This window comes from Antennarius striatus, chromosome 17 (assembly GCF_040054535.1).
Source record: "Antennarius striatus isolate MH-2024 chromosome 17, ASM4005453v1, whole genome shotgun sequence".
Taxonomy (NCBI): Eukaryota; Metazoa; Chordata; class Actinopteri; order Lophiiformes; family Antennariidae; genus Antennarius; species Antennarius striatus.
Genome location: NC_090792.1, coordinates 6,880,181 through 7,023,625, shown reverse-complemented (window position 1 = coordinate 7,023,625; position 143,445 = coordinate 6,880,181). Strand labels below are relative to the sequence as shown.

The 143,445-nt window shown below is 42.3% G+C and overlaps 7 protein-coding genes across 16 annotated transcripts; 5 read left to right on the top strand and 2 right to left on the bottom strand.

Annotated features, from left to right (window-relative positions):
- The first annotated feature begins 25,281 nt into the window (after window positions 1-25,281).
- syf2 (SYF2 pre-mRNA-splicing factor) lies at window positions 25,282-39,695 on the top strand. The gene is made up of 7 exons (XM_068339519.1): window positions 25,282-25,337; window positions 25,602-25,706; window positions 33,193-33,318; window positions 33,607-33,724; window positions 37,078-37,168; window positions 37,715-37,813; window positions 39,236-39,695. Exons 1-7 carry the CDS (start codon window positions 25,320-25,322, stop codon window positions 39,399-39,401), a joined length of 723 nt encoding a protein of 240 aa, XP_068195620.1. The 5' UTR covers window positions 25,282-25,319; the 3' UTR covers window positions 39,402-39,695.
- Window positions 39,696-45,046: 5,351 nt separating this feature from the next.
- Window positions 45,047-48,523, bottom strand: rsrp1 (arginine/serine-rich protein 1). Its single transcript, XM_068339374.1, has 5 exons — window positions 48,304-48,523; window positions 47,142-47,709; window positions 46,823-46,998; window positions 45,473-45,550; window positions 45,047-45,387 (listed from the first exon to the last, which is right to left on the bottom strand). Exons 2-5 carry the CDS (start codon window positions 47,689-47,691, stop codon window positions 45,232-45,234), a joined length of 960 nt encoding a protein of 319 aa, XP_068195475.1. The 5' UTR covers window positions 47,692-47,709; window positions 48,304-48,523; the 3' UTR covers window positions 45,047-45,231.
- A 2,453-nt stretch (window positions 48,524-50,976) lies between these two features.
- mgst3b (microsomal glutathione S-transferase 3b) lies at window positions 50,977-59,436 on the top strand. Its single transcript, XM_068339463.1, has 4 exons — window positions 50,977-51,209; window positions 51,329-51,451; window positions 51,688-51,760; window positions 58,381-59,436. Exons 1-4 carry the CDS (start codon window positions 51,084-51,086, stop codon window positions 58,479-58,481), a joined length of 423 nt encoding a protein of 140 aa, XP_068195564.1. The 5' UTR covers window positions 50,977-51,083; the 3' UTR covers window positions 58,482-59,436.
- Window positions 59,437-59,587: 151 nt separating this feature from the next.
- Window positions 59,588-62,672, top strand: tmem50a (transmembrane protein 50A). Its single transcript, XM_068339462.1, has 7 exons — window positions 59,588-59,686; window positions 60,211-60,314; window positions 60,400-60,512; window positions 60,849-60,916; window positions 62,169-62,261; window positions 62,380-62,440; window positions 62,534-62,672. The coding sequence occupies exons 2-7, from the start codon at window positions 60,213-60,215 to the stop codon at window positions 62,577-62,579; spliced, it is 483 nt and encodes a 160-aa protein (XP_068195563.1). The 5' UTR covers window positions 59,588-59,686; window positions 60,211-60,212; the 3' UTR covers window positions 62,580-62,672.
- Window positions 62,673-63,310: 638 nt separating this feature from the next.
- rhd (Rh blood group, D antigen) lies at window positions 63,311-69,471 on the bottom strand. 4 transcript variants are annotated; one of them, XR_011038610.1, is made up of 10 exons: window positions 69,265-69,471; window positions 68,832-69,018; window positions 68,441-68,591; window positions 68,197-68,344; window positions 67,876-68,048; window positions 64,326-64,463; window positions 64,118-64,245; window positions 63,953-64,027; window positions 63,787-63,873; window positions 63,311-63,449 (listed from the first exon to the last, which is right to left on the bottom strand). XR_011038610.1 is itself a non-coding variant. In XM_068339461.1 (10 exons), exons 1-9 carry the CDS (start codon window positions 69,413-69,415, stop codon window positions 63,806-63,808), a joined length of 1,206 nt encoding a protein of 401 aa, XP_068195562.1. In that variant the 5' UTR covers window positions 69,416-69,470; the 3' UTR covers window positions 63,311-63,449; window positions 63,787-63,805. The 4 variants fall into 4 exon arrangements, 2 of the variants coding, with proteins under 2 accessions (XP_068195562.1, XP_068195560.1); XM_068339461.1 differs by having other exon boundaries at window positions 63,787-63,860; window positions 69,265-69,470; XM_068339459.1 differs by having other exon boundaries at window positions 63,787-63,860; window positions 63,953-64,032; window positions 69,265-69,469.
- Window positions 69,472-70,151: 680 nt separating this feature from the next.
- Window positions 70,152-83,640, top strand: maco1b (macoilin 1b). 3 transcript variants are annotated; one of them, XM_068339457.1, is made up of 11 exons: window positions 70,191-70,538; window positions 71,566-71,707; window positions 72,669-72,795; window positions 74,393-74,516; window positions 74,712-74,890; window positions 76,508-77,063; window positions 79,905-80,063; window positions 80,238-80,423; window positions 80,892-81,012; window positions 81,215-81,389; window positions 81,494-83,640. In XM_068339457.1, the coding sequence occupies exons 1-11, from the start codon at window positions 70,459-70,461 to the stop codon at window positions 81,694-81,696; spliced, it is 2,052 nt and encodes a 683-aa protein (XP_068195558.1). In that variant the 5' UTR covers window positions 70,191-70,458; the 3' UTR covers window positions 81,697-83,640. The 3 variants fall into 3 exon arrangements, with proteins under 3 accessions (XP_068195559.1, XP_068195558.1, XP_068195557.1); XM_068339456.1 differs by having other exon boundaries at window positions 70,199-70,538; window positions 76,505-77,063; XM_068339458.1 differs by lacking the exons at window positions 81,215-81,389; window positions 81,494-83,640 and having other exon boundaries at window positions 70,152-70,538; window positions 76,505-77,063; window positions 80,506-80,953.
- An 8,832-nt stretch (window positions 83,641-92,472) lies between these two features.
- Window positions 92,473-118,667, top strand: ldlrap1b (low density lipoprotein receptor adaptor protein 1b). Of its 5 annotated transcripts, none has more exons than XR_011038545.1 (10): window positions 92,473-92,854; window positions 104,563-104,705; window positions 105,434-105,546; window positions 108,136-108,250; window positions 109,559-109,631; window positions 112,457-112,552; window positions 114,501-114,595; window positions 115,020-115,054; window positions 116,696-117,130; window positions 117,333-117,468. XR_011038545.1 is itself a non-coding variant. In XM_068338628.1 (9 exons), exons 1-9 carry the CDS (start codon window positions 92,770-92,772, stop codon window positions 117,475-117,477), a joined length of 939 nt encoding a protein of 312 aa, XP_068194729.1. In that variant the 5' UTR covers window positions 92,477-92,769; the 3' UTR covers window positions 117,478-118,667. The 5 variants fall into 5 exon arrangements, 2 of the variants coding, with proteins under 2 accessions (XP_068194729.1, XP_068194730.1); XR_011038543.1 differs by having other exon boundaries at window positions 114,501-114,634; XR_011038544.1 differs by having other exon boundaries at window positions 114,501-114,634; window positions 116,696-117,079; window positions 117,333-117,462.
- The last annotated feature ends 24,778 nt before the right edge of the window (window positions 118,668-143,445 follow it).

Here is a 143,445-nt window from a genome sequence, read left to right as displayed (position 1 = left end):
AGATAAAACAAAGAATACGTTTTACTGTAATTATGTATAATTGCATCTAATTTAATTCAGTCAGGTTTAATCTGTATAGTGGAGAAAAAATAATCTTCAGTATTAACAAACAAATAATGATACCCAGATTCTAGGGCTACGTTGAAGGGTGTTGTTCTGCGGGTCAAACCATGTAGGGATAGTTGCCTTTAGGCACAGTGATATAATGGGGAAACTGAGCTGCTTCAGAGGAGATTCAGGCTCCCTGAATTCTGTCTCATTCCCTCTTTTACTTACTTTCCTTCTCTCCCCCAGCTTTTTAAGGTGTTTACATAATGAACATATTGAATTTGTTACTGGGCCGAAACCTTATTTCCACTTCAGTCTGGGTAAATAAAAGGACAGAGCCTATATTAAAACATATTTTTAAAATTATATCATAATTAAACCAATTAGAAGTTGTTTATGGGCCCATGTTTGGGCTAATGCCACTTTGGGCATGCCATTGAACAATGTGGGTCTTGTTTGGCTGATTTTTGAAGCGGTTTGGCTGTTTGGAGGGTCCTGTTAACTGAGACTTTTAAATAGCTCCTTTTTGAAGCTCTTTTTACCCTGGCCAATCCACTGACTCCTGGAAACCCAAGGGGAACATTATCAAATTAAACACAAAAACACACATTCTGTTTAATATTTTGTCAACCATATCCACTCTGCCAACCCCCATCCCCATTAGAAAGGCACTGATCTGTTTTTTCTGTTAACTGTTCTGTTGACTGTATTTCAATGTTTCCATCTTGATCCACAAATGATCAAATTAGGCTCCTCAAATAACCTGGAAGGGCGCTGATATATTTCACATTGATTTTTTTTAAAAATTTATTTTATATACTGATTTTATTCCCCGCAGGGAAATTAGTGGCACACTCTAGTTAGTAGAAATTATGCATACATTTGTGTACAGGCCCTGAACACACAAACACACACACAAGGGGCCTGTACGCATGCAGGGGAAGTAGAGTGGCAGGCATCTCCTTCATGGTGCACCCCAATGAGCAACTTGTAAGTGGGACAGTGCCTTGCTCAAAGACGCCTCGGCAGTGCTCCGGAGGTGAGCTGACGCCTTTCACTGTCAGCTCCCCTTTGGGTGTGTTTTTGGGCAGGAGCGGGAATTGAACCGCCAGTCCTGAAACATTGGACGACCCGCTCTACCACGCACTCTACCACTGAGTCATTGCCGCCCCTAATGAACCCTTGATTCACTCATATATATGCCCTACCTTAATATTCTTTCACAGACTAGGTTTTGTCTCAAATTGTAATATTTTTCATTTAAATTTAGCAAATGTGTACAGAAAATTCAGGACATTCCTGTTCTGCTCTTTGGAATTGAACACAGACTGGCGAGAAACTATCCATCAGTGCTATTTCCTCCCTTTCATTTCAGAGAAGGCTTTCACAAACCACTGGTAAAAATGTTTGTCTCAAGTTAATGGTCTTCTCCTCACACTTGAGACCAAACAGAACAAACAAAAAGCACTTATGTCAAACAGCATCTTTCATTGCATAGGAAAGACAATGTTTTATTAACTCTAAATAAGCCCCACACCTATCATAAACACCTATATTACTGTAATGTTATCATTAAATGAGTGAGAGGAAGCCATCCAGCCTGATAAACAGCAAACAGCTCTGCACTTGCCTCCAACTAAAACCATTTAATGGCCAGATTGAGTTGGTGAAATTAAGTTGGTGTTTCAGTCTCTTTGTATATGCATCCTACTTACTACCAGCAGCTGGGACTTCCTGAGAATTTACTGAGCATTATGGAGCCCCAGCAGCGATGACCTTTCAAACACTAACAAGAACTTTATTGTTGATCATCCAAATAGGTATGGATAGAGTAGGTCCCAGTTAACGGGATTGGGTTGAATGCAAAGGGCCAGTGTTTATTTGTGCCGGTCATAAAGCAAATCTGCCTATGCTCTCTTCTAATCATATGTAGAAATGATCTTTATGGTGACCTCATAATTTGTTACATAAAGCCAGATAAGTGGGGCAGTGCTTCTTCTTCAGTGTATCTGTTTGTGTTTTTTGTTTTATTGGTCTGTTGGTAGGGTTACATAAAATCTACTTGACTGATCTTCACGGAAGTTAAGAGTTTTTAGCATGTGGCAGGAGGGAAGCCCAGAAAAGTTGTGGATCTGGGTCATGATAAAAAGGGTGATACAGGGTTTTTTTCATTTTATTTACTGTGTGTAAAAATCCTTTTTACATCATTTACAGGTACATCTATTTTGCATAAACAATCTGACTGCTTCTGAAGAAATGTAAATTAATGGTGGAACATGTAGCAAATAAGAACCGATTATACAGCAGTAGAGCCCAGAAGTGGCATTATTTGAACAGAGATCTTCAGATATGGTGTTTGGTCAATTACATTTATTTAACAACATGAGGGATTAAAGGGGCGGATCCTTTTTTTATATCCTTCTTTCACTTCCAGCATGGAAAATATGATTTTCTCAGCATCTGTTTGTTATGTTGCTTGGCTAATATTGTAATTACTTACTAAATTAACAGGCCATGGTTAGACCATTAGTTGTAGTTGATCACAGGAATTTTTAACCGCATTGAATTATTTTTGACTCGTTAACTCTTTTTTGTCACAACTTACAGTTTAATTTATTGAGCTGAACTATTTTTTCTAACTATTCTAACTCAGTCACACATATCTGTGGTTACATTTTGACATGCTATAATAATAAAATAAAAATCAACATGTGTATAAAATACTTTTTAGCAGTTGCAATTGAAGATACTGAATATAAGTCAATTCTCAAATGTCATTAGGTTAATTCTTGATTTCAACAATTAATTAATACTAGTGGTAATGTTCATTGTGGAGATATACAACTGTCCTCTAATGAAAGCTATCATAAATAATCACAATCATATATATCTAAAAATCAAGTCATAATTGAATATAATGTGCCCTGATATGTAGTTAGAATGTAATTTCAGTTATTTGAAAACTAGTGAAACTTAAATTCATACCTGTAATAATTATACTGACGGTATTATTTTAATAACTGGTTACAATTTAATTTTAGATAATCAAATTGTGAGTACCTTAAGTGACAAAATGAAGTGGCTATGTTAATGACAGCCAAAATTATGCAATGTGTATAAATACTATGTAATTTAACATGCTTTGCCTTGCTTCCATTCTTTTTTCCATTCCCAGCATCTCTACCATAACAAGAGTAAGGGAGCAGCAAAGGTTAGCCTGAGGTTTGACCAGGTTACACAGAGGAGGCTACAACTTGAGCATCAATGGAAGAGAACATTTCTGACGGTATGGTGCCTACGGCATATTGTTCCTCTGACACCATGCATACTCGTTTATATGCCCATTCAATGAAAAAAACCCCACTAACATTATGTATTAACTGGTATTTGTTCCATCATTTTCATCATCTATCATCTTCTGTTGTGAAATGAATGGTTAGCATTTCAATAACAGGTACACTCACATATCTGAAATGTTTCAAACAATATGCAAATCAGGATGACACATCAGCATATGCACGATGATTTGTTGACATGTAGGACAGAATGTGCAAATCTGGTTGATAGCTTTTGTAATGCAAAGTTAGTAAATGTGACAGAGCTCTCTAAAAGCAGGTGCCAGATAATTAGATTAGTGAAAAGGAGTAATTAAAGTGTGCTTTCTTTAGTTTATTTAATACACAGGTGACACAGAGATAAAAAGCAGCCTTTTAGAAAACTAAACAATCAATGCGAACACTGTTTCTTCTATTTTGAGTGTAGATAGATACAGCGTATCTCATATCTCTGTGTTACAGCGGATTCTCGTACCTGTACTCATATCTCTGGCTAACCATTGTCTTACAACAGCTTTAGCATGCTTTCCCTGATCAGGTTTGAAATGAGCAGTTGATGTGAACAGTGCAAGTGGGGGGTGAGTGATGTTGGTCAATCCCAGTGGATTGGCAGTCTCTGCAGTAGTAGTACCCGTTCATCCTGTTGGAGTATTTTTAGCTGTCAGCACTAAATGCCTCTTTCAGCCCCCCATGCCCCCCCACCCACCTCATAACCTCAGCCAGAATACCTTTTTTTAGGTTTACATAGCACCACAGGCAGGCTTGCCAGCTGCTTACACATGCGCAGACACATTCACACAAACATATAAAAACACAAATATATGCATGCTTTCTCTGCTACACACAAACACAGAACACATCTATAAAAACTCAGGCTCCATGAAAACACATTCACATTTGCAAATACAGTTGCACAAATAGACAATTCTCCTCCTTCTGTACACCATGTGATTTGGTCTGGGCCTGTCCCTTCTGTTGGGGAGTTGCAGGAATGGAATGTGTCAGAAACCATGCCCACACACTGAGTAGCCGCCCAGTGTTCGAGTTGGCACCACACACTGTTGGGGAGTGTAATGAGTGAATAGCCAGAGAGGAATGCAGACAGATAACTTGTCATTATTAAACAATACCGCTGCAATTAAACACGCTCTCTTTCACCTTCTGTTCACTGTCTCTATAATCAGACCGGTGAGATAATGGGTGGCATTATGTGATGAGACGATGGTTATCTGTGACAGCATGCCAGAGGACAATCAATCATCTTGATGAGACAGCTTTATGACTTCTAATGAATATCTCCCACGCCATCACCAATGCTGAATATTCAAATGGAGGAACAACAAGTTTTTCTCTCCCCGCTGAACTTTGAGGACATTTATCCAGCATTTTTTGTTAAAACCTTTTTGGGGCATCTATGAGAACGTGAGATGTACTGATAGAGATGTAAGAACATTGCATGAATCCATGTTCATAACTGTCTCCAGGATCCCTAAATTTCCTGTTCTCTCTTAGTTCTTGAGTCTGGTCTGTGCTAATGAATGAATGAGGGGAGGTGTAGCTGAACTCTACTGTATTTTTAGGGTGGCACACCTGTGGTCAATGTGGCCTGTCTCATTCAGAGGAGCTTTGGGGGTATATTTTTGGCCATATGCTGACTTGAGTCGAGGCCCACACAGAATCGCTGACAGACACAGGCAATAAGGAAAAAGGGATGTTTTCCTATTGGGAGGAAACCTAGACTGATTATGAAGGGCGAGGAGAAACCGAGAAAAGGCAGATGGCTTTGTTTTAATACGTTTGCTTGAATATCTGTGTTTGTGAAGAGCATCTTCAAGACACTCTCATATTTGAGCTGAGAGGTAAGGAAGAAAACAAAAAGCACCACTGTCTATTATCTTCAATCTTGTAATGTTTGATTATAATTAATGGTTCCTGATGTGCTGAAGGCCAACAATTCACCACAAATTCACATGCAAATTTAAAAGGCAATGATAATTACAGTAATTGTTTCCCAGTTTCACTATTTTTTCCCTCCACAGTTCATTTAGTTCATATAAGTGATATTAAAGATATCCGTAGTCTTATTTATATAGCTCTCCAGATGCTATTTCAGTTGGCTCACTGATTGGAGCGATTTGCATGATCCGTGTAATGTGGATACAGCTCTCAGGCTATGATTCCCCATATTAATATTTAATTGCCATCAAAGTGTGTTTTCAAAGTATAGGGTGACGCTCCAGTCTCTCAGCCCAGTCACGATAGAGCTGATTCCAGAGCAGGGTGAGAAGTGTAGTGTGGTTCCAAGGAGACGAGTTTTCGGTCATCTTATCCCTCCCTTCCCACGTGCTGGCACCTGTAGCGCCTCTCCAGCAACAGTAAATCACGTGACCATTTCCTCGCGACGAAATCCTAATCCTCGTGCCAGATCCAAGTGCAAGTAGCTGCCTCGGCCCAAGACATGCTGAAACCCGAGGCAACGGCATTAAGAATTAAAAACGCTAGAAAGTGGTCCCTGTGCGCGCTTTGTTTTGTCATCAATGTTCCATTAGTGTCATTTTATTCCACGCCTCCCCTCCTTCTCCTCTCAGTGTGTTTGAGTCAATATCGGGAAAGCCGGCCCTTTTCTGCCCAAATGGTCACAAAATACCTTCTTCACGCCTGAAGAGCTGACAAAGGTTATTAGGCTGGTCTGCCTTCTGAGCACTGGACAAGGACAAGCAAATAAGTCAGAGTCGCTGTAGATATGTAATATCAAGCTGGGAATATGCTCAAAGAAATAATGTGTAAGGAGACATTGGCTTGTTAAAGTCCATTAATTTGTTATGAAACAGAAACTTGAAACCATCTCGAACTCACAAAAATCTTCCTCACTTCTTTTCTCTATAGTTACCATTAACGGTCTTTGATTCCTGACTCCTGGACAGTAGCCTTGGGGTTTAGAGTGCTGTCCTCCAGCAGAGTTTTTTGCATATAATACCTATGTGTGGCTCCGACCAGTGGCCTGTGTGGTGATGTTGATACAGAAGCAGGCCTGACACACAGCTGTTGTTTATGATGTGGCCAGGTGGATAGGCCACGGCCACAAGCCAACCTAACCCCAAATCCACAGATCTATAGCCCCAAGGAGAGCTGTTTTTGAGTCTGCTGAGAGAACAGAAGTCAGTTAGGATCAATGTTAAAGCCAACATCACCCTAAGCAAATGCCAAAAAAGTCAGAGCTTGAGCAAATTTGCAAAAGTTCCAAAATGGCATTTAACAAATTTCAACGTTTTCTTTTGGATCTCATACTGTCCATAGCTGAAATGAAGTTTCCAAGCCTATTTTATTGGAATAAAAATCTAAAATAGGCTTAAGAAGTATAAAGGACTACAGTCTGGATACATCACTTGCAGTCTGTGTGTAAATCCAGAATAATACTTGTAAATTTTAATGTGTTTTTAGTAACTGCCTGTTTCCACATTCCATTTCCACACAGGTGTTTAATTGTAAGCAGTAATTTGCTCAGATCTTCCTGGAACTAATTATTTGATTATCTTGAAAGTGTATCAGTCAGTAAAGACCTCCCAGATAATTTGACGTTCTACAAAAATCTTATAATTATATAGGAGTTACAAAAGAAATGAAAGAGGTAAGTTTGATTGAGTATATAAGGAATCGTTAATGTCTGAAAAGTATTTTGTGAAAAGAACTGGCTCGATTGGGAACTTTGATGCAGGATTTCATTGGGTAAATGAGGAAAATTTATTTTAATGCTGTAGCACCTTTCTAAAGGACTTTTCATAAGTCATTACCAAACAAAAAATAGCACATTTAATACAGTAAATATCAATGAAAAGCAGTCTGTTAACATGAAGAATCTATTTTAAGCACAGACCAGGCTGCTGGCTGTAGACTGTGCTTGAAATATAGAAGCCACAATGGGAAACTCAGTCTCATTCTTGAATTTTGACCAAGACAATGGTCCAGACTGGTACAAAGTCCTTACAGATATGCACTAATTTGACAAAAATAAGATGGAAAGCGTTTTCATATTTTGGTCAACAATGAATTGATGATACAACCAGGATACAGCTAGCTTGGTCTGCCCATGAAACATTTTGGTTTTAGAATGAATTAGAACACAAGTCTTCATTATGGTGCATTAATGGTGCAGAGATCTGTATCATTAAACAATTTCAGAGTAGAACTGTAATCTTGGAAAGGTAGTTATGAACTTGATAAGACCAGGTTTTTCCAGTTTTGCTGCATGTGTTCACATAAAAGAGACAATGTTTTCTGAATATGAATATAAACTGCAGCAGAGTAGGATACAACAAATGCTAACTGTAATAATTAAGTCAAATGGATGAACTTAAGATGATTATTTATTGTGATAAGTCTGTCAGAAACTCTTTAGCATTTAGATTCTCAAGAGGATTGGTCCTAAATATCAGTAAGGTCGAAAATTCCCTCATGGAGTCTGGACGCTGGTGGTGGTTGCTGATAACTCTGCTGGGGATGACAGAATTAATGGTGAAGATGATTAATCTGTGAAGACTTGGTGGTGGGGTGGAGGGGGTGTTTGCACATAACAATGATTTAAGGAGAAACACAAAGACAGTGATAAACAAGAAGACAGGAGGAAGATGATCTGTCGCTGTGCTATTGGATAGATGTGATCAGCTGATGAAACAAAGTTCTTGATTGACCCCAATGTCAAATAAAACCAAACAACGATGAAACTACTGGGCATGCATATTAGGTGTGAATGACAGGATAGTATGATAAATTCATTATTGCCCATAATGCAAAAGAATTGTAATAAAGCTTCACTGGGCGAGTGCTAAGACATTGATCATTTATTCCAGGCCTCTTAGGACCTGGTGTGAACAAGACATTTTGTCTAATATATAATTATACTTAACTGCAGGAAGAAAGTCAGAGAAACATTTGCCAGCTATGTCTGCTTGACCTGTTGTTGTTCACTGTAATTATCATATAATGCCAGGAAATATCTTGAGGTACTGTATTATCATCATCCCTAAATAAACAAAAACATTTGTAAATAAAGGTGATTATATGCTCTGTAGGGACAGTTAAATATACCGACGTTGAAAAAGCTGTTAGTATTTTGGAAGGAAAAAATTGACAAACCAACTGCATGTTCAGTGCTTTTTGTTCTGATAGGAATCTACACAAACACAAAGGCAGGAACAGAGCTCTCTGCTGCCTCTGAGTGATTGCTCTACATCAATAAATACAGCAAAATAGCATTAGCAATAACTTCAACTATATGACCAGACTCTAATATGATAGAATTAGTATCAGTGTTTTAAGGTTTGGCCATTTAGGTGAAATTCTAAGCCGGGCAGGGAGTAATTTGGACACAGGGAAAATTGATTTTGACCATCAGCACTTTCTCATTTTCAAACAGCGCCTGCGGCTAAATGGGTTAGCCTGTTAAGCACATTACACAGGTAGCTTCTTCTTTCCTCCCCAATGATTATGTGTCCGCCTTGAGCAATTGATATTTCTTGCAAATAAGAAAATTATCATATTCTATGACTGGAAAGAGAAGTTAAGGCCTGTCGTTATGGAGTGGAGTCTCAAGACTAAGAGAGGGAGAGCAAGGAATATTTTTCTTTTCTTTTTGTTTTTAAGGGTGGGGTGTGTGTATCAAATGTCCAAAGCTATATTAGAATTGGGGCGCTGTCAGGTTTGATCAATAAAAATATACAGTGATAGGCTGTAAATGGTGGAGGGGGGACAATGAGGGACGCTGGGAAGAACGAAGGGATTTTACCATATGCTGAGGCAGAAAGAGTTGGGAACATATGCAGCAGGGTGTGTCCCAAGACAGCTGTAATTTCACCACCAAATTTTGCATTGGCCTCATAAATCATAACTCAAACAAAATTTCACTCTGGATTTCTTATTTTGCAGCTGAGTCTGACCAAAGTTTTAAAAAAAGTATTGCGTCCAACTCTGTAGCTTTTTTATCACCTCATAGATTCATCCATCCTAAATGAGTAATAACAAATAGATTGCCTTTCTTTGAGCTATCTTATCATCCCAAGTTACAAAAGAAACTCAGTAATGATCAATGGTCAGTGACACATTCACTTGGGGCAGGAAGCACCACAGAGGTCATGAGACACTAGTTGCTAGCGATGAGGTGTGTGCCATGATGTGGGTTATTGAGCATGCTGCATAGCCAGTCAGTAGGCCTTCCTCTGCATCAATCCTGCCCTGTGGCCCTGAGGCTGTCTGCAGACTGAAGCCTGGAGCCCCTGGCAGTCTAAGTGGAACCACATGGGGGAACCTGATAGTGGCATTTGGCAAGAGAGGAGCTAACCTGTGCAGTGTGCTAGGCAGCTCCAGGTCTATGAAGTGAGACCTTCCCTTCGGGCATTTGCACTCAAACAGTCATATAATAAGATTGTCACACACACACACACACACACACACACACACACATATGCACCGTATCTACAGTAAATGACATGCCTAAACACAGACTCTTGCTTGCCCCAATATGCACATCTCATCCTACCACCATCCTCTCAGGGGTTTTCTGCGGCTGTAGTGCCCAGGAGTGGCCGAACGATAAGCAGCATTTACCGTAGGGCCAGTCGGCATGAGAACTCCAAGCAGACTAATGGGAGACAAAGCCACAGGCCACAGACATCCAGTAAGCAGCAAACCACAGTCCACTCTCTCCTCCATTTGACATGCAGGTACACCGAGGCACCAACCAGAGTTGTAGCTTCCTCATGTCTTTTGTGTGTTACCACTTGTTCTGTGGCCAAGGAAATTTGAGTAACTATCCTCAGTACCAGCAAGAGGCCCAGCAACTGTGGGACAACAGTGTTGTTAAGTTGGTGACTGTCTAAAACCTCAGTACTGTGAAGGATCTTTTCTTCGGTTGATCAGTTAATAGGAGTAGCTCTCTCTCGTTTTAGCTGATGTGCTTTACAGCCATGTGCTTCCAGTTAAGCCGGTGCTCAGCCCTGAGCAGAGGTTAAGTGAAACTACCTGCTCCTCTGTGCCTGGCGATTATTTTCTTTGTCCACGACACTGCCAGATCATAAAACACTTTGGTCCACTTTCCCCCTGCTCGCAAAGTCCCCAAGGTTCATTATTGTTACGCCTGGACGTGTGGCTGTACAAGGCCGCCTTCATAATGTCATGCTGTGACAGAGGGTTTTCCTAACAACACGTACCACAGGCCAGTATTTCAACAGCAAACTATAACGGACTTCTAACCCGCCCCAAAAGATTTCACCCCCTTCATTTACACAATATTGATGATCATCAGTCTGGAAGTGATACAGTAAATAATGAAAAGTGAGGTTTCTGCAGGCAAATGGGATGAGACATAAAAGCAGACTGGAGCACAGGCTCTGGTTTCCTGTCTGAATGGCTGTTAATTAATGGATCAGACGAAGACTATAAGTCTTCACTGGCCCAAGACTGCCACAGTGCCAGGAGGTTCAGTAATCCCATTCCTCAACATGCCAGCTTCATGCATCACATTGTTTTAGAGATGTATTTTTTCCAGTTTGAAAGAATTCCCGTCAATTAGTCTGCTGAGAAACCCAAACCACTCTCTCTTTTTTTTACCACACACACAGACACACACTAGCAGGGAGAGAGACAGATAGGGACTCCAAAGCAGTAGATCTAGCTAAGATCAAACCTTTTTCACCCCCTATCAGTTTGGAAAGCCAGTTCATACTAAATTATTTCCAAAACCGCAGGTGATTTGTCTCTGTCTCTCTCCCTGACTTCATTTGCAGGATTCAGAGATCAAAAGGACATGCAGCTCTTCTAAGATGAGCTCTAATCGCTTGAACTACAGCGCAGTCATTAAATACAGTAGTGTGGATGTCTCTGCCCAGTGCCAGCTAAAAATGACCCGCTCCAAATTTCTGCTCTCTATGGCAGACAGTACTCATTGGGAAACATTGGCGACTCCCATAGACTGTGATTACAGTAAATGAATGAAATAAGATACAAGGAAATTTAAATGATTAGTTTTTATAGTAACCGCGACGAATGGCAAGGCCCCATTGCTTCAGAACAGGAATGACTGAGCCAATAAAGCAATTGCATTCAACTGTAAAGAAGAGAGTGGGCAAGATGGCAAGTAGGGTATAAGAGCACATAGCAGAGTAAGACAAAAATTACATTAATTATGTATTCCAAACCGAGGATTCTCTGTGAAATATGTTGGGGTTTAAAAAATTGTTCAATCTCAGGGCCATTGTTAGCAATCCACAAAACAATGTCTGGTTTCCATCGCTGAGACACACTGACATCTCTGTCACGCATGAAACTTCCAGCAAAAGCTAGTCTAAAGTTCTTTATATATTATTGAAAAGTTAGCAAACGGTTGTCGTTTGGTGGTGACAGTCAAATAAATTTAAATAAAATTACAGTAGTCACAATAACAGGTTGTAATTTGTCACGATTAATCACATTGAAAACACTGTTCCTTACCTACTTGCACTTTTAGAGGGAGTTAAAACAAATGCATGTGTCTTGTTGGCATGAAGGCACACATAACAAAATGGTTATAGGGATCATTTCAAATTTAGCTGAACGTGAACTTGTGTTTCTGCTGAGCCTGCACCGCCTTCAGTCCCTTTGGATTTGGATTTGAGCACATCTTGCATGAGTTGCTGGGTTCCTTAATATTCAGCAATATTACACAAATTTCCAGGGAGCACAGAGGAATCAACTGTCACAGTCAGTGAGGTGTTTTGAAGGGCATCTGGTCCAACAGAAATCCTTACCGCTGCAACCATATCGCAAAGATGATACTTTTTCATGTTTTTCAGTGAAAACGAATCACTCTCAAAGTGATTTCTACCCTTTTATGTACATCTCTGTTGCACTAAACAAATTCTTAGCTGCATTTGTTACTTTTTTTATTACTTTTATTTTATTTTTATTTCTAGACCTGGGAGTAAAATGAATTGCATTAGACCCGAACCTCTAAATCACGAGTGTCGCCCTCTTCCTTCCCCACCCTGCTGAAACCTATGCGTGGTGGTGGTTGGTTTGTCCCATCATTTCCACCACTGATGGCCTGGGGTTCCCACATACTGAGCTGGAGGACTGGGATAATGAGATAATATGGGGACAACAAGGGAATTTGTGCTCTTAGTCACAGTGTAAGTATGCATGTGAAATTCCCAAACTCAAATATAGAATGCAGAATAAGAGTTCACACAGTGATGTTGTTGACTTGCAAATTATAGACACTAACTACAGTGAAAAGGCGGTCTTTCATAAAGCATGTTTTGCAAGCATATTTACACTAGTAATTCCAAATGTCACATTAATTTATTAAGTTTTTTTGTCTGTAGGGTAAACAGCGTAGGATCTGTTTCTGGTGTATGTTGGGAGCAATTAAGCATCAGGAAAGGAAATTAAAGACAGTATCTAAAATGTTATTGAACGGTTCATTAATTGCCTCAATAATGCTCTAACCCAGAGATGGTGACATGTGGTAATTAATCACATATGAATAAAAACCATCCAGTCAATTGACCACTCCTCACACTCATCACATAACCACCAACCCCCACTGTGGTAAACCTCCACTGCCTCTCTGCTGTTTGATCCCAGGCCTGTGTCCACCCCCCAGCCCCCCCAGTGCCCTCTCTCATCTCCCGCCCACCTGGCACATGAAGAAAGACTGCTTCTAAACACAGTAGAGAGTGGGCTGGGCCCAGCGGGCATCATGCCATACGAACATTTCCACATTTTCACATTGCCTGTGCTGTGTTTCCTCTCCAGATGCCATACATCAGCCACTGCTGGGCTCGAGCCTCGCCCTGCCCTGCTCCTTTCCGCCTCGCAACACAACTACAAAGCCATGGGCTAAATGACAGGAGCAGAGATGCTGTGCAGCATGACAGCAGAAGAAAGAGGAGGGTGGATATTGAGCATTGAAGTATTAGAGTGAACACAGAATAGGAGCATAGTCAAAAGCCCACTAGTGAATTAGAACATTCAGCTCTATCCTAGCCTTGCTGTGAAAATGGGCGAGTGTGTGGATGTTATGGCTGCTTGCCAAGTTGGAAGCTTCAGGGTTTCCTAGTAGGGCACAAATTGTCACATGCACCAGTGGCCAAACCCAAACCACCATGACCAAAGGTGGAAGTGACATCATTCTCTATGGCTTGGCAGGCAGCGATGATGGCATTATAATAGCGATGGCGTCTTACTAGGTGGTCTGAGCCAAAACTTGGTTAACCACTGAGGAAAAGACACGGGGATGCAATGAATGTCAAAAAAGGAAGGGATTTGTTTTGCTTGTCAGGTGAGGGTTAAACGGTCTCGTTTCAGCCATGCCTGCAGCAGGAGTTTTAGTCGTCAGTCCATCCACGCCGGTGGATGGACTTACATTCATCTGACGCCTTACACAAGAGGCGCCAGATGAATGTAATGAAGCTTCCTACAAACAGCCATCACAATGAATAATAATGACTTTTGTGATCCCTTTATTTTTCCTCTAATGCCATAATGACTTCTTAACTGTACTGTCTCAACAACTGTTGGATAGACTGCCATGAAGTCCTCTGCACACATTTCATATTTCATTCAGGCTAAACAATAAAAGCTTTGGCGACTAAATGACTTTCTTGTCACACCACTAAAATCTTTACCATTATTCACAAGTTTTAAAAATATGAAGCCACAAATCAACGTCGGCCCCTTTAACATCAGCGGAATCATGTTTGGCACCAATTACCAAATATTAGCATCCATCTATCCATTTTATATCATCACGGGGGAAAATCCGGCACGATGCCAGTACGCCACAGAGCCACACAGAGGCACAAACATGCACGCTCACACCCACATCTACTGTCAATTTGGAACAGCCAATTAACCTGAAGCGCATGTTTTTGAAGGTGGGAGGAAGATGGAGAACCCGGAAAGAACCTATGCAGACACGGGGAGAACATGCAATCTCCGCACAGAGCGGGATGCAAACCAGGAACCGCCGTGCTGTGCGGCAACAGCCCTACTCACTGTACCACTGTGCTGCCCCCAAATGTTAACATACAACAATAACTTCAAAATTTTAAACAATATACCTGTAGAGTATTGCCATGTTAGCATTGTTGATGGCATGTTAACACACTCATCGTTGAGCTCAAAATACCATTGTGCTAACAATGTCAAAGTATCGCTAGCATGGCTGTGTACACTCTATCATGTGTGCAAATAAAGTTAAATATACATATTACACGTGATTAAAGAAAAAGATCCAAACAAGCAGCTTACAATTTTGTTAGCCGAACACAGTTTTAGAGTTGCCTCATCAAGTGTAACACCTTTTTTGTTTTCTAATGATCAGCACAAAGGCTTTCAAACTGATGATACTCCCGAAGCATCCTGAATGTGTGTTTATAAACAAGACTCAATATTATTGTGATGTCTGAGCTGAATTCAATAGATTCCTCCTCTGTCAGTTGTGCTTCCGCTGCAATACGATCCAAAATTACATTCAAACGCAACAGGAGATGGGCAGGGATGATTCTCTCTGTGTACCCTCGCACTGCTGCTGCCTCTTCTAACTTCATCACAGGGCCTCGGTGGGACTTCAGAGGGGCCATGAGCGTCTGAAAACACCCTGGTCCATTACTCAGAGTGAAAGGCTAACCTGGAGTTAGAGTGTCTTGGCTACCTCCATCAGAGTCCCATGTCTGGCTAGGAGTGTTCCCTCAGAGACTTTTGGCTTTAATGGACTCTGCTAAACACATTCTCTCCGTATATTACCTTTAGGATTGGCCATATCTGGTTTCTATATACAGTACTCTGTTTACATGTGGCTCAAGTTCATTCTGTCTAATGTTCTTCTTTTTTGAGCCTTTTCCTCTACATCTCCAGACATTCATTTTACTCCTCTACATCATTGTGTTTTTGTTTGTGACTCCTCTACATCATTGTGTTTTTGTTTGTGTTTGTGCTGGGTTGAAAGAATTTCACTTTTCCTCAGTATTTAGAAGATTTGAAAATGAGCCTCCAGACTGAATTTGCACTGTGTATTTTCCTCAGCACTCGTCCTGCTCCTCCCAGGAGGGTCAGATTATAGCCTACATTAGGGAAAACACCTCATTCATTCACACACATGCACACACACACACACACACACACACACACACACACACATACACACACACACACACACACACACACACACACACACACACACACACACACACACACACACACATACACACACACACACACAAAGCCCTACTGCGCTGGAGATTGTCTGGCTGAGACAGTTCATTGACTCTGGAATATCCGTCATTGTTTTTCCTGTCCCGTTCAGTGCTCCCACGTGTGTGTCTGCTTTTAATGACTTCAAGTCACTCGCAGGCCTGCTATAACTTGATGGACCAAATAGTGGCAATACCAGACTGGAAAGTTTTACACTTAAAAACCCTTTTTCAGTCTATTCCTGGTCTAGAAATTGCTTTTGTCATTAACTGTATTTGGTTGTCATGGTTTGGTGGCATGGCTCTGACCTCTCTTTTCTATCCTGTTTTAAGTTGTGATTCATCACTTTTGTATTTATACTAACCTCTCCTGTCATCTCAGACCTTCCATTTCTCACCTGCCTGCCAGTTGTCACAAAATTTCCAGCCTGAGATTACTAACCTTCTGTTGCCCCCTTCATCAATCAGTCTGCTGTTTAAAAGGGAAGCTCTCAGCCATATTTACCCGGATGTCTCTGTTGCCTCGGTGTGAAGTTTATTGTTCTGCTCTGTCAAACTGTAGCGCGTCTGATGACTATCTACCTGCCTTCAATCACTGCCTTGGACTTATGTCACTGTGAAAAACACAGTGAAAAATTATTTGTGTCATGAATTAGTTGTTCTGTAAGTCTGCAGTTTTGCAACACAAACCAAACAACTGATTTAGGTCATATATAAACAGTCATAAGATTCGATTTACAAGTATCCCCTAAGTCTGTTCTGTGTGTTTATTTGAGAATGGCATTCTATTTATGGATACATGGAAACAAAACAGAATTTGACATGAAATAACATTAAGAAAACATTACAAACTAATTTGACCATATCAAAAAGCAAATAGACATACAATAAGACAGATTCATATCAGTGATGTACAGGTGGGTGGATGGACGGATGGATGGATGACAGGCAGACAGACAGACAGACAGACAAGCAGAACAGACAGACATACAAGAAGACAGACAGATGGTTTTGGCTCTCTAATTGCACTGACTAATAGTCATCAATAGAATTCTACTTTGACTTCATTCCCAGGGGAAAACATTCCACACCTTGAAAATTGCTAAATTCAGATTTTCTGGCTCACAGAATAAGTTTGTTTGTGAACATAACAGAGCTCTTTGAGTTCCAAATAGTTCAGAGAATAAACTATGTTCATCACAAACAAGAGCTTATTTTTTAACGAGCAGTTCACAGCGATGACACTTGTTTTAGACATTTGGCACTGACGTATTCGTCATCCGATCTGGGATTAAATCACTGCTGTCTCGACCTGGAGATGAAAGGAGCCTCAGCAGTTATGCACTACACTGATTTTTAGTTGTGAGAGTAAACTGGGCGGATATGGGATTCACTGCATGTGAACGCAGAGTGTTTTGTGTGTGTTTGTGTGCATGATGGTGTGGGATAAGATGGGGGAGACGGTTCGTCTACACAGCTGCATGTCCGGAGGCTGTTGACTGGCTGCATCTTATCACAGCCCTCCACAACGGCATATTGTTTGGCTAAGTGAGAACTTTAGTTTCTCATTGAGGTAACTGGGTTACAGGATGGGAACGGGGCTATGGAAGTGCATGACACTTTTGGGCCCTGCTCAAGGGGAGACACTTGTTTTGAACATGTGCGTTGGCATGATGGTGAACAGTGATGCTTCACAGCTGATAAGCAGTGCTGCTTTTATCTGCGGTGAAAAGTCTGTCTGCTGGTGACTGTGGCTGTGGGAAACAGAAACACAATCGCTTCAGTAAGAACAGCATGAAAAGGTTGCCCATTTAATAATCCCACTCGATTTAAATAGGAAGTTTTTCCTTGTATAATGTCAGGGAAATGTCTCCCTCTTGTGGTTTATTGGACTGTGTGGCTTCAGGCCCTGCTTGATATCGCTTCAGACATTACTTCTGAGTATGAAAGTCGCACAAACTCTTCTAATATTCCCACTTGACCCCTTTTACTGAAATTATTCAAACTTTCATTTTAGTGCATCCTCTGAGTTGAGATTGGTGTTGCACTTTAATTTTGATCAGTAATTATGATGATAAAGTTTGTGGATCACTCTGAGTTCCTTTGAATGACAACTTGGGAGACATCTGCGTATCCGCAATGTGCAAGTCATAGAGCAGCTCTCCCTGTGGCTTCTGCTAGTGGAAAACCCATAATGGCCTTTAATTGGGACTTTAATTGTGTGCGGTAGAGCAAAAGCATTGACTACAAAACTGGTGGTATTTGAGTGCATGCATTCATCTTTTGTAAATATATTTTGTCACAGAATCCTCTTCCTATCTGAGCCTGAGATTGGCTTTAGTTGGAATCAAGTCGGCTAATACCGTGTCAAATACAATATGTCATGCAATACATGACATTAACATTATTCAGCCTACCGGGTAAGATGGTAATTACGTCAGTCAAGCTTAATATGCATACACATACAGGGGTATTATGCAGACATAATGATGCTTTGGTGTGAGACACTTTACAATAATTCCCGTCCCAAAAGCCCTATATTCACTCTATTCATCCATGCCCTGTGGATATGTCCAAAACCAGCAGCAGTGGCTTTGAAATCAATAGAAAGCATTTTGAATACTGTGGTCCTCTGATAATGATGTGCTGTGGGGAATATTTCAGCTTAATCACATATGACCTTGTGAGCAATTGCAATTTCTCCCTGAGCACATGTATAGCTGCGGTACATATTTACATTTATTTTGGAAGTATTACAGAGCGATGCTCTCTGGACACTCTAGAGCAGGGGTTTCCAAACTTTTTCTTGTAAGGACCACATTACCTTTCCCTTCTCTGATGGGGGGCCATGGTCAGTTTGTAACAGAAAAACTATGACGATCGCAGGGGTGCCTGAATTTAAACATTTATTGTCTTCCAGAAAGCCACACATAACCAAATATTAATAACCCTTTCCGGGATCTTAACAGAAAAACAGAAAGAAACAGAAAACAGAAAAAAAAATTAAATAAATAATAATAGTAAATAATAAATAACATTAGTTATGAAATAGATAATAACCAGGGTGTCTTTCTGGTACTGTTCAGGGGACCGTTCAAAATGTGGAAGCCGGCCATATCAGGCCCGCAGGCCATAGTTCGGCAACAACCGCTCCTGAATATTGTCATCAGCCTATATGCTGCATTAACAAACCTGCTGCCCAACATGGATGGGATCTGGCTGCAAAGGGAATCAAGTCAGAGGAAAAAAAACAAGAAATAAAATTGATGGAAGGGAAAAGATTTACAGATGCTGTGTAGATAATAACAACAGGAGGAAGATATGCAGCAAGAGACAAGAGCAGAGAGTAAGGACGGAGATGAAACACGTTTGGATGAGATGAAAAACAAAACACCATTATGTGTTCTATTCATGCCTACAGTGCTTTGGCCTCTGTTCTCTGTACGCACAAATGTGCAAAGAAACACAAACGGGCATTGGCAGAGGGACGCAGGACTTGCGGTTCCAATTCAGTGACAGCGGCCTGTAGTCAGGGTGGCGACACATCAGGGGTAACTCCTTACATTGGAGAAGCGTGTTTGCCTTGGCCCCGAATTAATAACTTTTCATTTAGTGCGGAAATGACAGGAATAGTAATTAAGGAAATGGAATGATTTTATTGGCCATGATGTTTATATTAAGTTCCAGATGTGAAGCAGCTGCTCGTGCTGTGAGACCCCTTCCCACACACACACACGCACACACACACACACACACACACACACACACACACACACACACTGTACTCCATAATCACATGTGCTGTCTGGAGGAGCTCTCATTCAGATCAAGATAACAGCAACAGCTAAATTTACACTATGGCTGTGTGCACAAACAACATGCTGTGTCCGTCTGGACATGAGGCACTCTGATGATCTCACGTCCAGTTTGACGATTGAGATTAAAACTAGAAACCACATGACTTCGATTCTGTATTCACCCCTAAACCTCACTCTATTTGTCGATAACTCCACTCTTAATTCAGGCCTGATTTGCTTGAATGGAAAATTATATAAATGCATCACTTGTAAAAGTATATTGAGGAGTGACTATTCAGCATTTTTGGGTGGCCCTATCCATGTCAGATCCATGTTGTACTTGATTAAAAATCAGGACCCTTTAAACATAAATGACACCCTTGCCTGTCACAAACCTCGTTCGGCTTTCAGGTTTAGACCAAACCCATCTCAGTTGTAACTTATGGAGCTGCTGTCGAGCCCCTGACAACTACTGACAGGGGAAAGAACACAGAGACTTTTCCTTTGCCATAACCAAACCTATTACATTATGTACGTAAACTTACAATTATGGGCATTTTTTGAATCGGAGGAACCCTCTACTAGTTCTAAGAAATGACTTTTTTAATGTGTCCATACTGCAGCAGGAACAATTCTAGTTGTCAGAACTTGGAGGAACATTTCACACATGATTTCCGAGTGGATACACCCAGAACAAGAGAAGCCTTGTGTAATTTAAGTGCAACGTGAGTGGTCCAGACTGAAGGTTGCATTGGTTGTTTGAACATGGGAGCCAATGCAACGCTGTTAGCCTCCATATTTTAATACATGTCTGAAGTGCTATCCATTTAAAGAAGTTTGGGATGGTGGCTTTAAAAAAACAGACAAACTTCTGACCAATTGTTTTCACTGTATGTTGTACAGATGTGATGTTGCTATGACAACCACCAGCCAGCTTATGTCACTTCAGCTTTCCTTTTGGCGGAATGAATGCAAACAGATAGGGAGAGCAAGAATCACCTGATTACTATCTTTTGGTCCGAAGATATCTCACATTACTAAATATTTTACCCTTCTTCATGATGTTTTTATATTAAATAAATAATTTATATTCTTTTTACTGATTACTGTCAACTAATGTATAGTCTATGTCAAAGATTATTATTTTTAATAGCCATTATCTTTTACTAAATTGAAGACTTCTTTGCTACTACTCTGGACCAAGGGTTTAATATACAAAGTTTATATTTAATATGATTTAAAAATTATTGCTACACAAGTTTTTGCAAATCAGTTCTCCACATTTGAGCATTTATGCCAGTGAGTAAATGCACCATAAGTTAATGTATGAGAATACCTAACAAGTGTAAAGGATTTATAGATGAACTGACAAGGTAACTAATACTTAAGCAAAAACACAAATTTTAGTGCTCAGTTTGTTTGTGTTTTGAACATTCAGCCATGGCTGAATGTTAGGGCTAGGTTTGTACAGGTAGAACTGCAGTTCTATCTGTACAACTCAAGAAATATCTTTTGTTCTTGTTTACACTGTGCCTTTGTCCCCTCAGATCAAATGCAATTTAGTGTATCCCTCTCATTCATTTGAGGGTCATTTATTATGAAGATGCTTTCTCTTGTGCATGGCAATGGTAGAGTATACCCATTACTGAAACCAGTGATGTTTTGCTCTGTTGTGATGGGATCCCATCTGGTTTCCACTGAAAATGCATCACTCCATTAACATTGCCTGTGATCTAGAGGATGCTTTAATCTAAGACTATAAACTCCATTTAATTACATTCTCTGAAAGAGCTCTATTTGTATAATGCAATCAAACAGGGAGGACATCCATTTTGGTAAGTCAGACATGCTCAAAGGGCTCTTGAAAGTGTTTACTTTCTTCTTATGATCAGTTCATGGAATCATATTTGAAGATCACAGATTATGTTCCAAAGCTCTGATTGATACTTGTATTCTTTTGTGGGTAAAACTAAGATGCATTGATAACATACTGTATATGAGGTTCAATTTCTTTGCAGGTAAAAATAACCATAACACTTTCATTTAGTGGAATTTAACAGTGTAGCATATGAATAAATATAAGCCTGACCTTTCTTGCCTTTCTGTACAGCCAGTCATACTCAGATTGCGATATGGGTACATGTTTGCTCGGTAATAGTAAAGCAGAGTTTATCAATTCAAAGTCCAAGGGGAGATATGGTGTTGTTTCAACTACACCTTATTTCAACTACACCATATCAGTGGCTCAGTTGTAGAGCAGGTCGTCCAATGATTCAAGATCGGCGGTTCGATTCCCGCCCCCGTCGAGTCATTTGTTGCATCCATGGGCAAGACACTTGGTTGGAGGGGCCGTAGGCGCAGATTGGCAGCCACGCCTCAGTCAGTCTGCCCCAGGGCAGCTGTGGCTACACACGTAGCTTACCATCACCAAGTATGAATGAGGAGTGAATTAATAATGGATCCAATTTAAAAGTGACTTTGAGTGTCCAGAAAATATATAAATCTAGTCCATTATTATTATATTATAAATACAAAAATATTACTGAAAACTTGTGTCATGGCACACATAAACGTTTCTTGTATTGATATAACGGGTTTGATGTTATTTTATGTCTTGATCCTGAAGACATTCAGTCCAGAGATATTCTAAACTTTATTGTACATCACCCTCTGAAAGCGGCTGCACGGTGGCGCAGTGGGTAGCGCTGCCGCCTCACAGCATGACAGACTCGGTTTCGAGTCCCGCTCTGTGCGGAGTTCGCATGCTCTCCCCGTGTCTACGTGGGTTCTCTCCGGGTTCTCTGGCTTCCTTCCGCCTCCAAAAGCATGCGCTTCAGGTTGACTGGCAGTTCCAACATTGCCCGTAGGAATGAGTGTGTGTGTGCATGATTGTATGTCTTTGTGTGTGGCTCTGCGGTGCACTGGCATCGTGCCCGGAGTATCCCCTGCCTCACGCCTAATGCAGCCGAGATAGGCTCCGGTTCCCCGCGACCCGCTGCGGCGGATATAGCGGTGGTAATCTGAAAATGACTGACTGACCCTCTGAAAGCCTCATTTAGATAAGATTTAGAATATGTCCAGAGAACAGTGTAGAATTGCCATTGCAATAATATTTTTGTAGAATGGTATCTCACTTTAGACGGTGTTGGAATCATGGGCAGTGGCCCACAGACAATGTCTGCACAGTGGAATTAGGCTGTCTGAGGTGCAGTCGTGAAAAAAAAAAAAAGACATGTGGTGGAGTACTACTCAAAGTTTCAATGTATTTAAGGGGAACAAGAAGCATAAACCTTTCCCTTAATCCTGTGACTCAGATGGTTACTTCACCTACTTCATCTCTGTGATAAAATGAACAGGGACATATCAATTAATGACCATTTGAAGACATGTGGATGTCAATTTATTTATTAGAATGCAGAAATTATTAGAATAGAATAGAATAGAATAGAATAGAATAGAATAGAATAGAATAGAATAGAATAGAATAGAATAGAATAGAATAGAATAGAATAGAATAGAAAGCCTTTATTGTCACTATACATAGTACAATGACATTTTAATGAGATTTTGGGCAAATCCTTGCAGTGCAATAATTTAACAAAGTAGAAAAAGAATAAAATACAAGTACAGTATATACAATAGTAACACTTTCGATTAGTTACAAAAATGTATGCACATTGCACAGAGCTTTTGCACAGAATTATCCCCTGAAGTCCGAGCTGAGCTCAAAATAACCAAGAAAAATGCAAACGAATGTTCACTAAAGGCATGGTGGATTTTGGGGCAACATAAAACATCTTTTAGTGATGGGACAGTTATGAATAAGTGCTTAAAAGCTGTTGTTGACATTTTGTTTGAGGAAAATCAGAAAGATGTGACGTGTGGACAAACTCCCAACGTCAGCTTCAACAGCAACCAGAAAAATAAGAAATATTAACAGCTTGATGCAGCTACTCAGAGAGCACCATGCATATATGTGGCCATTGATGAGTTGTAGCTTGTGCTTGTCAGGTTCCTTCACAAAGATAAGGAGCTCTTTGCTGAGTGTAACACCACCATGAAACACAAACAAGAGGAGAGGACATACATGCAGCAATAAAAGAGATGCTGACAAAGTCCAGTGGTCTCTATTGTTACACTCCGGAAAAAGGGGGTAATTAAAATCACCAGCGAGCGATGCCGTTTTCTTAATCCAGGTGTATAGTTTTATTAATTTTTCATCCGTCCATATTACGCTCGCCAACGTCTCTCTTTCGCTCTCCTTCTCTTTTTTTATTTTCACCAAACCCCACAAAACTCTCCAGTCTGGTCGCAGACCAAACCAATCCATTTTCGCATGTACAGATCTAGACATTTGCAATCTAAACAGATATCATTGCATACAAACAGGTTGTCATATTGCAATAAACAAAACTCCTGGAATGAATAAACAATCAAAATAACATTGTTTTGTTTTCAAATTACAAATAAAAACAATGAAATAAACATCAATCATCATTACCATGTTCTTACACTGTGATAAATCCAAAATCAGTTAAAGTAATAAACATTTCTATCATATTTGTTCAGTTCTCTTTATACAAACTATGACCATATCATCAATTAAATAGTTCGATCTTCCTAATGTACATCAATAAACACATATGCACATGTATGCTTTACCATTTGTACCATTTGTACCATAACAGCATTTCTAAAATCTTGGACTATTATTATCTGTTTTGCTTTTTCTTAACCAAAATCCTATCTCGTCTTTATCTAAATTCTGCTTTATCTAATCTATTTTGCCTGACCATGTTGTGATATTTACTTTAGCATTTCAATATTCAGCTACAGGCTATTACACCCTATTATCATAAGAAAGTTCTTGAAGACATTTCGGCTCTCATCCAAGAGGCTTCTTCAGTTCTGAAGGTGGCTGGTAATGTCCCAGCTTATTAACCCTGTGGGGTGTGGTCAGTGCTATTCACATTCCAACAACCCGTCTGGCTCCTCAACGATTGTTGATGGGGGTGTATAAGGGGGCCTTTGGATGCAATGAGGGTCATTAGCATGAGATACATCACCTGGGTCAATCGGCTGAGAAAATATTTTTGGGAGTTATGAAAGGACATAATTGTAGATGGGAGATAGTGATGTCGGACTGATGTTATCACTGAAAACGAACCCATGATGGCCCATCATCATGTTTTATCCATTATAACAGTACCAAAGAGGGGTTACCATTATATTTTGTCTACTTGGAGGACAATATAGAGAATATGTCATGTCTGTTTGTTTATTCATTCAGATATTTATTTATTTATTTATGTTTTGGTTGGTTGGTTGGTTGGTTGGTTGGTTGGTTGGTTGGTTGGTTGGTTGGTTCGGTCATCCGTCCGTCTATTTATTTCTTTCTTTCTTTCTTTCTTTCTTTGTTTGTTTGTTTATATATTTATTTGTTTGTTTGTTTGTTTATTTATTTCTTTGTTTGTTTGTTTGTTTATTTATTTATTTAACTATAAAGGCACAATGGCGAGATCCTTGCACAGGTACAGTAATTTCATAGTGTTTTATCTACCATTTTTCATACTGAGGAATACAATTCATATCATTCAAATGTTGTACAATTCATTAGTACTGATGCTAGTCATGGTAGATACATGTGTTCATTGAAACTGAATTAAATGGAAGACAGTCAAAATCTGACGAAAGGATTTATGTTTTTTACTCGGAAAAAATCATTTACTTATACTGTAATCACTTATAATGTTGTGGTAATTGCTTTAAATGGCAATTATTGAATCACAGTTAATGGACGAGATGGTGACGTTTTTAGTAGTTGAACCGAAGCTCTCCCGTTACGTCATCTGGTTTCGTAATATCCGGTATGAAGTTTCAAACTTCCTGTTTTGTCCGCTTATCTTCATACAGCAATGGCGTCATGCAGTGAGGTTTGAGATTTATCAATTTATATGTGACATTATCTTTTTCTTTCTGTTTAGAATGTTGTATTCAAATGTTAAACCTATAAGTGTGATCCTTTTCTTTGTTTTCAAGGACTATGTTTCTGTTTTACGCGTGTAGTTTATAATGTATTGTGCTAAAATTGCTTGTGTTAGCGATTAGCTTAGCTCTTCAAACACGTACAAAGGTTCTCTTCGGTGTTATTGTCTGTGTTGTTGTAAACACACGATGGACACTGTCGTTGTTTTCAGGAGTCTGCCATCGCTACAGCGGCTGAAGAGGACGCAACTGAAACTCCTGCGTCCCAAAAGAGAGAAGAGCGACTACGGAAATTTAGAGAGTTGCACTTCAAACGGGTATGTGGCTTACTTTCACAGAATAACCACAGTATTGTCCAAACTAAGGGCCACCTTGAACAATGAGTTCCATCCACTTTACTGATGGGACACGTTCAGTAGTAGAATGTACTACTGAATGCCATAGGAATTTTTTTCTGCCTGTGGCCATCATGCTGTACAATGCTTCACTTTAACATGCAGTGAAGGTGAAAGGAAGCAGCAGTTACTGTTGCTGTGTGTATCTTTATACATGTTTATATTTAATTCTATTCTATTATTTATCAGCTCTTTTTAATTCTAATTTTTCTACTGCTGTCTCACTTTTTTCATCCCACTTCAAAGCCGTGATGTATTGTAATTGTCAGTGTTTGTGTGTGCGTCCGTTACTCCGTCCGTCCATCCATTGGTCCACCAAATATCTATGCAACCATTCCAGATAGACAGATGAAAAAAAAAGCACATTACTTGGGCAGTAGAGGGGACAAAAATGAGATGATGACCTTGACATTGAGAAAACTAGGTCAAGGTCAAATTTGAACTTTTGTACACTCAGGAACTGGATAAGATAGAAAGACGAGGGAGAAGGCCAGTGTAAGACCATAGAACAAAGCTACTGCTTTGATCTACAAAAGTAGGTCACAGCACTAGCTTTGATCTTTGACCTATGCAAGTAGGTCTGGGTAAAATTTTGAAGTCAGGGATGTCGCGGGATGTTGCAGTCTGTGACTACATTGGTTTTTTTACTTTCTTCTAGTGCAGAGTGAATGTGAGGAAAAGCAATTTCCCCTCGGGGGATTAATTCAGTATTCTGATTCTGATCTCTTTTAACTTGTAAGAATCAGTTTGAAAAGCTTTGTTTTTGGAAATACAATAATTTCAAAGCACCTGTTGAGGGAACCTGATGATATTTAACATGCAAAAAGTTTTTTCCTTGTATGTGCCTGACATTAGAATATCATTGCATTTATTTCTTGACTTGATACTAATGCAGTGTGGTATCCTAAAGAAATTTTGATATACAGGTAGTCGTCGACTTACGACCTATGCGACTTACGACCGACCAACTTTACGACCGCAATGTCCGGGTAGGGTGGGCATTCCCTCCTGCCACAGTACTCACGCTCTGAGACTCCCATGCTCTCTTCAGTCACCACGCCGCACACTCGCTGTCCAGTCAAACTGTGAGATCAGTAGCTCAGCCCAGTACAGTACAGCACACTTCGTCCTTGTCTGTACAGGTATACCTCCAAGATGTCTAGCAAGAGGAAATTGTTTCCATCATCTCCTCAGGCTGCCAAGAAGGCAAGATGGGCCATCGATCTGGACACAAAAATGATGGTGATAAAACAGCACGAAGGAGGAAAAAAAGTTAATGTGATCGCACGCGACTTATCACACTCTACTGTGTCAACAATTTTGAAAGACAAAGATAGGATCCGTGAAGCTGTGAAAGGTTCTGCGTCTATCCACTCAACAGTAATTACAAAACAACGTACTGGGCCCATCCATGAAATGAAAAAAATACTGCACATTTGGATGGAAGATCAGATTCAAAAACGGACTCCATTAAGCCTTTTTACTGTGCAGACAAAGGCTAGAAGTCTATTTCAGACTTTGAAGGAACGTGCTGGAGAAGACTACAGTCACAATTTTGTGGCTGGTACTGGTGGTTCAAAAGATTTAAGAAAAGATTCCAGCTGCATAATGTTCGAGTGACCGGAGAAGCAGCGAGTGCAGACGACAAAGGAGCACACGACAAAGGAGCATGTGAGTTTGTCGCCAGTCTTGACGAACTGATTAAAGAAGAGGAGTATCTTCCAGAACAAATCTTCAATGCTGATGAAACTGGGTGGTTCTGGAAACGAATGCCAGAACGCACTTACATCCATAAGGAAGCCAAAACCATGCTGGGATTGCCGAGAAGAGAAGCAGAGAAAGAAGAGGAGGAACCAGAAAAGTGTTCACCACCAAAGGCTTGTCAGAAGGCTTTTCCCTCTTAAATAAGCTCCTTGCACACTTTGAAGAAATGTACCCAAACATAGAAAGATTTGCAAGGATTGAATGGATGGCAAACGACGCTTTCTGTCCATATCGTGAAATTTATGAGGGGAAAAAGAAACAATTCAGACAAAGCTCACAATGTTTATGAAAACATCGTCTCCCGCTCCCACCAACCCACACGCTGCCCCAGCTGATGATCCGGACGACCCACAGCCAAGCACCAGCACGTTATGCCAGCAGCCACTATGTTTTTGTACAGTATTTTACTGTCTTTGCATTTTGGTATTTCAACACTACATTGTTTTTCGTTTTATATGTTTTTTACATAATAAACTAATTGTATTTTAGTACAGTATTGATTGTTTGACTTGAACGTGACAAACGTAAAAATATGGAACAGTATGATACGGTATCTAGAGAAAATGATCAAAGAGATGCCACCTCCCCACGCTCCCTCATGTCTCACAATAGGCGAGAAAACAAATTGAATTTTTACGTAAGAGTCGATTTACGACCGAGTCGACGACTACCTGTAACTGAAGCATGTTGGCACTGGTTGTGCAAGAAGTATCACATCTTTAATATAAAACCAGGAAATTACAGACTGATGTTGCTACTGTGGAATGAGAGAAAAAACAATTATAGCACAGTAAAATGGCCATTGCAGAAAACTAACTTTTGGCTTTTTTAGATATTTTAGTCCCTCTGATCTTATAAAATGTCTCCATTGTCACATCTTCTTTATGGTCAAGAAAGGGAAAGATACACATTCATATCGGCTCAGAGGGATGGCATTCATTAAAATGGTAACGGGGTGGACATGTTCCCTCTTTTACTGACACAGCAATCACATCTTGCACAAAAACATCTAGACAAGAGGTTTTGGAATAGTCATGTAGAACATGTAAAAAAAATTAACTAGAACCAATGCAGTCACAGACTGCAACATCCCACGACACCCCTGAATTAAAAATTTTACCCTGACTTACTCGCATAGGTCAAAGATCAGAGCAAGTGCTCCGGCCTACTGTCATACTAGGCTTGCACTAGGAGGTAGTATGACTACGCCACTGTGGCTCCCTGTGAAAGAAAAAAAAATTTTCTCTTGTTTTTTTATTTGCAGTTCTTTACATTTTAGAAAAAGAATCCAAGGATTTTGCCTCCTGTGTGTTTCCGTCTGGCCTCTTCGTGGTCCATGATGCCAGCTGAGGTGGTCAGCACAATGTATCCAAACTGTCTTGAAGGCAGCAGGTTGTTCTGCCACTTCTCCAGGTCCTTGAGCTGGAGATCAAAACGTGGACTGATCACACCACACTTGTTCAGCCTGCCTGTGAGATTGACGACTATTTTCTGTGGTCATCAATGATCTCAAACTCACCAATGTAACCGTGCTTCATCATGACGGTTAGGAAGCGCACAATAACCTTAGAGCAAGGCCTGATGAGGACCTGCCGTTTTCCTCGCTTCTCAGCATTGTTGATGCTTTTCAGAGCATCGGCGAGAACATTCATGCGCACCATGATGCCGGTTTTGTGAAAGAATTGGGTAAGCCACAAAAAGCCACATTCTGTGTCCAAGACAGCAGTGCACGAGCAACACTTGTCGCGGGGGGGGTGTAGGGGGATACACCCCCACAAGGGGGGTCTGGGGTGCCTCCCCTGTGAAATTTTTTAGAAAATGGGGTTTTCCTGCATTCTGGTGCATTCTGAGGGGGCAAATCTTCTGTTCAGTTTACCTACAAAAATACACAAAAGCTTAAGCTTAACTATTTCTATCCTACTTTATGCAGGTATAAATGTGAGATTCAAGAATTAAAAACTTGCATTCACTATGTGAAGATAGTTATACAAAATATTACTCAATGTTTACTTGTAAGTTTTACTTAGACTAGAACTTTGACTTAGACACTTTGATTTCAGTTTTGTACTAATAAAAAGGCATGAAAAATAGCAAGCGAGGTGAATCCACGTTTACATGCATTGCTGGTTATTCCTGCCGGTCATAGGGATCAAAAGTCTAAGACTACAACAAAGTATTGATCTTCTTTCTTCTTTTCCTTTCGGCTTTTCCCTTCGGGGGTCGCCACAGCGAATTGCCTCCATCTAACCTTGTCTTCTGCATCCTCTTCTCTCACACCAACTTCCTTCATGTCCTCTTTCACTACATCCATAAACCTCCTCTTTGGTCTTCCCCTAGGCATCCTGCCTGGCAGTTCAAAACTCAGCATCCTTCTATCAATATATTCACTATCTCTCCTCTGGACATGTCCAAACCGTCTCAGTCTGGCCTCTCTGACTTTATCTCCAAAACCTTTAACACGTGCTGTCCCTCTCATTTACTCTTTCTTGTTCCTATCCATCCTGGTCACTCCCAGAGAGAACCTCAGCATTTTCATCTCTGCTGCCAAACAGCATTGCTTGTCCCACCACAGTTTTACACCTTTCATTTTAACTGAAACTCTTTCATCAGACATCACACCTGACACTTTTCTCCACCCGTTCCATCCTGCCTGTACACGCTTCTTCACCTCTTTTCCACACTCTCCATTGCTCTGGACTATTGACCCTAAGTACTTAAAATCCTCCACCTTCTTGATCTCTTCTCCCTGTAACCTCACTCTTCCACATTGGGTCCTCTCATTCACACACATGTACTCTGTCTTACTGCAGCTAACTTTCATTCCTCTCCTTTCCAGGACAAACCTCCACCTCTTTAGCTTCTCCTCCACCTGTTCCCTGCTCTCACTACAGATCACAATGTCATCTGCAAACATCATAGTCCATGGAGATTCCTGTCTAACCTCTTCTGTCAGCCTGTCCATCACCACAGCGAACAAGAAGGGGCTCAGAGCTGATCCCTGATGCAGTCCCACCTCCACCTTGAACTCCTCTGTCACACCTACAGTACACCTCACCACTGTCTTACAGTCCTCATACATGTCCTGCACCGTTCTAACATACTTCTCTGCCACTCCGGACTTCCTCGTACAATACCACAGTTCCTCTCTGGGCACCCTGTCATAAGCTTTCTCCATATCTACAAAAACACAATGCAGCTCCATTTGGCCTTCTCTGTACTTCTCTATCAACATCCTCAAGGCAAATACTGCATCTGTAGCACTCTTTTTTTGGCATGAAACCATACTGCTGCTCACAAATGCTCACTTCTGCCCTTAGTCTAGCTTCAACTACTCTTGCACATAACTTTATTGTATGGCTCATCAGCTTTATTCCTCTGTAGTTGCCACAACTCTGCACATCTCCCTTGTTCTTAAAAATGGGCACCAGCACACTTCTCCTCCATTCCTCAGGCATCTTGTCAGTATCTAAGATCCTGTTGAACAACCCAGTCAGAAACTCCATTGCCACCTCTCCTAGACACTTCCAAACCTCTACAGGTAGTATATCATCAGGACCGACTGCCTTTCCACTCTTCATCCTTTTCAGTGCCCTCCTCACTTCATCCTGACTAATCTTTGCCACTTCCTGGTCCACAACAGCCACCTCTTCTAGTCTTTGTTCTGTCTCATTTACTTGTTCATCACCTCTTCAAAGTACTCTTTCCATATTCCTGCCGAAAGGCGAAAGGTCGATTGACTAGCACAAGCCCAGTCATAGATCAAAGCACCAGCTTTGTGGGATGTTGCAGTCACAGGTGGCAACATCCCACGACACCCCTGAATTCAAAATTGTACCCTGACTAACTGGCATAGGTCAAAGATCAAAGCTAGTGCTCTGGCCTACTGTCGTAGATCAAAGCACCATCTTTGATCTACGGTCTTACTCACGCTGGCCTTCTCCCTAGTTTTTGGTTGTTGTTTTTTGAAATGTGAAATATGAACAACCAAAATAAATTTCTTTCATTCATTAATTTATATCTTATCCGGTTCCTGAGTATACACAAGTTGACATTTGACCTTGACCATTTTTCTCAAGGTCATCATCTCATTTTCATCCCGTTTGCCCCCCAAGTAATGTGCATTTTGCTTCATCTTTCTAGATGCAACGGTTGCGAAGATATTTGGTGGACTAAAGAATGGACGAACTGACAATCAGAATACGTCACTGCTTTGAAGTGGGATGTAAAAATATTGGGGCCTATAGGTCATGGGTATAACTTGAGGAGAAAGAATGAAGTACAGTGCGCCCTCGCGCAATCGCACATCAATGATTGCGACTCCACCTCATCGCAAATTTTTAGTAGGCAGTCACGTGATACCGTACGCGCATTCTATTGGCTGACAGCATCCGGAAGTGCGCTCTGTTCCATCAGTCTCGGACTTTCGTGAGACACAAAAGTGCTTTAAAAACTCGATAAGAGTGTGGGAAGAGGTAATACAGATAGAAGGTGGTTTAATATCAGAATGGGGAAGGTTCATAAACGTTTAAATTACCATAAATAATAACATAAATAAATCGCAATCTCAATCGCGGATTCCTCAATTGCTTGTGGATCCTGGAACGCATTAACCGCAAAGAACGAGGGCACACTGTATATGCACTGGAAACCTACAGTTTTAAAGTGAGATTGTCAACAACTCTTAGCATATCCTGCAAAAAAGAGGTTTCTTTGTAGGATTTCCTGGACATTTCACACTTGTGAAAGAGATCCTTGACTTAAATGGGTTATTTTTCCTAGTGAAAAAGACATTAAATAATTAAAAATAAACTATAGGTCAGCACGGTGGTGCAATGAGTAGCACTCACAGTAAGAAGGTCCTTGATTCCATTCTTTTTGTGCGAAGTTTTCATCTTCTCCCCGTGTCAGCATGGGTTCTCTCCAGGTTCTCTGGTTTCCTTTCACCACCAAAAACATTCAATTTAGTTGAATTGGTGTCCGTAGTTTGAGTGGGTGTTCATCCTTGTGTGTGTTACCCTAGGATGAACTGGCAACTTGGTATACCCTGTCTCTCGCCCCTAGTCGGTTGGGATAGGCTCCAGCATAACCTCTGACCCAGATTTGGATGATAGCAGATGACTGGATGAAAATAAATTTTAAAAATCTCACCCACTGTAAAAGCTTGGGCATCGCTGAGCATTCCTCAAGGAAAGTGGTGTCATGCACGCCTTAAAATTGACCACGCTCAGTTTCAGAACAAGTGCTGAATATTTTGAGTGTGCATTACTGCCACCTCATTGGAAACGGATAGAAAACCTAGTTGGATCTGGAGGAGGTGGTTGTCACTGATAACGTAAAAATGTACCAGTACTGGAGATCTTTGTTCGTGAGAAATGGGTTAAGAGTCCACAGGAACATTGCCAGAAGCTGGGGTCTAGCTATGCACATTTGCAGCAGGGCACCGAAGCCAGAAGGTTTTTAAAAATATAAGACATTTATTTCATTAAAGATCTGAATCATTTTGAGACGACAGGATCCAACAAAAATGACAAATGATTTTGATTTCAACTTTATTTGTTTAAACTCAAAGATGTAACTTTTTCACACATTGTCTTGCCTAAATCATTTGATTGCACTTCACATTCATCTTCTTGTTTCACTGCAGAATGAAGCAAGGAAGCTCAATCACCAGGAGGTTGTGGAGGAGGATAAAAGAATGAAATTACCATCAAACTGGGAGGCTAAAAGGGCTCGATTGGAATGGGAACTTGCCGAAGATCAAAAGAGAAAGGTATGTAAGGGAAATTTTGATTAACTAGTGAGCTTGTGCTGTACTGTCAGTTTTTCTTATGACTCGCTCGAGGGTATGCATTTCTATTTAGATACAGATAGTAGAACCTGTGCTTTCAGTACTTCAACTAACAAAATTACAATAATGATTTAGTTGGAGAATTTAAATAACTTCACCACCAGTTCATTTGAGATATTTCTTAAAAAGGCAGTTTCGCTCACACTGTTGAATATTTGGACACATGTAGCTATGCTTTGTGTTTACTGAACATTTATATTTGTCTTAAAGGAATGTGCTGCCAGAGGTGAGGACTATGGCAGAGTAAAACTACTGGAAATTACTGCTGACGATGCAGAGCGCTGGGAAAGAAAGAAAAAGAAGAAAAATCCAGACACTGGATTTGCAGGTTAGTGGCACGGATGCGAATGACTTGTACAGTGGTACCTCTACTTACGAAATTAATTGGTTCTGGAAGAAATTTCTTAAGTAGAAAATTTATTAAGTAGAGTCGCATTTTCAATGCAAATGCCCTAATCCGCCTTCACAAGGTCATTAAAAAGGCTTTTGCCTTTTCGCAAATTATTTACACAAAACTATCAGAACACCTCATGAGACGAGGGCCGAATGACGAGGACGCTGCATAGAGTCCTATCTAGCTACACACATAGACACCTACTGTAGAGGTTCCTCTTAGCCAATTGGATGCCAGGATGCTAGATGATAGCCAATGGCAGAGCAGCTATAAGAATGTTGCGTTCAGGAACTTTTGGGAGCTGCGAGTAGCAGCCCATATTGTCTTTTTATCTTTCATATCCTGAAATTTCTTTCGTAACAAGAGGCAATATTTTCCTGTTGAGGCGTTTCGTAACTTGAAAATTTGGTATGAAGAGACGTTCGTAAGTACAGGTACCACTGTATTGTATTCTGTCTTCCTTACATAGGTTGTGTCAGAGTTAACCTAGCTAGCTGTTTTTTGTATTTGTTGTCACTGTCATTAGTTTCTCATTAACCTGATGAAGACTGTATTTGGACTGATTGAAACCTGTTGCTGTTTGACAGCAGAATTCTGATCACATGTAAGATACCCCTTGGATAGTAACTATATCTAAATGCACCCAATGTAATTACAGTGGTACCTCTACTTACAAAATTAATTGGTTGCGGAAGAAATTACATAAGTAGAAAATTACCCAAGTAGAGACGCGTTCTCCATGCAAATGCCCTAATCCGTTCCAAGCCCCCAAAAATTCAAACATAAATGTTTTATAAAGCATAAAAATGCATCAAAACATGTAATAAATATATGTTAAGATTAGATTATTGCACAATAAATGAGAGTTGTGCATAATGTAAAAAATGATGGTCATTTACCTTTTAACTGCTGTCCTCATTGTATTTTGCCCTCTTTGGTTCATGCGCTCCTATCTCACGATGCCGAACAACAGAGTGAATTCTAGTCCTCCTTTTGAACTTCTCCAACCACCCACGTGATGCCTTAAACTCCTCAAACTTCCTTTTGTTTTGATCCTTTTTCTTGCTTTTCTACACTCAACAAAAATATAAACGCAACACTTTTTTTTTTGCTCCCATTTTTCATGAGGTGGACTTAAATATCTATAATTCATTCCAGATACACAATATTACCATTTCTCTCAAACATTGTTCACAAATCTGTCTAAATGTGTGATAGTGAGCAGTTCTGCTTTGCTGAGATGATCCATCCCACCTCACAGGTGTGTCACATCAAGATGCTGATCTGACATCATGATTAGTGCACAGGTGTACCTTATACTGCCCACAATAAAAGGCCACCCTGAAATATGCAGGTTTTTTTTGCTTTATTTGGGGTCTGGGGACTCAGAACCAGTCAGTATCTGGTGTGACCACCATTTGCTTCATGCAGTGCAACACATCTTCTTCGCATAGAGTTTCTCAGATTGTCAATTGTGGCCTGTGGAATGTTGGTCCACGCTTCAATGACTGTGCAAAGTTGCTTGATATTAGTGGGAACTAGTACACGCTGTCGTATGCGCTGGTCAAGCACATCCCAAACATGCTCGATGGGTGACATGTCCAGTGAGTATGCTGGCCATGCAAGAACTGGGACATTTTCAGCTTCCAAGAATCGTGTACAGATCCTTGCAGCATGGGGCTGTGCATTATCTTGCAGAAACATGAGGTGATGTTCATGGATGTATGGCACAACAATGGGCCTCAGGATCTTATCACGGTATCTCTGTGCATTCAAAATGCCATCAATGAAATGCACCTGTATTCTTTGTCCATAACAAATGCCTGCCCATACCACAACCCCACCACCACCATGGGCCACTCGATCCACAACATTGACATCAGCAAAACGCTTACCCACACGACGCCACACACGCTGTCTGCCATCTGCCCTAAACAATGTAAACCGAGATTCATCCGTGAAGAGAACACCCCTCCCAACGTGCCAGACGCCATCGAATGTGAGCATTTGCCCACTCCAGTCTGTTAACTGTGATGATCTAGAGTCAGGTTAAGACCCCGATGAGGACAACGAGCATGCAGTTGAGCTTCCCTAAGATGGTTTCTGACAGTTTGTGCAGAAATTGTTTGGTTATGCAAACCAATTGTTTCAGCAGCTGTCTGAGTGGCTGGTCTCAGACAATCTTGGAGGTGAACCTGCTGGTTGGATGCACTGCCATATTCTCTGAAACACCTTTGGAGACGGCTTATGGTGGAGAAATGAACATTCAATGCACAAGCAACACATCTGGTTGACATTCCTGCTGTCAGCATGCCAATTGCAGCTCCCTCAATGCTTGTGGCATCTGTGGCATTTTGCTGTGAGACAAAACTGCACATTTCAGAGTGGCCTTTTATTGTGGGCAGTATAAGGTACAGCTGTGCACTAATCATGATGTCAGATCAGCATCTTGATGTGGCATACCTGCGAAGTGGGATGGATCATCTCAGCAACGCAGAAGTGCTCACTATCACACATTTAGACAGATTTGTGAACAATGTTTGAGAGAATTGGTAATATTGTGTATCTGGAATGAATTATAGATATTTAAGTCCATCTCATGAAAAATGGGAGCAAAAACAAAAGTGTTGCGTTTATATTTTTTTGTTGAGTGTATTATCTCTTGCTTTGTACGGACGAAAAACTCTTTTCTTCGTATTTTCCTCTTTTCTCCGTTACTTTCTCATACTCAAATAGCTATTTTGCGCAAAACTATCAGACTACCTCACGGATCGAGTGCCGAATGCTGAAGACACTGCATAAGCAGTAAGCACCGATCCACCTCCACACAGAGGTGGAGTGGCATCCCTCTTGGCCAATGGGATGCCAGGAAGATACATAATAGGTAATAGCCAATGACAGAGTAGCTATGAGAATGTTGTGCTCAGGAACCAGCCGATACTGTGTTTTTACATTACGTAAGTCAAAATTTCTTTCGTAAGTAGAGCCAACATTTTCCTGCTGAGAAATTTCGTAGAAAGTAGAAAATTTCGTAAGTAGAGGCATTCGTAAATAGAGGTACCACTGTACTGACAAAAGACTTGCTGTGTCAAATGAATATGACATCAATGTGTTTCTTTTAAACCTCTGGGTGAAAAATTATCACCAGAGGGATTTCAAGATAGAGAGACAATGGAGAGTTGCCCCCATTAACTAAACACAGGTTGTGTGTCTGAGCCTGATGCCTGCTCGCTGTTTGTTCCGGTAATTATAACTGGAGTTTTTTTCTGTCACACAATTGACTGCAGGATACGCGGAGGCCCAATTCCGACAGTATCAGAGGCTCACCAAGCAAATCAGGCCAGACATGGAGGGCTATGAGAAGCAGAGGGAGGAGTGGTGAGTAAAGCCTCAGTGTTGTGTTTTAAGACTTCACAAGTTTGTTGGACAGCTCAACGTGGGAACTGACTTCTGGGTATTGTCTCTAATGTGGCCATAGAAGTGATACACAAGGATGTTTCTGCTACTGAGACTGTAACTAGAAAATGTCCAATCAAGCGAAATTAATTTTGGAAATTTGCTTGATGTAATCATTTTAAAAAATAACTGATCACATGTGCACAAAGCATTTTCTATATGCTAACTTGATTTGCCTGGGGGGTGGTTTTGATTTAGCTGCATATTTCTGAAACGTTTTTAATAGTCTGAACATTCGGGGGTTGAGGAAAAGTTCAGTTCCTGCAGATTTTTCAACTTTAAAGGGTGACGCACAGAGAAAGGAGAAGGACTTACCAACACATTTTGCCCTGAAGCCAAATACATTTCACTTGTTAAGATGACCATAATCGCAACAATGAAATAGAAAAATCAGTTTTAATGGTTGTTTACTGTGGTTATGCATATCTCATTTCAATGTACTGTATTTTCTTTCCTGGTGATGAGCAGTGGTGAGGACTTCCACCCCACGTCCAGTAGCCTGATCCACGGCACCCACATCCCCACAACGGAGGGCATTGACCGCATGGTTGAAGATGTGGAGAAACAGTAAGTTCTTCTTAAAAACAGAGAACAGGGATGCCGTAGGCTGCCTTGACTGTCCATCGATTTAATCTCCCTCAGCCTGCCAGTTAACTACCAGCCTAACTCACTGCACCAGTAAGATAAATCTAATGCTGATTGCCCTTAAGTTTCTATAGCTAACAACCTAAAGGCTAGACTTCAAATTCTGGCACAAGCCCATGATAGGAGGTACTGTTTGATCCACTCTGTGTGGTGATGAGTCTACCAAGTGTGCCAGAATAAGATGGGTGTGTGTCTGGGTCCTAGTAGGGTACAGGTCCTGTTCAGTGACCAACTACAAATGTCCTTGTGCCTATTTATCACCACGCTAGACCAGTCGCTATGTGGTTATGGGTAGACGGTGGAGCAAACCTCTATGAAAGCCACATAGCACGCTACTATTAAGAAACAATGCTGGGGCCTCTCCCAGGTAATTGAGTGCTGTTTTTGAGTGCTGATTACTTCCATCTTTCCTGTATCTGAGGCCATGTTCACCCTTTGCCGGAACTTTGTGAAATCACAACTTTTTTCACCCTACATAGAAAAAAATTTGCGTCCACACAACAGCGTTTTCAAAAAAAATTCCATCCACATGTAAACGCATAAGTGCATTTATCACGACAGGAGAGAGGTTCAGGACGTGTGGAAATTTATGACGTTTCTCATGGAGGATGACCTCGATCACAGAGTTCTCCCACCAGAAGACAGCGCGTCCCAGTCTGACCCAGAACTGGCATCAGCGTCTTTGGCGAGGAACATGAATGAATGAATAAATATATACATAAACTTTATGATTCATAAAGAAACAGAAGAATAAATATTCAAGTGCCATGCATGCCTATCAACACGTCTTCAACGTGGAGCTGTTATACGTCAGAAAATAGCCGGTGTGACCCGTGTGTACATGTAGACACGGGTCACACGCATGACGTCGCAGGGAGACTCCCCTTGGATAGAAAAAGTTGCGGATACAGCGTCCACACAACAACGCAGACCAGACATTTTTTAAAAACTTCATTTTGGCCATCATTTTCGTCCCGAATATCTGCGGTGTTGTGTGGATGCAAGGCGTAACTGCAACAAAAGTCAGTCAACAGCTTGTGTTAAAGATGCAACTGTGGGTCATTAGACACAGACACCATTGCCAGGCTATGACGCAAAACAAGGCTTTGAAGACACAGTGAATCAAGACTGGAAGGTCATAAATCCACCAATTTTCCTGAGTGTGTGTATGTGTGTGGTGATTTATTTTGCCACTTTTTCTTGCCAAATTAAATGCACCCTCCCCCCATTCCCCGATTTAATACCTATCGCCAATTACTGTTATTGGATATGTCACAGACAGCAGTCTAGTAGTCTACGAAACCCTCCCTCAACTGCCTTCTTTTATGTGTGTGTGATTGTCAGGATCGAGAAGCGGGCCAAGTACAGCCGACGGAGGGCCTACAATGACGATGCCGACATCGACTACATTAATGAGAGGAATGCCAAGTTCAACAAGAAGGCAGAGCGTTTCTATGGCAAATACACAGCAGAGATCAAACAGAACCTGGAGAGAGGCACAGCTGTGTAGTGGGTCCATTCACCTCCATGGACGGTTTCACTGCTGCAGTTTGCTCTTCATTTAGGAGTCTTTGATGCATCTTCTTCTTAGTACTTGCTGCATACCAATAATGCATTTATTAAAATCTGTAACATTGCAGCTTCTAGAGTGCTGAGCTTATTTTGGGACTCGAAGTTCATTCAATTTCCTGTAACTTTCAACGTGTGGTGTTTCTTTGCACAGCATTATGAGTTAAACACCACTGGTGTGATTATTCTTATCATTTATTTTTTAATAAACCTCTTACAATATGTAGTTAACTTGCACGTTTGTTGTTTTTTCTTTTGATTGACAGCGTTTGGTCTCACGAGGGAGACGTTTTGATCGTGAGAATGAACTTCCAGCAACTACAGTCCAACCTCAGGGGATGTTTAGCAGAAAGTGCCAGCCAAACGAACGTTCTAGTATATGCACGCACGAGAGGCCAGGACCAACAATTGAGCAATTGAATGTGTTCATTATCATTGACATCTAAGTTTAACCAACTTTGCCCTAAGCTATAACACAAGCAGGAAAGCCTTGTGACTGCAGAGGACATGAGAACAGGTTCCTGTGCGAGTGTCCCTTCCCTGTGTGAGTACTGGTGTGTTGTACTGTCCACAGGGCACACAGTCATTGTCTATACAGGGAATCAGCATGGAAATGAATTAAGATGACTGTGCAGTTATATTTAATATGTATGAGTAAATCTTGTTGAACCACAGAATACGTTTATATGCAGGCCTTAAAGGATGGTGTGCGGAGACAAGTTGTTTATGCTATATTGATGAAGGGAGGCCTTCAGATGATGTCTTTGATATGTCTGCTCTGGAGCTGTTTGTTCCTGGATTAGGTGTTCAGGTTTTTTGGTCTTATCTGATCAGCCCAAGGACATTGGAACTGTTTAAGGAGTGACTACGTAAATCCACTGTTGTGCCTCAGATTATCTGACATCTTTGAATCCTCCCAGGCCAACTGCCAAGTGTTCCTGTAAAGAAAAATGGTTTTAATTTAAGCATAATAAACTAAACAAACGGATGAATAACAATGAGTGTCGCTCTCCATTTTCCCATAGAGACAGAAGTCTGCAAGTGACTAAATGGCTCCAATTCTTATTAAATAAAACCCACAAGATAATTCAAACGTGACTCAAAAAGTCATGAGAATGACAAGATAAACCTGTCTTTCTGCTATGCTTTGTCGGTTCTAGCATCTCTCGCGCCATTTCCACCAGCCTCATTGTGCTATGTATTTGCATGTCTCCTGTCAAAATAATTTATCATAATTATAGGTCATTTTGCACCAGGAGACGTGCAGTCTGGCAGTCATCTGTTCACAACTATGTAAATTCACTTTCTTATTACAGCAGATTGTGACATGATGTTAAAATATCATCATGGAATATCAAATTTCACTTTTCATTATTCCCCGGACAGCAGATCTTTATCTTATCTGTCAGATAAGACCTGTTATGTACAACCCTTTGAAGTGACTTGCACAGTTGTTCATGCTGTTAATGAGGTGTGTGGATGTGGTTTACGGATAGCGATCAATACACTATACGTATCCTTCACAGCAAATGTTTCAACCTGTCATAGCATGAAAAAACACACAGCTGCTGCTCACAACATTAAAGGTGGCTCTTTTCTATTTGAGTCTCAGTAAGTGCTGTTATGCACCGCAGCAGGACCCTGGAGCTACATGGAAATGAGACATCATTCATTTTGTACCAGTGCAAAATGTCTTCTGAGAAAGAGGCCCCTGTCGTGTTCCACGCAGGGCCCCGTGAACTACAGACCATAAACAGTCTTCTTACACAAATAGAGAATTGTTCATCATGTCGTTGGGTTTGTTTGTTTTTTAAAATCAGCTGGAGTAATACAGCTGTATGAGATCAGAACATTGGCATTGGCACTGTTTTTATGTACTTTTGGAACCCTTGCATGAATTTATAATTACAAACTTCCCATTTATATTTAAATAGTTTCGTATCTTTACTCACTGATAAACTTCATATCAAGATTTCTACAGTATACTGTATATCAATGTTAATACTGACACCCAGTGGTCATACGGACGTCCTACAACTTAGCCCTGCAGACTTACTCTTCTCCTTTCGGCTTTTCCCTTCATAGGTTGCCAGCGAATCAGTTGCCTCCATCTAACCCTGTCTTCTGCATCCTCTTCTCTCACACCAACTACCTTCATGTGCTCTCTTTCAGTACATTAATAAACCTCCTCTTTGGTCTTCCTCTAGGCCTCCTGCCTGGCAGTTCAAAACTCAGCATCCTTCTACCAATATATTCACTATCTCTCCTATAGACATGTCCAAATCATCTCAGTCTGGCCTCTCTGACTTTATCTCCAAAACCTTTAACACGTGCTGTCCCTCTCATTTACTCTTTCTTGTTCCTATCCATCCTGGTCACTCCCAGAGAGAACCTCAGCATTTTCATCTCTGCTGCCAAACAGCATTGCTTGTCCCACCACAGTTTTGTACACCTTTCCTTTCATTTTAACTGAAACTCTTTCATCACACATCACACCTGACACTTTCCTCCACCCGTTCCATCCTGCCTGTACACGCTTCTTCACCTCTTTTCCATACTCTCCATTGCCCTGGACTATTGACCCTAAGTACTTAAAATCCTCCACCTTCTTGATCTCTTCTCCCTGTAACCTCACTCTTCCACATGGGGTCCTCTCATTCACACACATGTACTCTGTCTTACTGCAGCTAACTTTCATTCCTCTCCTTTCCAGGACAAACCTCCACCTCTTTAGCTTCTCCTCCACCTGTTCCCTGCTCTCACTACAGATCACAATGTCATCTGCAAACATCATAGTCCATGGAGATTCCTGTCTAACCTCTTCTGTCAGCCTGTCCATCACCACAGCTAACAAGAATGAGCTCAGAGCTGATCCCTGATGCAGTCCCACCTCCACCTTGAACTCCTCTGTCACACCTACAGCACACCTCACCACTGTCTTACAGTTCCCATACATGTCCTGCACTGCTCTAACATACTTCTCTGCCACTCCAGACTTCCTCATACAATACCACAGTTCCTCTCTGGACACCCTGTCAAAAGCTTTCTCCAGATCTACAAAAACGCAATGCAGCCCACTCTGGCCTTCTCTGTACTTCTCTATCAACATCTTCAGAGCAAATACTGCATCTGTAGTGCTCTTTTTTGGCATGAAACCATACTGCTGCTCACAAATACTCACTACTGCACTTAGTCTAGCTTCAACTACTCTTGCACATAACTTTATTGTATGGCTCATCAGCTTTATTCCTCTGTAGTTGCCACAACTCTGCACATCTCCCTTGTTCTTAAAAATGGGAACCAGCAAGCTTCTCCATTCCTCAGGCATCTTGTCAGTATGTAAGATCCTGTTGAACAACCCAGTCAGACACTCTACTGCCACCTCTCCTAGACACATCCATACCTCCACAGGTATATCATAAGGACCGAATGCCTTTACACTCTTCATCCTCTTCAATGGCCTCCTCACTTCATCCTGACTAATCATTACTACTTCATGGTCCACAACAGCCACCTCTTCTAGTCTTTGTGTTCTCTCCTTTTCCTCGTTCATCAACTCTTCAAAGTACAGTACTCTTTCAATCTTCCCATCACACTACTGGCACCTGTGAATAGTCTTCCATCCCCATCCTTAGTCACCCTAACCTGCTGCATGTCCTTCCCATCTCTGTCTCTCTGTCTTGCCAACCTGTATAGATCAGTCTCTCCCTCCTTATTGTCCAATCTAGCATACAAGTCATCATAAACCGCTTGTTTGACCTCTGCTATCTCTACCTTCACCTTACGCTGCATCTCCATGTACTCCTGTCTACTCTCCTCAGTCCTCTGTGTCCCACGTCTTCCTAGCTAACCTCTTTGTATACACTCCTGTACACTCATTCCACCACCAAGTCTCCTTATCTACTTTCTTTCCAGATGACACACCAAGTACTCTCCTACCTGTCTCCCTGATCACATTAGCTGTAGTTGTCCAGTCATCTGGAAGCACATCCTGACCTCCCAGAGCCTGTCTTAACTTCTTCCTAAATGTCATGTGACATTCTTCTTTTTTCAGCTTCCACCATTTCGTCAACTGCTCTGCCTTTGCCCTCTTCATTTCCTCACCACCAGTCATCCTGCACACCACCATCCTATGCTATTTTGCTACACTCTGCCTACCACTACTTTGCAGTCACTTATCTGCTTCAGATTACACCGTCTACACAAGATGTAGTCCACCTGTGTGCTCCTACCTCCACTCCACACTCTATGTTCCTGTCTCTTCTGGAAGAAAGTATTCACGAAAGCCATTTCCATCCTTTTTGCAAAGTCACTGAAGGAAATTTTAATCTCATTGTTCAGCTCTTTAAATGTGAAAAGCATTTAAATCCTTTGGTCATCTTCTCACCCTTAGTTTTGTTGTCCAGGGTTGTTGTTCTGGTTTATTGCTCAGGGTTATTGCATATGAAATACTGATAACATTCCAACATCTTCTAACCTTTAGGGCTAGAAGAACATTTGGTGAAATCTATCCACAGGATTTACTCCCCCACACACACACTTGGTTCTTTTAACTGTAAATGAGGTCTGCTCACAGGATACAATCAACACCTGCTAAATAACCTCACTTTCCCAGCCTTTGAAGATGTAGTTTATGGACCCTGAGGTTATCATGCATTCACCATTTGTCTGTTTCACTGTCCCTTCAACATCTGTTTCTCAGACTCCCTTTGAATTTAATTGCATTCCTGTAAAAGAGTCATGTGACATTATGCCCGTCTTCAACAGTATAAATACCACTGTCTTGAGATAAGAATTTGTCCTTCTCGTACCGCATTCACCATTGTTCTGTAGTATTGGAGAACGGCCCGGAGCTCTTCAAGTGAAGTACTTCCAACCATCGTCTCAAAGAGTCATCTGTATGCCCTGATCATCTTAAAGAATGCGCTGCGGAGCTAGTAGGTTGGATTTCGCTTCATCACCTACCATCAGTCCCTCTGCATTTCTCTCCTGGATACCAAACCTGCCCATCACCTCCCATTTCCTGCACCAGCATGTCCATTGAAGGCTGCACCAATGACAACTCTTTCACTTCTAGGTATGCTCTGCATCAATTCATCAAAGTCCAACCAGAATTTCTCCTCCTCCAGCTCACATCCTACCTGTGGAGAATACCCACTAACAACATTGAACATCACACCTTCGATTTCTAGCTTCAGAATCATCACTTTTTACTTCCAGGACATTCCTAACAAACCCCTCCTTCAACATAACTCCTACTCATTTTTCTTCCAATCTACACAATGATTAGAACTTGAACCCTGCTACCTTTCAACCTGGTCTCCTGGACACATGGTATGTCAGGTATGGTTCACCATCATGTCTTCATTGTTGTGTCATGCAATATGTATCATGTGCAAGTATGCAGTGAACCTGATTTCTTATGCATTCAGCCTCTGACTTGCCTCCGTATTACGCGAGTACACCATGATTTTACTCAAAAAAGTAAACTATTTTATACATGCAAAATTAGTCATAAGTTAAAGCTGTTTTTCAGGGCTAGTAATCCAGTAACTTGAGAGACAAACTATAAAAACAGACAATCACTTAACCAAATAAATATCTTTATTGAATCATTATAGTGGACAATACACAAAAGAAGTAATCCCACCTGTACCAATTCTTCACCTCATTCCACTTAACTCTAATATCAGAAAGAAAATGTTCGCCATAAATGACTGTTGTTATGTACAAAATGTTTAAAGTGTTCAGTGTCTTTCCACTGCTTCACCTTAACGGACCATGGTGAGTGATTGTTTGCGCTTATTTGAGGCTCTGCTTGATTTAACAACAACCCACTGTCCATAAGGTTGTCTGCTGTCATAGATGTCCACTCTTGCTGTTACCTTAGCACATGGAGCTACCACAGTCGGTTTGGCCACTGAATTCTGGTGGATCACATGAGAGAAAGCGCATGTTAGAACACAGCAATACATATTCAGTGTAATATGAACAAAAAACTAAGGCACTTACATTAACGCTGAAAGTGATCATTTTTCTTTTTGGGGACATCCTTAGACTGGGCATATCGTCACGCTCTGACTCTGGGCTCTGTTTCAAAAAAGACAAGACAAGCAGGTGGAATTAGACATGTTCACAAACTTGTGGTGGAGAGCTTTGACAGTTTAAGTTCATACAGATGGGTTACAGCCTCCATTACTTTCCATTACAATATACAACATCTATGCATTCTGATTAACCATTAGCTTGATCAAACTGCGGCTTTCATGCACAACCCGTCCCCCCTCACACTAAGCTCAAAGCCAAACACTGGAACAGGAAAATATAACAAGCATTGAAAATATCAAAGAAAAAGGAAGTCTTCTCTGTCTACAGTGGCAGAATGATGGTGACGTTGGTTTCCCAGCCCCTCAGCACACGACCCATGTACCAACTTATCTTTGGCAAAGGGAGAGGAGTTCTTCATCTGTTTTTAGCTCTTGACAGGAACTGTCACTATAATGCAGTCCACACGCCTGCGCTCCATCAGCGAGTGGAGGTTCTGCTAAATAACGACCATTTCAACTGCAAGCATAAATACATTTGCAATGTCAAAATTCTAAATAGTCTATATAAAGATGTGTCAGTGTCTATATCAAAATTGTCTGTGCATCATTATGTATCAGTGTGGAATTAGCAGTTGTGCGTACTATGTGTGGTGTCTAAATGTGAGGTCATCTATACGTGTTTAATTATTAACTATGGGTTGAAAAAACTAAACATTGTGAAAATTTCAAAAGTTATCAGATAACCTTTCCCGAAAACACATATTGTCGTCACCAAAGTCACATGACAGCCCTTTAATCCCAGGTGCCGACGAGTGAAGGAGACCACTGTCATGTTATCTATGAAGACAGGAATAAATACAGAGAGTATGTGTGTTCCCCCAGGGGTCCAAAGGTTAACACAACACAGGAATGCAACACAATAAAGATTCAGGCTTGGAAAATGAACAACTCTGCACTTTGTATTCTGAATATTAGCTTTAAGAAAATGTGATAAAATGGTGTGAAAATTGGGATCCACTTAAAGATAGCTTTTCTTGGACATTTGGTTTCAGAGTCCGTTACCCGAGTTTCATATCCACTGGTCACTGCAGTGTTATGCAGAAGAGTCTGTAAATACTACCAGACAATCCAAAATTCAGAATTAAGAATTTATATGTCTCCCAGAAATGTTAAAAAGTGCTGGGTCATGAAGGTCATTTCATTTAACTTCATATCTGCCCTCTAGGGACATTTTTTTATTGAGCTCTTTGACAAAGTTTATACCAAGTATGTGATGTGTTCAACGTAAAAATGAGAATCACTCTGAGCCACCCACCTGTGACAAAGTCCTTTCAGGGGACTGTCTCACCCTTGTCTCTGGCTCCAGGTACTCCCAGTTGGACTCCAACGGCTCTGGCAGAATGGCTTTCACGCTGTCAGGAAGTTCCACCTTTTCCATTCCTAGCATGGTCATCGCATTGGCCCGTGCTGTTTTGAGAAGTTCTCTTTTACCTAAGGATCACAGGAGTACAAGACAATATTTCAACATTCATACAAGTAGACATTTTTGACATCATCTTCAGTGCCTATCAAAACAAACATGGGCAAGAAAGGTATTACTGGTGGCAGTAGTGGCGTTTATCAAATGAACTTACCTTCCAAACTTATCTTGACTGAACGCTCTGCAGACCTGGACTTTGATCGGCTCCTGTTGGTCCTGGATGGGGATGGAGACTCCGTTCTCTTGTGTCTGTCCTGTTGGCTGTAGGACCTGGATCGGGATCTGTAGTGTCTGCGACGTGTGAACCTGCTTGGAGAGGGTGAGCGGCTGTAAGATTTTGAGTGGTCCCTGCAGCGGCGCGGTGCTGAGTGGCGGTAGCGCCTATAACCATGTCTGCGGTGACGATCACAGCGACAACGTGAGGAAGGCCTGTGGCAGCGAGGATGGGAACGGGACCTCGGCTGAGAGGAGGACCTGCTGCGGGATGAAGACGTGGAAGATGTTGTGGAAGGAGACCTATTGCGTCTCTTGTGGCTGCTTCGTCCCCTGTGGCGGTATGAGACAGAGCGACTGTTTCCATCACTACTCCTTGATCTGGAGCAACAATGAGTAGACTCTGAGCTGCTCCGGTCAAAAACTACACTGATGCCGTCCGTCTTGCGAGCAAGAGCCATTTCAGAGTGGGACTCCTTCACCCCTGCCATTGCTTTATTGTCTACAAGCTGAAATGAGAAATAGAAATCTGCATCAGTATTTATTTAGTCGTATATCAGTCCATTTCGAATGGGATGACTCCGTTATTGTTAAGAACAACACGTGTCGTTAATGTAATAATTCCAGACACCATGTTTGTGGGTTCTCTTGCGTAATCGTTTTTACTGCTGCCCCTGGCGGCCAAAAGAACTAACTGCAAGTAACTGCAACGCCTGGAAATTTCCACGATTACGCAAGCCGTCTCTCGATAGGCCTTTCAACCCGAAACTTTCCACCATCATTAAAAACTACTTAAACAAATAAGCAACAATAATAAGTACACATGATACATACACGCACGTTAAAATTAATTTTTAATATATTATCTGACTGGAAACTTCCCCGACGACGCAAACAAACCCCAAAAACTTTAGCTTCACCTAGCATATGCTATAATTACACCGACCTTTCAATCCAAAACCTTTACCTAGTTACAAACGACAACACTAAAAACACATCAATAACACAACAAAATACAATGACGCCAATGAATGGAATTACAGTATTTAACAACAGAACTTGACTGGCAAAATAGCATTAAGCTAACGCGTTGCATTTCTCACCAGGCAGATTGAAGCGAAACCTTCGTTCAAAAACGCTGATATTACCGATGTATCTCCAGAAAATCACCTCTGCAAAACGTACGAATATACGAAGAATGTATATTTTTGACAAAAATACTACAGTTTGCTTGTTAAATAATCAATTTTTTTTTTTAAAGTAGAGAACAAAGGGGGTTTCACGTTGTTACTCCCTTGCTGTCGTTTCTGGATTGACGCAGCGACCGCTGAGCTGCTGCCTTTATGTGGTTTGGTTGTTAGGCAACGCCTCGCGCGCTTTGGAGCCCCCTGCTGCTTTGAAGAGTAGGTCGACCTCTAGAGCGCTTCATTGCATTGAAGAGTATGGATTTAACCTACGACGGTACTTTGAAATTAATCTGGTGCTTCTCCATAATATAAACAGTAGGCTACATCCTACAACCCTACTGATTCCATATTTACTTTACGTATCTGTCTCTCCTGTTGACATTGTGGGCAGTGCATAATGATGTACAGTATTCATTTGTTTACTGTGCTCAGTTTTATTTTTTGTACTGTTTATCTGGTCTGTGTAAATCTAAATAAATGCCTTTCATTATTCTATTGCTTTTGCTGTGTCTTTTTCATCTCTGATACAATATGCTTTTGACTTCTGATTGACTGTGGTTTACTGTCATCCTAATTTAAGTTTTTGTTGTTTCTTTTGCATATTTGTACGCTAATTTGTTGCTCTTTAGCTCTACATGTGCTGATCTCTGAAAAAAAACTTTGATATAGCTATGACTCCTGACTTGCAGATTCCAAGTGTACCCTGTGTTGTCTGTGTAGATTCATACAGATTGAGGTAAATCAAGTAAAGCAAAAGAAAAGAAAGAATCACAGATCTTTTTCCACTGTAAATAGTCGACGCACCTATTCACCAGTTCAAATCAGACTGGTTAGGTGTCTGTGTAGGTTCTCAGTCATCCAGGTCATGGTTATCCAAAAGCTGTTTGAGTCGATCCACTGGACGTTAAGAAAGTTCTTGAAGACAAGAGACTTCTTCAGTCTTCACTGAAGACTTAAATCTTCACTTCTACAGTCTTCACAGAAGAAGTCTCTTGGATGAGAGATGAAACGTCTTCAAGAACTTTCTTAACGTCCAGTGGATCGACTCAAACAGGTTTTGGATGACTTGTTAGGTCAACAACTCCCTTATGGATGGTAACGACTCCTAAAGAGACTCATTGTCTTGTTGGTTTCGGTCTTTTGTTGTTTTCTGCTGCAACAGGATAAGTATCTGGAATTTTCAACTAATCTAAAGCAATCCAGTTGATCCTTTTTTTTTGCACTTGTTGATTGGTAGTTTGTGTTATTTCAATCACTGTTTTCTGTTTTGTAACTGATTGGATGTTCTTAATGATTAATGAAGCGATTGGTCCTTTCTTTGCTTTGATATTTTCTCCATCCATCCATCCATCCATCCATCCATCCAACCATCCATCTTCAACCTCTTATCCGGGGCCGGTACGCGGGGACAACAGTCTCAGGAGGGATGCCCATACTTCCATCTCTCCAGACATCTCCTCCAGCTCCTCCAGGGATATCCTGAGGCGTTCCCAGGCCAGCCTAGAGACATAGTCCCTCCAGCATGTCCTAGGTCTTCCCCGAGGTCCCTCCCATCCTCCCGGTAGGACATACCTGGAACACCTCATCAGGGAGGTGTCCAGGAGGCATCCAGAACAAATGCCCAAGCCACCTTCGCTGGCTCCGCTCGAGGCGGAGGAGCAGTGGCTCTACTCAGAGCTCCTCCCTGGTGACTGAGCTCCTCACCCTATCTTTAGGGGTGCGCCCAGCCACTCTACGGTCCCCGGTCTGCCAATCCAAAGGTACTGTTCCTGATACTGATATTTTCTATCCCCATGATATCAAAATGATGTGTTACTCATTTTTGTGTATATCCTGTATATGCTTTCATAATGTTGTTGACATAATTTGAAGAAAAATATAATTAAATTATTATTATAATTATTTTATTAATTTCTGTCTTTACTGCTATGAGTATATGTTTTAAACATATATACATTAACATTTTAAACAAGCGTAGTGTCTTTCTATTTATTCACCAACTTCAGACTCGTTTCTATTTTTCTTCTTATGATATTCTCATTTCTTTGAGTGTTTTCTACTGTCCGTCCAAAGGACTTAAATTACGTGGAGTTTGTTTTTCGAGGAGGATTTCTCTCTTTGAACGCACCACGTTCCGTCTGGGTGTTCCACCGAAGTGAAGGAAGTAGGAAATCTGGCAAGACTTGACAAGTCAGTCAAAAAAGAAAAAAAAATATAGTGCTCCGTCCTTCATTTTTAATTCAATTCTTTATGACAGCACAATGTATATGACCTGAACTAATACTAATGATAAATTATGGGTTGATACATCCAAGTATGAAATCTGGAATGAAGAGTGTCTTTGGTAATGGTGGATGTACTTTGGAATTTATTTATTTTTTTGACGAAAAATATGGCATACCGCAAATAAAAAAACTCGAAATTAGTTTTGGGTTATACTTGGACAATTAAAACATTTTTAACAACAAACAATGTGCCCCATTTAATGTTTTTTATTATTCTCCCTCATTCTATTTTAACACATCTGAACTTGGTGGCATTGCCCTTTATATATAAAACCTCGCGAGGTTTTGTCCAGGCGATCTCCCGAGATTTAGGTAACCACCTGGACTTCATACCCGACTGCAGAGCACAGAACTTGACGGTGCTACGAATAACTCTTACCCCGCTTTCCTCCGAGAACACACCGAGCAGAGATGGACGTTCTGACCGTGTTGCCGCCCAGCTTCGGATACGCCATCTTTATTTACCTCTACAGCTGGATCATGCTGGGGTATTTAGCCGTGAAGGTTGGGGCTGGCAGGAAGAAGTATGACGTGAAGGTAACCGTGGTTAAAATGTGATTTAAGGGGGGGATGTATGAAACAGGCAGGAGTTAAAACTGGACGGTCTGTGATTGTTTTGCTGAGTTCTGACCGTGTGTGTGTTGTTCGTCTTCCAGTATCCCACCATGTACAGCGACAAGGAGCCGGTGTTTAATTGCATCCAGAGAGCACACCAGAACACCCTGGAAGTGTACCCGCAGTGGCTGCTCTTCCAGACCATTGCAGCCTTGGTCTACCCGGTATGCACATTTCACCTGGAACAATGTGCTATTTGCACTATTTGGTACAAGACTGCACAACTTCTGTCACAGTATAAGGACAGTGCTAGTGCGATGGGAGGTGCAGGCAGTGCTCATGATCTTTGACATAGATCCTCCAGATAACAGAGTCAGGCTCCTGAAAGATAATGTCACGGTGACTAAGCAGAACTATAGACACCTCTACTAAAAGTCTGTTTCTTTGTTCTTCATTTCAGCTTTCTGCATCTGTGCTTGGAGCAATTTGGGTAACCAGCAGGTTTTCTTATGCCTGGGGTTATTATACTGGAGGTAAGACTGGTAACACAGAACAGGTGTCAGAACACAGTGGTTATGACAGTGTCATTATTATATTTCACCACCTATATATTTGAATAAGCTCACTAGAAAATGTCACACTGTCACGCTTTTTAACTCCACCCAGTACCTATCAATCAAGCGCCCAACCAGTCATGGCGCATCTGCCAGAAGGAATCACGTGAACAATATGGCATAAGACATCGGGCAGTGAGGCTTTTTGTTGGGGTTATGCCTTTCATCCACACGGCAACGTGGATATCTGACAAAAATGCTGGCTAAAGTTTTTTGAAAACGCCGGGGCTTCGTTGTCGTGTGGACGCTGTAACTGAAACTTTTTTTTTCCAGGGGGCATCTCCCTATGAGGAAAACTGCTGTGACATTAGTGTGTATGACCCGTGTCTACATGTACACACAGAATGGACATTCATTCACATAAAATGTAGAAATCACTGTTCAGGTAGTAAAGTAATCTAGAAGGAATATGTGCTAGCATACATGACATCACTGTGTCTCACGTTGTGTTGCTGCAAAAGCTCGTCTAGCATCAGTTTGCTATTGTTTAGCTGGAGCTCTACACGTTAGCAATCTAACATTAGCTCCATAGAACAAGGTAGCGATTTATTCTTTTCATATGTTTGGAATGAAGTCTGATATCATTGTTTCATCGTGGGATTTCCACAATAGTATAGTAAAACAATAACATCAGACTTCATACCAAACATATGAAATGTTTTGGTATTAAAAACCAAGTTCACCCAATGTAGTCAAAAATCAATGTGATGACGTAACGACTTTGTGTTGGCAAATCATGGATGGTGCTAGGCGGACATTGCGAAGCCGTAGATCAATGTTAGCAGGCTAACAGGAGAAAGAAAACTAATCGTGAGATTGGGAAAGGAGCTTAAGTTAAAGGAAAAGGCACCTGTCAAAAGAGCAAGTGGAAAAGAAATTTTAGAGAAGTGATAGTTCTGTTAGCTGACTACATGAACAGAACTTTGTCGTTACTTAAAGACTGTTTTTGTCAGATGCCCGAGGTGCATTTTGGATACATTGATTGTCCTATTCAAAATGGAAACCTTAGTTGCACAGACTGTTCGTGTTAGCCAGCTAGTTTCAGTCAGAAATGGTTGCCATTTTCGGTGTCGTTCCTGCTGTTTGGACTCTCTGCTCAAAAACATGATAATTGTTGGAACAGTTATGACACTCTAAAATTAAGTTAACTGGGAAGTCCATGTATAAGTAGTGATGGGCAGATGAAGCCCCATGAAGCAGTGAATCTCTTCATCTCAACCAGTTCACTGCAGTTCGAAGCTTCATGAGGCTTCATTTGCTCTAGTACAACATCTACTCGATGCGAAAATATCAGCTGGAAATAAGGAAGTATGCAAAACATGTATATTGTAGTGATAGCAGTACACTAGTGTGTGTGTGTGTGTGTGTGTAAAAAAAAAAAAAGATCATTAATAATTCCCATAGAAACTTTACTTTTGTTTAACTCCAAATGCTTGCACACATAGACAGTATACACACACGCGCGCACACACACACACACACACACACACACACACACACACACACACACACACACACACAAACACACACACTGGCAGTATGGAAAATTATCATTTGGACATGACTAAAATGAAAATACAGTAAACATATACAGTGAGGGGAGGGGGGTTGGGGTATGGACAATGATTGTGCTTTTGTAACGTTGAGGTATAGCCAGTGATTATGCTTGGGTCATATCATTGGTTTTTATTAAAAAACCCACAGTGAACAAACAATTTTTGTTCACTGTGGGCAGCTCTTGGGTGATTTCTTCTTTTTTTTGGACAATATTTCCCCTGCTTTAGAAAACACCCGCCTTATATTACTGTCAAAACTTGCAGCACAAACCGAACCACTACGTGAATAATGCAGTAGCCGCATAAGTGCGTTGATCAGCACGTTTATAAGCACGTGTGGAAATTTACGGTGTTCCTCCTGGAGGATGAACTCCATCACAAAGTTCTCCCACCAGCAGGCAGGGCATCCTGGTCTAATCCAGAACTGGGGTCGGCGAGGAACGTGAATGAATGAATTAATTAATAAATAAATACAGTATTTTCCGCACTTAAAAGCCTATAATTTTCTCACAATCCCGTAGTAGGCCTTATAATCTGGCACGCCTTATATATGGATTAATATTAATATTAGTATTTAAAAACAAGTTTGCTGAAAAAAAACGGGCAGTCATGCCGGCAGTCATGCCAGCAGTCATGCCACCAGGGGCACCCTCATAAGGTATTTGGGTCTATGCCCCCTAACAACGGCAGTCAAGGGGCGTTGCCGAAGTGGCGGCTCACTGACTTGCTGTCTGATGGAGCATCCGCTTTGACCGGCTACGATAATGTAGCAAAACATAAGGAACTTTCAACAATTCTATTAATGAAGTTTGACTAACTGACTGATCTCAGTATTTCCCAACCACTGTGGCACCGGAAATAACCCACTTTAAACTTAATTGGTCTAAAAAATGCTGTTGTCGAGTGTCAGTGCTGTAATCTGAAATCTAGTGACGGTCCATTCTAATAGTCTGTGGAAACACACGGAGAAACTGGCATAAAGGTGAGTGAAAGACCCTCAAAGCTGAGCTTCCAGCCTTTTCTGAAATTTCAAGAGCAGAATCACTGCTAGGCAAAGGTGTCTGGTGTGCTGTATTGATTTGCAAATGTAGTTGATACCTGAAACAACACGTTAGGGGGGGAGCGCATTTGGGCTTGTGTATTCTGTGTGGCAGCGACGTGCTGTGAGATTCACGGTGGTGAGACACCGACGTTGAAGTCAGTTCTATGAGTAAAACAGCGTCACCAGTTCCAGTAAATTAGCTGCCTGACATTAAAAACTAGTTAAAATATTGTTTAGGACACACAGCAGCAAATAGCTGCACCTCACCTCCGACTGGACTACCGATCGATCGAAACAATAAACGAAGACGAACGTCGGAGTTTAAATATCTGCTTCGAACTTCAGATCAGGAAATAATCTGCCCTGTTCAAGCTGCGTGGTCCACTCGTAATTAATGTCAGGCTTTTTAATATGTGTGTTGACTTCTTTCTAAGATGGCAAAGTGATCAAATGATCAGGTTTCCTTGATGAGGCTCAGAATGTTGTTATTTCATTGAAATAACAATAGGGCCATTCACAGTCATGAATGCTCTAGCTAGTGGACGGATAGCGCAACTACATCCACTATTTTTTAAAATCTATTTTAATTTCTTTTTTACTATATGTGCCTTACAATCCGGTGCACATTATATATGGAATAAATTATAAAATAAACAATTCATTAAAGGTGCGCCTTATAATCCAGTGCGCCTTATAGTGAAGAAAATACTGTATATAAACTTTATGACTCATACAGAAAGAAACAGACAAACAAATACCCAACTGTCAAGCATGTTTATCGACGGATCTTCAACGTGGAGCTGTTATACGTCAAAAAATAGCTGTTTTAACTTCGTCCATTCTGTGTGTACATGTAGACATGTGTCACACACACAAACGTCACAGCGGTTTTCATCACAGTGAGACGCCCCCGGATTGAAAAAGTTTCAGTTACAGCGAGAACGCAGACCCAGCATTTTCAAAAAACTTCACTTTGGCCAGCATTTTCGTCGCAGATCTGCATTTTCGTGTGGACGAAAGGCATGACCGCAACAAAGAACCCTCGCTGGCCGATGCCGTACACCATATTGTTCATGTGATTCCTTCTGGCAGATGTGCCATGATTGGTCGGGCAGGTAGTGGGTGGAGTTAAAGCGTGACAGTGTGAGATTTTCAAGTGAGCTTATTCAAATATATATGTTGGGAGATATGTATGTATATGTGTGTGTGTATATATATATATATCACTGTGTGTATGTATACATATATACTGTATGTACAGTATATGTATGTATATACAAGTAAATTATTTATACACTGATCTATGCAAGTTGGCAAGACAGAGAGACAGAGATGGGAAGGACGTGCAGCAGGTTAGAGTGATTAAGGATAGGGATAGAAGTCTATTGACAGGTGCCAGTAGTGTGATGGGAAGATGGAAAGAGTACTTTGAAGAGTTGATGAATGTGGAAAATGAGAGAGAACAAAGACTACAATAGGTGGCTGTTGTGTACAAGGAAGTAGCAAAGATTAGTCAGGATGAAGTGAGGAGGCATTGAAGAGGATGAAGAGGAAAGGCAGTCGGTCCTGATGATATACCTGTGGAGGTGTGGAAGTGTCAAGGAGAGGTGGCAGTAGAGTTTCTGACTGGGTTGTTTAACAGGATCTTAGATAGTGAGAAGATGCCTGATGAATGGAGAAGTGTGCTGGTGCCCATTTTTTGAGAACAAGGGAGATGTGCAGAGTTGTGGCAACTACAGAGGAATAAAGCTGATGAGCCATACAATGAAATTATGGGAAAGAGTAGTTGAAGCTAGACTAAAGGCAGAAGTGAGTATTTGTGAGCAGTAGTATGGTTTCATGCCAAAAAAGAGTACTACAGCTGCAGTATTTGCCTGGAGGATGTTGATAGAGAAGTGCAGAGAAGGCCAGAGGTTAGCTCCATTGTGTTTTTGTAGATCTGGAGAAAGCTTATGACAGGGTGCCCAGAGAGGGACTGTGGTATTGTACGAGGAAGTCTGGAGTAGCAGAGAAGTATGTTAGAGCGGTGCAGGACATGTATGAGAACTGTAAGACAGTGGTGAGGTGTGCTGTAGGTGTGACAGAGGAGTTCAAGGTGGAGGTGGGACTGCATCAGGGATCAGCTCTGAGCCCTTTCTTGTTCGCTATGGTGATGGACAGGCTGACAGATGAGGTTGGACAGGAATCTCCATGGACTATGATGTTTGCAAATGACATTGTGATCTGCAGTGAGAGCAGGGAACAGGTGGAGAAGCTAGAGAGGTGGAGGTTTGTCCTGGATTTGAGAGGAATGAAGGTTAGCCGCAGTAAGACAGAGTACATGTGTGTGAATGAGAGGGACCCAAGTGGAAGAGTGAGGTTACAGGGAGAAGAGATCAAGAAGGTGGAGGATTTTAAGTACTTAGGGTCAATAGTCCAGAGCAATGGAGAGTGTGGAAAAGAGGTGAAGAAGCGTGTACAGGCAGGAGGGAACGGGTGGAGAAAAGTGTCGGGTGTGATGTGTGATAGAAGAGTTTCAGCTAAAATGAAAGGAAAGGTGTACAAAACTGTGGTGAGACCAGCGATGTTCTTTGGTTTAGAGACAGTGTCACTGAGGAAAAGACAGGAGACAGAGCTGGATGTTGCAGAGATGAAGATGCTGAGGTTCTCTATGGGAGTGACCAGGATGGATAGGCTCAGGAATGAGTACATCAGAGGGACAGCACATGTTAGAGGGTTTGGAGATAAAGTCAGAGAGGCCAGACTGAGATGGTATGGATATTTCCAGAGAAGAGATAGTGAATATATTGGTAGAAGGATGCTGAGTTTTGAACTGTAAGGCACGAGGCCTAGAGGAAGACCAAAGAGGAGATTTTTGGATGTAGTGAAAGAGGACATGAAGGTAGTTGGTGTGAAAGAAGAGGATGCAGAAGACAGGGTTAGATGGAGGCAACTGATTCGATGTGGCGACCCATGAAGGGAAAAGCCAAAAGGAGAAGAAGACATCAAAATAAATAATTTCACAACTGTTTACACCTTTTATTGCATCCTGCTTCAAAGCAGTGATGTATTGTGATTGTCAGTGTTCATCTGTTTGTTCATCCATTCATTAGTTAGTCCAAATACAGTATATTCAGAACTGTTGCAGATCGAAAGATGAAATAAAAAGCAGATTACTCGGGCGGCAAAGGGGATGAAAATGAGATGATGAGCTTGGCCGTGAGAAAACCAGGTTAAGGTCAAATTTCAACTTTTGTACACTCGGGAACCGGATAAGATAGAAAGACAAGGGAGAAAGCCAGTATGAGTAAGACCCTAGATCAAAGTCAGTGCTTTGATCTACCTATGCACTAGCTTTGATCAAAGGTCTCACTCACACCAGCCTTCTCAATATGCACTAGTCTACAGTATGCACTAGCCAGCTACTACTGCAGGGTACCCTGACCTACCCTGAAAGTAGGTCAGGATTAAGTCACGGGATGTTGCAGTCTCTGATTGCCTTGGTTCTAGTTTGACTTGTAACCTGTAAAACAAAAGTGAAAAACAAACAGAAATCTTTAAGGGAGGTGAAGTAAAGAAACACCTGCAATAATGTGGTTACGTAGGTGTTCAAACCCTTCTATAACTGGGGATATCGCTATGTTCAGAATCAACCATTTACATTCAAACTCATGTTAAATTGGAGTCAACACACACCTGACACCAAATGAAGTGCCTCTGATCAACCCCAAATTAAGTTCAGTTGTTTCCTGCCATTTCTGTTGCCACATCTTTCAGCACAAACCATGTTCCGTAGAAAGCTTTCAAAGTATCAGAGGGATCTCATTATTCAAAGATATCAGTCACGTGGAGGCTACAAAAGAATTTCCTAGGAATTTTCCAAGCCTTTCAGAATTTACCAATCAGACTCAGACCTTCCCTTGTCATTAAATCCATAAATTATCCCGTTTGTCTTGTTCCAGATCCAGCCAAGAGGATGAACGGTGCCTATGGCTACATTGGGTACTTTGGTGTCATCATCCTCTCCCTATCTGTTGGCCTGCAATTACTTGGAGTCTTCTAAGAGGATTGTGGTTTTATGTAGTCATTTATTCCCAGGTGCAGATTAAATATGTTGTGTGAAAACCCCCTTTGGGGCCATTGCTCCAGATTCTTACTTGCTATGATACGTACCCTGAACAACTGTATCTATACTGTGTCTGTCAATTCACCCGTAAGTAATAGATCAACTCTAAAGGTTGTATGATATATTAAAATGCTAATTTCGCACTATGATGCTGAGAATATTTTTGTAGGCTAAGAAAACTACATTTTTATATTCCAAAATTATGGGATTGTCTGCTGCATGTAAACATCAAAAATAAAGCAGATACTGACTGACACAACAGGCTCAGAAATGTTCTCAATGTTACTCTGTTCATAGTTGCAGAGTTTCTTGTTTGTCAATACCAAAGGGGTCAGCCGCAGGCATGTGACTCACTCACATGACGGCTCAGATATGAATTAGCCATCAGACTAAACAGAAAGTTGCTTAAAAGCAGGAACTTCAGCAAACCTATATTTCAGTATAGTATAAAGTTATACTCTACTCAGTTGATTGTGTTTGAAAGTTAACTCCAATGTATACAGGGTGTATGCCTCTTCAATAAACACAAATTTATATTGTTTAATAATCAGTACATTAGACAAATACAAAAATAAAAACATTCTAACAAAATTGATTACTGTTTGACATTTAATATTCATAGTTCTCATGTATTTTAGTCTGCCAGATTGTTTTCTCAATTTATTGATGACATGGATATGCACAACTGATAGAAGTGCAGTACTCATATTTTCACGATCATAAAGTAACCATCTAAAAGGTAATACACTGCAGTACTGTATTTCAAATCGGTTACTTTGACAATAACTGACAAGATGAAAGGCAGCGGACTAGTCCTCTCAATTGGAAGTTTATGTTGTAGAAAACGCTGCAGGCACATTTTTTGCAATCTTATCCAACTGTACTGTATTAGGCATTGAATAAATGTGTCACTTTTGACAAAAACACAAATATCAACAGCCTGGTAATTCATGGTTTCACATTCACCGGTGAGCTACTGTAGATTGCAGCACATGATTGATAGGTTTGATTTTTTCCCTTAACACTTGAAGGCACCATCGGTTTCTAGCGTCAGAAGGTTGTCATCTGCGCATGCGTGAGAGCTGTGTCGGAAGCGAAGTCAAGTCTAGCTAGGGGGTCCACATCAAAACCTAAAATAAACGGTAAGCTACACCTTACTGAAGTTTAACAATACAAATAAGTGGTGTTTTAGGGTTATGGTGGTTCGATTCAACCGTTGTCGTTTCCGTTATGCTATTTATATGAAATTCTAACGAGCAGAAAGCTTCAAGGAAATGCTCGTGCCAAAGCGATGAACAAAGAGTCCGACGACACAGGCGTGTGTGTGTGTGTGTGTGTGTGTATGTGAAGCTACAGCATAAATTCACTGCACAAAGCTAATGAGGAACGGATACAGCGGCAGCCTTGTCGTCGAATAGATGTAACAGCGTGTTTAAGTATAAAAACACACAGGTCGTTGATCCCTGGTTCATGGTATACTAGCAGAGAGTTTGGAGCACCGTTCTGATAGCAACGCTGCCGAGTGCACGCAAACGTCAGTCGATGTCTCTAGTCAACAGCTCTGAAATCAATCCGTGGATAAATTGAACAAAGAAAGCATTTAGTGGACAAGATGAAGAATTCCGTATTGACTTATTTAACTATAGGTAATGTCGTTTTCCTCCAGTCATGTCAGGTTTTCTGGATGGAATCCGCTGCGGAGATTGTGACTGTAACGTGGACTGGGGAGAGAAAAGAAACACCATCGCCTCTATAGCTGCTGGGGTTCTGGTAGGCGACACGGTTCTCTATCGATAATAGTTAAAACAGTGGATAGGCAGTCCAAGTCTGATTTGTATTCCTGTAATCGGTACAGTTCTTTACTGGTTGGTGGATCATCATCGACGCAGCGGTGAAATATCCCGATCAGGATGAGTTTCATCACGCATACCACACCTGTGGGGTGATCGCCACAGTGGCCTTCCTCATGTAAGACACATTCTGCACTCCTACACACACACACACACACACACTCTCTCTCTCTCTCTCTCTCTCTCTCTCTCTCTCTCTCTCTCTCTCTCTCTCTCTCTCTCTCTCTCTCTCTCTCTCTCTCTCTCTCTCTCTCTCTCTCTCACACACACACTATTTTGAACATTTAATTGAATGTGTCAAAGTACTCAAATTGTTTCAGTCTGTTCAGACACTTTTTGGTCACGTCTAGGCAACAGGTTTACTGATTCCGTTTATGCACAAATAAGTCTTAGCAACTTAAACAGCTTGTGTTATGTTTTTTGCTTGTATTTCTGTCATATTTGACCCTTGTAGGATAAATGCTGTTTCAAATGGCCAGGTGAGAGGAGACAGCTACAGTGAGGGCTGCATTGGACAGACAGGTCTGTATGATGTGTGGAATGAACTGCTGCTCTATATTTTAATACATCTTCTGTCAAACAAAATTTTCTCATTTTTCCATTTATAATGTTCTTGTCTTTAGCAGATACTCTTAATATTTTAATCAGTAATGTTTTTACTACAGTCTCCCCTCAGGCTGTTTTTGTATTGCCATTCTGACACATGTGCAGTAGAACAGCGGTCCCCGGGCCGCGGACCGGAACTGGTCCGTGGGTCATTTGGTACTGGGCTGCATAGGAAGAATAAATAACTTACATTACGTTCGTTTTATTTATTTTGGAATCTGAAAGATGTTTTATTTTGAAAAATTACCCGAATCGCTGTTACATCTGTCTATGTCAGTGGTTGGTCAGTGACCCGGTACTGGGTTGCGGTTACATTAGGTACCGGGAAGCACAGAACGTTTGACTGTTTTTTTAATTGATTACCAGTCTAAAAGTGTTTTATTTTGAAAAGTGACATGTGTGTGGAATGACACACAGACAAATGCATGCGTCTGTCCCCTTGACAGGTCTTGGTCACATGACAGGTTACCCCTAAATTAAGCGGCCACAACTGCGCCAGTGTTCTTGATTAAAGTCAAGGCAGATTATCCGGAAATCACCCAAAAAGTATTGAAAACCCTGCTTCCATTTCCAACCTCTTTGTAAATCGAGATTTTCTGCAGTGACCGTAAAGGAAACAAAACTGCGGAGCAGATCGGACATCCGGAACACACTTCAGGTGTCCTTGTCTCCCGTTACCCCAAGATCAGCAGTCCCCAGCCACTGATTCTCATTATTGTATTTATTATTACTTGATTGACTTGTTCAACCTTCTATTGGAAATGAACAGTATTTCTCCTATGTTTAATTCACTGAATGTAAGTCGTTATATTTCAAAATAAACCACATCAGTGCGTCACTTGAATCGAGTTTTTAATATAATTATTTCTTACAAGTATTTCGTTCACAGAGATGTTGATAATAAGTTTATTTAAAAAAAAGGTTGTTCATAGTCTGTTGACGTCTGCATTTTGCATAAATCCACTGCGGATGATTTATTCTTAGACTACAGCTGTCCTGACGTCATTAACGATTATCGAGCAAATGAATACCGGTCTATGAGAATATTGTCTTAGATGAAACCAGTTTGTTGAGCAAAAAAGGTTGGGGACCACTGCAGTAGAACATAGAACTGTGAGGACTACGTGGAGTCACTCAGCTGTCCACCTATTCTAATTTGTGTTTGCAGGCGCTCGAGTGTGGCTCTTCCTTGGCTTCATGTTGGCCTTTGGCTCCCTCATTGCTTCCATGTGGATTCTGTTTGGAGGATTTGTTGTTCCTGGTAAGTCCTCTTTGTCTTCATAGCACATTGTGATCACGTCTTGAGGTTTGATATTGAGAGGCATGTGGCAGTGTTTAGCAATCTTCATTTTCTAATCAGTTAAGTGCATGTCTTGCAGAGAAGCCTGCTGTGTATCCTGGTATTGCCATCTTTTTCCAAAATGCATTCATTTTCTTTGGGTAAGTGTACAAACGTCTCACTTTAAAGTTTAAACAGACTGCTGACACTTCTTCACCGGCATCTTAGTGAAATGGTTGTTTTTTCACTTTCAGAGGTTTGGTCTTCAAGTTTGGACGCACAGAAGATCTGTGGCAGTAATTGGATGTTTTGCGTCTCATTCACTGTTAATACACTCTCCTTTCTATGTTGTGTGAGACAATGCTTCAGTTGTTATTCATTTTATATGTAAACTTTTTAGCTTTCTAAGTAATGCCTTTAATTTATATAGTTTGCTGTGTTATGGGTAAATCATAAATGAGCACAATTTTTCATCGATTCCTTTAAAGTTGAACATTTCCATGTTTGGCACATCTGTAAATGGGCCTGTTTGCACTCAGACTGTACAACCATGTTGTTATAATGGTTTACAACTTATGTATAAAAATTTGTATTTTGGGAACTTTACTTCTCTGAACTGCCCATATTTCCCTTGGGTATACTTACTGCTATAACATCTTTTAATTACTGTCTCTGAAGTGGAAATAATATAAATCATTATGGTACAATGATCACATAGAGCAATATTTACTATAGTATTTACTTATACTGTGCACATTAACTGAATGTTCTCACATGGAGTGGTTTGTAGTTTCTTTGAAATAACAATGTCAGCTCTGAACCTTCAGTCATCCCAGATATATTGATAATGAATTGAGTCACACTCCTAACCTGAGGTCACAAAGGTCTCTGAACTGTGTTGTATGTGTACTGGCGAATTGGATGTGAATACAACATGTACCATTTCTGCTTGTGCAATATTCAAACCATGAAGTCAGTGACTGACAGCCATGGCAGCATTAAACAGAAACATACTCAGCAGTAAATGTGCTGTTTGTTTTTCTTAACTATGTTTTAATGCAATAACAAAGGAAACTTTACAATGACAGGAAAGAACAGCATACATTGTTTGCATTTCCACCGCCAAATGTTGCCTCTGCTTTCTCATTTGTGCACTGCGAGATGGGGAAACTACAAAAAAAAATTACGTTGATTAATGAACTGATCTTGTAAAGATGTAGCACAAAACATGACTAAAACTTAGCCTTGACGCTCTTAAGATTAAATAGAAGCAACTAGATTTCTGTTTAAGGTCTGAAGAAATTTCACCTGTCATCCATTTAGCCTTTTGAAGGATGCTCAATGTAATAATTGACCTCACAGAAATTTGAATACCTGAAGGTCCACACCAGTCAGTCAAAATTAAAGAAGCCTCTTGGATGACAGATGGAATGTATTTTAAGTTTTGTATATCATTTGTCTGGACTTGGTAAAAGGAGAATCTCCAAAAGCAAAAAAAACTGATTACCTCCCAGAAAGCCTGATCATCAAAACATTTCTTGTCTTGGGGTTGTCTCCAGAAGCTCCACTTCAGTAGAAAACCTTCAAAGAATGACTTCAGATGCATCTTGAAAGCTTACAAGTCACGACATACTGTTGAATACACTAATGATTCACATGCTTGTCAACCTCACCTGTAATAATTCCCATTGACAGGCTTAGTGTGATGGTGATGAGAAGGGTACAAATGTGAAACACAGCAAAGCGGACTGCTCTGCAAAATAAGGAGCATTTACACAGCTTGTTTCATGTATGACAACCTGTGTAATTAATGTAGTGTAATGCAAATGCATTCTTACATGGTATGATCGTCACAGTGTCTAATCTGTAGGAGGAGTTGTGCTAACCATCCCAGAAGACCAGGGAGTCCGTATGTGCTCAGGATAGTGCATGTGTCATGGCACTGATATGCAAGCATCATGTGCATCTAGAAAATACAAGCTTATGAGGAGTTCTGATGCAAAAATTATTCAATGAAAGGATAAATCCCCATGTAGTGATCAAAACCTTAAGGTATCGATGTCCAATGGTTGATACAACAGCAGCAGCAAATCCAATTATCATGGCTTCCCAAGGGTGATCAATCCCTGGCAAAGAAACCCCAACAGCAACACCACCAGCAAGGACGCATGACTGCATACGGATCTGATAGAGGGCAGGTAATGAGACACTCCATCATAAATCAGACTTCACCTGTATTGATACTGTATTCCATAACAGTAGTGACAGAACACCAGCCATCCATCCATCCATCCATCCATCCATCCATCCACTTCCGCTTATCTGGGGTCGGGGCAGCAGCTTAAGCAGGGAAGCCCAGACTTCCCTCTCCCTAGCCACTTCGTCCAGCTCCACCGAGAGAATCCCAAGGCCTTCCCAGGCCAGCCGGGAGACATAGTCTCTGCAGCATGTCCTGGGTCGTCCCCGGGGCCTCCTCCCGGTAGGACGTACCCAGAACACCTCACCAGGGAGGCGTCCAGGAGGCATCCTAACCAGATGCCCGAGCCACCTCATCTGGCTACTCTCGATGCAGAGGACTGCTCGACTCTGAGTCCCTCCTGGATGACCGAACTTGTCAGCCTATCTCTAAGGGAGAGCCCGGACACCCTGCGGAGGAAACTCATTTCGGCCGCTTGTATCCGGGGTCTCGTTCTTTCGGTCACGACCCACAGTTCGTGACCATAGGAGAGGGCAGGAACGTAGATCGACCGGTAAATTGAGAGCTTTGCCTTTTGGCTCAGCTCCTTCTTCACCACGATGGACCGATACAGTCCGATACATCACTGCAGACGCTGCATCGATCCGCCTGTCAATCTCCCGTTCCATCGTCCCCTCACTCGTGAACGAGACCCCGAGATACTTGAACTCCTCCACTTGGGGCAGGATCTCATCCCCAACCTGGAGAGGGCACTCCACCCTTTTCCGACTGAGGACCAAGGTCTCAGATTTGGAGGTGCTGATTCTCATCCCAACCACTTCACACTCGACTGCGAACCACTCCAGTGAGAGTTGGAGATCACGGCTTGATGAAGCCAACAGCACCACGTCATCTGCAAAAAGCAGAGACGCAATACTGAGGCCACCGAACCGGACACTCTCAATGCCTTGGCTGCTCCCAGAAATTCTGTCCATAAAAGTTATGAACAGAATCGGTGACAAAGGGCAGCCTTGGCGGAGTCCAACCCTCACTGGAAATGAATCCGACTTACTGCCGGCAATGCGGACCAAACTCTGACATCGGTCGTACAGGGACCGAACAGCCCTTATCAAGGGGTTCGGTACCCCATACTCCCGAAACACCTTCCACAGAACCCCCCAAGGAACACGGTCGAACGCCTTCTCCAAGTCCACAAAACACATGTAGACTGGTTGGGGGAACTCCCATGCCCCCTCAAGGACTCTGCGGAGGTTGTAGAGCTGGTCCACTGTTCCACGGCCAGGACGAAAACCACACTGCTCCTCCTGAATCCGAGATTCGACTTCCTGATGGACCCTCCTCTCCAGAACCCCTGAGTAGACCTTGCCAGGGAGGCTAAGGAGTGTGATCCCCTGTAGTTGGAACACACCCTCCGGTCCCCCTTCTTAAAAAGGGGGACCACCACCCCAGTCTGCCAATCCAGAGGCACTGTCCCCGACGTCCACGTGATGTCGCAGAGGCGTTTCAACCAGGACAGCCCTACAACATCCAGAGCCTTTACGAACTACGGGCGGAGCTTTTTAACCACCTCGGTGACCTCAACCCCAGAGATAGGAGAGCCCGTCTCAGAGAACCCAGACTCTGCTTCCTCATGGGAAGGCGTGTCTGCGGAATTGAGGAGGTCTTCGAAGTATTCTCCCCACCGAGTCACAACGTCCCAAGTTGAGGTCAGCAGTGCCCCATCACCACTATACACAGTGTTGATGCTGCACTGCTTCCCCCTCCTGAGACGTCTGATGGTGGACCAGAATTTCCTCTAAGCCATCTGGAAGTCTTCTTCCAAGGCCTCACCGAACTCCTCCCACATCCAAGTTTTTGCCTCAGCAACCACTAAAGCTGCATTCCGCTTGGCCAGCCGGTACCCATCAGCTGCCTCAGGAGTCCCACCGGCCAAAAAGGCCCGATAGGACTCCTTCTTCAGCTTGACGGCATCCCTTACTGCCGATGTCCACCAACGGGTTGTGGGGTTGCCGCCACGACAGGCACCAACCACCTTACGGCCACAGCTGCGGTCGGCTGCCTCGACAATGGAGGCGCGGAACATGGTCCACTCAGACTCGATGTCCCCTGCCTCCCCCTGGACGTGGGTGAAGTTCTGCCGGAGGTGGGAGTTGAAACTCCTTCTGACAGGGGATTCCGCCAGCTGTCCCAGCAGACCATCACAATACGTTAGGGTCTGCCAGGTCGGACCGGTATCTTCCCCCACCATCGAAGCCAACACACCACCAGGTGGTGATCGGTTCACAGCTCCGCCCCTCTCTTCACCCGTGTGTCCAAAACATGCGGCCGCAAGTCCGATGACACGACCACAAAGTCATCGAACTGCGGTCTAGGGTGTCCTGGTGCCAAGTGCACATATGGACACCCTTATGTCTGAACATAAGGTCTCACTGTCATTGCCCATGTGAGCATTGAAGTCCCCCAGCAGAACGATGAGAGTCCCCAGTGGGAGCGCTCTCCAGCACCCCCTCCAAGGACTCCAAAAAGGGTGGGTACTCTGAACTGCTGTTTGGTGCATAAACACAAACAACAGTCAGGATCCGTCCCCCCACCCGAAGGCAGAGTGATAGATAGATAGATACTTTAATAATCCCGGATGAAATTGCACAAGAGGCTACCCTCTCGTCCACCGGGGTGAACCCCAATGTAAAGGTGCCAAGCCGGGGGGCTATAAGTATACCCACACCTGCTCGGCGTCTCTCACCATGGGCAACTCCAGAGTGGAAGAGAGTGCAACTCCTCTCGAGAGGACTGGTACCAGAGCCCAAGCTGTGTGTGGAGGTGAGCCCGACTATATCTAGTCGTAACTTCTCGACCTCACACACCAGTTCAGGCTCCTTCCCTGCCAGAGAGGTGAGATTCCACGTCCCAAGAGCCAGCTTCTCTAGCCGGGGATCGGATCGCCAAGGTCCCCGCCTTTGGCCACCGCCCAGCTCACAATGCACCCGTCCCCTATGGACCCTCCCACAGGTGGTGAGCCCATGGGAAGGGGGGCCCCACGATGTCCTTTCGGGCTGCGCCCGACTGGGCCCCATGCATGCAGGCCCGGCCACCAGGCGTTCGCCTTCGAGCGCCACGTCCAGGCCTGGCTCCAGAGGAGGGCCCCGGTGGCCTGCGTCCGGGCAAGGGAAAACGTGGTCCATTGTTTTTATTCATCATGAGGGATCTGTGAGTCATCCTTTGTCTGGTCCCTCACCGAGGACCAGTTTGTCATGGATGACCCTGCCAGGGGCACAAAGCCCCAGACAACTTAGCTCCTAGGATCATTGGTACACACAAACCCCTCCACCACGATAAGGTGACGACTCAAGGAGGGCCAACACAAGTTTAATAGTTAAACAATGACGGGCTATATAATACCAGGTGGAGTTTTCCTTTGGGACTTGAGAGCACCGACACAGCAACAGCTGTTACAGCGCTCACAGCCAGGGCTAGGTAAGTGCTGCACACAGCTCCCAGCTTCCTTCCAGGATTCCAGTTGTCTACAAGGACCGCATTAAAACTTGGCCAAAACATCCAGACAAACATGGTCCCTAGGATTGAGAGGATTTCCGTTCATATTTTGATTTGCTAATGCAGGGTTTTCAAATGAAATATCTAGTACAAGGATAGCGATTCCATTTGAGCATCCTAATAACCACGAGGAGCATTAATATCAGGAGCACCTAGTTTACTTCTTACCCAACATTGAGAATAGTCCTGTTGTGGAATCAAATTTCTCTTTTTCAAATTGTTGCTCCGATCCTTGCCGATACAGGATCCAGGTCAACATCAGTCCAAAGAAGGCCCCAAAGATGTTAAGCAGCATGATGCTGTTCAGTGTCCGAACCTAAATGTAGAAAACACTATATTAATAATAGAAAAAACAACAAGAAAAGTACATAGCATGCACTGTATGTGACAATGTTTGGTCTGGAGAACTGACGTTCAGCAGAGACTGGAGGAGCCATTTATTCAGGACAAACCCTAACACCTCCAGCAGGGCGATGAGGATGAGATGAACAGGGTTGGTCTTCCCCAGCACAGCTCCGATTGAGATGAGTGCAGAGGTGCTGCACATTTCAGCAACAAGTAGGCTACAGCAAAACATCATTACCATACTTATACATTTGCACTGGGAAATATATATATATTGCTGTCACAGTATTTGAACAGTTTAGTAACCAAATTCAATGTGAGAGAAGAGGATGCAGAAGACAGGGACAGATGGAGGCAATTGATTCGCTGAGGCGACCCCTGAAGGGAAAAGCCGAAAGGAAAAGAAGAAGTAACCAAATTCAAAATGTGGCTAAGTGACTCCTGACATGATGACCTACCTTCTCAAATCAATTCGGATCTTCCCCCTGTAATACCAGGACTCCATTCCATTCAGCACCACGGCCCATTGTGTGGCAATTACAGCCACAAGGAGATTGAATCCAGAGCCACTAAACCCATATCTCACCAGAAAAGTGTTGAGGAAGCCAAAACCTAGAATCACCATCACATTTACATCCTGAAATGCTGCAAGAAAAAAAAAGCATTAGGATTTCAAAATTTCACGTGAGCTTCATCTGATTATCAAGCCATCTGCACCACACATGCCAGTAACTGTATTAGCTTATCAGTGACCAACAGTAATGACTGCAACCTCTCCCCATAATCCTAGTTTCATGTGAATATATATTTCTCCCCTAACCTGAGTGAAATAGCTTGAAATAATGTATACTTTGATGAACTATTTAAAATACCCCCAAAGACTCTACTTACTTGGGTAAAAGCTGCTGCTGATACTCTCATCTACATTTACATTACTGTCGATCTCAACGTATAAAGCATATATGATAATAAACCCTGTCTGCAAAACCAGTAGAAGTGGTGTCAGCCGGGAGCGTAAACTTGGTGCGTATTGAGGAGCCATCAGAGTCAGCTTGTCATCCAGCCGAAAGTTGTGGTCTAAAACCTCTGATCAGGGCGCAACCCCAAAGGCTTCATTTGTTATCAGCTCCTGGGCACGTCATCGTTGGTCATGACTGGTTATATCAAAGGTGAATTTTTATATAAAGAAAACGTTTTTTGTTTCATCCATGCATTACTTTATTCATGCAAAATTGGCATGATAAATGTTAAGTTGCATATAAACTTAAAGTAATTATGGTGATGCATACTTAAAAAAAAACTCACTATATTGATCCTTTCCATAAAGAGATGCGTTAGAGTAGAGCCTTTATTGGTCTATAAGATCGCCTTAATTATTCCATCTATTAATTATCTGCCTTTAATAATGTTCATAAATGCAGTGGTAATCAAAAAGCTACAAGTAAAGTTAATTATACAAACATTAACAATAAGCAAACATGTATTATGGACACATATTGCACACAGACTAGCAGTCATGTTTGTCCAGAAACCACACACCATACACGTATGAACTGTCAGTATACATTTCCAGACTGCAGTTTCTCCTCTTAATACTGTAAAGGAAAATAAATCAAATACCCGCCCCCTTGATCACCTCATTGGCCAATCTGCAATTCCCAATTTGTCCACAAACATCTGATTGGTCAAGCGATGAGGACTTCCACGTCGAGAGGCCCCCACCTCCCGAATGGCGTAAACTGTCTTTGGCGAAGCAGAGCGGAGCGTCCCGGCACCGTGCTGTATAAATGGTTCATATCTGCATCCGTCAAAGCTGGAGGCCCATGCGGATGGACTGATTGGATAGACCAGCTGTCTGACAAGCGAACGGAAGATACACCTCGGTTTAGTCCTATTGAGTCTGCGCTAACAGAAAAAGAGGAGGTTCTAGAATAGAGTCCTTTATTTATTTCTTTGTTTCCATTGGGGAAATATAATAACAGCGACATATTCCTTAGGCACTTCATGTCTTACCCTGTCCGAATACACTAGAAAACTGGATAAGACTACAGTTGCTGCTCGAAGGCCAAAGCCAAGGGGGGGAGGATGAAGCGGCGCAATGCGGACTGCAGCAAACTCCGACGGCCGTTAAAACGGAACCGAATCACTGAGGGTATCTACGGCAGGTAACTTAAAAGGGAGCCTGGGGACCGGGGCTTCTCAGGACAATAACGGGGAACACCGAATTAAGACACTAGCAGCTCAGTAGCTGCAGAACGTGAAACTTTCCACGGATGACAGCGAGCCGCCACCATTAGCTATCTTAATAACCTAGCTAGTCCGAGCGCAGTCTCTGCTAGCTGTATATTTTCGTTTTATATTAGCTTAGCTTTAGCGCAAGGCCCCTAAGCAGCCTGTTTTGAAGTGTGTCTCAATACCGCTTTGACAGCACTCTTACTCGTTGCAATATGTTATATTGGGTATTAGAAACGACTTTAACCCCCTAGCTATCAATAGTTTTACCCGGTCAGTTACCATCCACTAGCCGCGTCACTGTCAGCAGCAGGTACTCTAGCGCTACAGCTGCCTGAGCTCATTGCTCTTTACTCACTGACCTAAAATACAGTATATGCTGACATTGGTTGTGAACATGTATTGACAAGACTGCAGTCAGTTAGCCTGTCTGACAAATAGCTTGTGTTACACTTTTCTGTTTGTGTGAATTGGAATTGGTGTGGTCATTTCTCCTTCCTAGTCAGACTTGACAGCTCCCACCAACATGTGACTTCATATAGCTCTGATAAGCGAACGTTCGAGGCTACAAGTTACACACGTGGCACCTTCACGCAGGAATGTTTGGCTTTATTTAAATCACTAAACAGGTTTCTCTATCTTAGGGTTGCCACTTTTAAAATTGGAGACCAGTACTATGCCAGCTTATGTGCTACTTATATTGTGCACATGATTGTGTTTGAGAGTTAGAGTAAGTACAATGTGTACACAGTCTGAGAAATGGCAGCAATAGACAAGGAACATGCATCTTAAAGGTTATATGACTAGGCTGCCTCACGAAAACGATTTGTCCAACTCTGAAGGGGAGAAAGATTAGTAATTTTTGTCAGTCAGGTCAACTATAAATAAAACTATTTTTACCTAATGTACTTACTTACCAAAACCATTTAAGACTCTAAAAATGTCCTCGTAACTTTTCAGTACCTTCCTGTACCTGAAGTTCCTGGTGGTTTGGGCACTGGTCTTACTGGCAGACTTTGTACTGGAGTTCAGATTTGAGTACCTTTGGCCATTCTGGCTCTTCATCAGGAGTGTGTATGACTCCTTCAGATACCAAGGCTTGGTGAGTTGCTATGCCTTCATTTATTGTACTTTCAGAGGAGAAAGACAGACTAATGTGTTTGACATATTAATGATGTCCAACACATTAGTGTTGGACATCATCCAAAAGTTGAATGTTTACTCAACATTCAACTTTTAGATGTTGCTTTAAAATAAGTAAGTTATGGCTTGGAATATCATCATTTCTTAATTTTCCCATTGAGTAAGTTTTTCCTTCTTCATAGAATTGCAATTCCATGCTTTTGCAATAACTGTATTGCATTTCCATACAACATTAAGTAACCAGGTTATTCCAGGTTATTATCTTTCCCCAGTAATTTGATTCATTTAATAACCATGTGAACAACATTTTACTTGTGGTGAGCGTGTGTTGGTGACATATGGTAAAGCAAGCCTCACGAGATTTCTACAAAAGGTGTATTCGTAATAAAGATTGTTCAAAATAGTGATTGTGTTATTTTGGCTGGTAAGTGATTTAATAAAAAGTAATATTGGTGTACATGGGAAACCTTTGAGTCCAAAATCATTAAGCCCAAAATCAGATGATTCCTGAAATCAAAACTAAAAGGGAAAAAGTATGATTACTTTGTCACAACTTTAATAGTAGTAGTAGTTTGATAAATGCTGACTCATACACACCTGAAGACAAAGTGTCATATTCCTGCATTTATAGTGGAAAGTGTAATCATTCATTTAGTCACAGTCATGACAACTTGAATTCACTTTTGGCCAGTTTGCAGAGTTTTAGGTTCACAGTTCCAGTCTGTCAGAATATACAAACTACAGACCCGCTTAAACTGACCCCTTTCTGAATTAATATTAACAGTTAGTTTGCTAGCCTAGGAAGAATTGACCTATTCTGTTCTTAAAAGGAATGATTTAATTTACAATACAGGGATGGCCAACAGGTCTTTAGGCATGTTTTGCTGATTTCTCATAACACTCTCTCCTCTCCCAAACAGGCCTTCTCAGTATTTTTTGTATGTGTGGCGTTTACCTCGGACATCATTTGCCTCCTCTTCATCCCAGTGCAATGGTTGTTCTTTGCTGCCAGTACCTATGTGTGGGTGCAGTATGTTTGGCATACAGGTAAATCCTTCCATTTGTTTGTTTTAAATACAGCATATGAGACATTGACAAATGTCAGCGATGTACTTGACTGATACTTTGGGAAAAGCCCATATTGTAAGTGACTGTGGTGACAACCTATGTCTCAACAGCAGTTTTTTGTAGCAATGTAAATAAATTGAAGGAAGAAGGTTCCCTTTTAGTTGTAAATGAGCTATTAAAATGGATAAATCTTTAAAATTATAGACCACAGAATGTTCTTAAAACTTTGTTTTTCCCATCTCTTTGGGATAAAGTAGGTACATATTTAAAATTGTTGTGCAATACTATGTGCGTCGTCACATTATCTATGTACAAATAGTTGGTTTGCTTCTGAGAACTGAGTGTGGTGTGACTGAGCTGCTGTCCTGGAGCTGGCTGTCAGTCTGATTTGGGGGTTTCCTCCTGTGTTGACGAAAGGCCAGGTGTCAGATTGAACTTGTAGGGCCGGTTGGGGGAGGGAGACACACAGTTGCTGTCGGAGCCCTCCAACCGTATTCACCAACAACATTCATGTCTATAGGATGTCACAAGAGTATTAATATCTCTTAGCACTCCATAGCCTCGTGGTGGTTGTGTCAACATTTATTCCTGCTGAGGAGACAATGGGTCGTGTTTTGTCAAGTCTGCTCATCAGTGAAGGGCAGGTCAAGAATGGGACTTGGACTTGAGTTACAAATAATTGTCACACATTTAAGACCTGATTCTTTGATTTGATGAAATTCAGAGTGTTTTCAATAGTCATGTGCTGAATGTCATTACCTCGTTAATTATTAATGTTGAGCATCGTCAACTAGGCAAATAGGAAATACTTCAAGATGCTATCATCCCAGATGTTTGTTAGATCCAAAAGGATGAGAGGTGTAAGGTCTTCAAACTTTTCCAACAAGTCCAGTTGACTTTGTTGACACAGAGATACATCATGACCTTGTACTGTAGATATCTTATTATCACTAGGCTTCTGATGACCACAGTTCACTTTATGCTGCAGCAACAACATTGTGTCAGGCTCATTGTAAGCTACTGGGCAGTTTTCAGCATCCATCGACTGTAATCACACCACCTTAGTCCTCAACAACAAGAAAGCAAAATATATTGCAACAGAAGTGAATCAACTTTATTAAGCACCTGAAAATATAATTCACTTGGCATGTTACTAGGTCTGTATCTTAAGATTAACTTGGTGTAATATTGCTTTCATATCACCCTTTTTCATATACAGAGGTTGCTGTGGTTTGCTTATTGGTTATCCTGTTTTTTAATTACTTTAATTTGTAAGATCTGCTATTTTGCGTTACTTGCTCAGGTAAGAGTTTGTTAGTGATTTATTTTGGGCGATTCAGTTGTTAGCTTTTCTTTTTCCTGTCAGTAGATAAAGAACTGCCCTTACACTGCTTCTCACCGGACTTTTATGGTGTATATTTACCTGATTTCTTGTAGCAATAATTCGTATTAGTTCACAGCCTTGCTTTCATAGAAAACCTTAAATATTTGTCTAATAAATGTTAATTATTCTACCCTAAGTACAACCAGTTACATTTTAACTTTCAAAGAACAATCCTGCTGCTTTGTCTTCCAGAGAGGGGTGTCTGTCTGCCCACCGTTTCTCTGTGGATACTCTTTGTATACATTGAGGCAGCCATCAGATTTAAAGACCTGAAGAACTTTCATGTAGACTTGTGTCGTCCTTTTGCTGCACACTGGTGAGCCACTATTTTAAAAAAAAGTTTTTTCTTGGATTGTTTCACAGGACTTGGACTTGGATGTTGTCATAATATAAAGACTTGTGTGATTCCATTAAAACGTTTTTAAAGCAGTGTTTCTTTGTTTGAATCAGTGTTCTGACCTGGTCTGTGAACAAAGAGTAGACTCATGATTGCATTTCTGTGTTTGTATAGCATTGGTTACCCAGTGGTCACTTTGGGCTTCGGCTTCAAGAGCTATGTAAGCTATAAAATGCGTCTTCGGAAGCAGAAGGAGGTGCAGAAGGAGAATGAGTTTTATATGCAGCTCCTGCAACAGGCTTTGCCTCCAGAGCAACAGATGCTTCAGCGACAAGAGCGAGAAGCAGAAGAAGGTAAGAGTCAAAAATCTGTCCTGTACATGAACTTTGTGGGTTGTATATAAAACATGCAACATTACATAATTTTAGTGGGATATGTAAGCATATGGTTTGCTACCTTCAGTTAGCGATGGCACATAAAGAGATTGGATCTTTAAATAGAGACATTGTGAAGTCCTGTGTTGTTCTTCTACCATAAAGAAAGCTGTGAAGTTGAGCTTTTTTTATTATTTAGTGCAGCTGCTGTGTTACATACAGGTCTGAGATGTAAGGCTGAAAGTTTGACGACGTCTCAGCTAATCCTTCATAGTTACATCCCGATTAAAGTTTGTCCGTGTTCGTGTGTTTGACTATTTGTCTTCCTTTCGTTAGTCCACCAAATTTCTTTACAGCCATTGCAGATGGAAAGAAACGAAAAGCACATTACTCGGGCGGCAAAGCAGATGATAATGACATGACGACCTTGAGAAAACTACTTCAAGGTCAAATTTCAACTTTTGTACAATCAGGAACCGGATAAGATAGAAAGACGAGGGAGAACCAGTGTGAGTAAGACCATAGATCAAAGATAGTGCTTTGATCTACCTATGCACTAGCTTTGATCTATGGTCTCACACCAGCCTTCTCAATATGCACTAGTCTATGCACTAGTCAGCTACTACTGCAGGGTACCCTGACCTACCCTGAAAGATGTCAGAATTAAGTCACGGGATGTTGCAGTCTCTGATTGCCTTGGTTCTAGTTTAACTTGTAACCTGTAGAACAAAAGTGAAAAACAAACAGAAATCTTTAAGGGAGGTGAAGTAAAGAAAAACCTGGATCAAAGCTAGTGCTCAGGTACTACTTTCAGGGTACCCTAACCTACCCTTCGTGGGATATTGCAGTCTGACTGCCTTGTTTAGATCTTGTATTGATGTTGTGCCAAACCAAGGAGAGAGAGTTCACAAAATGTTCTGGTCCTGTCTTTGATCAGATGGATAATGGAGGTCAACGGCTCCAGAAATACAACTAACTTTTCACAGCCCGGGGTTTGTGAAGCTATTGCTGGTTCTCATTAGTCTGTTTTGTCCAACAAGCCGATGCACACAGCAGGTGTTACATTTCCCTCTATTCAAAGTCTGTTGTTGCAGGTGCTGCTGCAAACATATAATGACCACAGGAAGATCTGATTAGATTTCAGTGATGCACTAAACCAAAGATAAATCTGACTTGGATACCTTAAGTAGAATATTGACGAATCTCAGAGCTCCTTCTCTTGAATAATATTCTTGGTGGTATAATATGATGATGCATGATGATGAGTCTGGGGCTGAATTTGAGTTTAATGGTAGACTTTTCAATTATCAATTGTGTATGAAAGCTTGACGCTTGTCTTTCAGGCTCAGTTTCATTTTAGTGATTTCATTTTAGAGTTTAGATTTCGGGTATTTCTGATTTGTTTTGACTGCTATTGATTGAAAGATTAACATTTTGTGCGACATTAACATACACACATGTGATTTTTTTTAATCAACTGTATAGTTTAGTGTTTGGCGGGACCAAAGACTTGCACATGCAGTTCAGTTGATTAGATTGGTGTCAACTTGATTTTGAAAGGATTATATGTTCCTTTATCTTCCCCTCTTACAGCAGCAGCTAAAGGAATATCTGAAGTGGACACATCTCCAGTGTCACAGAATGGCGCCCCAGCCAATAAAAAGACATCAACACCATTGCCAGAATTAGAGTATAGAGAAAAAGGGAAAGAGGGAAGGGGTGGAGGGGATGCTAAAAAGCAGCACAACAGCAACAATATCCTGCCATCATCAGTGGACTCTAAACTCCAGGAGATGGAATATATGGAGAACCATATGAACAACAAGAGACTGACCACAGAGCTGGGCAGCACAGAGAACCTGTTGCTCAGAGAGGACAACAATTCCTCTTGCTCATCCTCCTCCTCCTCCTCCTCCAAAAACTACAAAAATGTTAGCAGCAATGCCACAACACTCAACTCATCCCCTCGTGGCCACAGCACCACCAACGGTGGCATTCCCTCCTCCGCGCCATCGTCCTCTGCTTCGACGGGGAAGAATGAGAAGAAGCACAAATTAGCATTGGGGAAGGGGACATCAGTGGGCCCCCACAAGGATCCTACAGAGAACTGCATCCCAAACAATCAGCTGAGCAAACCAGAAGCACTTGTAAGGTAAGAAACCCTCTTAACTAATCTACACCCCCAACATACTTGAAAGGGAGTAAATGTCAATGTCTTTGTTATCTCATGAAATTATTGGTGTCAGTGAAAACAGGCCTACATGTTTCAGCCATTAAGGTTTTCTATCAGACAAATGTTTTCAAATGTTCTACATTTGTCTGAGTTTGATACAAATATTCTCAAATCCAATCGCTGTATTTTATTTTGAAGGCCAATTCAGTGGTGGTTTTTGCCAATGTGTATCTTCTTTCAGAATTCATCGTCCTCGTCGACACTTTGCTCACTTAAAGCACAGCTACAACAAATTTTGCCCCACAGCCTGAATGTTTTATGCCTACTTTGCTCCCCATGAGGAGCGAGATGTTGAATCATAGATTAACCTAAATGCCAAGATTTGCTTGGCACTGTGATGTGGGTTGACCCATTTGGAAAAAATCTGTTGTTTGAACAGGCAGGTCATTAAATGATATAGCAATGATCTGAAAAAGAGATAAAACAAAATGGTGACAGTTTAATGAAGGGGCAGTTGTTCCGTAGCTTTTTAAATGACATTAAAGTGTATTTAGCCTTGGTCAAGATCACCAAAGAGGTAGGTGTGTGTGTGTGTGTGTGTGTGTGTGTGTGTGTGTGTGTGTGTGTGTGTGTGTGTGTGTGTGTGTGTGTGTGTGTGTGTGTGTGTGTGTGTGTGTGTGTGTGTGTGTGTGTAAGCATTTGGAGTTAAAAGTAATTTCCCTACGGGAATTGTGAATAATTTATTAAAATTTTTTTGTACACACAATGTACTGCCATCACTCAAATACAGTGGTACCTCTATTCACAAAATTAATAGGTTCTGGAAGGAATATCGTAAGTAGCAAATGCCCTAATCTGTTCCAAGTCCCCCAAAATTCAGACATAAATGTTTTATAAAGCATAAAAATGCATCAAAACATGTTACAAATACATGTTACAATTAGATTATTACACAATAAATGAGAGTTGTGCATAATGTAAAAAACAGAATAAAGAATAAAAATGATTGTCATTTACCTTTTAACTGCTGTCCTCATTGCCCTCTTTGGTTCATGTGCTCTTGCACATGCTGAACAACAGAGTGAATTCCAGTCCTCCTTTTGAACTTCTCGAACCACCGACGCGATGCCTTAAACTCCCGGTGTTTTATGGCTTCCTTTTGTTTTAATAACGTGGCGATTGTAGATGCATTACGGCCATATTCTTTGGCGAGATCAACCAAACGCATCCCTTTTTCATACTTTTCTATTATCTCTTGCTTTGTTTGTACGGACAGAAAAACTCTTTCCTTCATCTTTTCCTCTTTTCTCCGTCACTTTCTTGGGGTCCGTAGTAAGTACTCTAAAAGTTAATAAATTTACGTAAAACTATCAGAACACGTCATGGGTCGAGGGCCGAATGACGAGGATGCTGCATAGACACCTATCTAGCTACACACAGAGGTCCCTCTTAGCCAATGGGATGCCAGCAAGATACTAGGTAATAGTCAATGGCAGAGCAGCTATAAGAATGTTGCGTTCAGGAACCGTTGGGAGCCGAGAGTATCAGCCCTTCATAAATTGAAATTTCTTTCGTAACAATATTTTCCTGTTCAGGCGTTTTGTAAGTAGAGAATTTCATAAGTAGAGACATTCGTAAGTAGGGGTACCACTGTACACATGTTTTTCATACTTCCTTATTTGCTGACATTTTTATTCACAGGCTTTCTGCAAAATGCCACACACTTCAAACTCATGCCAACTGATATTTTAGCATCCAGTAGATGTACTAGAGCAAATGAAGCCTCATGGGGCTTCGAACCGCAGTGAACCAATTGGGATGAAAAGCTTCAGTGCTTCATGGGGGTTCATCTGCCCATCACATGGACTTCCCAGTTAACTTACTTTTAGAGTGTAATAACTGTTCCAACAATTTTCATGTTTTTGAGCAAAAAATCCAAACGGAAGGAACGACACAGAAAATGGCAACGATTTCTGAGTGAAACTAGCTGGCTAGTAGGAACAGTCTGTCCAGCTATGGTTTCCGTTTGGAATGGGACAATCGATGTAGTATCCAAAATGTTCCTCGGGCATCTGACAAAAACAGTCTTTAAGTAACGACATAAAGTTCTGTTCATGTAGTAAGCTAGCGGAACTATCACTTCTCTAAAATTTCTTTTCCACTTGCTCTTTTGACAGGTGCCTTTTCCTTTAACGTTAGCTCCTTTTCCAATCCCACGATTAGATTCCTTTCTCCAGTTAGCCTGCTAACATTGACCTACTGCTTCGCAATGCCTGCCCACGCGGCCATCCATGATTTGCCAACTCAGTCATTACATCACCATTTGATTTTTGACTACTGTATGTTGGGCGCTTGGTTTATAATACCAATACATTTGTTTTCATATGTTTGGTACGAAGTCTGATATTTTTGTTTTATCGTGGAATTTCCAAGGGTTCACACTAATTCAATTATTACTACATTTTTAAGATTATTTCAATATTAAAAGAAACTGCTCCCAATCTGTGTTGTGCTGTGTTGGATCCCGTGACTGCTAAATAGGACTGTTTAGAATTTATTGTCCGGCATTTGACTCTTGAAATCCAGCCAACAGGGGCAACTGAGCACGTATGAGGCGTAAACACAATATTATATCACTTTTCTTATAGTGATTGAATCTAAGCATCTGTACCATGATATGTCTCTGGGTCCTTGCACACACATAACTACACACATACCAACTCAGATTATGACATTACGTTAAGTGTGAGAATGCACTTTTTTAGTCTTGTTTGAACGTAGTGTGAAGTCCCTCATTTGTTCACTTTTGCACCTGGACAGATTGGAGCAGGACGTTAAGAAGCTTAAGGCAGACCTACAAGCCAGCCGGCAGGTGGAGCAGGACCTGCGCAGCCAGATCGGCTCACTGGGCAGCGCTGAGCGCTCCATACGCACCGAGCTGGGCCAACTCCGCCAGGAGAACGAGCTGCTGCAGAATAAGTGAGAGACTCACTGGACCAGAGTCTGGAATGGGATAATTACCGATCGTGGCATCGTGATCTTTATTTTTTTGTCTCAGTTCAAAATAGTGCTGTAAGAAAACGGTACCAAGATTTGATCCTGACACCATGTATCTCCTGCTTGGTTAATTTGCTGCTTTATTAACACTCGTAGGCTCCACAACGCTGTGCAGGCAAAGCAGAAAGATAAACAGGCAGTGGGCCAACTGGAGAAGAAACTCAAAGCAGAGCTGGAGGCTAGAGCCAGTGCAGAGAAACAACTTGCAGATGAAAAGAAGCGAAAGAAGTTGGAGGAGGCCACAGCAGCCAGAGCGGTAGCACTAGCAGCCGCAGCGTCCAGGTACATTCCACGTTTGAAAGGATTCAGTTCAATCATTGTGTCACTCCTGACTCATTTCTTGTTGGTTATTCTTCATTATTAGCACTAAAGTGGGCGGTAGAGCGGGTCGTCCAGTGTTCCAAGATCGCCAGTTCGATTCCCGCTCCCGCCCAAAAAACAGCCGGAGTGTGAGCTGACAGTGGAAGGTGTCAGCTCACCTCCGGAGCACTGCCGAGGCACCCTTGAGCAAGACACCGTTCCCCTCCCAAGCTCCACAAAGGGGCTGCCCGCCCCTCTACGTCCCATTGCATGCTTACAGGCCCCCTTGTGTGTGGTTATGTGTATTACAGGGAACATGGACACACTATTTTGCTTGTGTGTGACTGAATAACATACTAGAGTGTGCATTCTTAATTTCCCTTCTGGGATTATAACAGTATATAAAATTTAAAAAAAAAATAACATCAGTACTTTTTTTTGTTTGTTCAGAGGAGAGTGCACAGACACACTACGAAGACGCATCACTGAGTTAGAAACAGAGTGTAAGAAACTAGCAATGGACATCAAGCTAAAGGAAGATCAGATTAGAGAGTTAGAACTGAAAGTTCAGGTAAGATTTCTTTATCTGTTTTTACTCTTTATGTCCTTTTTAAGGACAGAAAAATGATCTGCCTCTGGCCTTAAATGCATTTAGAATTGACTTGATGTTGTGAATGTAAGATTACTAGAGACAAAATCCATTCAAATGTCCACAGCTTCATCTTGTCTTACTGCAACCCCACTATAATTGTCTTTTCTCTTCCTCCTGCCAGGAGCTTCATAAATATAAAGAAAATGAAAAAGACACAGATGTGCTGATGTCGGCATTGTCAGCCATGCAGGACAAGACCCAGCACCTGGAGAACAGCCTGAGTGCAGAGACCAGGATCAAATTGGACCTCTTCTCTGCACTGGGAGACGCCAAGAGACAGCTGGAGATCGCACAAGGTCAGCTTGGTCCCCATCGACGACGTGTACAGACACTTTAGAACCCACAGAAGAACCCTTACAAGTCCACGTCTGTGTTTGAATCTACTGATGTCTGTTTTCAGGTCAGATCCTGCAGAAGGATCAGGAGATAAAAGATCTGAAGCAGAAGATAGCCGAAGTCATGGCGGTCATGCCCAGCATCTCCTACACAGCTGACACCAGCAGCATGACCCCCGTGGCCCCCCACTACTCTTCTAAGTTCATGGACACCAATCCCTCCGGCCTCGACCCCAACGCATCCGTTTACCAGCCACTCAAAAAGTGAACGCTTCGTCCCACCACCTCATCTCCCTCCAGCCCCCATCATTTTTTTTGACACCTTGCAGGCCCACCTCCCTCCAGTCTGCTCGGCATGTTTGCAGCTGAGAAGGTTTTTCTTGGGTTTTTATTTTTCCTCCTCGCCAGGTCAGAAGGATGTTGTATTGTGTGACTGTATTTGTTGTAGTTAAAAAAGAGACAGAGAAAACTAAACACGGACATCAAATGTCAACTAGGGAGTCCCTGTTTTATTTTTTCTCTTACATGTTTAGTGAAACCTCACAGAATCGGGCATATATCTTCATCTCAAGGGTGTTGCTCTTCCTTTCCCACCACCGCTGTCACCATCTGCAAACTGTTACCTGCTCTTTGGTCCTGGGGAATAGCTGCTTTCTTATTTTAGCTTCATCCTTTTTCCCTCATTGAAAATTGGAAAACGGCTCTTCTTTATCCATTAAAGTCATGCAGCGTTACATACATCCCAGTTTCTTAAAAGATTTTTTCTCCCAAGGTAGTATGGCAACATCTGTCTAAGAGAGGAATGTAGTGCAGAGATGGCACAGACTCTTACCCTGTTCAATTTTTTTTAAGACGCCAAATTAACCCTACTGTCAGCTGCTTTGGGGTCTGATGGTAAATCATGTTTAAGGTGTATGGTGTAGTTATTCACTCGTTATGATTCAATGTCTGCAACAAGTTGGAAAATACCTTCAAGCATAGACATGAAAATGAAAGGAATCCGAGCAGCTCCTCATGCGTTTTGATTTGAGTACAGTTAGAGAAGTGTGTGTGTATGTTTGTGTACACCAGCTCCTCACATCTCCTTATCTGTCATCATGATCACAGTGCCTTGTGTTGAGGACATTGAGTGAGTTAAACTAATGAAGTCAAGTCCAAACCTTTGAATTACGTGTGATTCTGCTGGAAAGAGCAAAGATTCAACCTCGTCTGGTGGGATGGAGTTGCCTTTAAATGCTGATTTTGTTTAAGGACTTCCCACTGACTTCTCTGCTGGGTGAAAAGCTAACCCACAGAGTCCACTCAACAGCACCATGTCTCTTGTCGAATCCCAAACCATTTCCATAATACTTTGACCCTATTGTCTGTATGTAGACATGTTATCCACCTCAGTTTTTTGCTCATCATATGTCCACGTTCAAAAACTTATCTCTTGTTCCTAATCCCAAATCTTTCTTTAGCTACACTGCCCACTGTTCTTCATGATTTCCAAGTAAAGGTTGTGCTGCAGAAAGGAAGGGAAAACTGTTTAGACGGTGTAATGCCAACAAGGCTTTGAAAATGCCAACTTCAGTATAGCAGTTAAATTATGTTATTTAATGAACCTAATCAGTTTGTGTGCCAAGACTGGAATGCTCCTTTCTATAGTAATGTATTGGAATGTGCTGCAAGTGCGTTGGCTGAAATGTTTGTCAAATATCCAGTTGAATATCACATGATGGAAGTTTGTTTTCAGCAGGTAGAGAAAGTGGCCATCTGTTCGTAGTAGCCTGTGTAGTTAAAGGGACTAGAAAAGTGAATGTGAATGTTACAGTATTTGCGACTTTCGGGCAAGTGACCGTTTGAAATAGTTGTCTTTCCTCCTCGTTCTGGTATTATTTTGCTGAAGGGAGAGAACTTCGTCAGTCAATATAGGTTTCAGCGCCATCAGAAATGGTCATTGTTGTGTGTGTGGTTTTCACCTATTGTAAATGGACAAGCTTACTTTTTGTTTGCTCAGATTGCTGTCAATGGCTCCTGGAGAAAAAAAAAATGTTGTGAAAATTACAGTTTAGTCAGTTGTTTGATCTACTGATGGTTGGAAGTATAGAGAAGTGTTTTGCTTTGTTTTCTACGCCCACAGCCACTGCTGTTTCTCCCCAGGTCTGACCTTGGCTGTGCTCTCGCTCTGTGAGGTTTACAAGAAATAAACATTTTTTTTCTTGCAAATGGACTCTTCAGTGCTTGTCGTCGTTACTCCAAGTGTATGTCTATTGAAGTGTATGTCTCTTTGTGCTGATTTAACACAGGAAGTAATTTGCTTGTTAAAATCACCAGGATTCATCTAAAAAAAGGTGAGCTGGCTTTAAACACTACATTTGTTGGGTATAAAAGATGTTCTGTAGTTCATTACAGTACTACGCAGTGGGAAATGAAGTATAGTATGTTTTTTGGCTCGACCTATAACAGGATACCAATGTTCAGGACATCACAGGATCTGTTGCATTTTATTTTGACCTGTACTTTAATAATCAGTGCCTCAGAAGTCTCCAAACGCTACGCTACAATAACCAACTTACAATGTATGACGTACAAATATTAGCCCATCAGTTTACCTTTGTTCTAATTTGATCTTAAAGGGACAGGAAAGTCATTTTAAAGTGATATATATTTTGTTTATCATGAAAAAGGTGAATTTTTTTTCCTGCTGTCTGGTATCATCCCTGTGGTCAGGAAACCTCAAAATCTGCGCTGCAGCAGCTTCCGTATCCAGTGATCACGGGATCATACGTCATCAGCGACACTCGGCGCTCCATCAGTCAGTATAGCCATTACAGCAAAATACTATTGCTGAAGCGATTATATTATTATTAGTAGTAGTAGTATTATTAATGATAATAAATAATAATAATTCACACTTTATTAATCCCCCAGATGGGGAAGTTCTCTTCACACTCACATGCACATATCCAATAAAGTCATGGTTACCTGTGAGGTGAATGGTTGTTCCAACACCACAGGACTTAAACACAAAGAGAATAACCTATACTGTATTCAAAATACCTTCTGGAAAGCTTGGAAGGAAGTAGAAAGCAAGGACTGAAATGACCAGATTCTGGAATCTGCCCTGAGCACTTCAACCCGGATGATTTCCAAAGAGATTTGAAGGTAAGATCATTATTCTGAATTCCCAAGGTTTAGTAGATAATTCATGTCTGGAGCTACTGGAGGTATTGCATGAATGTTTTTATGACCAGATTGTCACGCAATTATGGCACTCGTGAAAATTATAAACTATCAAAAGTGATAAACGGGTAATTTTACTGAGATCTGTGAAACTGGAATAAGACATACAAAAACAGCATGCCAGGCCCGGATCCTTATACATTTGTAAATACATATTAATATGAACTAGTTATTAACTCCACACTGTCCAAACAGTAACGAATGGCGTTTAGCTCAATGCTAACAATACGGAAAATCCCATTGACGGGCTAGCTCGTTAGCATCGGTAGCGCGATTAACTTTAACATACACACAATAAGCCAAAACGGGACACTAACTAGTAAGTGACTCAAACAATATGTACATTCACTCACAGACTTATGAGCCTTCTAGGTACAGCAGGAAGAAAAAGAACAGTGAGTGGAAACAACTGCCATGACTACCTGAACTACAGCTAAGAACTACAGAAGCGTGCAGTGACGAACAGTGGAACTGCTTAGACAATCCATTGAAACTCTTAGAGGGTCAGGACAACATGATTTGAGATGTTTTCGTGACAAATAATTGTGATAATGTTATCTTGTTACGTTGTCGCTTGCTGTATCTCCCCATCTACATATTTGAATAAACTCACTTCAGGCTCAGGCTGTCAACAACTCCACCCACTACCTGTCAATCAAGTGGCCAACCAATCATGGCGCCCAACCAATCACGGCACATCTGCCAGTAGAATCACATGAACAATATGGCGTAAGGCAGCAGTCAAATGATAATGATTGATGATGATGATGATGAAGATGATGAACTTTAGTAATTTCCCTGTAAAGGAGATTAATATTTTCACAATTTTACAGGATTTTTGTGTTACATGCAGGATATATAGTATTTCTGCAGGCCCCTGAAACACACATCACACAAGGGGCCTGCGAGCATGCCGTTAGTATCACAGCACAACAGTACATGGGGAGGCAGAGAGTGACGGGCAGCCACTTCAGGTAGCGCCCCAACTGAGCAACTTGTAAGGGGACGGCGCCTTGCTCAAGGGCGCCTCGGCAGTTACTGGGAGGTGAGCTGACACCTCCCACAGTCAGCTCACACTCCGATATCGGATGTCTGGTGGGAGTGGGAATCGAGCCGCTGATGTCTGGGTGATGTCTGGTTGGAAGACGTCTGCTCTATTGCTGAGCCAATGCTGCCCCAATTTTAGAGTGTCATAACTGTTCCAACAATTTTCATGTTTTTGAGCAGAGTCCAAACAGCAGGAATGATGCAGACAACTGCAACAAACTCTGAGTGAAACTAGCTGGCTAGCACGAACAGTCCAGCTATGGTTTCTGTTTGGAATGGGACAATCGATGTATCCGAAATGCTCCTCGGGCACCTGACAAAAACGGTCTTTAAGTAACTCCATAGAGTTCTGTTCATGTAGCCAGTTAACAACCATGACTTCTCTAAAATTTCTTTTCCACTTGCTCTTTTGACAGTTGCCTTTTCCTTTAACGTTAGCTCCTTTCCCAATCTCACCATTAGCGTTCTTTCTCCAGTTAGCCTGCTAACATTCATCTATGGCTTCACGATGCCCGTCCAGCGCAATCCATGAATTGCCAACACAAAGTCGTCACGTCACCACGTTGATTTTTGACTACGTCGGGTATTCTTGGTTTATAATACCAATGCATTTGTTTTCCTATGTTTGGTTTGAAACCTGATCCTGATATTATTGTTTTATCGTGGAATTTCGACAGGTTCCTGCCAGTATTTGTAAAACGGTGCTGATATGGATTCACCGTGATGTCCACGATTGCGTCACTTCCGCTGACATGGCGCGCACCGCAACTTATTTTGTTTTTCCAAGACCCCATTGATCATAAAAAAAATATTTAAAAAAAGTTTAATTATGTACTTCAAATACTCACCTGGTTCATTTTGACTTTCCTGTCCTCTTAAAAGGGAAATTTAATATTTCACATTTTTACATCCTGCTTCAAAGTGGTAATAGTCATATTCAACTTTTTTGTCAAATACATAGATAGATACTTTATTAATCCCGGAGGAAATTGCGCATATCCACTGCTCAGGCATTACATAATGAATAAATACTGGATAAAAAAAAAAAGAAACACTGACACCAAAGGATATAACACAAGACATACACTACACTAGCAGACACATGTAGCATTAACAGGACATGTACTAAATTATCACTAAAATATAAACAGTATAAAATTAAAATAAAATAACAAATAAAAATAAAACGTGCAAGTGAAAATTAGCAGGAGGCCCACATGGTGGCTAAAGTACACCCTTCTTACAATGTAAGGCATCACTATCTAATATCACAACATGTAATATCTAATATCACAAAATCTATCAATCTAATATCACAACTATCACAACTATCTAATATCACAACATCTAATATCTACTGTATATAATATCTATCTCACAATTGTCAAAAATATAAGGTGTCACTATCTAATATCACAACACCTTGGCCCCACTACACTGCAACACAGGCTGACATCTCTTCCCCGCCATTCAACTGCGTGCAGACCTCGCCACATACCCGCTGCTCCTCTTAAGAAAGTCATTGTACCCCCTGATGGCACGGGGCACAAAGGAGGACCTCAGCCTCTCTGTGGAGGCGCTGTGTGACAGCAGTCTGCCGCTGAAGGTTCTTCTCTGCTGGGAGAAGGTGGTGTGCAGGGGGTGACTGGTGTTATTCATGGTAGTCCTGACTTTAGACATAGTCCTGCTCTGCAGAAGTGTCTCCATAGAGTCCAGGCTCAGCCCGACAACTGAGGCTGCTCTGCGGATGAGTCTGTTAAGACGGTCCATATCTCTTTTCCTGGCCCAGCCACCCCAACACACAATGGCGTATGACATCACACTGGAGACTACGGACTGATAAAACATGAGAAGGAGCTTAGGACAGATGTTGAAGGAGGCCAGCCTCCTCAGGAAGTACATTCTGCTCTGCCCCTTCTTGTGTACACACAGTTCGAGTTGAGTGACCACTCCAGTCTGCTATGTACCATATATACAAGACATACAGCACATTATGAAATCACAGTCCTCTCAGACCCACAGGCAGTAAAAAAATATGAAAGAACCGGTCTAGTGGGAGAGAGAGGAGCTGCTGTATTGTAATTGTCAGTGTTGGTGTGTTTGTCCGTTCGTTCGTCCGTTAGTATGTCCACCAAATATCTTCGCAACGGTTGCAGATGAAACAAAAACAGATTACTCGGGCAGCAAAAGGGATAAAAATGACATGATGACCTTGACCTTGAGAAATCTAAGTCAAAGACAAATTTCAGCTTTTGTACTCTCAGGAACCAGATAAGATAGAAAGACGAGGGAGAAAGCCAGTGTAAGACCATAGATCAAAGCTTAGTGCTTTGATCTACCTATGCATTAGCTTTGATCTGTGGTCAAAGCTAGTGCATAGCTTTGATCTACTCTCGAAAGGTCAAAGCTATGCACTTGTCAGGAACTACTTTCAGGGTACCCTGACCTAACCTTTGCGGGACGTTGCAGTCTCTGACTGCCTTGTTTTTAGTTGTTTGGCTTTAGTTGTTGGGTAGTTATTGAAATCTAGATGCACTACATATTTTTGGCACAGGGAGGCGATGTTCAATTATTTAAGGTTCCGTATTATAAAAGACTATCTATCCTGGGAGATTCTGGTTATTAACTTTGTCAAGAACTGCTAAATTACCCCCAGCAAAGACCAGGAAATCAATTTTATCGTTGACAAAAGAATTTAATGAATCATTTGTTAATGCTAACCACCAATCCCCTCAAGTGAACACATGAAGACTGAAATGGGATGCAGAAGAACTCGGCTGGTAGGTAAATGAAAAACATAGGAAAGTACAAGTGTTCAGTGTTGAAACTTGGTATTAATCACACTTCTCTGCACCTCTCAAATCCCTATGTAATCACCATTGGGGGGTTCCTGAGCTCTGGTGGCCTTCAGCCAGTGATGGAACCATAAGCAACCACGAGCAAATTGTTCTCTTTAGAGGGAGTAAAGAATCTGTTCTCCAAGGACTGAATGCCAATGCATGAAAGAAGTCCTCTTCTCAGAATTCTGTCACAAGCTAGGCTTCCGTTGATGTGCTTGATTAACCTGTGCTGATGTGGATGCTTCTCTCTGCACCTCCATGTGTCACTAATTTGGTCATATCTGACACCGCATTGCTCTGCAAGTCGAGCATGTGAAGTCAATTAATTAGAATATGTCTTTTCCAGTTGTCTGCATTCAGTACAGCAGAACCTGCAGCATCAAATCCACAGTAAATACACCTGTTTGAAGGAAAGAGGGAATAAATGAGAAACTCCAGGTACAGGTCTCTTGTTTATTATGATAGGCATTACTTACAGACTTGGTGGTGCGAGTCCACCGGGGACGGCAGTGGCTCGGTGGTAGAGTCGGCGGTAGAGCGGGTCATCCAATGTCTCAAGATTGGCTGTTTGATTCCCGCTCTTGCCCAAACACACCCGGAGTGTGAGCTAACAATGGGAGGTGTCAGCTCACCTCTGCAGCACTGCTGAGGTGCCCTTGAGCAAGGCACGGTCCCCCTTACAAGCTGCTCATTTGAGCGCTCCACAAAGGGGCTGCCCGCCACTCTACCTCCCCCTGCATGCACACAAGCCCCTTGTGTGTGTTTGTTTCTTCAGGGCTTGTACACACTGATATATATGCATAAGTACTAACTACAGTGTGCCAATAAACCCCCTGCGGGGATTAATCCAGTATATATTGATGTACATATGTGATAACTCACCACTTTTAACACTTTAAATCACCACTTATAACTCACCATTTTAAATCACCACTTTTAAGTATTGTGCATGTTGAACCATCTTTACTTTGCAGATAACGCGATAACTTACAACCTCCCTAAATGTGACCTCTGACTGAAGAATTATGTGGTTCAGCCAGCATGCCCTTGAGTTACTCCTGCAGCTGCGAGATAGTAGAGTGAGCCTCCCCAGAACATGAAACAATCTCCACAAAGTGAGAATATGGAGAACACCTTGCTTTGGCACCTTCTGATAAGGATGAGAGTTAGATCACCCCATGTTTAGTTGACACCTACTAGAATGGATATAAATATTGTGTGTGTATTATGATTCTTTGCACTTAAGCTTGGATTGTTAACCTGTCAGACTTATGTGCCCAGAAATTTCTGTAATAAAACTTCGAAGAACTTTTAATCTGTTTCCAGTCTTTTTCGTGACCAACATTCGCACTACCCAAGATTAATGAACACAACGAAAGGTAATGAAGAACCAGAGTTTTTAGAGAAGAAACATCCTTCATTATATATAAAATTAAAAAAATGAGCGTCCATCTTGATGGAAATACAATTTCCATATTCTGCCTCGATTCTTGTCCTGTGATTAATAACAAGGGACCTGGAGAAGCAGGCTGCAAATAAATGGGGGGATTTACGCACGTACTTCCATGGCTCATGCTGCCAGGCTGCTTGTGTTCGTCTTCATGATTTGAATAAGTCATGTGCATTTTGTCTTCGATACTCACCTTCAGACTGAAGAGTCATCCCTGCTGAATGTTGGGCACCCCCCACCCCCGCCCCCTTTATGTGGATCCCTGAATCTGTCTTCTCTTTTCCAGCAGAAAGTCATTGGTTTTTATTCCAAAGCACATCTATAACTATTAACCTTGTTGCTGCTTGAAAAGTCAAGATATGTGCTGCATGCAGCAATAAGTGGTATTTTCAACTTTTTGTTTTTAGTCCTTCTGTGAAGCACGATTTCAGCAGCTTGCAAAGAAATAGTGATTTAATAGGAATGCACACACAGATGGATCCCACAAACAGGGTAAGTGGGATACATTTAGTTTACATTTAGTTTACTGATGCTATCATAAGTGTCCTTAAACAATTATAAAAATTGTTTTTGTAGAACAAACCCAGTCTTACTCCACAATTGATACCAGTGTTGCTCAATATGTCCTTGGTGATGTGTAGAGCTTTTTCTGTTTTGTATCGTAGCATGTCGACTGCTATGAAATCCGGTATAGCAGGATTTTTTTTAAACCCTATTCCTCTGAGTGATTCCTTTTAGAGCCTGTAGGATAACTCTAAATGAATTCTGGCTCAGTGTGTAATAAAATAATTTGATAAAAAAAACCATGGAATTTATAAGGTTCAACAATACCATCCAAATAGATTTTTACTCCTGCCAAATAATTTATTTTTAACTTGTGTTTGTTGGTTTGTTTGTTGATTTGTCAGCAGTATTATACCAAACATTTGAATGGATTTCCCTGTAACCATTCATCTGGATCCACCAGATTTAAATATCTGGCTTCATAAGTTACGACTAGAGGATGAGTTTAATATCAGATAAGGTCTGATTGAACTGAGGGATTTTCTGGGGCCTGCTCAAGGTGTAGCCCCTACTTAGGCCATTCTAGTTTATATCTTACTTTGAGGATGGTAATCAGTTAACAAAATGCTCAGTCATTTGAAGGATTTGAATTGTTTTACCATCAGGCACTTCACAACACAGGTCCTTCTAAGCTCAAAGAAATCCTAAATGAAACTAAAATGAAAGTTATGCACATTTTACTTACACATGAACTGGTTGTATAAACTCACCAAATGTGGTGTAGCTAAAGTGCACATTTTTCCCCTCCGGCTTGTAAAGCGGACATTATCTACTGTTAATGTTTGTAGTCCATTAGGAGAGGTCACTCCTCCAGTGTCCAGCCTGATGCTCTGGCTTTCCATAATGAACTGACTAACAGTCACAGTAAATCTGTCCAAGAGAAAACCCTTAGAGAAGCTTCCTGTTCTGCAGCTCTAAACATGTGTGATGGGCATCCTAGCTATAGAGCAAGATATGGAGGGGTTGCAAACAATAAAAGGAAAATGAAATCATGCCATCATTCAAAATGTAGGATTATATGAATGTGTAGCAACATAGACATTAAAAAGACATTTACAAATAACATTATCTGCTGTTTAAGAGAAATATTCACTGGTTCAATCAATAAAGATAGATAAAGATGATCAGATTTAATTTAATTGTAAGAGGAGGAAAGTAGATCTATAAAGCAAAATCCATAAGGTAATTCAATATTCCCTGTTTTAAAATAACATAAGCACATTCATTCATTCATTTTCTACCGCTTCATCCGCCGTAGTGGGTAACGGAGAGCTGGAGCCTAACTCAGCTGACGTAGGGCGTGAGGCAGCGGACACTCGCCAGTGCACCGCGGAGCCACACAAAGACGGACAACCATGCACACACACTCACTCCTACGGGCAATTTAGGACTGGCCAATCAACCTGAAGCGCATGCTTTTGGAGGCGGGAGGAATCCGGAGAACCCGAAGAGATGAGAGAGCATGGGAACTCAGAGCGGGACTCCAACCCGGACCCACCGTGCCGCCCATAAGCATATTAAAAACTCAATAAAATAGAAGAAATATTGTCAAACTCTTAAAATAATTGCCTAAGTCATTTTTTACAAAGTGATATTTTTGCCCAAATCATCCAAATCAACAAATTGTTCATTTTTCTTTATGTTGAGAAGGTATTGTTGTGTTGATGAGCAAATGTGTTATCAATAATTTTTTTTTCACCTGATTTTAATTGTTCTATGGGGTGACATCAACCTGATAAGGTGAGTAAACTGATTGTGAGACGTGAAATCCTCCACACGGGTTGTGGTCACGACATTTCCACGTAATAGATGAATTTAGAAGCTCAATAAAGACGAACGCTGAATTAAATATGAGAAGACTCCCACAACCCGTGACGTGACTACTAAATCTCTCCTCACCCCAACGCTGGGTGTGTAGACCGCACCGTGGACAAACAGCACCGCCCGCCCGGGGTGCAGGCGCAGTTGTAACGACCTCACTCGAATGATTCCACAAACGGGCGTCACGCAAATTATTCGGTTAATTTGCATACATGATACCGCCCAGGGGCCGAACGTCACAAACTAACTCGATTCAAAGCGAACCGAACGGCCGGGAGGAAAAATACAGCTGGAAAAAGTTTGGACGGGAGACGCTTGTTTTAAACCAAGCGAAGTGTTTGACGGAGGAGAGGCGGCGCTGGTCGGGCTTGTTGCCCCACTCGTGGATTAAGACATGGACGCTTTGAAATCTGCTGGACGGGCAATTATACGGAGTCCCAGCATCGCCAAGCAGTCGTGGGGTGCGGGCAGACATAAAAGTGAGTAGTCGGTTGTTCGGAACCTTACGAGCAGGGCGTTAGCTTTGCCCGTTTGTCTTAAAGAAGCTTACCTGGCTAGCCCTAGCTAGCGCTGACAGGAGCTAACTAACTGGTGTCTATGACGCGTTATAGCGTCACTTTAAAAGTCCTCTGCGGACGCCCAGTCCAGTTGTTTGGGTCGCTGAGGGGGGTATTCAGGAGACTTGGCAACTCGACCACACGCTGTTGAACTTGACACCCCGACTGACAGCGGCGCTTCGCGGGTACTAACCGCTTCTTTCAGGAGTCGAACCTCCGATCCGGTGCTCAGCGTGTCCAACAAGTAGCACGAGAAGCTCGATCGACCCGGATGACACACCAAAAGTTTGAGTCGAGCTTTCTGCCACGTCACGGAGTCGATTGTGTTGACATCGGTTTGAAAACGTTCGACACGGTGTGAAAACATCGTGACACGGAGCGATGAGCGATCGAGATAGGAGTGGGAGTGAAGGAGTGAGTAACGCGCAAGGACGAGCCTTCCTGTCATGGCTGCACAACCCTGTTGCTAGGCGATGCTCCATGTGAAACAAAAATGCGATCGTGGATAAGGAGTGGTTGCGTGAGGGAGTCTGGGGGGTTGATTTCCAACATTTTAAGCCTCCACGCTGGTGTTCAGCTGATCACACAACAAGTGTGGCTTTCATCAGGCTGACATTCCGCTATATGTCGGCTTATTCAATCTGTTGCCCCCATGCCCTATCTCTTTTGCCCTTTATATTTCACAGACAAAAGACCATTTGGCAGCAATGCATGACACGTGTTAGAAATGCCTTGCTTTGTTGTTTTTTGTGTCAGTGGGGAGTGATGCACCATCAGCAGGTGCCTCCACATGGGACCCACAGTGGTCACAGGATCACCACCAATCCATTCCTAATGCTGAGGCTTCACCACGACTTTATGTCCCGGAACAAAAAGCATATCCTCTTCTCTCTTTAACGTTGTTGACAGAGAAAAGAATCACTGGTAGTTTTTTTTTAAACTCCAACGGAGGTTCCTGATTTTTTATCATCCTCCTTTTTCCACCTGTTAAAAGGTAGAAAAAGGAGGATGTGTTTAATTTCACTCTGTAATGTTAGGAGGTTCAAACTCCAAGGTAGAGTTTGTATGTCTTTGTCCAGTCACTGCAGTAATTTAAAAGTGTCAAGTACTTTTAATGTTGTCCCATTGGGCTGTAAAAATACAATTTTACTGGATTTAAACAGGTACATAATTTGAGGTGAAGTTTTTACTGCAAGTCTCCTGTTTTTCTCTTCCTCGTGTGGGGAGGCTTTGGCTTGTCAAGGACACCGATTCACTTCTTTGGCATCTCTCTGCAATGGCTTTCTTTCCTCTCCTCCCACAAGCAGTCTTGGTTCACAACAGGCTTCGGTAGTGCTTTCATGAACCTTCACCAGGTCTCTTGTCAACTTTTAGAGTAGGATTGTATTTCTATTTCTTTTGCAATCTTGTTTGTCTGTACATTCAAGAGTATATCAGCTGTGTCATTTCCTCTACAGTAGTCTGCTGAGCTCACTACATAGTTATGTGTGCTATCCTTCCATTACACCCAATTGTGACCACGTAGAGTGAAGGTTGTAATATTACCATCTTGGTAGGTTACAAAGGCTCTGTTTTTTCTTGAGTTTCAGTTTGAAAAGCGTGGGATGCGGAAACTCCTCGTCTTTATTGCAGAGACTGATCTCTCCCACGTCCTTGGTCAAGGAGCCGACTTCTGTGGGGTTGTCAATATTGACATTGTTGTATGCCACAGGACGTGAGTTGACTGGTGCAGATTTGTGAGGAGTGTTTATAGTCTTTAACCCATTGAACTCCATGATATTCCATGCTACAGTGCTGTTGATACTGCTGTGTTTTCTTGTTGGTATTATTCGGATGATGGAAAACATATCAATGGTGTATTTTCTGCGTTGACCAGCTCCACCTGCTCTCCTGGCCCTGCCCTAGTCAGTGTCCCCTGGACAAAGTCATCCACAGGGAATGGCCGGGCTTTAAGGGGTATTGGTTCCAGCAGGGTTCCTTTATGAAGTTGTAAACTCTGCACTGATTTATAACCCTGTTACCTCTCCTGTATGTGAAAGGTGTGTGTGTGATTCTTTTAGTGGACAGAACTGTAAAATCACACGTCATCACTGTTCAGCTAAGAGGATGATTTTCAGTCTTGCAGGAAAATGAATGTTTGACGTTCTCTTGTTTCTGCTGACACAGCAGAGAAAAATAAGATCCTTTAAGCACCACAATTGTTATCATTACAGACACGGGCTGAATTGAGCAGTAAATTGCAGTGTGATTAATTTTTAAAGGTTGTTTTTTTATGTTATCATGCTGTTTTGCAGAACAGTTTCCTCTCCTCCAACAAATGTCCATCTCTTTCTGTATATTGTTATATCAGAGGACAATGCCTTTGTCAATGAAATTGAAATATCAGACCCAAAAGATAACAGAACAAAATAAAATCCCTGCCTTTGTTTCCCTATTTTTCTTATTCAAGGACACATAAAAAAATAATCTACTCGCCCACTTGATCACAGAAGACTGTTCCGTTCTGAGAAGGCCTGAAGGGAAGTCTGGGCAAGAAGCACAGTGACTAACCAGTTCACTTTCCTTGTGAGAAATAATTGATGTAATCTCCCACCAGCCATATGTGTGGACATATGGTCAATGTGCTGGTTTTCAGCTCATTGTCAGTAGGACAACCTGCTGATTCTGTATTTATGAGATTGCTTCAGAATTTTTGCGTGGGCCAATTTTCCCCCCCCCCAAAATGCTTAGAAATAACTTTTTTGTTGCCTGGAAAACAGGATCTAGATAAATTACATCTGAGACTTTTACACCAAGGGGATAAAATTACAAATCCCCAGTAGTCTGTATTGACGGGTATCCCGGCCTTTAACCCTTTGTTGGGTAGGTCATTTGATTTTGTTCATGAAATTGAAAAATTTTGAAAAAGGTTAGGACAGAATTTTATTTGTTATGTCCTCCAGTAGCAATAAAACTTTGAATTTTTAAATTTCAGCAATTCAATGAGAGTGGCCTAGAAAGGGTTAAGTATATATATGTTTGTCAGATCTTTCAATTTTAATCTGTGCTCAGAAAACAAGTCAATAGATGCTATTCAAGGCAAGATAAAGCATTCCTCTAACTCTAAAAGAAAGAGGCAAACATTTTTCTAGCCGTCATTCTTCCAATTCCTTAATCAAGCTGTAGTGCTTTCTGGACGCGCTTTGGACGTTTGATCAGTAGAAAACAATGAAACTCGGGTAGAGTGTCAAAAAAGAAAACCTGCCCTTCCTCTTCTTCAGACCCATGAAGACGTATTTCTGGTAACGCTTGCTCCTTTTCACCCCGACCTCTCAACTTATTGATTCTGTGTTTAAGATCCCAGCATACCTGTGAGCTATGGCCTGGAGAAAATCTGTATGTTGTGCTGCTTGGAGTGAAATCATATGAAACCTGTCATGTCACACCTTAAACCCAAGCTCGTTTTGCATTTGAAGACCATGGGAATGCAAAGTTGAATATTTTTACCCATGGCAGATTCCTTTACCTCTCATTGACTCCTTCTTACTCAAGCTGAGCTCCAAAATTTCAAGTCATAACATGTCTGCATATGAACATATATATTTGGAGTAAAGATTCAGAGAAATAATTTGTGGAGGAGCTGACTGGTGGTGATGTGTGTCCATCACTGACTGGTGGAAAAAGAGGGGATTTCATCAGCTCTCAGGGTCAATAGCCAATGAAATTTGAATCAGTCAAATAAAAATTCATTTATTTAGAAGGAGTTGTTCATGCTGTTTTAATCACACTAGTTTTGGATTTGAAAGAACTGAGTTCAACTGAACTCAGATTCTAATCAGTGTAATCGGTGTTAGGTCCAAGTCAAACCCAATCAGGCTTTGGGTTTGGAAATCAAACCCAAGACCTTCTTGCTGTGAGGTCATGGAGTTCAGTGGCATTACATACGTCTGGTATGTGGCAAGTCTGAATGAAGTCGTCAGTTACATCACAAGAGTGTGTGCAATGATGCAGGTACTGATCACCTCTCGTTAATACAAAATTGTAATTTCTTTTAAGACTTTTTGTATATTTTACATAATTTATCTAAACTCTTATATAAAAAATAAAGCCAGTCCTCTTTCTTATTTGTCTTTATTATGAGTCTCTTAACTGTAACATCTTTGTTTGTTTACACCGAAAAAGACAACAGCAGAACAATATCAGTCCAGCTGGTGATTATAAATATCGTTCTGGTGTTTAATGAATAAAGGAATCACGATGTATAACCTGGTGTTCTACCTGATGGTCGGACTTGTCATCTAATCAGATGTGGTTGATTTTCTTCTTTGTTGAATTAGCTTCTAACTGCTACTAGTTGCTTAGTCTTCTTGTTTGGGCCAAACACATTCTAAGTCATCAGAAGGGTGAGCTTCTGTGAATTGTTCCTCCTGTCAGTGACCTGTGCTGACATCAGTGGGCTGAACAGAACTTCAGATCCCTTACATGCAGTGAGTACCTGGTTAAACTGGACGCAAATCCAGAACACAGTCTGTTCCAGAGATGTAGGACATTTTGTCTGGAATATTTAGAACTTGTCCAAGGCTCTCACTCTCAGCAAGCTTTGTGTACCCCTCCAGGCATCTTCCCATATCTTAGTTGGCAGTTTCTAAAATAGACCAAAGTGTCCTAATTGGAGACTAATAATGCTCGAACAGAACTTATCTATTTGTACCTTGTTAGCTTGGGTATGCTGAGGCCTAATTAGTGGATGCCCAAAGATAACACCAGTCACGCCCAAATGTCCATCTGGCTTTGATGGTTCCTCCACAGTTCATGGATTCTAGAGCAATAGAGCCGCCTGTGGAGATGTGTTGACTTCCCCTGTATAGGTGGGCAAGCATTTGCACAACCTAACTTAATATAATGATTAACTCTGTGGTTTCCAGAGGACATGGATGAATATGGTTCTCTGACTTATTCACTGCCACCAATGTGAAACAACGAAGAGCTGTCGCAACCAAGAAGCTCCTCTCAGAACAATGGATGAACTGTTGCTGCAGCTGGATGGTCCGTCCAGCTGTGGATCTGGCTAGAGGTGTGAAATCATGGTGGGACAGTGACAGCTTTATTTGTGTCTGTCTGCTAAACGACTCATGTTGCTGCTGGTCCCTCTCCCCTTCCCCTCAATCCCATAATAAGTATTTCTGATAGACTGTTGAAGATGTAACTGTCACCCAGAGCTGCATCTCTACGCCGACTGACTCATGTACTCACAGCATCACTGACATCATCTGGTGTCGTACAACCATGTGTGAGGATTTACTTGAATATTGACAGAACTTTAACTCCTACTGGCTGATGCCACTTAAAATCCCAGCTCTGACTCACACCAGAGTCTCATCACCTACTCATCTTTGATTCTTTAGTTTTCTTTTGTATCACTGACCGCAAGGAGTGAGCAAGCATTTTCATCTTAAATTCTTCTTGCTGTCGGCCAATCAAATCTTTTATTCAGAGAAGCATTTATTTTAAAATGGAGGAACTGTATTAATATTTTCTGGAAACAATCCAGATCACACTGATTAAAAAAGTTACAGGATGGCGCTGTGGAGATATGTGTTTTTATGACTGTCGCTGCATGCAGTGTGAGTATTAACTCTGTTATGTAGCCTGCAGTCACAGCATAACAGACTGCTCTTGCTGTTTCCACGGTGATTAAACTGCTGCATCTCCTTAATTGTCCATTAGATTTGTTGTGTGAACGCATGTATTTATGAGGAGAAATTTGACTCGCTTTCAACATTTGCATATTTTTCATGCTACTTGATTTTATTTCCGAATACCCCACTTCCTATTTCGTTTTATCTGCTTATATTTCTTTTATGAAGGTCTTGCTTCCTCCTCCTGTCTCATCTCTTCCCCTCTCTTTTTCTCCCTCTCTCCATCTGTCATATTCCATTCCTAAGGCAAGACAAGGAAGCACAGGTTTCTCTCTTCTTTACTGCCACTTTCCCTGGTTCTTGCTTCTCCCACCTCATCCACCACCCCTTCTGCTTCATTTCTTCACAGGGTCAGCCCTCAGATTGTCCCTCCAGATCTTTTAGTTTCATCAAAAGGAACCAATTCTGAACAGTTTCAGCTCCTATCTTAGGCACACGATCAAATAATAAATCAAAGAAGGGCCAAAAACCTTTTGTGGTATTATCTTCCACAGCAGTAGAGGAGCTGGATGACCGGTGAGATGGTGTGTTCGTGGTACACAGATAACTTCCAAGCGTTGTGCTTTGTTTGACTACTGCTACAGATTGTTTATTTCACAGCAGAGAAAAGGTTATATGACATGAAATTGGCCCATTCTTGACTAATCCATTCAATTTTTTTTTTTTTTAATGTTTGTGCAGACTTTTCCTCTTGACATATACAGGTTTGCAGAGCTTAAAATGGGCAATAAAGATGCTTTAACTTTCAGGTGCATTTAAGTTTCTCCAAACCTGTTCTTTAGAAAGTTTGTGATTGCTTTACAAACCTGTGGTGTTCGTGGGTTCATAAAGGTCTGGTTTACACTCTTGCTGACAGCGTGCTTCCAGCTGACTACACTTGTTCCAGCGATCAGATGTGTCGAACTGTAATGTGAGTAAGTAGCTGCAGTCTTTATTCGCCTACTTGACGGTGGAGTGTTTAGACTTGCCTGCAGATGAGGTGGAAGGAATGGGAGCAGGTTACCATCTCACCGGTGGAGTGGACATCACTCTGTCTGTGTGACCACAAGCTTAAGACTAATTCACACATGATTTAATAACAAAAATAGTTATCAGTTTGAAACGGTCAATCTGTCAATGCTCAAACACGTTCATGTGTCTTTTCACAGTGGCATTGATTCATCGACAGGAGAGAAATGAAGAACCAAAAGTTGTGACAACAACAAATATGTCAACTGTAGGAGGAGGTTGTGTTATTGAAGCTAGTAAATACAAATGTGGAGGTGTTGTGTGAAGACATCAGAACATTTCACCTCACTGTTATCTTTGTTTCTGTACACATCTCTTGTGCCTCGTTTGTCTCTTGGCTATATGCAACCTTTTCTGGTAGTATTGCTTCTTTTGGCTCAGGCCATGAGAATCACTGCTCCTCTAATTCTGATCGGTTAAAACTAATGAACCAATAACTTGACCAGAAGGGTTGCACAGGTGAAAGACAACTTTTCTTTCATTGGTCAAAGATTATTTCTCATGTTTAGTTTTGTTTCTCCTGCTCTCTTGTGCTAAGGTTTGGTCCCTTAAGGTCACTCCACAGACTTTGCCGTTGCCTCTTTACTGCAATCATCTGCAATCAAAAACTCGCCAATGCTAATCACCCAACCCAGTCCACCAGACCAGCTGGTCTACTTTACATTATTATTACATCTCCATCGTGTGTATCTGATGTCTCAAATAACCACAGCAATCTTGCTGTTAGGAGACTAGCAGCATGAAGCCTCTCTGGAGAAAATGTGTTTTCTCTGTAATGTATATTTATTTGTATTTTCATTTTACATATCTGATTTACTATGGTGCAGTGGGTAGCGCTGTCGCTGCACAACACAGCGGTTCCGGGTTTGAGTCCCGCTCTGTGCGGAGTTTGCGTGCTCTACCCGTGTCTGCGTGGGTTTTCTACGGGTTCTCTGGCTTCTACCCACCTCCAAAAGCATGCGATTCAGGTTAATTAGCTGGTCCCAAATTGCACGTAAGAGTGAGTGTGCATGTACGTGGTTGTCTGTCTTTGTTTTTGGCTCCGCGGCGCACTCGCGTCATGTCTGGAGTGTCCCCCGCCTCACACCCTATGCCAGCTGGGATAGGCTCCAGCTCCCCGTGACCCGCAGCAGTGGATACAGCGGCAGAAAATGGATGGACGATTTATTATGAGAGTGACTGGGCTCCTGTGGTAAAAACTCATTATTCACTACATGACTTAGTGGAGCCTCTCTATATTTTTATTCATATACATTTAGAATTTCATTTACATTGGATAGATTACATCCATCTGTACAGATAGAAAGGTTGGTTCAGTTGTATATTAATTTACAATTCTGACTACAGATAAGACTCTCCAGGTAACTGATAATGTGTCAGAACTGAAGACCCCCTCACTACCTCGTGGTACTGGTGAACTGTTAACAAGGGCAGACTAGACTCACGATTGAGAAATGGCAGCACTCTTTGATGGAGCCGTCAAGCACTTTGTGTTCACAAGTATTGATTCTACTGTGTGTCCTGACTTAAGTGACTGCTGTGAGTTTAACCCATAACAGAGCAGGAGAAGACAGACACTACTCTGTTGGTCGACTTGATGTTTTGTTAATTCGATAACTCATCAGAGTTAAGTAGATGTGTACATATGCTGGGAATTTTCTGATCTCCCATTTTTCCATTAATTGTTTTGTGTTTGCAGTGTGCTGCACATCTGTAGTTTTCCAGGGGATCTGGATTCTGGCATCTGGTCTTGTGAAGACTTGCAGTGTAGATGCCAAAAACGAATAAAATTAACTTCAGCAGTTCATTATCCTTTCAAAATGATTCGTTAAACAATAATGTCACACTCTGGGATGTTGACTGCAACAGCTTGCCCTCTTCCTGCCTCTCCATTCCCATCACCTTCCACTTGTCTACTCTCCCTGGTTCATTTATAAGCAGTGTCACCCAGGCAAGAGGTGTTCACTGACCAGCCAGAGCGTAGCTAGGAAGTCTTTGAAGTTTGCTGTAATCAGCACTGTATAGAGCTGCCATGGATGGGACTGCTAGTGGTGGATGGGGGTTGGTTGTATAAATGCAAATGCAACCAACATGAAAATGGATTATTCCTCATGCAAAGCAGCGCTGTGGATCCATGCACCAGTCTAAAAATAGCTTTGGACCACAGCTATCCCTACTCAAGTTTACTGCAATTGTGCCAGTTTTTGAAGGAAGTTGTTGCTTCATTGCTCGCTATAATTGCTATAATGAGGTTGCATATTGTTTTTCACATTTGCAGAACATTCATGTAATCTAGTCCATGCAGAGTGGACTAAAGGTTTCCCACTGTTTGGGTTGAATAGTCTTATAGTAGCCTCCTCAGGATCTGTTTGGAGTGGGGGATTCATAAGACTGCAAACGAGCTCCTGTTGGTCGTCCCCCAGAGACTTGCCTCCTGAGCATTAGCAGAGGCAGTTGAAGCATGGAGGCTTTTCTTTTGATACCTCCGCTGGACCAGTGCACGCTCGCCACTGCAGCTGCACGTATTGTTTGAATCCCGTTTGTCCTAATCCTCGGATCACGCTGAGAATTTACAAAGCACATCTGACCAATGATTGAGATCCAGTGGAGCAGATGTGTCAGCAGTGCTGCCTTTGGTCAACACTGACAAGCTCTAAGCTTGGATTGAGTGTCGCCTTTGAAGTCCCAGAGTGCTGAGAGTTGCCAATATGATGCTAGCAGAGATTAAGTGTGCATTACAACCATTATATTTGTATAAGAGTCTGCAAATGTCCTAAGTGGCTGCACCTCATAATGGCTATTTTATTGCCCACCTGGTGACTTGATTTTGGTCATGAATAGGAGCTAATGATTCCTGGCCACAGATTACATTACAGTCAGGGTGCCACTTATCTAAGCACTAATATAACTACAGGACCAGCAAAGTAGAGACAGCCTGGTCTGTTCCACACACAGAGAAGACACGTGGAAGACCTTGACCTGAAAGTGCATGTTCACCGTCACACTAAACCATTACTGAAGTACTGTATGGGTTTGGTTACAGCTACATTTAGACCACTATAAGCCCTTCCACACTCCATCAGTTTCAGCTGGGTGAAGAAGAAAGGAATGCTGCCTTTTTTTGAAGTGGTTTATGTTTAAACGGTCTCATCGTTACATTGTATGACGGGAAAATGACTTTAAACATGAAAGTTGGATTAAATATTGAGCAAATTGTTGCATTAATTCTCAGAAAGTACACTAATATGTGAATGTGTTGAAATATGACACATTTAACTTCTTCAGGCTTTTTAAAAGTTCAAAATTGTTCATTAATAATATAAAATGCTTAAAAACCCAAAATGTAGCAATGATTGAAAGGCTGGAATGAGTGAATTTCAGGAAGTTTTGCTTGACAAAAGATTTGAATAACAGTTAAATGTTTTAAACAGTCAGTTTCTGTTTATCAATTAAGTGAAATTTAAGACCGAAATGTTATTACCGTGATGGTAATGTAACAGCAAAGACTTTATTTACTGTTTGTCACTGGGTGAGCTCGCTTGCTGTCACATCTCATAGCTCTGAATTCAAAACCCTTTTAGAGAAGTTAGTGCGTCCATTGATGACTTATGAAGGAACAGCTTCTCTATCGGGGTAAACTTCCAGCCGTTTCCTCTTTTGCTGCCTCAGAGAAGAGAAGAAGCACCGATTGCTGGTCAGATTGAAACTTGTGAAAATCAAAGCTGTGCTGTTGACTCTGCATAATTGGAACCTGGGTCTGAAGGTTTTACTGTCATTTGAAGTAGGCAAGTTCACACAGGGTCTTTCCCCTTTCATTGCTCCGTGGCTGTGGTGTTCTTTGGCTGTGTGGCTGTCCATACTGGTGTGATCTTAATGGGATGTAGATCTGAGTGACTCCTCCAGCATTCCTTTCATAAAACAAATCGAAACCACAGCCTGAGTGTTTCATTCCCCAGTGGGCGTAATTGAGACCTGGATGAGTGTCATTCTAGTGTGCTGGAGGAGATAATCTCTCATGAAGGGCTTCTTTGACAGCGGCTGGTAGGACAGTAAACTGAGTTCCAACAAGAAGTGAAGAGGATGGCTTGTGTCTGTTGGAATATTTTATTCAACATCTAGTAAACCGCACTGAAAAGTTTTTTCAAATAGCACCACTGAAATCTGATAGGTTTCTCAAAATCTCGTCATTGAAGAGTGGATTTGCATTTAAAGTTGAGGACTTGATCTCCTCACCAAGCAGGGTAACCTGGTTCACACCTCACAAACTCCAAACAGCACTGCCAGCAGTGACTACAGCTCCACATGTCCTCCGAGCACTTGCTGAACAGTCAACCTGTCTGAGATTGTTCAGAGGAATTTTTATGGTTGCTTTGAAAAAAACTAGCAAAGAAATAATTCTGTCTAACCGGGTCAGATGTATGATTAAAACTCTTAGAAACCTTTTAGTCTGCAGCAGGTGGAAAAGTGTGTTTGAGCGGTCACTGGCTTTTTCCACAGACTGATGGATTTTTTCAAAAAAGAAAACTAACGTCAAGAATGCACAGCTCTGTTAAACAAAACATTAAGGTGAAAAATAAAAGTTATAACTTTCTGTAAATATGTTTTAATGTTTCATGTATAACTCTCATGTGTTTATCTGCTGTGCAGCCCGGAAGAGCAGCAGTGCCACTTTCTTTTTTTAACCAGTGGTAGACAGACATTTTTCTGGAATATTTTAATCTGTGTAGTGAGATCACGTGCTTCTGCCTTCCTACAAGGAGGAATAGCAAAAGCATGTGCTTATCACTCACCTATAATGACTTATAGTTTTTGTCTGCTGCCACATCCAAGTGAATCATCCATACCGGTACGGTACCGACTCGTGTCTGACAGGATCTCAGTACAAACTGATGATGGGGCTTCTGGGGAGCAGATGTGTCATCGTTGTGTGTGTCTCACCTGCAGAGCTTCCAGAGAACTGGACGGACACGAGGGAGACCCTTCTGGAGGGGATGGTGTTCCAGCTCAAGTACTTAGGGGTCACCATGGTGGAGCAGCCCAAAGGAGAGGAGCTGTCTGCAGCTGCCGTCAAGAGGATCGTGGCCACAGTGAGATGTCACTCTCCCACTCCCTGGCAGACACTGGAACAGTTGAAAGAAAGACACACACACACACACACACACACACACACACACACACACACACACACACACACACACACACACACACACACACACACTATAAATTATCGTCTTATAATAACTAACCAACATAATCATCAGCTCCACCACTGTATTATTGTCATCCAGGAATGTTCTCCTGTGTATGACCTGACTGGCACCTCAAAGGAGAGGGACTGCTTGGCTGAACCCCTTGCTCCAGAGGCCCAGCCTGACATTTAGAGTAGGGTGCAATTAGTTTGGAGCCCAGTGAGCTTCATCATGGTAGAACAGTCTTAATATTATTGGATCTGTCAGCTCAGTGGGTAATGAAGTTAGTGGTGGGACCTGGGACTTGATTTATGGAAGAGAGGGTGATTGGGCCTAATCTGTTGGATGCCCTCGGTGTCCTCATGAGAGGGATGCCAGACAGCTGAATGGGATAATTTTGCACTTAAGGTGTACTTAAATTTATGTTGTGTCTGCGATCGTCAGAAAACTTGTATTTTAGATCATATCTCTGGTATCAATACCTTTAGTTTGGATCAACCAAACAGCAGAAGTCCCAGTAGTCATTTGTGTAATTTAAAGCTTGACACTCAGCCAGATTTTTAATTTTCTTCAACCTTAAACCTCCTCCTTTTTTCACCCTGTCTGTTTCCTTCCCTTCCTTCCAGGCCAAAGCCAGTGGAAAGAAACTGCAGAAAGTCACATTAAAAGTCTCTCCACGAGGAATCATCCTGTACGACAGTGCCTCCAACCAGCTGATAGAAAACATCTCTATATACAGGTCGGTCATCTTTGCAGCTATTCTTACATTCTGTGTCTCACACAGACACACGCATGCGCGCGCGCACACACACACACACACACATGTGCTATAGTAGATACATACACTTGCCTGTCACAGCCTGCTTAAAGCTGCCTCATTTCCACCGGCCTCAAGTTCAAAACGGCAGTAGGGGCAGCAGTAGTTCATTCGGTAGAGCGGGTCATCCAATGATTCAAGATTGGCAGTTCGGTTCCTGCTTCCGACCATTCACTCTTGGAGTGTGAGCTGGCAGTGGGAGGTGCCAGCTCACCTCCTGAGCACTGCCGAGGTGCCATTGAGCAAGGCACAGTCCCCTCCACAAACTGCTCATTCGGGGTGCTCCAAAGATGGGGCTGCCCGTCACTCGACCTCCCTGTATTTACTGAATGCCTACAGGCCCCTTGTGTGTGCTTGGTTGTTTCAGGGGCCTGTACAAAAACATATACTGTATATGCATGTTAAGTAACACATTAACCAGGAGTGAAAACAAAATAATTTCTCTACGGGGATCATTAACGTGTACTACTTCTTCTTCTAAACACTTAAATTCTGAAATTTCACATTTATGAGACTACATGTGGAAGAGTGATGGGACTCTCCAATATTTCCTAAGCATCAAAGTTATGTTAAGTCAATTTTGACTGACTGAGAACAAGCTCTGAACTATTGACAGTTCCCCAAAATAGTTTTTCAGATTTAGCTTGAGGGACATTGCACATAAAAGATGTAAGAGAAGATAATAATGAAAGAAGGTAAAAATGTAGTCCTACTAAATGTACATTTAGAAATGTGTCGCTGCGAGCTTTAAGTTTACATTTGACACCTTGAGAATCAAGAACATCTGTAAGTGTAAGGTTTTTGTTCACTAACCTCAGTTTCCTCAAATCTTCTTTAAATGACTTATTTTTTTCAAATAGTCCAATTGCATCAGCCAAGCACAGATTAATGGACGGACTAATCCAAGGCATTTAAATGTTGGACACTGAGCCCCCTGAAGCTTTTTGATGCTATAATAGTCACCACTAATATCTGTGTATCAGCTCACCTCTACTCCACATTTGTTACCATGGTTTCACATTAGGGGTGGTAGCATCTTGAAGAAGTTTTCGTAGTATTTTGTGCATTCAGAGCTGACAGTTCCAGCTTCTAGTAGACATAACTTTACTAACTTGATTTCCTCCGTGTGCAGCCGTTTGTACCAATTTGTTAAACAGGTCAAGTGACAGTTTAGATTTCTTTTGTCTTTAGGGTCACTGGAATGCACTTAAAACAGCTTATTTACTAAAGTAACTGTGTCGGCAACGCTTTTTCTCAGTGTGTGTCTTGTAAAATGCTGTAACGCTGATAGATTTTCTCCTTTTGGGGAACATGGATCATTTAAAAGGCTGACACTATGAGTTGAGTCCAACTCTGAGCTCGGGATCATGTGAGGACATACAGCAGATGGTTTCATCATGCATCCTGTCGGAGCTCTCCTTCCCAGATGAGAAGATGGACGACCAATAAAAGAAATGGATTTGCCACCACCCTGATGCCTTCCCTTAGGAGCATCTGCCAGTAAATCTTGGTTGTGTTGTACAGGCTGCAGCCATGATTCTTAAACCTCTCCAAAGTTTTCTTTTCACTTTTATTTATTTATTATTTCCACAGCTGATATTCCTCAATCAATAGTTCAACAACTGTGTGACTCTCCCTCCCAGTGTCATTAAAGCACAGCGCTGAATCCTGGAGCTGAAAGGACAGATGGCAGACATTCATTATCTTTACCCAACTATTTTGGTACCCCCTTTCCTTCTTTCCAGTGTACCCATCATCCTGGTATTATAGCAATGATGTGCTTGTCAAATAAATTATATATATATATGTCCCTCTGAGGTGCATCACACCTTTAAATTAATGCCTTATTCTACAACTGTGACAAAAAAAATCCAGACTTCTGCTGAAAAACGTGAACCCTGAGGATGACCTCCTACACCACAGAAAGACAAAGAACAGTCTCAGAGTGTTTTCTGGTGTATATGTGAAGGTTATTGGACAGCCGGACTCAGTGGGGGCGTTATGTAGCATATTGTTGAAAAAACAAAGGAATGGCGTCCGTACGGATGTCTACTGTTTGAGAGTTCACTGCATATACCTGCTCACAGCTGGGGTGAGTGTTTGATGAGTGTGGTCCGACTGGAACATGTCGACACACAGTCGGCTCCAAGAATACCAGGGATTCTTTTTTTTCCTCACTAATAATTAAGAGAAATGCTGGAAACAGTTTGAGTCCGATTACTGAACCAGCTTAAAGGCTTAGCGTGGACAGAGTTGAGCAGTGGACCCACTCAATATTTGAAAACAATTTGAAGTTTTTACTGAAATCTGCGTCACCTGTGTGTTTTTTCATCCGTGTCGTTTGACAAAAGCACTGATGTGCAGATGGCAGAAATTAATTAGAACCTTTCTCCACCGTTTAGGGTCTTCCTTCCCAACTGGCCAGTGTTCTCTTCATGACACTTGCTCTGTGACGACTTAAAAAAAAAAGTGAAATGTGTGCATCTGTGTGTGTGTGTGTGTTCTGTCCAGAATATCATATTGCACTGCGGACAAGATGCATGACAAAGTGTTTGCCTACATCGTCCAGAGCCAACACAATGAGGCACTTGAGTGTCATGCCTTCCTCTGCCCGAAGAGAAAAATGGTACGTAAATGAGTTGCACTGTGTTGTGTTTCTGTCACACACCCACTGTCAGCACAAACACGCTGTTTACTGCTGGAGCACACAGAGCATTGAAAGCCAACTGGATAGGAGAATTAGAATATAGCTGTTCCACTACTCCTGTCTAATTAAAAGAATAATCAAACGTCATAGCAAATACTTTTCTTCGCTTTCATGTAAGGAGTTAAACTCAGATTGGATTGTTTATTGGCCAAACAACCAGGGCGGACAGCTTAAACGTTGGGTACAGTATGTTATAATCTACAGCACAAATCCAATGAGGAGATTAGTAGCACTCTCACATCTGTCTGTTCAGTGTGGACCTCCAGCTAGCAGCAGATTATCTTATTTTAGAGTACAGATTGGAGACAAAGGGAAAAAGCAAGCATGGCTCCATCCAAAGGTCAGCATCCAGCAGGCTTCATCTCTAAAGTTCAGCCATCACAATCTGTATCAGCAATCCACACAGCAGCCAAAACGTAAAAATGAACTTTATGTGGACTTGAGTGTTTCTTGATCAGAATTCTTGTCACCTTGATTTTTGTCGGTTTTCCAGCAGAAATTCCATCGAGTTCCCATCTTGGATAAAACCACCTCACCAAAGCTAATAGTTGTTCTTTTGAGTTGTATTTAGTTTTTCAGATTGATTTCAGCCGATGACACGACTCAGTTGATGAGCATTCAACGTGTTCAAGGGTGGAATTTGATGGCTATCCAAGATATCTGATTAGTGATACCTTCACATTTATCCTGCAGACATAAGAGGGAGACAGGAAGAAAAGAAGTAAATATACCATTCTAAACGCATGTCTAATGAAATGAGAAATAAGCAGACTGTCCTGTATACATTTGCATTCTCTATGGGTGATAAACCTGCTGGGGTTGGAGTCAGCCGAACAGCAGTGACACTCTTCATACAGTTGTCTTCAGGTTTAAGTCAAGAGAAATCCAAGGACTGAAATCATGAAGGGTGGGGTAGTTGTCATCCCTCTCTGGCATTCCCTCCATCCCTGGAGGTTTTCAGAATGAGTGAGCCACTCCCTCCTCTTCCTTCCTCCTGCTAATTTGGTTCTGACGTAAAGGCCATGTACCCTCCCCGTTACATAAACAGCTCTTCATGGAGCTCACAGGTTTCTCTTCCTTCTTCAAGGAGCCCATACTCATGTTTGTTGTTCCTGTTTTTAAGAGGTCGTTTCCATCCTGTGAATGAGATCCATATGAGTGTTAATCATCTTCCATTTTATTCTGTTGCTTTATCTCTCTGTCTCATGCCTGTCCCTCCCCCCACAGGCGCAGGCGGTAACCCTAACAGTGGCTCAGGCTTTCCGAGTGGCATTTGAATTCTGGCAGACAGCCAAGGAAGGTACGCATGGTCACCCCCAAAGACCAGAGGATTGTGATGGATGAGTGAAAACGTTCCTCTCTCTTTCCTTTTCCTCCTCCACTATTGTTCTCTCCACTTTACACATCCTCTGTCTTCTCCGTGGCCAAACAGCGATCTGTTACCCTGAGATTTCCTGCAAAACAACCAAACATACAATTCGTTGTCTCCCTGGTCCAGCAGTAATGGTCTCCAGAGGGATCATGTGGAATCCTGACTGTCACACATTCACAGCTCACACACTCTTATTAACACACGTGTGCCAACAGCGGTTAGATCAGTGGCTGAGGAGCAGAGATTGGTGTTTTGTTCGGTGGTGACTCTTTATTACAGGGAAATCAGTCACAGTTAAACACTCATCCTGGTATCGACATGGGCGTAGGGTGGACAGGTATTAGGGCCAGCCTGAGGCAGAGGTTTGCCAACTGAAGTAAGTCTGGTTCTTCCTCAGGCAGAAAGGCAGCACAGATTTACTCCCTGATGCCTTTTTTTTATTTTTATTAAACTTGTAAAGCATTAGACAAAAAACACAGCGAAGAGACGAGCAGACAACGTGTGATCGGGCCGCACCGTGGAGACGGCAGATAATCAAAGCGCTGTGTTTGCCTGGAGATGTGATCACACCCGTCCTTTTGTACAGCTCTGCATAACATGCATGTAATTTACTGCATGTATGACTGCAAAGTGAACGAGTAGCTCAGCATCTCCGTCACCCCTCCCTCACTTCTTCTGTTCCTACATAGATTAAGGTTTTGTACCTGCTTTCGAATTTTCTTATTATCCATTGTTGCTTTCAATTTAGTTGTGCCCCCCCCCCCCCACACACACACAAACACTATCTTCCCTGTCAAGTTATTTTCTTTCTCCTGTTCCTCCCCCCATGTCAGCTCTGGCTTCTGCTTATTAATAAGGGAAGATACATGTGAGGGTGGGGGATGGGACAGGGGGAGAGGGCAGGAGAGCATGAAAGGCAGGGCAGAGAGCATGATGGGACAGGTGTGTGTGTGTGTGTGTGTGTGTGTCAGTTGGAGTTCAACCCCCTGATGAATTCGCTGCTGTGGGATTGATCTGGTCTCTTGTAAAGGCAAGCTTATATTTTTTATGTCAGAAGCCTCTTATTTACTCCTCATTTCCAGCCATTCTTCTTCTGTGGTTTTAGGGTGAGGAACGTTTTTATTTGGGCATGTTTCTATTCAGTTGAGGGACTATTTTCTTCGAGATGGGGGCATAGATGTCTGACCTCACGCTCTTTCAGTTATGTTTGTGTTAAATTTTAAAACCTTCTGTCTTGCATTGTCATTCTTTCCCTTAACATTTGTCACCTCCGCTCAGTTTCTGTTTAATTAACCAAAAAGTTTTGTTTCTGGTTCAATGTGGTGTCACTGGAGGAGAACTGATCTGCGAGGGGCATCATGGAGGGTGAAGGAACAACACTTTATGAAGAAGTAGTTGTGTTTCTAGTGACAGAAGAAAGATGAGTTGAGGAAAAAATTATTTCAAGTCTATTTCATTTTGTGTTATAAGGCCCAGGAGAATCAGGCAGGAACAGGCGGGAGCGACTCTAATGCTGCCTCTGCTTTTTACAAACTCTCCTCCACCACCCATAGAGGTTCTCCACAGCTCACTACAAATTCCTGACCCACATTCCTCCATATATTAGAGCTCCCACCTGTGTTCATATAATTTTAATTGTAAACACAACAACTGTCTTTGATCTGAGCATGTTTGTCAGGCATTGGAGTCTCAAGTCAGAATGGAAATTACAGTGTACACTGGAAAGACCTCTAAGCTACCTGGACTTGGGGATCTGGGGGGTTTTAGATACCACGGATCACGGTGCATTACAAACTTCTTCTTGTTGTCTGCAGAACAGACAGAAATTGGCATGTTAATCTGCAGCTACAGTAGTGAAATTCAGTTTCAGCAGGTCAGCATCCTGTTTCATTTGCACAGAATACAGTGGTGGTTTGCTGTGTGGCTTCTCCGTTTCATCAAAGGCAGTGACGTGTCTTAATGCAAGCACTCATGAGTAAACTTGACTTGGCCCATAATATAAAACCAGGACTCTGTCCATCACATGTTTCAGAATAGGAAATCAGACCTGAGCTTCAACAGTTGCCCTTAACAAATCCCTCCCACCCTTGTTGGTGCTGTCAGCTGTTCCCAGGTGATGGATGGCGTTCAGGAGAGGTGAAGGATAGAGTGTATAAGGTGAAGCAGAGACCTTTGCGATCATCTCTTTTACAAACAAATGGATAGATGGATGCCACACAAATATAAAGTGTCGTTTTCTACTGATTAAAGTTTATCATTGTTTTGATGTAACTATGAAATGTCATGGCAGCTCTAGGGGTCTGAATGTCATCAAACAGCGCATCTCACCTCATCATAGTCAGAGCCCCGTTCCCTGTAGAAATTCAGTGTGGGAGGCTTTTATAAACAAATCTCAGTACAATTCCAAAGATTGGAATGAAACCGATCTGAAAGGACTATGCAGGAAAACTAATGAATGCTGTTATCAGAGTGTTGTTAGCAGGTGAGCAGAGTTCATTATTCATCTGTTCTCTGGTGCGTCGCATATTGTATTTAAACACTGTAGTTTCTGTAATCGTGGCTGTGTGTTACTGTGAAGGCCAGGCGTTCTTGGTGTCAGCTGGCAGATGGCTTGATGAACGTTAATTTGTTGATACACATTACATTCTATGGTTGTTTAGTGAAACACTTCATACCCAGTTGTTATGAGCTACAAAATAGTAAACAGCTTTAGCGACTCACTGCTTCAGCCGTTGTTGTCGTTTCTCGCACAGAGAAAGAGAGGCGAGTGGCGTCGGGCTCGGATGGAGAAGCAGCCAGCAACTCTCAGTCGGACAACTCGGCCAGCCTGGACAGCCTGAAGGGAGGAGGTGAGTCATGTCACCTCTGGTTACGTCTTACTCTCCATCATTCTCTCCCTCATGTCTCTGAAACAACCTCACAGCAACCGCAGTGGGAGGACGAGTATCCAGCCGCATGTCAAAGGTTGGCTTATATTGAGGCTGCGGGTCAGTTGACGACAATATGTGTTTTCTAGGTTATCTTTTCTCGCTATCGTCAATTCAGTGAAGAGAACGACATTTTTAGGTTGTTATGTGGCGCTGCTCTTTATTTGAAATCATAAACCCACTTGCCGTGTTGTGAGCCATTAGGAACATTCTTGGTTCACTGGTCTTCATCACATTTTATGATGGAGAGTTGTTCATGGACAAATGATTGTTTTCCACCCTGACAATGGAAACACAGTGATGGACCTTCAAAAAAGAATGAAAGATGTCCACGTTTCCTGTGACCCCATCAGACTGCCCAGGATTCCTGGACTTGAGATGCGGGTCATGCCCTCTAAACATTCTGTTTGCATCCAGTGAGCCCAGCAGCTATAGAGCCTTATCAGCGCCACTTATTGTCCTCAGGCAGGGATACAGAAAGAATGATCCTTGTCCTGCTGCCAGCGGAACAATGGCTGCTCACTTAGTGCTCATAATTCTCTCCCTTTGTTGGGCCACTATGTGTTTGTCTTTTTCCTGTCACCCTCTGTACGCCTCAAACTTTCTTGGTGGTGGTGGTTTCTCTTAGAGACAGAGGCAGTGTGTTTTTATTTATTTGCAGGCAGACATCAGCTTCATGTGTCGTTCTGGACAGATGACCCCTGAGGTCTGAGAGGTGTCGCTCTAAATCTACTCTGACGCTTGATTCAGACCTGTGGGCCTGAATGTGCAGCGTTTTACTGGAGGATCCCTGCAGAGACTGAGATCTCAAAAAGGCAGGAACCGGAAACAGATTCTTGTGTCACAGAGGCTTTTTGTGTGATTTTTAGACCGAGCATCGGCTCAGTCATTTGTTTCCCAGCGGATTTTATTTCCCGGAAGCAAATTGTGGAGCAAAGTAACGCATGAGCGCCTTTTAAAAAAGGAGAATTATTATTATTATTATTACATACTGTATATTCATCCCAGCCAGAGGGTTTCAGCACCATCCATTAATCAGGGATTAGAACTGGGATGTTATGCTCACGAGTAATGATACCTTTACTCTTGTACGGTGTTAGGCCCATTTATTGGTTGTAAAATTTTTTACAAAGTCACCAAATGAATGGAGGATATGTCATCATCTTCAGATGACTTTTCTTTACTTCCAACTTGCCAAACACTGCAGCTCTAGTTAAATGGAGCAGCTGATCCCTTCCCACCCACTCCTCTCTCTTGAATGACCCGGTGCCACAATACTGATTCCTTCAGAACAGAACACAGAAATGCCTTTGAGCCAAGTTGACAGGAGGAGAGGATGCGTTGCTATACAGTCTGTCTCAGTTGTGTTGGGAGCATCTACTGGGATAACATGGAAATAAGAAAAGAGCAATTAGGAATGTTTTGCTACACCATGAGGGTAAAAAACACACTTAGATTATTCTAATAGTAGAGGAGTCATAAGTTTTTAGTCTGTGGGCAACGTTAGCCTGAAGTAGACGGAAATTAGCGTCGACACTCATTATTGAAGCACATTAATCATTTGCTGAAGTCATTATGAGCTAATCTGTTTTCAGACCAGTAGTGTCGCCATGGTTAGGGGTGCATGTCAGGAGGTTACTGCATGCTCACTTATCACAAAGTGGCAATCCACAGATGGCTGAGAGATCCATTAAAGGCTTAATTAAGGAAAAGTGGGTCTTAATGAACAGCATAGTGTCACGTTCTTTGTGATCAGATGGATCCACATTCAGAGAAACAAATCTAAAATGAGATGTGGGAGGCTGCCTGAAAATTAAAGCATTTGTTTATGCAGAGTCTGTAAAATATTTCCTGTTTTTTTGTTTTCTAGAGGTGGCGACAGCAAAACTCCTGGATTTGTCAGAAGGAGCCAACATCGCACTGGTCCACTCAGGAACTAAGCAGATGGAATCGGATCCATTCATGGTGCATAATCACACAACAGAGAACAACAATACTGTATGGGTAAGACACGAGTCGGGTTGGTCAGTTAGATTCATCTGCTCTGTCTCCATAAGATAGAAAGACCAGAATGCCTTGCAGGAAACACCGATTAACAAGCTTTAGTGTGATGTACTGTCCAGCCCTATTTAGGGGGTAGATTCTGTGGTTCGGCTTCTATGCAGAATGAGACAATAGGCCATTGGACAGAAATGACCTTATCAAATCCTCACATAGCTGGAGTGGGTGTGGAGTTGCAAGTAGCCAATATTAAATTCTCCACACAGTTTGAGGCTGGACCAAAAATGGCAAGAGGTGACTCAATATGGCTTGAAGAAGCTGCCTTTATTTGTCCTGTCTCCAGACGTAAATTTAACTTGGCCCAATATGTTTGTGTTCCTGCCTGCAGGAGCTGGAGGACGGTCTGGACGAGGCTTTCTCAAGGTGAGGACCGGCATGATTTAGCTTCTCCCTCCAGCCCGGCCTCTGCTGAACAGCCACCAGGCTGCAGCTCTGGAAATAACCACCTGTGGTTTGGGCTGCTCTCATAATAAACACAGTCCCTCCCTCTGCCTGGCTCACCCCTGGTGTACTCCCACCGACATGCACCAGGGAGTACACCAGGGCCTCACTTTACCCACCCTGAGTCATGCTGCTTTTGTAGGCTCAGATTACCGTCATTACAGACCGACACACTGATTTAATAGGAGCTCAGAAGGCCTGTCATTATGAATGGGTGCCTCTGGGAGGAGCTTCTTTTGTGGCATAATGTCGTATTTATTGTTGTTATTGTCGTGAAAAAAAATTCACACAGACAAACTCGTAATTATAGGTTCCGTATTGAAGGAAAAGTCCATTGCCTGTCCTGAGTGGAACTCTCATAGTTCTGCTGATGCTCACAACAAACCGTTGCGACTGGAGCTGGAGTCCTCTGTGATTAATGCTCCAATTAAGTGTGAATCTTCAGCGCACTCAGTGCTGCTGTTCACCACTGCTCACTCTTCACTCCATTCCAGTCTTTATTAGAGTATTTGTTTCCTTTGGCACTTATTTTCCTTCCCCCTGCTAAGTCTGAGAGCCCCTTATCCTCTCACTTACACTTAGCGGAAGAGAGAATCATCTCTACGGTCTTTATAATCAAGTGCTAAGAGGCCATCCTAACCCTCTTATCAGTCTATTATTTGTCTGTATGCACTGTAATTACCCCCAAACGATGCTGATCTCCTCGTCCTGTGATGAATGAAGATGCTCCTAGAGATTCTTTCACATTTCTGTAACTGAGGAAGATTTTGAGGGCCAGTTGGTCAGGATGAAGCCTGTCAATCAGAATATAACACAGTTTTGTCTTTAGCGTTTTCCTCACTGTACTTGATTGTTTATATGTGGTGCCTGAAACAGTCTCTAGATTAGTGGATCATTTGGTGTGTAGTAACATGAATGTGTCTTGTTACGACTGTTCAATCCGAGTAAACTCCCTGACAAAAGACTTTTAAATAGACTCTTAGAGGCTAGACCTTACATTAGTCTTGAGAGCCACCACATAGCACTCATACCTGAGACTGTGAGGTATGTGTTAATGCTTTCCCGGTGACTAAAACATCATGTGATGCACAAACATCTCCCATTCGACTGAAACACCAAGGCTTGACTGACATGGGTCAGTAATTGTTAGGTCCGGGTCCATTTAAATTCTCTTTAAGGGAGCAGTTTTATCAGTGTCGCTCATACTGTTAAATGCAGATGAATCGAATTTGCTTGTGCCGAAATTTGAGACTACACTCCCATCTTGTGGAGCTGTGAAGCTTGTTCACGATATCAGGTGATCACAGTGAATGGAGGACGAGATTTTCTGTCTTCCAAATGTTGATGTAAACTCATCATGTTATTCTATTTCTGTTTGTTGGCCTTCATGTTGTGGCTTTTCGTTGGACAACTCCACGCGTCACAGTTTTGTTTACCTAAAGTCAGACTGTAGCAACAATAAAATAAAAGCGTTCAACCGAAACCTTTATTCATCATTAGCTCAGAATAGTTTACGGTTTAATTATTGTTGCCTGATTTGTGATGTTTCCTTTGCACCCCCAGCCACAGTCTGGATAGCTTTGAAACCTACTCAGGTAACAATATCCTCCCCTGGATGTTCTCCTCTTCATCCTCCCCAGTAAACCCACTATTCAAGCCTGCTCATCTGTCTCAGTATCAGCCCGGGTGATGAATTCATGTCTTTTTGAACTTCTTTCGAGGTCATGTACCATCATTCAGATCTTTTATGGGTTAATAGGTCTTCATTGTCATAATCAGTTTGATTCATCTCTAAGTATCTTAAAGCAACTTTCATTGCTGTCGAACATGTTTTCTGTGTTTACATCTTCATCAAGAGTGTTGCATCTGTCTCTGCCTGACATTCATCAGATTTGCACCTTGTCACCATTATGGCACTGGATGAGAGAGTCAAGATGAAGATAATCGGTGTGCTCACATTGATGTAACATGTTTCCTGGTTTAATCTGTATTCTGCAGGTGTGTTTGGGTTTCCATCAGTTGATCGAGAGGAATATTTTACAGACTCTGAATATCTGGCCACATGTGACTTTAAACTAAAAAACACATGATTCTTTTCATTAGAAGTAGGATTACCATTGTTTATCTCTTAAGACAAAAAGTCATAAGATTTCATTAAAGCACTTGTTAATAAGAACTTTCTCTTCCTCTGCTCCTCCAGACTCGCTGAGTCTCGCACTAACCCCCAGGTCCTGGACATTGGGGTAAACCCTCAGGACCTCAACACTGAAGAGTGCCTGTCCCCAGTCAAATGGGACCAAGAGGACACAGATTTCACTGCACAAAGAGACATGTTTGGGTTCTAAATCTGAAGCCAAGGAGAGGAAAACAGGGAAAGAAGAGGAGTGATGGTAAAAAATGGTTGGGGGAAGAAGTAGATAGAGGAACAGCTGTGAAACCAAGTCAGGTTTCCCCCTTTCTGTCTGCTTCCAAGTCCTGTCAGTGGTGCCCTCTAGCGGCTCATTGATGCTACTGCGTCGACTCAACCAGTGGAGGACGGGAACAGACTGCTCAAAGAACAGGCCAAAGCAATATAAAAGTTTATTCGTTTTCTATGAAAAAATAACAACAACATACAATCATTAATGTTTGTTACAGTCAGTGTATTACTTCCTATCCTGTATATGTTTACCTAATCATTGTTTCTGATGTATTTGCATATGTGTTTCTGTACCCTGTGTTAGAGAGCGTTTACAGTGTGTAAATGTATGAATGCTCTGATTTGACTTCAGAGGAGTTCATGGAGTGTCGTTAGGCAGGGTGCTATCCCATATTTAATTCTGAGGTGCAGAATTATCACTGGTGAACCAACCAACGCACCAGTTTCAGTATTGGAGAAAGTCAGTTACTACCTATGTATGCGCTCCAACAATTCAGCCTCATTGTTCAACAGAAGCTTTAAAAGATGTGTGTTTGTCAAAGGTTCTTTTTAAGTGAGAAATGAATGAGCAAAATGACAATCGTATTTTCTTTGTAATGCAAAATCTATTTTTGCAATTAGCAGTTTTCAATTTAGAAAAAAAAATTTGAGGGAATTTATTATCAGTGATCATCCATCTTGTTATTTAGTCTTACAGTGCCTTTATTCACTCTTCTTGGACTTTTAATTCTAATTTGGCAAAATTCTTAGGAGTGCAGAGAAGTGGAAAAAATACAGCAAAGAACATGTAAAGACAGTGAGTCATACTCCCTCTCTGACTCATGGACATTATTGGGATCGAGCAGTGGAGGGAAATCCAAACTTATGTTTTCACTCAAACAGAAGTGACTTTTCAGCATGATTTACATAAGTCCACTCAGATTTACTGGGAAAAGACAAAAGTCAACAGAGTCTATTTTCTTGGCGCTACCGCAGTATGTTAAATTATATGGTCGCATCTTTTTTTTTTTTATCATTGTGGTTTTAATTTTGGCTTTTTTGGTATTTGTTTATGTCAGAATTTAATTTAATTCATTTATTTGCATAAATTTTAATAAAATCAAATGGTGTTTCTGTGATGTTGAAGTTATTTTGACCATGTCTACAGAAAATGTATATTTTAATGTAGCCGCAAGAGGGCACAAGGCAGTGTCTTATTGTGCCGGTACCAAGACCGGATAAATACAGAAGGTTGTGTCAGGAAGGGCATCCGACGAAAAACTTTTGCCGAATCAAACATGCAAATCAAATCTATGATTTCCATACCGGATTGGTCGAGGCCTGGGTTAAACAAGGACCGCCATTGGTGCTGTTCACCTACAGGGTGCCAGTAGAAATTGAACTACTGTTGGTCGAAGAAGGAGAGGAAGAAAGTTTTCTAGCAAGAGAGAGAAGAGTGTAGGACTTGGAGTAGGGACGTTAAATGTTGGAACTATGACAGGAAAAGGTAGAGAGTTGGTTGACATAATGCAGAGGAGGAAGGTAGACAAGTTGTTCTATCGTGGTTTAGATAGAAAGAGAATGTCCTGGAGGTGAAAGGAGTGTCAGAATGGTGAGTCTGAAGCTATAAATTGAAGTTGTGATGTTGTTTGTGGGTATGCTCCACAGGTAGGATGTGAGCTGGACGAGAAGGAGAAATTGGTTGGACGAAGTGATGCAGAGCATACACAGAAGTGAGAGAGTGAACCGTACAATGAAATTATGGGAAAGAGTAGGTTAAGCTAGACTAAGGGCAGATGTGAGCATTTGTGAGCAGCAGTATGGTTTTATGCCAAAAAGAGTACAGTATTTGCATCTGGCTGGACGCCAGCCTTATGTGAAGAAGCCCCCAAATGCCTTCATGCTGTTCCTGAAGGACAAACGGCATCAAGGGGATGTCACCATCCAACTCCAGGGGAGCGGCACTGTGAATGCAACTCTGGGGCAGCAGGTAAACTTTTAGTTGTCGTGTGTGTAACGTCCTGCCAGTGAGTGTTTGTGTTACCACTAACTGTGTTGTCTGCTGTCCACAGTGGAAGGTCTATGTCAGCGAGGGAGCAGAGCAGATACTACGCAGATGCTGACAAAGAGAGAGGGCTCCACATGCAGCAGCACCCAGAATGGTCTGCAAATCAGAACTTTGTAAGTAGAGCCCCACCTTCATTCCGTACAACATCACCACACAGTTTGTCTGAGCTGAGATCTGATGAACTTCATTTTCGCATCTGATCAGGGCAAGATGATGAGGACAGAGGTTTTTCTCCTTACAGAAGAGACTGAATGCTGCTCTGGACCAGTCTTCTCTCTTCTTTCACTGTGCATCAATTTATTTGTAATATTTGCTATGGAGACGGAAGGAGACGACTGTGTTCAGGAGCGCTGCACGGACAAACGTGTGCAGGAAACCAGTAGATACATCAACACATTCCTGACTACAGATTGAAACATTTCTTCATTTTACAGCCAGGAACATGAGTCCAAGTCTGTAGTAATAATAGTAATAGTACAGTAGTAGTAGTAGTAGTAGTGCTTAGATATTTCATTACAGTTATTTTTCAGTCATTTACAAGCATTTGTCCAAACAGTAGTTACATTTTCAAAACTCTAAACACAATTAGCACAGCATCAGTCTTTTGTGGCCATACCATTCACACATTTCATGTTGCTTTCACGCAATATGCAGTCAGTGAACATCTTAGCACAATTCTTTAATTTTCTTAACAGACAAGCTATACCTCCCAACAAAATTATGGATTGTTTTTTTTTATTATTTACGAATGTTTAACACACAAAATTCCACAATAGCAACAACAATATTCAAAACCTTAGATACAGTATAAAAACCTCTGTTTCTGCAGAGGTTTTTGATATATGTTCAAAAACAATATATCGCAGGTGATAAACAATTACATTTTTTAAAAACTTTTTTTAAATTTTATATACTCAATCCCCAAAGGGAAATTAGTGGCACACTCTAGTTAAGTCAAATCACATGCATATGTTAGTGTGTACAGGCCCTGAACTCACAAGCACACATAGGAGCTGTACGCATGCAGGGGGAGGTAAAGTGGCGGGCAACTCCTTTATGATGCGCACAAATGAGCAACTTGCAAGGGTGACGGTGCCTTGAGGCGCAGTCACTGCCAGAGCTGACACCTCCCACTGTCAACTCACATTCCTTGGATATTTTTGGGCGGGAGTGGGAATCAAACCACTGATCTTGGAACAATGGACGACCCGCTCTACTGCTGAGTCACTGCCACCCCAATGACACACAGCTGATCATTGCCAAGGGTGGATCCGGCATACCAAGCAGTTCTATCCCAGGCGCATCGCCTTGGATGATATCAGAGATGGTAGAGATTTGAGACAGTAATTTTGTGGTTTTTTACGTAAGGCCCTCCCCTCCCCTTTTTTTTTCTGGGCTTTTTGCTGTTTGTTTGTTTTTTGTTCAGAATGCTCTTGTGTGTTTCATGGATATTTTGTTCAGGGTAAGCTTTTTCTGTTCTATCATGTTGTAAACAGCATTTTTACTGTACCTCCTATAATAAACTAAAGGAAAAAAAAAAGATTTGCTCTTTACTGGAATGCTTTTGAATGTGAACATTGCATGTGGACATAGAGTTCCCAACCAAGAATTCTTTGACCATTTTGCACGCAAATGCCATTAAAACTGAAACATGATAGTCTATGCAATTTTCATAATGTCACAGTACCCAGTATTGTGAAACCTGGTGTACTTTGACTGCATGTACCTTATGATGTGAAAACCAGCATTATTCTTTGACATAGTAATTTCATTCTGAGTCGAATTTCCAGTGTTTTGGTAAAGTGTGCAGAGAAAGATGTGTTCTATTTTGAAATGAAGACTTGACAAAATGTGTTTATGAGAAGAAAATTAAGCATTTGGTCAATTGTGCTTTGTAGGTGTGAGTCTCTGTTAAGAGTTTAGAAAAAGTATTTGAAGTATTGGTAAGCGCTTGCTTGTGACAGAAAAAAACTGTAACTCGATCCCAGAGCTTCCTTTTTCTCGTTTCTCTTCAGTTTGTTCTGCCACGCCTCCTGCTGGACCAGAGGAACAACAACTTGTCCTTGTTGCTAACCCAATGCTTTCACCTCACTGCAGTCATCTGCAGTTCTGTTCTAAAGTGCTCCGTATGCATTAATTGTACATAATTTGCTTTTGGAGATTACTGAAACCAAAACCAAACCTGAGAAATGTTTGTAAAAGCACATTTACAGAGTGAGCAAGCAAAAACTTTATTAAAGACTCAAGGTCCAGATAAAAAATACAAACAAGACATTAAGTAAAACACAAAAAGAAAGTCATTATTAAAATTCATGATAAAGGAACATAAGGACCACTAAATTCAGATATAAACATACACATGTACTTCATCAAGTCTAAGCACATACTGTATACACACCTACCCACGAAAGCCTTACATATGAAATGTTACACCATTGGCTCCACAGCTGTGATCAGTGAACACGCGTAAAAATGAAGTTCACAACTTTCTTTGGGAAAAGGTGTCAGTCACCAAAGAAATGTGAATATCTGGCCTCTCCTGGCATTACAGGTACATAAACTTGACTTTCAAAGGAAGAAGTGAGCTCAGCACGCAGTGTACAGTGTCACAGATAGACACACACAGGTCATAATATCCTAAAGATTTTTCAGAGTGCAAGTTTAGCAGCATCAAATAGACAATAGACGTATATTTACCAGGGCTTTGAACCAGAATTTTTGCCAATCGGTTCGTTCCGAACAGAAACGGAATTATAACGTTTCCGGTTTTGCGTTCCACCCATAAACTGACGTTCCTGAACCGGTTAGAACAAAAAAATAAGGTTCCTGAACCGGTTAATAACATTCCTTCTAAATATAAATATGTAGGTGCCGTATTTTGCGCACCATAAGACGCGATTAAAAGCCTTAAAATTTCTCAAAAATCAAGTGTCTTATGTGTACACTGAGTTCCAAAATCTGTAAAAATGTTTTTGTGTGATTTTAGTCAGCGCTCCGCCAGATCGGCCATTTTCCACCGACATAGGACGTATTACGTCACTACGTACGCCGGAAGCGATGGACCAATTAGAGAACATGACGCGAGGCTACGTCCGACACCTCCGGTAGGTCCCGGTATAGGGTATATGCCGGTACTGTACCGCAGGTATGCTGTTAACCACATTTGTTTGGCTAAAGACCCCCGACAATGACGTCAGCGAAGAGACACGCTCACGACACAACATGTAAACTCCAGGTTATCAGTTCCGGTTGTTCCGGTTCACGTAAAGAGCCCGGGGGGCTTTTTTCACGCTTCGCCATCTCTCTTGATCTGTGACTCCATTCACGCCCACACCACCGCTTCTGTCAAAAACCACGTCAAGCGGCTGAATTCGGAGCTTGTCTTCATCCTGGAGGATTAACGAAAGAACTCCAACCGCTGGACATTGGTGTAAACAGAGCCTAAAAGTTAAGCTGCGTGCGTCGTGGAGTGATGGATGAGAGACATGAACACACGTTTACCAGGACTGGGGGCAGTGCTGAGCGAGTTACACCCCCACAATATGTGCGTGGATTGCGGATGTTGGATTAACATGTCTGCTTCGACTTTTGTCCGATGTTTCGTTAAAGCCGGCATCATTACCGGACAGATAACCGGAAACCAGACGGTCAACAATAGTGAAATTACCGAGCTATTCAATGCAGACCGAAGATTAGAACTTTCAAGGATTTAGCACAGATTTATCAATAAATAAATAAATAAATAAATTTAAAAAAAATAATGTCGGTGTACGTATTTTTAGAAATTATAATTCGTAGTACAACATAGTTCAGTCACCTTTTTGCTTCCGTTAGCAAGCATGTACCGACCAATAAGGTGCGCCGTGTGTCTGGTTAAAGTACAGAAATAAACGCCCCCCCCCCGATTGGGGGGGGGCGTCCCTCCCAATCACACCCTTCCAGGCCTCACTGTCATTGCCCACGTGAGCATTAAAGTCCCCCAGCAGAACGATGGAGTCCCCAGTGGGAGCGCTCTCCAGCACCCCCTCCAAGGACTCCAAAAAGGGTGGGTACTCTGAACTGCTGTTTGGTGCATAAGCACAAACAACAGTCAGGACCCATCCCCCCACCCGAAGGCGGAGGGAGGCTACCCTCTCGTCCACCGGGGTGAACCCCAATGTACAGGCGCCAAGCCGGGGGGCTATAAGTATACCCACACCTGCTCGGCGTCTCTCACCATGGGCAACTCCAGAGTGGAGGAGAGTCCAACTCCTCTCGAGAGGACCGGTACCAGAGCCCAAGCTGTGTGTGGAGGTGAGCCCAACTATATCTAGTCGGAACTTCTAGACCTCACACACCAGCTCAGGCTCCTTCCCTGCCAGAGAGGTGACATTCCACGTCCCAAGAGCCAGCTTCTGTAGCCGGGGATTGGATCGCCAAGGTCCCTGCCTTCGGCCACCGCCCAGCTCACAATGCACCCGACCCCTATGGCCCCTCCCACAGATGGTGAGCCCATGGGAAGAGGGACCCACGTTGTCCTTTCGGGCTGCGCCCGACCGGGCCCCATGGGTGCAGGCCCGGCCACTAGGCACTCGCCTTCGAGCCCCACCTCCAGGCCTGGCTCCAGAGGAGGGCCCAGGTGATCCGCGTCCGGGCAAGGGAAAACGTGTTCCATTGTTTTTAATCACATTTAGGGTCTTTGAGCAGTCCTTTGTCTGGTCCCTCACCTAGGACCCTTTTGTCATGGGTGACCCTACCAGGGGCAGAAAGCCCCAGACAACTTGGCACCTAGGATCATTGGGACACACAAACCCCTCCACCACGATAAGGTGACAACTCAAGGAAGGGCAGTGTTTATCTGTTATGATTAAATTGTGACAGGGAGACCTCCCTTTTCCTAACTGCTGCTGATAGCCGCTACTTCTCTCTGCTCTCATCCAGCATCCAGTGAATGACAGGAAGAGAAACATGAGGTCAAATATTTTTTTCAAGAATGAAAAAAACCCAGTATTAACCGGTTTACAATTATTTTCTGTTCCGATTCTGTTCCGGAACATTAAAAAATGTAAAGTTTTCGTTTTCGTTCCTGCCAAAATACCAAAAGTTTCTGTTTTCGTTCCATGAACCGTTTCAAAGCCCTGGTATTTACCGGTATTTTACGTTTGAGTCCAGTATATGCTCCAGTAATTACACAGAGCCCGTGATAGCTTGTAAAGAACCATGGTGATGATGATTAAATCCTCCCCCACTCCTCTGTGGAGCTTTGTTTTAATGATGAGTGGATTGGGACAGGGTCACATTATACCTCTTAAGGAGGGAACAGGACTTAAAAATGAGAAGGTTGCAGTACACACACACATGCACACGCACACGCACACACACACACACACACACACACACACACACTAACACAATCATTTCCTGCTCTTGTCCTAAATATCCACAGTAACAGATCGGATACCCTGTTGGTGAATATTTTACAGGCCTTCTTTTGGGAGACTGTCGGTCCTGTCAGGTGAATGAAATGAACAGAGGGCCAATAAGGGCCAATAACTACATTTAGGGAAACAACAATAATAAATGGATCAAAAATTATTGTGCGTCCTCTGAGAGAAACTAGTCTTAAGTCTTATGTTTTGATGCTTACTGGTTTCTTTCTGCTGACATCAAAATAGCATAAGGCAGGTCTTGAAATTAACTTTTTTCTTGGTAGTACTGGTGCTCCCAAATTTAGCAGTTAGTAGCACCAGCAATGGACATGTTGGTGCAGGTAACAGAGGTGATGAGGAGTTGATGGGCATGTTTGGTATCCAGCAGAGGAACGCAGAAGGACAGATAGTAGTTGACTTTGCAAAAAGGATGGAAATAGCTATAGTGAATACTTTCTCCCAGAAGAGGAAGGAACATAGGGTGACCTATAACAGTGATGGTAGGAGCACACAGGTAGACTACATCTTGTGTAGACGGTGTAATCTGAAGGAGATCAGTGACTGCAAAGTAGTGGTAGGCGAGAGTGTAGCAAAACAGCATAGGATGGTGGTGTGTAGGATGACTTTGGTGGTGAGGAAGATGAAGAGGGCAAAGGTAGAGCAGAAGATGAAATGGTGGAAGCTAAAAATGGAAGTGTTGCATGACTTTTAGGGAAGAGTTAAGACAGGCTCTGGGAGGCCAGGAGGTGCTTCCAGATGACTGGACAACTACAGCTAATGTGATCAGGGAGACAGGTAGGAGAGTACTTGGTGTGTCATCTGGAGAGAAAGTAGATAAGGAGACTTGGTGGTGGAATGAGGAGGTACAGGAGTGTATACAGAGAAAGAGGTTAGCTAAGAAGAAGTGGGACACTGAGAGGACTGAGGAGAGTAGACAGGAGTACAGGGAAATGCAGCATAAGGTGATGGTAGAGGTAGCAAAGGCCAAACAAGAAGCTTATGATGACTTGTATGCTAGGTTGGACAGCAAGGAGGGAGAGACTGATCTATACCGGTTGGCAAGACAGAGAGACAGAGAGGGGAAGGACGTGCAGCAGGACGTGCGGTTAGAGTGATTAAGGATAGGGAAGGAAGCCTATTGACAAGTGCCAGTAGTGTGATGGGAAGATAGAGTACTTTGAAGAGTTGATGAATGTGGAAAATGAGAGAGAACAAAGACTAGAAGAGGTGACTGTTGTGGACCAGGATGTAGCAAAGATCAGTCAGGATGAAGTGAGGAGGGCACTGAAGAGGATGAAGAGTAGAAAGGCAGTCGGTCCTGATGATATACCTGTAGAGGTTTGGAAGTGTCTAGGAGAGGTGGCATTGGAGTTTCCGACTGGGTTGTTCAACAGGATCTTAGATAGCGAGAAGATGCCTGAGGAATGGAGGAAAAGTGTCCTGGTGCCCATTTTTAAGAACAAGGGAGATGTGCAGAGTTTTGGCAACTACAGAGGAAAAAAGCTGATGAGACATACAATGAAGTGATGGTAAAGAGTAGTGGAAGCTAGACTAAGGGCAGTAGTAAACATTTGTGAGCAGCAGTATGGTTTCATGCCAAAAAAGAGTACTACAGATGCAGTATTTGCTTTGAGGATGTTGATAGAGAAGTACAGAGAAGGCCAAACAGAGCTGCATTGTGTTTTTGTAGATCTGGAGAAAGCTTATGACAGGGTGCCCAGAGAGGAACTGTGGTATTGTATGAGGAAGTCTGGAGTGGCAGAGTGGTGTTAGATGTTAGAGCGGTACAGGACATGTATGAGGACTGTAAGACAGTGGTGAGGTGTGCTGTAGGTGTGACATAGGAGTTCAAGGTGGAGGTGGGACTGCGTCAGGGATCAGCTCTGAGCTCCTTCTTGTTCGCTATGGTGATGGACAGGCTGACAGACGAGGTTAGACAGGAATCTCCATGGACTATGATGTTTGCAGATGACATTGTGATCTTCAGTGAGAGCAGGGAACAGGTGGAGGAGAAGCTAGAGAGGTGGAGGTTTGTCCTGGAAGGGAGAGGCATGCAGGTTAGCCGCAGTAAGACAGAGTACATGTGTGTAAATGAGAGGGACCCAAGTGGAAGAGTGGTGTTACAGGGAGAGGAGATCAAGAAGGTGAAGGATTTTAAGTACTTAGGGTCAACAGTCCAGAGCAATGGAGAGTGTGGAAAAGAGGTGAAGAAGCGTGTACAGGCAGGATGGAATGCATGGAGAAAAGTGTCAGGTGTGATGTGTGATAGAAGAGTTTCAGCTAAAATGAAAGGAAAGGTGTACAAAACTGTGGTGGGACCAGCGACGTTGTTTGGTCTAGAGACAGTGTCACTGAGGAAAAGACAGGAGGCAGAGCTGGAGGTAGCAGAGATGAAGATGCTGAGGTTCTCTCTGGGAGTGACCAGGATGGATAGGATCAGGAATGAGTACATCTGAGGGACAGCACATGTTAGAGGTTTTGGAGACAAAGTCAGAGAGGCCAGACTGAGATGGTTTGGACATGTCCAGAGGAGAGATAGTGAATATATTGGTAGAAGGATGCCTAGTTTTGAACTGCCAGGCAGGAGGCCTATAGGAAGACCAAAGAGGAGGTTTATGGATGTAATGAGGGAGGACATGAAAGTAGTTGGTGTGAGAGAACAGGATGCAAAGGACAGGGTTAGATGGAGGCAATTGATTCGCTGTGGTGACCCCTGAAGGGAAAAGCCGAATGGAAAAGACGAAGAAGAGTAGTGTGGTACACTCAAAATATATGGTCATATTTGTTTTCATTGTTAGGGATTAATTTTTACATATTATTTTATTGATTTGTCAGCACTTTATTTTCGCCAATTGTAATTGATAAAACATTTTTATATTAATGTCTGTCCTCCCAGATATTAATTTCGTCTTTATTTTAAGACAAAGTAACTCATGTAACAGGGAAACAGGAGGGCGGAACCTAAGTGCAGGTCGCGTTGCACCCAGGTGACTCTAGGTGACGGACCTCGGCCCCTCTCCTCAGAACAAACTGGAGATGCAACAAGGGTGGTTCGTCTCTCTCATTCCTGTGACTGTTTTCCTGTGTTTTCAGGTTAGTACATTGTGACAACCACAAAACGACTACCTCCTAAGAGATAATTATTTTTAGCATTATTGACATGCTTTGGTGGCGTTTCTCAACGTATAAAAGTAAGTTTGATGTTAGCTAGAAAACTCCGCCTAGCAAGCAAAGCCACTTGGCGGGAGTTTCGGAAAATGGCGCCTACCTGTTAAATATTAGGCAGAGTTCATTTGCATACGTGCACATTGCGTGGCAAGATTTTAGTTGTTTTCCTTCTTTTGGCCCTGCACACCTGACAAACATTGTAAATAGAGCGTTTCTGTTGGGATATGATTAAATTAATATTGTAGGATCTTTGTTTACTATGGTGCATTATGGAAATTACTTGAACAAGTAGATGCATATATTTTTGAATGGCTATTTTCTGTTTATAAAAAGCACTGTTAGATTCATATGCCTTTCAGGAATAAATAGTTACAGTATGAAGGGTGAAACTGCATTTTCGTCAGTTTTAAAGTTGTTAGCTTTACTGTATATTAGTCCATTAACATTCCCTATGCAATGAGTTTACTGTTTTAGATTATACCAGAGCACTACATATCATAGTAGCCATGATAATAGCATAGATGCCGAAAATATGCTTTTGGGACAAAAGTAATATACCATCTGAATCCCCCTGATTCATGTTTATTTATTTTTGGTTTATTTTGAGTTTTATGGGGAAAATCTTAAACTGACTGTGATGTGAGATGGAGCGGAATACACTGTGTCCTGGAGTTTAAGCATGGACATACAGTATGAGAGCCAAACAATGGACATTGAGACATGAACTTTATTGTATTAGGGAGAGATTAGGGACATGAATGTTTATCGTAATGTTGTGAATAATTGTGAAATAAAAAGAGAACAAACTGGAGATGCAACAAGGGTGGTTCGTCTCTCTCATTCCTGTGACTGTTTTCCTGTGTTTTCAGGGTGCGAGGCGTACAGAACCGCCATTCATTTGTTATTACGTCCCTCAGTATTTGGGACCGGTAACAAACTGTGGGGGCTCGTCCGGGATCTTTCCTTTTCCGATCAGCGGAGGAGAGATCCAGTGATACCAGAACCGTAAGACCGAGGTGTCGAGACGTTGCTGCAGCCCAAGAGCCAGTCGGTGGGTGTCCAGAGGGAGAAGAAGGATCTTCACTTCACAAGGGAGCCGCACTGCTGAGTTGAGGGGTCAGAACACGCCAGGTAGAGCCACTTCCCCCTACCATTGGAGACAGAGACACTCACGCACCATGGGAACTCAACGCAAAGAAGTGGTTTGGAGTATCAAGAAAAATTTGTTCAAGCTCTCAAGCACCGACATCTATCAGGTTGCCAAGGACATTGCGGCTGACAACAACGACGACGAAACCCAGCTGGACCCGAGTAATGAGGAGAGCTGTCTCGACTACGTGTTCTCCTACATGCAGTCCAGGGCCTTGTTAGAGTTAGAAGATGAAGGTATGGGACACATACTTAGGTTGGCAGATCTGGTGCCTAAGCTTGTTTGTGCAGATACAGATGTTTCAGGTGATGTACCAGTAGAAACGTTAATTGGTGTCACACACACTACACTCAATCCCAGTTCATCTGTTGTAAGCGCAGAGCACACATCTCAGCATCCTCACTCAAAAGCACATACCCACACAGCCACACAGTCGGTGGAAAAGTTGAGAAAAGTGTATGAAGAGTTGGGTGAACAACTAAGACAATGCGAAGCTACCGCTAATCCACCAGCCACTGTATTCACCCACCAGAGTGAGTCAACACCACACCAAATGCCACAGAGGGCATCTGAGAGACTGTTTCCCCTGAGAGACCTTCCCTATTTCCAGCGCAGAGAATTCAAGGTGCATGGCGGTCAAATTGGAGACCAAAGTTCTGAGGTTGGCTATAACAACATAGTTAAACAAATTAATGAGGGAGTCAAAGAGGGCTTTACAGAGGCAGAAGTAGTCCGTGGTGTGTTGAGAGTAATTAAACCAGGCACCTTTAAGGATATGCTCCTGAACAAAGATGAAATAACTATCCCTGAACTTAAGGGCTTCCTCAGGTCACATCTAGGAGAGAAGGCAAACACAGAGATGTTTCAGGAATTAATGTGCGCTAAGCAAGCTGAGCAGGAGGCACCCCAGCAATTTATATATCGCATGATTGGGCTCAAACAAAAACTTCTTTTTCAGTCGAAGCAGGCCGATGCAGATATAACATATGATCCTAAAACCATCCAAGAAGTTTTCCTCCACACTATCAGGGCCTTGGGGCAAAACACACCGAGCTCCGGCAGAGAGTGAGACCACTGGTCTCAAACAACCAAATCACGGATGAAGAAATCCTTAGTGAGATAACGAAAATAATAAATGAGGAAAATGAGCATCAGCGCAGACTCGGCCAACTTCCACGTCAAAAGTCAACACATGCACACAGTGTCAAGGTAGAAACAGGACCTGGGAATAGCAATGACAAACCAGTTGCCACAGCCGCAGACAATAGCTCCCAGATCATACAACAACTTAGTGCCCAGGTAGAGAACCTAACACAGATGGTGGCCTCTCTAATGGATCAACAGGTAGCAAACACCCAGAAGTCCAATTTGTCAGCACCACAGTCTCGCTACCAGCCACGCTCTCCCTCTCAGCCCAACTTCCAAACAAGGGTAAAGATAGCTCGCTGCCCAAAATGCATTGAAAAGAACCTGCAGGAGTGCAGCCACTGCTTTGTATGTGGAGAAACAGGACACCGAGCGGTGGGATGTTTAAAGCGAACCAAGTTTCAGGGAAACGGTGTCCGGTCTCTGCCGAGGGACAGTCAGTGACCGGTGTAAAGCCCAAGTCCCAGTCAGGGGTAAGCCCCATCTCCCAACCAACGAGTTCTATCCCCCGTCCCTCAAGCCCCATCCCTAAACAGCCATCAAACCAGCCAGAGGAACACACAAAGCCAAATGTACTTACCTGCCAAAGTACCCCCCAAAAGAGAGTACCCCTGATTGGCAAAAAGGCCAAGCTAAAATGTTTGCTCAATGGTAAGACAATGGAAGTCTTAATTGACTCTGGATCGCAAGTGAGTATGATTGATAGAGAGTGGCATAACACTCACATTCCTCATTATGCTGTGAGACCACTAGAAGAGCTCCTTGACTTACCCCTTGATCTTAAAGGTGTAACTGGCCATGCTATCCCCTACGATGGGTGGGTTGAGCTCACTGTCAGTCTGACAGGTAGTGGACACCCCAATGTCACTATACCCACCCCATTCCTAGTCAGTCAGATGCCAGTAGCCGTGCCCTTAGTAGGCTCTAATGTACTTGAGGAGGTTCTCAAGGGAGATGACGAGGAGGCAATTGCCTTAGTGGTCAGCCTCCTACGCAGTGCGCTGAAAGTCAAAGAAGAACAGTGGGCAGCCTTTGCCAATTTCCTCCAGGTCCCACCAAAGACAGATTGTGGGCCGGCCACAGTCAGAGTGGGGAAAGATAACATTGTTGTCCCAGCTGGTAAAACTGTACATGTGCACTGCAGGGTTCCTCCAACCTTTGATTCCTCTGAACCCCTCGTTCTGTATGAACCCACAGAAGAGAGCACTGCCCTGGGACAGTTAAGTGTTGGAGAAGGCCTTCTGGAAGTCAATAACACCCAACGGCCTTGTGTCAAGGTGCCCATCTCTAACCACTCTAAGCATGAGATTATCTTACCAAAAAGAACTGCCCTAGGTACTATCCAACATATTGATAAGATCCTAGAAACAGACTCACCAGAGTCACAACCAGCTGAGGTCACACCGTTAAAGGTAACAGCAGCTGAGGTCAGTATCACGCCCCCTAGTGACTCTCTCACTGAACCCTGGTTACCGCCTGTCGACCTCAGTCATCTAAACACCGACCAAAAGCAGATGGTGGAGGAGGTGCTCCGCACAGAGTCAGGAGCATTTGCCCGCGACAGTAGTGATATCGGCTGTATCCCCACTTTGCAGATGGAGATCAAAGTCAAGGATAATACTCCAACCCAAAGGTCTTATGCATCCATCCCCAAACCACTTTACAAAGAGGTAAAGGAGTATATTCAGGAGTTGTTAGTGAAAGGATGGATTGTCAAGTCCCAATCCCCATATGCTGCTCCTGTCATATGTGTGAGGAAAAAAGATGGCTCTTTGCGCCTTTGTATCGATTACAGGCTGCTGAATAGCAAGACTGTGCCAGACCGACACCCCCTCCCCCGAATCCAGGATCTCACTGACTCGTTAGGAGGGTATAGTTGGTTCTCGATCCTTGATCAGGGCAAGGCGTACCACCAAGGGTTTATCGCCGAAGGATCGAGGTACCGGACTGCGTTCACCACCCCCTGGGGACTCTATGAATGGGTCCGCATCCCTTTCGGACTATCAAATGCCCCAGCAGCATTTCAAAGGAGCATGGAGGAGATGCTCGACCGGCTGAGGGATGAATGCTGCATCCCCTACCTTGATGACGTCCTCTGCTTCTCAAAATCCTTTGATGACCATGTTCAAGTGCTGCGCCGAGTCCTCCAAGCCCTGCAGCGCCACGGCGTGAAACTGAAACCAGAAAAGTGTGAGTTATTCCGCAAAGAGGTTCGCTACGTTGGTAGGCTGGTTTCAGCAGAGGGAGTGAGAGTGGACCCCAAGGATCTGGAGGCCGTGCGGATACTGAAAGAGAAAACACCTAAGACAGTCGGGGAAGTCAGACAGATGCTGGGATTTCTCAGTTACTATCGAACATTTGTGCAGGACTTTTCACGTACAGCCAAGCCCCTGTACGACCTGCTTCAGTCCCAGCCCGATACACTGCAGCCCAAAACAACACGTGGGAAATTGAAAGGGCCCCAGCTGTCCTCCCGGGCCCCAGTAGAGTGGAATGAGGGACATCAGCAGGTACTGGAACAGTTAATAGAAATGCTCTGCAACCCCCCTGTATTGGCGTACCCAGACTTTAGCCTTCCTTTCACACTCCACACAGACGCTTCCCAGAAAGGGTTAGGTGCAGTTCTTTATCAGAACCAGGGTGCGAAACTTCGGGTAATTGGCTATGGGTCGCGCACCCTAACCCCCGCCGAACAGAATTATCACCTACACAGTGGAAAGTTAGAATTCCTGGCGTTAAAGTGGGCGATATGTGATAAATTCAGGGATTATTTATTCTATGCCCCAGGTTTCACCGTCTTTACAGATAATAATCCACTGACATATATCCTCAGCTCAGCCAAACTTAACGCCGTGGGCCACCGCTGGGTGGGTCAACTAGCTGATTTCCATTTTGACATAAGATATCGGCCAGGCAAGATCAACATAGACGCCGACACTTTATCTCGTCTACCCCTTGACATTGACACTCTCATGAAGAGGTGCTCTGAGGAGCTATCGGAGGAGGCTGTAGGCGCTGTGTGGGAAGGAACCCGAAGGGCCCAGCAGGGAGACGTAGCCTGGGTGGCCGCTCTCAACATGGCGTCCCAAAGCCAGCCCCACACAGAACCTATGCAGGCACTCAGTCATGATGAAATCGTAAGAGAACAAAGGATGGATCCAGTACTTGGGAAAGTTATGGAGCTAAAGGAAAGAAACACACAACTAACAGAGGATGACAAGAGGGAAGTGGACACAGCTACAAGGAGACTCTTAAGGGAGTGGAACAGACTGCATATAGAGGATGGTCTCCTCTATCGGAGAACGATAGGGCAAAGACAGCTGGTCCTGCCGGCCACTTACAGACAACTAGCACTCACTCACTTGCATGACAACATGGGCCATGTCGGTGTAGAAAAAGTCTTGAGCCTAGTACGAGAGCGGTTCTACTGGCCTTTTATGAAAAATGAGATTGAACAGTACATAACCAGAAAGTGCCCTTGCCTTAAGCAGAAAAAGCCAGCCACACATGAAAGAGCACCTATGGGCAGTATTACATCTAACTCGCCCCTCGAACTCGTGTGTATAGACTTTCTCCATCTAGAAGCCTCTCGTGGGGGATGGGAGTACATTCTATTAGTTGTAGATCACTTCACAAGGTTTGCTCAGGCCTATCCCACTCGAAATAAAGCTGGCAAGACGGCTGCTGATCGGCTTTTTAATGATTTTATCCCTAGATTTGGCTACCCCACTAAATTGCACCACGACCAAGGCAGGGAGTTCGAAAATGAACTATTCAGATCACTCAGACAATTGTCCAGTGTCGGCCACTCAAGGACCTCCCCCTATCACCCTCAGAGTATTCCTGCTGAACGGCTAAATCGCACTCTCCTGCAAATGTTGCGGACCCTAGGGGAGAAAGAAAGAGAAAATTGGAAGGACCACTTACCTCATGTGCTTCACGCATATAATTGCACCAAGCATGAGGCCACGGGCTTCTCCCCGTACTACTTGATGTATGGCCGTCATCCTCACCTCCCCATTGACCTTCTCTTTGGCCTTGTAACAGACAAAGAAACGGAAACTCCAAGGGGTTATGCTGGAAAATGGGCAGAAAAGATGATTGAGGCATATCGAATAGCAAATGCAAACAGCCAGCAGTCCAGTGCTAAAGGGAAAGCCCACTATGACAAGAGAAGTAAAGGTGTGACTCTGGAGCCTGGGGACAGAGTTCTCGTACGTAATCTTAGTGAAAGAGGTGGGCCCGGAAAGCTCAGGCCGTACTGGGAGCCGACCATCTATGTTGTAAGAGAGCAGGTTGGAGAAAACCCTGTCTATAAAGTAAGCCCAGAAGCCGGAGACCGGCCCGTTCGCACTCTACACAGAAACCTGCTGTTACAAGTGAATGACTTGCCCCTAGAAGCACCCCAGAGCCCTGTTGCGCATGCGCCCAAGTCACACAGAAAAACTAGGAAGCCCACAGCCACCTCACAAACCACAGAACATAGACAGAAGTCAGATACAAGTGACTCTGATGGAGAGGAAGGTGTGCCTCATTATTGGCTAAGACTACCTGCGGAAAGGACGGGCAGAAACTTGCCAGACCAAAGTAATTGCCGTACTTTGCAGAACAGACTGGAACGGAGTGAAACTCACCCAGAGGAGAGAGATAAAGCTGGACTGGAACTGGAAATGGAGGATGTTGCAGGTGAGGAGCCAGGAATGCATAGTGAGGATGAGCATGAACTGGGTCAGTATCAGCCTGACAGGGATCAGTTTCAGCCCAATAATGATCAAGAGGCCCCTCAAATGGCTCACCCGAAGGAGGATGTTCCAGAACCTCATGTTGAACCCCAAATCCCTCTGAGACAATCCACCAGAGAAAGACGGCCTAATGTTGTTTTCACATACCCATCCCTTGGCCAACCAGCCTATGAGCTGCGCCCCACTGTAAATGCAGTTGAAGTCCACCCCTTTCAGTATAGTCACTGGTTTTATCCCTGCTTCTACCCTCATCCGTTCCAGCCCCCCTCTTTTGTCCCATACTCACACCCACCAATCCATTGCTTCTGAACGACAGGGAAGAGACCTTTACATGTACATCTACATAAAGGAGAGACTTTTGACACACATGCACATACATTGGGGCCATACTTACCTACATTCCATATGAACCTTGATTGCAGATGTGGTGTTTGAATTCTTGAGGTTTTGAGTTGATCTAATCAGGTGTCAGGAGCCACTTCTATTTGTTGGGGAGTGTGTGGTACACTCAAAATATATGGTCATATTTGTTTTCATTGTTAGGGATTAATTTTTACATATTATTTTATTGATTTGTCAGCACTTTATTTTCGCCAATTGTAATTGATAAAACATTTTTATATTAATGTCTGTCCTCCCAGATATTAATTTCGTCTTTATTTTAAGACAAAGTAACTCATGTAACAGGGAAACAGGAGGGCGGAACCTAAGTGCAGGTCGCGTTGCACCCAGGTGACTCTAGGTGACGGACCTCGGCCCCTCTCCTCAGAACAAACTGGAGATGCAACAAGGGTGGTTCGTCTCTCTCATTCCTGTGACTGTTTTCCTGTGTTTTCAGGTTAGTACATTGTGACAACCACAAAATGACTACCTCCTAAGAGATAATTATTTTTAGCATTATTGACATGCTTTGGTGGCGTTTCTCAACGTATAAAAGTAAGTTTGATGTTAGCTAGAAAACTCCGCCTAGCAAGCAAAGCCACTTGGCGGGAGTTTCGGAAAATGGCGCCTACCTGTTAAATATTAGGCAGAGTTCATTTGCATACGTGCACATTGCGTGGCAAGATTTTAGTTGTTTTCCTTCTTTTGGCCCTGCACACCTGACAAACATTGTAAATAGAGCGTTTCTGTTGGGATATGATTAAATTAATATTGTAGGATCTTTGTTTACTATGGTGCATTATGGAAATTACTTGAACAAGTAGATGCATATATTTTTGAATGGCTATTTTCTGTTTATAAAAAGCACTGTTAGATTCATATGCCTTTCAGGAATAAATAGTTACAGTATGAAGGGTGAAACTGCATTTTCGTCAGTTTTAAAGTTGTTAGCTTTACTGTATATTAGTCCATTAACATTCCCTATGCAATGAGTTTACTGTTTTAGATTATACCAGAGCACTACATATCATAGTAGCCATGATAATAGCATAGATGCCGAAAATATGCTTTTGGGACAAAAGTAATATACCATCTGAATCCCCCTGATTCATGTTTATTTATTTTTGGTTTATTTTGAGTTTTATGGGGAAAATCTTAAACTGACTGTGATGTGAGATGGAGCGGAATACACTGTGTCCTGGAGTTTAAGCATGGACATACAGTATGAGAGCCAAACAATGGACATTGAGACATGAACTTTATTGTATTAGGGAGAGATTAGGGACATGAATGTTTATCGTAATGTTGTGAATAATTGTGAAATAAAAAGAGAACAAACTGGAGATGCAACAAGGGTGGTTCGTCTCTCTCATTCCTGTGACTGTTTTCCTGTGTTTTCAGGGTGCGAGGCGTACAGAACCGCCATTCATTTGTTATTACGTCCCTCAGTATTTGGGACCGGTAACAGTAGCACCAGCAAAGACTTTAGGAGCAGCTACCCAAAAGCAAGGCAGTGACGGAGTGATAGAGACCGCTCCGTCCATCTCCGTTCCGCGCGCCTCTCTCCCTCGTCCAGAGCAGCCGCAGTTGCGCTCTCATTGTTTCCTGGCAGGACCGCAGGAGCGTGGTCTCACAAAAAAAGGCGCACCAGATTTTTTCCCCTAGTCGCACCGGTGCTCCCGAATATATTTAATAGTCGCACTAATAAAAATTTTGGCGCATATGCGACCAACATGGGTGCAATTTTGAGCCCTGGCATAAGGTGATCACTATGCATGTCATTACTGAATATTAAATTATTGACATTCAAAGATTCGTTCAGCAAAGAGGAAACAAGTGTCTATTGCTGGTAGAAAAAGAATACATGGATGAGGAATACTGTATTGGCCCGAATATAAGACGACCCTGATTATAAGACGACCCCCTCTTTTTCAAGACTCAAGTTTGAAAAAAGACTTTTTGAACACCAAATGTATTTTTTATACATATAATAATAACAGTACATCTGAAACAAATGATTATAACAATATATTCGAGAGAAAAAGCATGTTATTTTGCCTCATTCAAATCATGCAAAAACTGTCTATCACTTGCCGGTTAACCTGGCCGATCTTCGACCTACTTTTCTCCAGATTGTCACTACGTTTCTCCATTTTCTGTTATCTCTTCTCTTATTTTCTTCTCTTTTCTTTCTTACCGCTATTTTTTTCTTTTTTTTCTTTGTGCTACCGCTATTTTTATTTTTCTTCTTCGTGACAGGGGTTTGCTTTTGGCCTTATTTCAATGCAAAAAACACCGTCTTATATTCGGGCAAATACGGTAATTCACAGTTTAATTAGTGACCAGAACTAAGACCACAGACAATATTAGAGCAGTTTTAACCCACTGTCATGTGTAGAATCAACTTCAGGGTCCTCATCCTATAAGTTCTTAATGGGTTAGCACCAAGCTATCATCTGCTGCCTGTTTATTTTGATGCAGACAACTAAGAGCACATCAGGGGTGCAGTTTTGTTGGCAAATCTTGAAAACATATTGTCTTGCTTGACTTCTGAGACAAGACTGAATCTGGCATGGCCTCAGTTGCCATCATTAAAGAAAAAAAATGAAAAATGGAAGAAATAAATTAAATGGCTATATTTATCCAGTGATGTGTATTATAGAGTTATTTTCCATTTAACGTCACCAATTTTTGGTTAATTTTACTCAAAATCGCTGAATTTTCATATGTACCGCCGAAATACTGAAATGAGACCTGGGGTGAGGCCCTAGCCAGCCGAACCTCACCATGGATTGCGCAATGGCTCGGCTAGCTGTGCTAGCATGCTAGACAGTGAGACTGCAATGCTATCTCTCTGTATGTCGCTATTAAAATGTTCAAACATGTTTGCTCTATGAACTAATTTCCCATAATTTAGCTAATGTATATAATGTACAGTGTTTTTTTGTCATCAACTTTATGTGTGTAACATCTTTCTTGAGTTGAACGCAAGGTTATAATAGTTTGGATTTTTCATTAGTTTTTATTTTTATTTAGTGGTAACTCTTTCTTTTCAATTTCAGTTTAGTTTTAATTAGTTTTTAAAGCTAGTTTGCTAGTTTAGTTTAGTTTTTATTTTTTGAAAATGCTTAGTTTTAGTTTAGTTTTTATTAGTTTTAGTCTTACTTTTAGTCTTTTTGGTAGTAAGGGATATTTGTCAGGGGTGAGATTCAAAAAGTTAAGTGCAATATGTGTTCTGTTTCTTAAGTGAAATGCAAGTAGTGTCTTTCTAAAACAAAAACATGAAAAACTCAAAACCCAGTATCTCATTAAGTTCAATTAGATTGGATGAACCAACTGACTTATCAAACTGGACTGTCCAGCACTAGATGCTGGTACTGCAACTCCATGGCAAATCATTTTATAGCTGATTAACAAAACAATATCTCACATGCTGTACTTGAGACACTGAGAGCAAGACAACTGTAATTTACTACTCCTTCTGGGGTGGCAGTGGCTCAGCGGTATAGCAGATGTCCTGTAGACAGACCGCCCCAACCATCGGCGGATCGAATCCCGCTCTCATAGGACATCTTCGGAGGGAGTGTGAGCTGACGGTGGGAGGTGTCAGCTCACCTCCCAGCCACTGCCGAGGCGCCCTTGAGCAAGGCGCTGCCCCCCCAACAAGCTGCTCAATTGGGGCGCGTTCCTGATGCCGCTGCCTGTCACTCTGCCTCCCTATGTGTGTTGTTTGAGGTGTGTACTAACTGCTAACTGCATGCTTACAGGCCCCCCTGTGTGCTGTGTTTCACGGGGCCTGTGTATACACTGCTTGTCATAAAAACTAACACAAAGAACATGTAAAAATATACCTGAGTGACTATGTAATTTTCCTGTGGGGATTGTTAAGTGTACTTCTTCTTTTTCTTCTCATCAGAAAAAAAAAGTCCTTGAATTATAAATCAGTCTATCAGCTATTTCAAAAGGTTTTTTCAAGATTTCAAAACGGTGTGTGTTTGGATGAGGGGTTGTGTACTTCAGTCAAGCAACAACTTCTTGTTGATCTTGAGGAAAACACACTGCTCCAGAGATGTGGTGGTTCTGTTTCTCAGGCCAGATAACAGCAGTCCACACACAGAGAAGATGCGCTCCACAAAGGCTTGTGAGGCAGGGGCACTAACAAGATCCAGTGCCACAGGGGCAAATTTTGGATAGACAGCCTCTCTTGATCTCCAGAACTGCAATGGGGTCTCATCAAACACAACCTGTTTGACTTCACTGAAGTACTTCTCCATTTCAGTCAACACACTATTGGTCACATTAGGCTCATGTGTGGATGACATGTTGACCTCTTTACGGGATGCAAGGAAGCGGTATTTCTGAAGGACAGTAGAGGAGGCTCCTGTCAGAGTTTGAGAGGCCCTTGCAGTGGCAACATTGTCTTGAGAAGCAGTAGCTGGGTTATACTGGGCTGCCAAGTTCTCGCACAAAGGACTGTGCTGCCCTCCTCAGTGGCACTGTCTGGTGACTTAAGAACCAGCGAAACACTTGAATCCAGTAGGCAGGCTCCTGCTGGGGTTGCATCAAACTGTGTGGAATCAGGGCTCAGAATGTCAGCGAAACGTTCTCGCAAGGACTTCAGCAGCACTTGAGCTATCTGACTCCTAACAGTAGTTGTCAGCAGGTGTGCCTCAAGGTTTAGCAAACATGACACTACTTGTGAGAGTGACTGGCTGTCACTCTGAAGCTGGTCTGTGTGAATGGCAAAGGGCTCAAGCAGCTTGACAAGGTTCTCCAGCTTAGCCCAATCGCTTGTGAGAAGTGTGTCCATGCCCAACTCCTCAAGTAGTTGGTTTAGTTCAGCTCTGGTCTCCAGTAGTATTCTCAGCATGTCAAAAGTGCCGTTCCAGCGTGTGCTACAATCACGGACCAGAGTTTTGCACACCTTTTGATAATTTCGTCACTTGCCGCTGATGATTTCTTCACTGCATGTACCAGCTTTCTTGCTCTCGTTATGACTGAATCCACACTTGGGTGCTTCATGGCATCTTTCAGTGTGAGCTGAAGGATGTGGGCAAGGCATGGCCTTCTCTGGGACTTGTTGTTCTCTCCCTCCTCTGACAGGTCAAGTTCTTATCAAAGCAAAAAGACAAAAAAGGATTTAAAAAATGTATTTGTCATTGTAAACACACTCACAAAGCCCTCCGTTCTCCTCACCCTCCGCGTCCGACTCCTCCGAGTCTGACTCCATCCATAATTCCTCCTGTCCGTCTCCAGCACCTCTTAGCTGATCCTGAGAAATGTCGCCATCTTCTGCTTGCCTTCTGTCCCCAAGCAGTCGCACGGCCTTGACAATGTTGGAGCCGTTATCTGTCACGATAAGCAGCACCTTGTCTTCTCCTATGCCCCATGCCTCTAATGTCTGATCGATACAGTGGGCAATGGACTCCCCGGTGTCTGGGTGCTACATTCGGTGCAGGTTAAGCAGAGCATGGTGAACCTGGCCTCCAGGTGAATGGTAAAAGCAAGCTGACATACCCATAAAAGATGCTGTTAATCCTCTCTTGCTCCAACCATCTATACACAGGGTCAGCTTCCTAGCCTCCCTTATGATTTCTTTTAATTTTTGCTTTGCCATGTCCATCATAGCCCCAATTAGGCTACTGACTCTCGCAGCTCCGGGGATTTTGAATTTTGGTTCGAGTATGGCGGCAAACTTTTTGAAGGCAATCGACTCACAAAGCCGTGTAGACATGCCAGTCTCAATAAACATATTAACTAATGCTTTCTCTCGCTTGTGGTGTTCTTGCGTATTTACCAACAAGAAGGTGACAGGTCGCCGTTGGAAGCACTGCATTAGTGTTTTCTGTCCTCCTGTTGACATGGTTGTGTCGGGCTGCATCGTCCTGCCTGGCCTGGGGTTAGTTTCTGTTTTGGGGGAAGGAGGCTGGGCGTTCTCCCTTACTTGCTCAAGGTAAGCTAGGTTAGCCTTCTTGTGTGTGCTTTTCAAATGGACTTTAAGATTCGTGGGATTTTTCCCCCTCAGAAAGGTTCCACATATTTTATCATGATCCACTACAAGGCACTTACTCTTCTCTGAGACAAAGTCATATTCAAAATATTCCCAAATAGGACTCTGGCGCTTTCTCCCTACTTTCGCTGCCATGCCGCCCGACGGATTGCTGCCTGATGTGCCTGCCATCTGCTGGCCTAAAACTGGCACAGCTAAAAAATAAATAAAAAAAGCCAGGAGATAGATGTTCACCCAAAATAGTCTACTGGGCTTGTGTATGAAATACACTGACAAAGACGAAAACTAAGCAAATTTTCTCAATCATCTCAGTTTGTTTTAGTTAGTTTTGTAAACACACAATACAGTTTCATTTAGTTGTTGATTTTTTGCAAAGCCTCGTTTTTATTATTTCAGTTAACGAAAATATTTTTACACATTTAGTTTTCATTATTTCGTTAGTTTTCGTTAATGATAATACCCTTGGTTGAGCGGTCCTGAAACGACTGGGAAAAGGTACGAAGTGAGGCATGCAGTTTTCCTGCCTCATGATAGTGATCCTGGTGATCCCAGAGATTCTTCTTCCTCGGCCGTAGAAGAAGATACAGCAAACTACAATCTACAGTCAAGTACAGCCATTTGTTTTCCGCTCGCCTTACCTTACTATAAAAATGGAGGATTACATATCTCAACTCAAAATTATTTCAATGCTTTTGTTCAGAAGGAGCTACGCATGGACTTCATTTATAATTAAACATAAAATATAAGCAAACATGTAGGAAACAACACGTTTTTTTAATCAAATGTGCTAACTGTGTGTTACAGTTTGTATGCGTAAATATTTCTGCTCTGAGACTTTAAAAATGACCTGTTGCTAATTAAATGGTGAATAAGCTAAATTGTAGGTTCATATTTTTGTAAATCTAATTACAGTGCTACCTCTACTTAAGAATGTCTCTACATACGAAATTTTCTACTTATGAAATGCCTCAACAGGAAAATATTGCCTCTAGTTACGAAAGAAATTTTGAGTTACGAAAGGTAAAAATATAGTATGGGCTGCTACTTGCAGTTCCCAAAGGTTCCTGAACACAACATTCTTATAGCTGCTCTGCCATTGGCTATTACCTAGCATCTTCCTGGCATCCCATGGCTAAGACGGACCTCTGTGTGCAGCTAGATAGGTGTCTATGCAGTGTCCTCGTCATTCGGCCCTCGACCCATGAAGTGTTCTAATAGTTTTACACAAATACATTAACTTTTTGAGTATTCGCTATGTACCCCAAGAAAGTGACGGAGAAAAGAGGAAAAGGAAAGACGAAGAAAATAATTTTTTGTCCATACGAACAAAGCAAGATAGAAAAGCATGAAAAAGGGATGCGTTGGGTTGATCTCGCCAAAGAATATGGCCGTAATGCATCTACAATCGCCACGCTATTAAAGCAAAAGGAAGTTTAAGGAGTTTAAGGCATTGCGTGGGTGGTTGGAGAAGTTCAAAAGGAGGACTGGAATCACTCTGTTGTTCGGCATCGTGAGATAGGAGCGCATGAACCAAAGAGGGCAAAAAACAATGAGGACAGCAGTTAAAAGGAAAATGACCATCATTTTTTTCTTTACTGTATTCTTTGTCTTTTACATTATGCACAACTCTCATTGATTGTGTAAAAATCTAATTGTACCATGTATTTGTTACATGTTTTGATGCATTTTTTATGTTTTATATAACATTTATGTCTGAATTTTGGGGGGCTTGGAACGGATTAGGACATTTGCATGAATAACGCGTCTCTCCATACGAAATTTTCTACTAACAAAATTTCTTCCAGAACCAATTAATTTCGTAAGTAGATGTACCACTGTATG

Coding starts and splice junctions, on each gene's coding strand:
- syf2 (XM_068339519.1), top strand. Junction 25,707..33,192: donor GAGAGTTGCACTTCAAACGG/GTATGTGGCTTA, acceptor GTTTCACTGCAG/AATGAAGCAAGGAAGCTCAA. Junction 37,814..39,235: donor GTTGAAGATGTGGAGAAACA/GTAAGTTCTTCT, acceptor TGTGATTGTCAG/GATCGAGAAGCGGGCCAAGT.
- rsrp1 (XM_068339374.1), bottom strand. CDS start 47,691: ATGGCAGGGGTGAAGGAGTCCCACTCTGAAATGGCTCTTGCTCGCAAG. Junction 46,999..47,141: donor AGTCAAGATAAGTTTGGAAG/GTAAGTTCATTT, acceptor TGTGATCCTTAG/GTAAAAGAGAACTTCTCAAA. Junction 45,388..45,472: donor TGATCACTTTCAGCGTTAAT/GTAAGTGCCTTA, acceptor GTGATCCACCAG/AATTCAGTGGCCAAACCGAC.
- mgst3b (XM_068339463.1), top strand. CDS start 51,084: ATGGACGTTCTGACCGTGTTGCCGCCCAGCTTCGGATACGCCATCTTT. Junction 51,452..51,687: donor TTGCAGCCTTGGTCTACCCG/GTATGCACATTT, acceptor TCTTCATTTCAG/CTTTCTGCATCTGTGCTTGG. Junction 51,761..58,380: donor CTGGGGTTATTATACTGGAG/GTAAGACTGGTA, acceptor GTCTTGTTCCAG/ATCCAGCCAAGAGGATGAAC.
- tmem50a (XM_068339462.1), top strand. CDS start 60,213: ATGTCAGGTTTTCTGGATGGAATCCGCTGCGGAGATTGTGACTGTAAC. Junction 62,262..62,379: donor TGGAGGATTTGTTGTTCCTG/GTAAGTCCTCTT, acceptor CATGTCTTGCAG/AGAAGCCTGCTGTGTATCCT. Junction 62,441..62,533: donor AATGCATTCATTTTCTTTGG/GTAAGTGTACAA, acceptor TTTCACTTTCAG/AGGTTTGGTCTTCAAGTTTG.
- rhd (XM_068339459.1), bottom strand. CDS start 69,415: ATGGCTCCTCAATACGCACCAAGTTTACGCTCCCGGCTGACACCACTT. Junction 64,464..67,875: donor CCAAAGGAAAACTCCACCTG/GTATTATATAGC, acceptor GCCCTCTATCAG/ATCCGTATGCAGTCATGCGT. Junction 63,450..63,786: donor ATGATCAGGCTTTCTGGGAG/GTAATCAGTTTT, acceptor TTTTTTTTGTAG/TTTCCCCATCTCGCAGTGCA.
- maco1b (XM_068339456.1), top strand. CDS start 70,459: ATGAAGCGGCGCAATGCGGACTGCAGCAAACTCCGACGGCCGTTAAAA. Junction 74,891..76,504: donor AGAGCGAGAAGCAGAAGAAG/GTAAGAGTCAAA, acceptor CCCCTCTTACAG/CAGCAGCTAAAGGAATATCT. Junction 80,064..80,237: donor AACGAGCTGCTGCAGAATAA/GTGAGAGACTCA, acceptor TAACACTCGTAG/GCTCCACAACGCTGTGCAGG.
- ldlrap1b (XM_068338628.1), top strand. CDS start 92,770: ATGGACGCTTTGAAATCTGCTGGACGGGCAATTATACGGAGTCCCAGC. Junction 104,706..105,433: donor TCAAGAGGATCGTGGCCACA/GTGAGATGTCAC, acceptor CCTTCCTTCCAG/GCCAAAGCCAGTGGAAAGAA. Junction 115,055..117,332: donor CTGGACGAGGCTTTCTCAAG/GTGAGGACCGGC, acceptor CTGCTCCTCCAG/ACTCGCTGAGTCTCGCACTA.